The following is a 144179-nucleotide window of genomic DNA, read 5'->3' on the forward strand; positions in this document are numbered from 1 at the left end:
ACCAATCTCTTTACTACCAGCTATATCAAAAATTTTTGAAAAAATTATTCAAAAACGACTGCAGCAATATGCGCATGACAATAATATCATCTCTCCATTTCAATTTGGATTTAGAAAAAATTACTCCACTATTCATCAAGTTTCCCGCATCGTGGAGAAGATCGGTGAGGCTTTTAATAAAAAGGAAACTGTTGCCGCTCTTTTCCTCGATGTGGAGAAAGCGTTCGATAAAGTGTGGCATACAGGACTCATTTACAAATTAATTAAATATAACTTTCCTGCTGCATTAATTCAAATTATTCACAACTACTTGCAAAATAGATTCTTTCAAGTCCGCATCAACAATAGTTATTCTACAAAAAGAAGAATAAATGCTGGAGTCCCTCAAGGAGGAAATTTGGCTCCGTATTTATATATCATCTATACTAATGACTTTCCTATCTATTCAGGTACTGAAATAGCCCAATATGCAGATGACACTGCAATTTTTTCTATTTCAATCAACCCTTCTCATGCGCAATATAAATTACAACATGCAGTTGACAATATCCAAGATTGGCTTACTAAATGGAAAATTAAAATTAATCTCCATAAAAGTAATAACATAATTTTCAAAAGAACTACCAGAAGACCGGTTTGCGAACAGCTTTATATAAATAATCAACCAGTAAATAGAGAAAATACAGTTAAATATCTTGGTATCCATCTCGACTACAAACTCAACTTTAAAGAACATCTTCATGCTACTAGAACTAAAACAATGCAGGCCTTCATGAGTGTTTACTCTATTATTAATAGCCATTCAAAACTTAGCATTAATACGAAGAGAATCATCTATTTACAACTTATAAGACCTACCATGCTGTATGGATCACCTGTCTGGGCTGCAGCAGCAAAAACAAACAGAAATCAACTTCAAGTTATTCAAAATAAAATTATTAGAACCATGCTGGGTGCCCCTTGGTTCATTAGAAATGAAGTATTACATAGGGATCTAAAGATTAACACCATTGATGAAGAAATTCTCAAAACAGTCTATAAATTTTACAATAAAATGGAACAACATCCCTCCACTATTATTCAAAATATTGGCAACTATGACTTTATTATTGAACAAAAGTACAAAAGACCTCGAACAATTCATCACAATGTTCTGTGGTGAATTTTGCTATAATCATCTGTAATTTATCATCATCATTATCACAGAATTACTATTTAATCAAGATTTTCTCCACTACTGTACTGAAGCAAGGGTCTTCATAACAAGATTATTGTTTCTTATTGGCTAACTCATGCACACCTATTTAACCAAGTTCTCTTTTATTTCATATTCATCAACATCATCATTTATGCAATTTTATACACTAACAAATATGTTAGTTTTATTGTCATGCATCTATTATTTTATTATTTTAAAAAAAATTTGTAAATATCGTCGAAAATACTACAAAATATGAAAATTCAAGCTTTCTCGCTCTCGCCAATCATCATTCAGTATCGGAAACACGTGACCAGTCTCTAAATTAACATCTCAAGAATTTGATTTAATAACAAATACTATATTAGATATTTGACTTAATAATATTATATATTTGATACTCGACTCAATAAGATCCTTCATAATTCCTGATGAAAAAATTCTACCATTCATAAAGCCTTAATTGGATTAATCATTGATGAGGCATGTACTTTAGTTAGTACGATACTCATAGACTAATGCTACGACCTGACCTGACCTGCGCATAACAGGCCTTCCGTAAGGAGCCGCTCACAGCCATCCCAGTTTTGAGCCGCTATTGGGACGCTTTGTAAACAAATGTCTTTCTCATTAATATACAGTTGTAGTATAAGTTCTGTATTTATTATGCATAAGAATGCCATTTGATTATCAGGAATTTCGCGTACTTACCTTCCATATACTTTCTAAAGAGGGATTCAAAATTATATGGCCTTTCATGATTAAACTTTCAAACTTGTAATTTAGTACGTATTGATTTCAATTCAGTTCATTACGAACTTTCTCGTAATATAAACATTGTTAAGAGTGTATCAGTTAATTAATACGATGTGTTCAAGGGGTATGCACAGGTCTTTTAATAAAAAATAAAGTATGATTAATTTGTTCTTTAAAATCTCTGCATTCATTCAGAACAATTTCATTGTTAAGAGAACTGGCTGCTAATCTACAATCCTTTTTAATACGAATTATTCTGAAGTTAACATATTTTAACATGAATTTATTATGGATTTATTTATTTATTTCAATAGCTTATTTTATGTAAGCTTGCAAAGAATTATACTACATGTGTAACAGTAATAATGATTGAGAAACAATTTGAAGTTGAATCTGAAAATGAAATTAAAACTGTGCCTAAGGGTTGGAGAAAAGAAATCAGAAAAAGAAAAAAAGGAAGAACTGCTGGAAGACATGATGTTTACTTCTACAGGTAAAAGAAAATTTTAGTCAGTGTAATATTCGTTTACTCAGTTCTTCATTAATCCATCATTTATTGTTGTTTTGTTTAATTAATCTAGATGTATTATTCTGTTTATAATATGTAATTTGGCTTTTAACCTTTAAGAGACTGAGCAGTTTTTAAAGGTTTCACTTAAAAAGACAGGAAATCCAAATGCATTTCCACCCCCTTTTAGCTGCCATTGTAAAGAGAAACTACTACTCTTTTGAAAGCTTTCCTTTAGGTCGCCTTTGTTAATTTTCAGATAAGAGACTAGGGAATAATATAAAGAAATTTGTTCTCTTTTCTGCTGTTTCTTTTCCATCAACTAGGGAAACATATGATGGTGAGATTTTGTAGCTATATAATTGTCGTATGTTGGAATATTAACTTTTGACATTGCGTCATTATAAATCCTATGCATGCCTAAAATCAGTACATAGTCTAATCAGTTTTTATTTGTTTTCAAACTGAATTTAGTTTAGAATTACATGTACTAATTAACATTTTTAATTCATATTCGAAAATGATGTTTAACTATTTGTTTCTTGTATAAATCGGCAGTTCTCTTTCATTTGTTTTCAAGCATTGTGTAACAGCAGATATTTATATATTAAACAAATCCCATTGTATTTTTGTTACGTTAGTTTCATTTACCTTTTTCATTAGTATTCTTATTCAGTTTCTTTTTATAATTTATTGATTTTCTCCCCCATTGTATTATAACATTATTGTTCATTGTTTTTTCTTGCAGTTTTCTGATAAAAGCCCTTTAGCATGTTTTTTTTTTTAAAATATTCTCCTTTAAAAAGATTTTATTGAATATATTTTCATTGCATTGCATTGCATTTTGCATGTTTCAAACAGCACTCTTAAATACAAAAATTACAATAAAAAGGGAAAATATAAAGGGAAAAAAAAATTAATGGCACAAAAATTGGTAAAATTAATACAGTTAAAAGTCTTTAATCCGGACTTGTCGGGACTTCGGCGATTCCGAATTATCGGTTTTTTTGGATTATAGATCATCAATTTAAATCTGGTAAGACAACATGCAGAAATTATCAAATTAAAAATGTGAAACCATAATTTATGAAATAAAGAGCAATTATGATCTAAAGGGTATCAAAATTTACAAAAAAAAAAAAAAAAAGTTTAATATTTATTTGTTTACTTTATTAAACATTTCTTTCAATGCGCGCATGCGTAAAGCATACATTACACATAATCGAAATTAAAAAATTGCAACCAGAAAACTATGTGATGGGTATTCGTGATTTTTATAATGACGAGGAATTTGGGTTGATCTTTACATTATGGTAACTTGGCGAAAATTTGGCAACCAACTCTCCTACAGCAACCCTCTATTTTTTTTTTCCCCGCCGCCATTTTGTCTTCACGAAGTAAAGACATGTTTCTTTTCTTTTTATCTACTGAACACTTCTTCCAACAATCTACTAACCGAATTACACTTATGCTAGAAATTTTATCAAACAAAACTGCTTAATCATGACAAATATTCACTGCAAAATTGGGAAAAAGTGCACAATACCATACTCTTTACGCGTTTTTCAAAATAACACATACACATAAACCATGTACACGCCGACTTATTTTTACTTAAAAAAACATCCCAGAATTGCACAAAAATGGCATTGCGCACACTCTTCACTATATCCATGTACACTGCTTTTTTCTCATAAATTAGAAAAATTTCACGAAAATACATGACAATTTTCTCAATCTTTAAACCCGGTAAAAAGAACATATCTGAAATTACCTGATCACGAAAAAGTATTTACCCTTTACAAATATGAACATTTCCACATATAAAATAAATAAAATATCCAAAAACTTTTACCTCTAAATCATCTATTACATTATACACGTCACCAACGAATTCATACCGCAAGCATTACAAATACTTAGTATCAAATATTTAAATTATTTCCATGCACGTTTACTTCAACTTAAACGTATACCAAATTCCTACAAACATAAAATTCACAAAATAACTATCATTTAATTAAAATATCACTAAACCATGTACACGTCGACTTATTTTTACTTAAAAAAAATCCCAGAATTGCACAAAAATGGCATTGCTCACACTCTTCACTATATCCATGTACACTGCTTTTTTCTCATAAATTAGAAAAATTTCACGAAAATACATGACAATTTTCTCAATCTTTAAACCCGGTAAAAAGAACATACAGTCAAAAGTCGTTAATTCGGACACCCATAATCCGGAATGATCTATAATCCGGACCTCAAAGCTAAAAACTTTTCGGCGCATGCGCACAGGCGTTTTATGCGTGCGCGTAAGACCTTGACTACTGCGCATATGCATGTGCGCAAGTGCAGAATACGTTTTCGCCTGCGCGTTTAATGTATAACGGACGGTGTAAGCTAAAATTATCTAATTATCTATTTCAGTTAATGTTAATGATTATGTTGTTCCTTAATCTTCGAATTGGATCCCGCTTATTATTTTTTGCCGACTGTAAGAGCAATTTTATAAAAGTAAACTTGAACTTTCGATTATGTCAAATAGAATTTCCGATGCTGGAACTTCCAAAGGATCTACAAAACGAAAGTATGTTTCGATGTCCAACAAACAAAAAGTGGTATTGCTGCGAAAAATGGATAAAGACATGAAGAATGTGACAAAGAGGTTGGTGAAAACGAAAAAATTTCGATTGACAAGTTAGTCGGTATTTTCGGCACAGCAATTAACGGGACTTGAACAGCGGAACTTTGTAACTGAACAAGAAATTATGTTTGCTTATAGAATTAAAGAGAAAGTATGATCACATAAAACAAAGCAACTTAAACAACTTACATTGAAAGAAATGTTTAATGAATTAAACAAATAAATATTAAGCTTTTTTTTTTTTTTTGGTAAATTTTGATACCCTTTAGATTATCATTGTTCTTTATTTCATAAATTACGGTTTCATATTTTTAATTTTAGAATTTCTGCATGCCATATTACGAGATTTAAACTGATGATCGATAATCCGGAATCGCCGAAGTCCCGACAAGTCCGGATTAACGACTTTTGACTGTATATGAAATTACCTGATCGCAAAAAAGTATTTACCCTTTACAAATATGAACATTTCCACATATAAAATAAATAAAATATCCAAAAACTTTTACGTCTAAATCATCTATTACATTATACACGTCACCAACGAATTCATACCGCAAGCATTACAAATACTTAGTATCAAATATTTAAATTATTTCCATGCACGTTTACTTCAACTTAAACGTATACCAAATTCCTACAAACATAAAATTCACAAAATAACTATCATTTAATTAAAATATCACTAAACCATGTACACGTCGACTTATTTTTACTTAAAAAAACATCCCAGAATTGCACAAAAATGGCATTGCGCACACTCTTCACTATATCCATGTACACTGGTTTTTCTCATAAATTAGAAAAATTTCACGAAAATACATGACAATTTTCTCAATCTTTAAACCCGGTAAAAAGAACATATATGAAATTACCTGATCGCGAAAAAGTATTTACCCTTTACAAATATGAACATTTCCACATATAAAATAAATAAAATATCCAAAAACTTTTACCTCTAAATCATCTATTATATTATAAACGTCACCAACGAATTCATACCGCAACCATTACAAATACTTAGTGTCAGATATTTAAATTATTTCCATGCACGTTTACTTCAACTAAAATGTATACCAAATTCCTACAAACATAAAATTCACAAAATAACTATCATTTCATTAAAATATAATTAAATTCAAAAACACTACTTAAAATATAAATGAGCACATACATTAAATTAATAAAAATTACCTTACAATCCTAATTACTTTAAACTAAATCATTGCTAATAACAATTTTCCCAATAATACCAAATTCCTTTCCACCTTACATTTAGAACAATGCATAAAAATAATATCCCCAAATAATTAAAAATACTAACTTACCTAATCTTCTTCAGAATCTTGATTACGTGGCGGATACACTTTTCTAATTCATTCAATAAAATTATTGAAAGATTTTTTCTGCGAATTTTTCCTCCATACTTCCTCCACTAAATAAAAAGCAAACTTCTCTTTATCACAATGCCTAAATACCCATTTTGAATTCACTTTAGTTAGGGCCATGGGATCCAAAAATTAAACAACACTGTTTCACACAACAGAGAATAAAGCTAAATACAAAATTTCCACATTTTTTCCCGATTTCCCCCCTTTTCCGATTAAAGAACCGTAATTCGTCCATTAATATCACATGACATATCCCATGATCTCTCATTTCCCTCACGCAAAATAATGCGTAATCGGAACTGAGTACTGCTCACATTATTACCAAAGTCCCAGGTAGTCCAAAATGTCGCCAAACTACCAGTTACCATATTGTAAAGATCAACCGGAATTTGATTTAAATCATATTAAAGATGGAGTACATCGAGATGAAGTACTACATTTAGTAAGGAATTTTAGGCCGAATAAAATAAAAACATCTGCCCTGAAGATAAGGATAGTGCTGACAGATCAACTTCCAGTTCATTGCGCTCCACGACGTCCCCCCCACCCCCGCAGAGCAGCATGAAATTGATAAACAGATTTCAGAATAGTTAGACTAACAAAGGATATGCCTTTATCCATTTTTTGCAGCAATTCCACTTTTTCTTTGATGGACATCGAAACATGCTTTCGCTTTGTAGATAGATCCTTTGGCAGCTCCAGAATCGGAAATTCTTTTTGACATAATCGAAAGTTCAAGCTTACTTTTATAAAATTGCTCTAACAGTCTTCCGAAAATAATAAGCCAGATCCAATTTGAGGATAAAGGAACAACGGAATCTGCAACATTAACTAAAATAGATAATTAGATAATTTTAGCTTAGCTTATACCGTTCGTTATACGTTAAACGTTCATGCGTAAACGTATTACGTATGTGCATTGTTTGTAGCTTTGAAGTCCGGATTATAGGTCATTCAATGCTACTTTGGTAGACGGTTGCACGGATTTTTGGCGATTTACATCAGCGTGGTTTTTACAGTCGTCAGCCATCTTGAAAAATGCTGTTTTTACGTATTTCACGCATAGTAAAGTATTCGAAACTTTAAAAAAATAAATATTGTTAAAAATAATGGATTAATTTTTTGTTGAAAACGCTGTGTTTTAAGATGGCTGGTAAATGTAAATAAATACATTTACTAAGAGTATAAAATGCTAAAGTAAGGTTAAATTGTTACTTTCATATAATAGAATAAAAACATTGTGCCAACATTTAATTGGAATAAAATATTACTTAAATTGAATATTGAATTAAAAACATCATACCAAGGTTTAAAAGAATTAAAATTTGTCAATTACTTAAATTCAAATCTTTTAAAATAAGTTTTATAGGATATAATTATTTAACATTAAAACATATGTGGCAATAAATATCTGAGGAATTTTCTAAAACAGTGTATGAATTTTTTAATAAAAATTGAAGTATACAATTGTAAAGTAAAAGAAAAATATGTACTTATATTTTTTTAAAGTATTTTAACTGTTGTATATTGATAAGTACCAGGAAAAAAAAAAAAAAAAAAAAAAAACCGATCTTTATCTGTCATCCACATCTCTCGCACTTCATTGAAGAAGCAATTAGTGAGGTTTCCTCCAGAAATTTAAAATAAATTTCCTCTGAACCTTGTAACGATAAATAAATCTTTGATTAGGAAAGCCAGGTTGCCAAAATAAGGTATCAAATGGCATTTTTTTTATTCCGATACCAATAATTCTTGGTAATTGCCAATAACAATATTCATCTTCGAAACGGACACATCCATTCGCTTTGAAATCTGAGGAATTCGAAGAGATGAATAATAAAATTTTAAAATGGGGCAGTAATGCACAAATATTCAGTAACCAATCAGAGAGCTGATTACATCACGCATAGAATTAAAATTATTTAAATAATCATTCTTAATAATATCATATTTAAAAAAAATGCAAAATTAAATTGTATTTTAATATTTAACAGCCATAAATAATGTTTAAAACATTAGATTAAATTTATAGATATTAAAACCAGTTACTTTTAAAATAATGCGACGTCATTATTACATCATTCACAACATATAATTCCAAAAATTATCATAAACAATAAAATTTTTACTTAAAAAAAATGCAAAATTAAATTCATTTTTATTATTTAGAAATCATAAATAATATTTAAAACACGGAATTTATGCATAATAAAACACATTATTTTTTAAATAAAATGACAACAAAGTATCGGTTACTATAAATAACTTGTCCAGCAATGGGTTTACCATAAAGTTTTACTGCTCGCCAAAATCCGTGCAACCATCTACCAAAATAGTACCAATCATTCCGGATTATGGACGTCTGGATTAAAGACTTTTGGCTGTACTAATGTAAAATTTCAAGTGGATTTATAAACTTTATTTGGGTTTTCTTCTGCAAAGGATCAGTTGGCGCCAGTGCGTATTTATTCGCCAACCTCGCCTACAGCTAATCGGCCATGATTTTAGCGGTGTATAGTTAAGTTGCAAGATATTTATCATATGGAAACCATGATTTTAGCGGTGTACAATCAAGTTATAAGATATTTAGCATATAGAAGTAAAATAAATAAGTTAATAATGACATTTAGCGGTCCTGCTGTGTACATGGTATTCTTTGAAATTTATTGTTGTTATGTTAATTTATTATAGCAAGATGTGCGTAGTTCATAGCCTAGATTGTGCAATTCATAGATGTTTTTTCAAGTTAAAATATATTGCTGTATGCATGGATTCTTGTCAAATATTTTTGGTTAGAAACTTTACGTTTTTGCTATCTAAATTTTTTGTTTATGTTTCGTATTTTTAGCTTAAATTGTCCGTTCAAAACGTTGTTTTTGGAGACATTTTAGGCTTAAAATTCAAAATGTAGACAAAAAATTTAGATAGTAATATTGTAAGGATCTTAAGTTTTACTAACGTTTATTTTATTTTAAATCTTTACTATCACTTCTTATTTTCTACTTCCGGCCAGAATTAAAAGCTTTAACTTATTTATGCAAATTTGTCTGGCGAACGCCAAGTACTTAAGTTGTGGCTTTTTGCCAAGCGAGAGAAGAGGAAGGAGTTAGTAGAAGCAGGCCAGAGGTTTAATCCTCTTAATAATTTTAAACGTATTGTAGTGTTAAAAGTTCTCTGTACTACATACAGCTTCCTGTTAATATACGGCCAATCTTCCACGTAGGCCCTTGTTTATTATTCCAAAGTTAAGTTAGAGTTTAGTTAATATTTTTATATTCTTACGTTCAGACCACAAGTGGTTGGTCTCTGTATTCCGAAGTCCGGAAATTATTGTAAAGAGTGAAAAATAAAGGGTTTTGTATACCCTTCTTGTGTATCTTGTCTACTTCCCACATTTATTGAACATAGCTTTATTAAACTCCCTGTTCCGAGTCAGGTCTTTGCATGTTCCCAAAGCAAGTAAGGCGGAACAGTGAACCTGATAATATGGCAGCATGGAGTTTCTCACCAAAAATGTTTGGCGACCTGAGGGTGCATATTAGAGTACCGTAATTTCCGGAAGAAAGGCCACATCAGCGTAAACGTCGCACTCGAGAAAAATGGCGGGAAAAAAATTAAAATTACACAGAAACGCCGCAATAGATTAAATTGCGCGTGGCCGTATAGATGCAAAAACTCAACCTAAGTCCTGATATATGACATACCATCTCCTTTCGGAATAGTTTTTCGTTTAAAAATGATCATCGGCTTTAGCTTGTCACCATTTGCGGCACAAGCTAACACACATGTAAATGACGTTCTTTCATGCCCCGTCATAAACATAGATACAGTTTTTGCACCAGTTTCATCAACAGTTCTGTTTGCAGGAGAGTCGAAAGCTAACGGCGTTTCATCCATATTTATTATCTGCGACCGAAGAAGTTTTTTTTGTCAATAATAGCTGTCACGTATTTTAGAAAAGATGACTTTTTATACTGCCAGTCCATTGGTAATTGTTGCCCGACTGTTGTTCTAGTATGCACAGAAATATTTTTTCTTTTCATAAATCTGCTACACCTCCTTTGAAATCATTTATGTTCATTCGTTTTGCTATAAAATTTGCTTGTAAGCGAATTTTTACAGTCGAAATTGCCATTCCCTTTCCTCGTTGTTCCTTTATCCAGTTTACAAGGTCGTCCTCTCGATTTGGCCACCTTACAGTACCACTTCTTTTGGCTCGTTTCTGTTGTGGCATATTTTTAATAAGTTCTTTTTCAGTTCTCCAACATCTACATCAACAGTACATCTGTCGTCTACTTCAAACTCTCGAGCTGCTGCTCGATTTCCAATTTGTTCAGCACGTGAAATTACACTAAGCTTAAAACCAGCAGTATAGCTTCTGTGCCGTTTAGGGACATTTTCAAAAATCTTCCGCTCCCTTCTTACTTAAAAACTATCCAACAAGTACTTGTACCCAAACTGATGGGATCTGTATGTGGCAGAATGCCAAGAAAAACCCATTCATGCTGAAGGGGAAATACGTCAGAGTTCGTTATTGCAAGGCAGGTGGAGTCGTGTCCGCCTTTGAAAAAAATTGCAGAAAAGGCAGGGGTGGGGAGAGGATGGGCCCTGGAAGATTCATCGAATGGCAGAGGAGAGACACAATTCGAACTGATGAGAATGTTGATTTGAAAGGGGGAAGAATGTTATTGTTTTGAGATCTTGTTTAGGGTGAATAAGGCATGTAGGTCCGTTCAAGGGAAAGAATGTAAACGAAATAACGTTTGCAAAAAGCAACTGAGTGGTCTTTTGTGTGGGGACAGCACCAGTCTATGCACAATGACAAGGCCATCCAAACTATGTACAATGACCATCATAGGAAATATTTTATTTTTAGTGCACCTAAACGCCGCATGGGTAGAAACGCCGCCCCCGCTGAAAATTCAAGTTTTAAACACGTAAGCGCCGCGGCGTTTCTTCCGGAAATTACGGTAGTTCCATTACAACATTTATTATATAAAATAGCTTTAAAATTAATAACAAATAAATCAAAAGTACTTACATTTTTTTCAGATGACTAGGAATCATTGACTTCTATGAGAAATTTGTGTTTTTATTTTTGAATGCTATTATAATCCATATTATGCAGAATTATTACATGGACAATGAGTTATATAATTAATTTTCAAATCAATTAGGCTCAAGAAGAATTAGATATTTTGTAGTTTGTACATGAAGCTTCTATTTTACAGTGTTCTTGACATATATTTTTTTTACACTTCATACAGCTTTTGATTTTCTGTCTTTTTTCCTTGAGCACATGTAACATCTCTGGTAACATAATTTTCTTTTCTTTGTTTGCGAATCTTCAAGAGAACCACCATTGTATTCCTTCTGTTTCTGTCGTGATTTCAAATGAAGATCTAAAAGTGCAAAGGCCAAATCAAAAGTGCCTCCTATTCCTGAACTTCTCAGGTGGAGTTTTAGTAGATAAAAGCAAGATCATTGAATTTATGCTGGCAATATTAAATAGCGAAAAAAATATGTCCGTAGGCCATCGGTTTAATATTCTGGCCACAGAATAAGTGCCACCCATTTCGACTATATTAACTGCTCCTTTTGTCATGTTATAAAGCGTAATTACTTCAGATTTCTTCAAATCTCCTGTGCTTTCATCAATATGATCATCATTGTGCAGAATTGTCATTCAGCCATATAAGAAAGTAGCATTATATCCTTTTGAAACCCCAAGAGGGTTGAATGCTGTTCTCTATTCTTATTCGACACAAATTCAGTTGGGATAATCTTCTTATCCTTGCATATTGTTCCAACAACAGAATTTTATTTTTCTGTAAGAAATTGGCCAATTCATAACTGTTATACCAACTGTCTGTGGTAACGTTTCCTCCAGAATTGTATAATGAAGCTAGGATGTGCTTTGCTTTTTCACAAGAACTGTTGATTTTCTTGTGTGGCCCATCTGGCTGTTGACCTGAGTAAATTTCCATGTTGAAAGTATAGAAGATTCTAAATATCTTTATACCATATCTTGCAGGTTTCTTAGACATATACTGCCGGAAGGAGCATCGTCCTCGAAAAGGTTCTAGCTTTTCATCCAAAAGTCACATATTCCCCTACATGATATAATTTCTTCTTCACTTTTTATTAAAAAAGATATAAATTAACTGCTTTTGCTGTGTTTTTTCCTTACATTTTGAAAAAAAGATTGAAATCGGAGATTTGCAGACAGTAAACAGTGAATTATTTTCAACAAAATTATGGGATCAAAAAGCATATTAAAGGGCTGGATATGTTTAGATATGTTGAGCTGAATAGGGCTGATGAAGCAATAATGCTATATTGGAATAATTAACTACTGAAAGTTTTGTACTCATAGCTTTCTAAACAGAGCATTTGGTAAAATCAAAGGACCTAACAAAACAGTAGAAATCAACGAAAGCCCTTTTTATGGAGAGCAAAAGGAAAGCAAGTTGAATACTTATTATTTATTAAATTAAGAGGCTTTAGTTCCTTTAGAATTCTGCCAGAATGTTTAACACAACTTTGGCAGTATTTTTGCTAACTTTCACGGTAAATGAGGATTGGATTGGATTATTCGATTACGGCAAAGCACACGAGGGCTATCTGCCTAACACGGTAAGTGAGATAATATGTAAGTACCGATTTTATTAAAAATTGTATTTTATTGCGAGTTGAGTATCATAAAATTTAATTGGTTTTTAGTTAATGAAAGTATAATCTACCAACCTTATATGTTGTTGAACTGGCAATCAACTGGACCAGGTGGCATCAAGGCAGAGCTTTTAAATGTCAATGAAACGAATTCAAATAAAGCAATCCATTATCAGATTTGTTGTGTATGGGCACAGGAACAAATGCCTACTGAGTGGGAAGAAAGATCTTTTTTGTCCTATTTATAAAAAAGGAGACAAGCTAGACTGCTGTAATTACAGAGGAATACCTTACTGAATTCAGTATATACAGTCAAAAGTCGTTAATCCAGACTCGTCGGGACTTCGGCGATTCCGGATTATCGATTTTTCCAGATTATAGAACATCAATTTAAATCTGGTAAGATGGCGTGCAGAAATTATAAAATTAAAAATATAAAACCGTAATTTATGAAATAAAGAACAATTATGATCTAAAGGGTATCAAAATTTACAAAAAAAAAAAAAAGCTTAATATTTATTTGTTTACTTTATTAAACATTTCTTTCAATGTAAGTTGTTTAAGTTGCTTCATTTTTTATGTGATAATACATTCTCTTTAATTCTATAAACAGATATAATTTCTTGTTCAGTTACAAAGTTCCGCTGTTCAAGTCCTATAATTGCTGTGTCTACCGATTAATTTGTCAATCGAAATTTTTTCGTTTTCAATAACCTCTGTCACTTTCTTCGCTATCGGAAATGAATTATAATGACGAGGAATTTGATTTAAATCATATCAAAGACGGAGTACATCGAGATGAAATACTACATTTAGTAAGGAATTATAAGCTGAATAAAATAAAAACATCTACCCTGAAAATAAGGATAGTGCTGACAAATCAACTTCCAATTCATTGCGCGGCGTTAAAGATAAACAAAGGATATGCCTTTATCCATTTTTTGCAGCAATTCTACTTTTTGTTTAATGAACTTTGAAACATACTTTCGCTTTGTAGATCCTTTACATATTAGTAAATATATATCAGAAATTCTATTTGACATAATCGAAAGTTCAAGCTTACTTTTATAAAATTGCTCTAACAGTCTGCAAAAAATAATAAGCCGGATCCAATTCGAAGATTAAGGAACAACACAATCTGCAACATTAACTGAAATAGATAATTAGTTAATTTTAGCTTAGCTTATACCGTCCGTTATACATTAAAAGCACACTCGTAAACGTATTTTGCGCACGCGTGCAAGCATATTCGCAGCCGTAAAGATCTTATGCGCATGCATCAACGCGACGCATGCGCATAAAGTTTGTAGCTTTGAGGTCCGGATTATAGGTGTCCGAATTAACGACTTTTGACTGTAAAATATTTTTCATTATCTTGTAGAAATGATTGCTTATGTATACTTCTAATGTTATTGGGAATTACCAGTGTGGATTGCAGATTGGAAAAACAACATCTGATCAATTGCATTCTATCAGACAAATCTTGGAAAGAACAAAGAATATAACATTGCCACCTACCACCTGGCATCTCGTATCGAATGGTTTGGCCATGTGTTTAGATATGATGATACATTTCTAACCAAAAAGATAACCTTTTTCAGAACTGAGGGAGTAAGACAAAAAGGAAGACCTCCCACTAGATGGAAAAATGATGTTGAAGATTTAAGGCTAATTGGATTTAACTGATAGAGGGCTATTGTGCTAAATGGAGTCAGGTGGAGGAAACTTGGAGAGAGAGCTTTGATCTGTAACAGACTGTGGAGGTTATGAAAAAGAAATTAATGAAAATTAAGCATTAATAATGTATTTAAAATAAATACTTTGAAACGAATACCATAATTTAATTTTCTTTTGTGAAGTTTCTATAGCATCAGTAAATCTAAATTCATTTTTATCTGCATGTACTTCCCCATGATATTTAGGTATTGATAAACAATGCTCATTATTTTTTGGCATTAGAGCTGAATGGTAACTGCCATTTGTTCCAGGATCAGTAAAAAGTTAAGCAATAATTTATGTAAAAGTCTTAAATACTAAAATTAAGAAGTTTTTATTTGTATTTTAATATAGCTTTTTATTACAACTGTTTTGGACTTCCAAGTAAAGTACCACTTCTGTTCATCCAATTTTACCCAAATCTAATGAATACAGAAATCTTAAATTATGGGTAATAGAAATTTTTAGAAGTTTGATAAGAGTGATCTTCAAAAAATCTTCTTTCTTTGATGAAGTGATTTTCAATCTTTCTTGGACACACACACACACACACACACACACACACACACAAAAAAAAAAAAAAAAAAAAAAAAAACTAAAACAAAACTCACACAGGCATACATTGAAATATGTTTAACATGAAAACGCTTAAGATGAAATATCAGTTAACACGAAATAATACAACAGTCCCGACTCACTACTATGTATTTTCATGCATTTTTTTCCCCTTTTAATGCGAAATAAAAATCGCTGAACACAAAAAGATTTCCCTTCTGGAAGTGAACAAAATATGGTCAACACCAGCTGCGCAGGCGAGATTTAAGAGGGCTGTGGGATGAAAGATAGGTAGTTTCACATGTTTTGTAGAAAGCAGGATAACTTGACTTTGAAATACATTCGGAATAGCCTGTGACAGAAACCAATTTTGTTTACCTAAGCTACTTTCACCCTCCACCCCTACAATTGGCACACAAAAACAAACATCTTGTCTCTCATCAGTTGGCTTTGGAATTTGGTGACGAGTACATAGCAGTGTCTGTAAAAAATCAGTGAATCTAGTTCGTGTTAAAAGAAATGGCGAAGGAGGCTATTGAATCAAATGTTTGAGAAAGTTTCTGTGTTATTGTACTTTCCTACTGTATTATATTATCAAAAGAATTCGTTGCAATAGAGGATGATAATGTGTGTGCAGCCCCAATTATGGCAGACAAAGACATTTTGGAGTTCATTGAAAGCTAAAAAAAATATCATTGAAACAGATTCCTATGATGAAAATAAAATGAATATTGCGGCTTCCACTTCATCCGAAATGAGGAACATCATGATGTATGTGCACATTCCGATGGTGAAATGAATAACAAAATGGACAACATCAAACAATTTGATGCTAAAAAAGATAATCCAAAGAAAAATATTAGATTATTTTCCAAAAACTCAATAAATTTTTTGTTTTTCAAAAAATTTTAAAATTTTATATTAAGTTCTTTTAAATGATTTTTCACTGATTTTTTTATTAAATATATGCATATATACATATCTATGTAAATAAAATGCAATCTAATAAACTTTTTTTTTGGGGGGGAGGTAATGTTTTTTAACACGAAATTCTTTTAACCCAAAAATATATTTCTGTCCCGTCAGATTTGTGTTAAACAATTTTCACTGTATTTATAAAACTAGCAAAACATTTTCAGACTCTTAATTCATGCTAATTCACAGAAAACTCATTCTCAAATTTTTGAACCAATAATAATAAATTCCTTTACCTATATATACAAGTTGGTGGGAGATAAAAATCATCTGCCCCAGAGGTCAATAATATTTTTTCTGTGTTATTTTTTCATTAGTGCTGTTAAAAAAAATGTTAAGGTATTCTTTGAGATTATCCTTTTTAATTCAATTCTGTCACACTGGGTAGTGAAGAAATTGATCTGTGACAAAATTGTGCTAGATTTAATATGAAAAAGCTTAATCTTGGTCCCCAGTGCTGCTTATTGGTTTTTATTTTATAACATGAATGCATGAAATTTTTTTCAGTGGTGATTGTTTTTTTAACAAAAAATATGGGGGATGATTGGCTACAACATTGTACAATTTTTACATATCTTTGTATGGAGATATAGGGCTTTACATGGAAAAATCTCTCATGTTTGGTTCGTAAACTGAATTCTGTCACTTAAATGTTTAGTGTGCTGAATATAAATTTAATTTCTTTTTAACATCAGAATGGTAATATTATTGTAGAATTAGTATGCAAACCTTAAATCTTATTGTGATTACATTTACTAAATTTGACTTGGTCAATTTTTGCATTCAAAATATATTTCTGATGTACTGCATACATGTAAATATTTAGAATAATTATAATGCCTAAAATTTAGTTTTGCTACTAATATATTCTGTATTCCATGATATTTTTATGTACTATCTATAAATTTTATTGCTATTTTCAGCCCAAGTAATGAAGTATTTCGATCAAAGAGGGGTTTACAGAAGTATTTAGAGGAATCTAAGTCAGATCTCAGAATTACTGATTTTGACTTTAGTTGGAACAATGGAATATCATGTTCACTTAAAGAGATAAATTCATCAAAACCAGGAAATGGAAAGGATAACTTAAAGGAGTAAGTTGTTTATTTCATGTTATGTTATTAAATTATATAGTTTGTAACTGGCAATTAGTAAAATTTGAATGTATTCATTTCAGTCCAAATGCTGAGAATTCTAAAGAATTTCTGCAAATGTGTGAAGAGAAAACTGCTTTAGAATTTGATAATACTGATTTTATTTGCAAGCACAAGGAACTGAAAGAGCTACAGGAAAACTTTTCAGAAATAGACACTAGAAATACAAATTTTGAAGAGTAAGTTATAGCTTTGAAATGTACATATTTATGCTTTCATGCTCATACAAATTAAGTTAAATAAAATTTATTTCCCATTTGCTCTAATGTTTTACAGTAGGAAACTGAATTATCAAAGTAACAGTTTTTTAATTTTATTAAGTACTGAAACACATTTTTTTATAGTGTTCGGGAGAAATCATGGGAAGCAGAAACTGATTGATAAACTGTTAAAAGAAATCTAGTAAACAATTGCTTAGCACTGAAGTGTAAATAAATAAGTAATTATATATATACAAAAAAATTTTAGGATTTAGGAGTTGGCACTGTTGCATTTTTATTTTAAAAGTTTCAAGTAAGGATTCTTTCAGTTTATTGTCAATCTGTGCCAGGAAAAAGATTCATGAGGCACCATATTCTGTCATCAAAATAGGCAACCCAAGTATACTCATGTGATAGATAAGCACCTGTCTCTATCTTCAAATTAAACAGTCATTTATTGTAACAGTGTTTGATTTGGCAATGACTTTTTTCTTATATAGAATTGTAATGGTATGAAGCTTGTCGGCTTGATGAAAAGGAAAACATTGTCTTCAAAAATATGTTGTTTTTCCCGACAGAAGGGAATTTAAAAGTTCGCATCAGGAAGTTGTACTGAAACAAAGCCGAATGTGAGCAATTCCCTATTTTTTAAGCAAACACAGATCACTGTGTATATGGGAAGAGCAGCACCATGCATAGTGCCCAGTTTGTGTAATACTCTGATTTTTTTAAAGCAAAAACTGATTGCTGTGTACATGGTGAGAACAAAAGTGAAAAAAAATATATACAGTCAAAAGTCGTTAATCCGGACTCGTCGGGACTTCGGCAATTCCGGATTATCGATTTTTCCGGATTATAGATCATCAGTTTAAATCTCGTAAGATGGCATGCAGAAATTCTAAAATTAAAAATATGAAACCGTAATTTATGAAATAAAGAACAATTATGATCTAAAGGGTATCAAAATTTACAAAAAAAAAAAAAAAAGGTTAGTATTTATTTGTTTACTTTATTAAACATTTCTTTCAATGTAAGTAGTTTAAGTTGCTTCGTTTTATGTGATAATACTTTCTCTTTAAGTCTATAAACAGACATAATTTCTTGTTCAGTTACAAAGTTCCGCTGTTCAAGTCCCGTTAATTGTTGTGCCGAGAATACTGACTAACTTGTCAATCGAAATTTTTTTGTTTTCACTAACCTCTCTGTCACATTCTTCATGTCTTTATCCATTTTTTGCATCAATTCCACTTTTGTTTGTTGGACATCGAAACATACTTTCGTTTTGTAGATCCTTTGGAAGTTCCAGCATCGGAAATTCTATTTAACATAATCAAAATTTCAAGTTTACTTTTATAAAATTGCTCTTACAGTCTGCAAAAAATAATAAGCGGGATCCAATTCGAAGATTAAGGAACAACATAATCATTAACATTAACTGAAATAGATAAGTAGATAATTTTAGCTTACACCGTCCGTTATACATTAAATGCGCAGGCGAAAATGTATTCTGCACTTGCGCACACGCATATGCGCAGTAGTCAATGTCTTACGCGCACGCATAAAACGCCTGTGCGCATGTGCCAACGTAGCACATGCGCAGAGAGTTTTTAGCTTTGAGGTCCGGATTATGGGTGTCCGAATTAATGACTTTTGACTGTATAAAGATTTCTTGAAAAAATGTTTTATTATGAATCTTCCTTTTATTGATTTACTGCAGTTTTTATGGAATTCATAATGTGCTGCCATTTTCAAAATGTGTGTATTAGCTTGGTGAAAAATTGATTGTCTCTTTGTTGGCATTTTTTCAAAGGAGGCTGTGTATAATCAGAAAATATCGAAGTGAGTGTCCATTCTCATTCTGAGTAATTTAAATTTACTCCCATAGAATGACCTGCTACCCACTAAAAATACTTCTTAAAAGGATTATGTTTGTCTAACAATTCTGAAATCTGTTTATCAATTTCACGCTGCTCTGCAGCGGAGGAGAGGGGGAAACGCCGCGGCACGCAATGAATTGGAAGTTGATCTGTCAGCACTATCCTTATCTTCAGGGCAGATGTTTTTATTTTATTTGGCTTATAATTCCTTACTAAATGTAGTATTTCATCTCAATGTACTCCTTCTTTGATATGATTTAAATCAAATTCCTCGTCATTATAATTCGCTTCGGATAGTGAAGAAAGTGACACAGAGGTTATTGAAAACGAAAAATTTCGATTGACAAATTTGTCGGTATTCTCGACACAGCAATTATAGGACTTGAACAGCGAAACTTTGTAACTGAACAAGAAATTATGTCTGTTTATAGAATTAAAGAGAAAGTATTATCACATAAAACGAAGCAACTTAAACAACTTACATTTAAAGAAATGTTTAATAAAGTAAACAAATAAATATTAAGCTTTTTTTTGTAAATTTTGATACCCTTTAGATCATAATTGTTTAGCCTAATTTCCAATTGCTAGCAGGATTTATTTCCAATTACACCACGAAGGCGCTCGGAAAGAAAGGAAAAAATTCCTTACATTCTCTCCCACTTCAAGGGCGACTAGGAAGGTGGAGACACATTTGCTAAATCCTGATATTGACAAATTACAGTCTACCACATTTTAGTTCGGGAGCCAACAGGCAAGAAAAATATGTGTCGTCCTCGCCGAGTTTCGAACTCCGGCCCTCTGATTGCTAGTGGGGTGTGCTTCCGATTATACCACTAAGGACCGCCTTAAAGAGAAAGAAATACCTTACAACTCTTCCTATTAATAATGATTAATTTTTTCTAGACTTGTTTTTCAGTAAATTAAATTAATAGAGTCATGTTCCATAGTTTTATGATACAGTCAAAAGACTTTAATCCAGAATGATCTATAATCCGGACCTCAAAGCTACGAACTTTCGGCGCATGTGTAAACGCAATTGCGCAAAGCTATTATGCGCATATACGTTTACGCATGCGCGTTTAATGTATAACGGATGGTATAAGCTAAGCTCTAGTTATCTATTTCAGTTAATATTGCAGATTGCGTTGTTCCTTAATCTTCTAATTGGATCCGGCTTATTATTTTTTGCAGACTATTAAAGCAATTTTATAAAACTAAGCTTGAACTTTCGATTATGTCAAAAAGAATTTCCGATTCTGGAGCTGCCAAAGGATCTACAAAACGAAAGCATGTTTCGATGTCCATCAAACAAAAAGTGGAATTGCTGCAGAAAATGGATAAAGGCATATCCTTTGTTTCTCTAACCATTCTGAATCTGTTTATCTGTCTTTGATATGATTTAAATCAAATTCCTCGTCATTATAAATATCACGAATACACATCAAATAGTTTTCTGGTTGCAATTTTCTAATTTCGTCTATGCGTAATGTATGCTTTAGGCATGTGCGTGTTGAAAGAAATGTTTAATAAAGTAAACAAATAAAAATTAAACTTTTTTTTTTGTAAATTTTGATACCCTTTAGATCATAATTGCTCTTTATTTCATAAATTACGGTTTCATATTTTTAATTTTATAATTTCTGCATGCCATCTTACCAGATTTAAACTGATGATCTATAATCCGGAATGGCCGAAGTCCCGATGAGTCCGAATTAACGACTTTTGACTATACTATTTATTTTATTTTCTAAAATTTTCTTCCTGTTTATTTCTGTTTGCATACTGTCATCTAAAAATGCCTGAAAAGACTGATGGTTGTGCCAACTGCCAGATGTTATACTATTAGCTTCTACTATTAATTCATTTTGGTGATTTTACTAATTCTTATTTCCTCCTAAATGAGAATCAGGATAATGATTTTGAGCCATTGATCTGCATTTTAATTTATAAAATTTTGGCTTTATTTAGAATCTGAGTCTTATGAGCCTCTTTCTCTCTCTCTTTTTTTTTTTTTTTAAGCCATGGAAGACACTGCCAATGCAAGTTTTTTGACTGAAGAAAACATATAAAAATAGACCATCAGGTATGAAAGTAAAACATAGTGAAATTCAGAAAATAAAATCTGTAATTCTTTTACAAACCTTATTTTAGAACATTCATAAGCAAAAAATGTATCTTGAATGGAAGAAGTATGATATTTTATTTATTTACTTTTGGGGGTATTGAAATCTGTATAAGTATAGATAAAAATTATATTTCTTAAATTTTGCTTGGAGCTAAGTATCAAGCTGCAGGTCTTCAACTGCATCCCCTCTTTTCATAATAAAAGCTTTTACTCCCAATCAAGAGGCAGTACAGAAATATATGCCAAGTCTCCTGATTGCTGACTGTTATCCCGCGAATCCAATTTATAACATATTTTTGTGGAGTTTTTATTACTCTTTAAAATTTCTCACGATTTTTATGTAGCTTGGCTTACTACTTCGCTATTTGCACACACACACACACAAAAAAAAAAAGGGGGGTATCTGACAGCACTTGTTTTTTCTCTGGATTACATATAATAGAAAAAGTAATTTCATTAGTGAGAAATTATGCTGAGTTTCTGCTTTATGAGTGAGAGCATAAGTGTCTGAAAACGTCGTGTTCCAGTTCTCCAATGAGAATCAAGCGGCTTTGTGTGTCATCTGGCATATATTAGCCAATGATCACAAAGCAAGATTGAGGTTACTATGGCATTATCTTGTTGCTAAGTGGTGTGAGCGCACCTGCTTTCAAGAAAATAGTTAAAGAAATTACGTTCTTTTAGTTATGTCTGCGAAAAAGGTCAAGTACTTATGCACTTTTCAAAAATCATACACAGATGACTTTCTTTCTATTATTTCAAGAAAGTGTTACATATTTGCGACATGTACCCTTTGTCATTGCGATTTTTCTATTTTGTGCTATGGAAGGGCCAATGTTCTCAAACATGAAAACCCAATGACAACAGGAATTTCATTGGTTGGGGGAAATGAAAAATTTAATTTTTGGTGAAAACAAGGGACCAAAAAGTTATTAATGCAGGATGCCAGTTCTCTGCCTTTTTACTGGAGCACAACCTGCCACTGAGTGCATTGAATCAATACTACAGCTTCATTTAGAAAAAAACAGCTCCTATTATAGTTATAACAGCAATGCTTTGGGAATTATATATTATATATAGATATATATAAACCATCATGTAGTTTTTAAATTTTTGTGTTTTCAAGTGGTACAGTAATTAATTTGATTCTCAGCACAGCCAAAGTGCACAGACTGGAATTTTCTTTAAAAATGCCTGGAAAACATGGAAAAGTCAGGGAATTTCTTTCTCCTGTTTGAGTGGCAACCCTGTAACAATCAATAATATTATATTTACTAAAATCAGTGTGATATTTCACTTACTTTTTCCAAGTCAATATCAATACTTGTATTTACACATCGTAATTAGTGTTTTAGGTTTTCATTAAAAGATGCCCATAATTTATATTTCAAGAATTTGTGATTTTTAATCCCCATACACACAGACCCCCTTCCCCCCCAAAAAAAAGATGATTCACACACATAGGTTGATCCAAAATCACTCATAACATTTGTGCTTCCAATTTTGAAGGAGAATACCCTGGGGAAAGAGTCCAAGGGTCTCCCAGATCTTCTTCCCCTACCAACAAACAACTTGTGAAGCCTTCTGGCTTGCCGGTTATTTTAATTACCCTATGTCAGGAAGATGCTTAAATGTTTACAAATATCCAAGTCTTCTCCAGAATGAACCTGGGCTCAGTGATATGGCAGCTGGTAACAGCTGGTAACTACTGTATTGAACAGAGTGGCTGTTAAGAAATAATTTAGTTAATAGACTAGAATTATAGATTCTACATATCTCACAGTCTTTATTCTGAGGGCCACCTGTATGGCAATAACTGCAATGCATGCCTTTTTATGTTGCAGAAAATCACTTTGGTGTTTATTTTATGGGGGGGGGGAAAAGACGATTAATGATGCTACTGAAGCATGTCTGAAGATAGTAAGAATATATTTAGTATTTAATCAAACTGAAAGTCCAAGTAACCACAACAGTGGCATAAAAAAAAAAAAAAAAAAAAAAAAAAAAAAAAAAGAGTTAGCTACCTTCAAAAATAGGTGGATTGTTGTAGTATGTGAATCCTGTTTTTCATGTACTAAAATGCAAAAAACATAAAAAAGATGATGCTAAACAATTATTATAAAAGTTTTTTATGTATTGTAATGTCACTAAAAGCAGAAAGAAAGGGCTGTGAAAACTATTCAAACTCACTTGATGACAGAAAAGACTGTATCATAGAGATATAAAAATTCAATCTGAAGAAGCATTATGGATGAATTAGGTGTAATGATGTTTCTGCAAATTTATTTAACACTCCAAATAACTTGCTTCTAATGATTTGCTGACCATTCATTCATTTTTCTTCCATTGTTGATATTTCTTTTGCTGCCATAGATTCATATATGATTTTTCTCACAATCTTAGTCAGTAGTTAATAGTCTTCTCTTTATCATTTTTGAAACTTATGATAATTCCTGTCCCATTCAGTTTACTTTTGAAATCTCAGTGATATTCTTCTGTTTTTGAGATATATATTTTATTCTTATGTCATTAACTGATGTTTTATACTGTTTTTTCTTTTCCTTGCTTTGCTTTTTAGTTACTTTCTTTAAAAGCATGAATAAAGTTTTTGTATTCATGATTTAGTTATTGTTCCATTGTGCTTTTACCCCAGGGAGGACCAAATTCACATAATTGATAACTGCCTTCTGCAGAATAAATACCACATTAATTTCTTCCAGTTTCAAGTGTCATGTATTACAGCTACTGTCATTTGATTGTTCTCCAGAACAAGGCGGTCGCGAACACTTAGCCGACGGGACACTTAACCGACACCAGTTAGCCGACAAGACATTTAGCCGACAAGGACACTTAGCCGACATGGACACTTAGCCGACAGGACACTTAGCCGACAAGGACACTTAGCCAATAGGGCATTTAGCCAACACGGACACTTAACCGACAGGTCATTTAGCCGACAGGTCATTTAGCCGACAGGACGTTTAACCGACACGGACACTTAGCCGACAGGACATTTAGCCGACACTGGCACTTAACCGACAGGACATTTAGCCGACACGGACACTTAACTGACAGGTCATTTAGCCGACAAGGACGCTTAGCCGAAAGGATGTTTAGCCGACACGGACAGTTAGCCGACAGGACATTTAGTTGACACGGAGAGTTAGCCGTCAGGACATTTAGCTAAGGGACATTTAACTGTCAAGGCATTTAGTCAACACTAAGCCGACAGTGAAGTTTAGCTGACACTTACCCAATAATTATTCAAACTTACTATGGATTACAAAATTTCTCGACTTCATCATTCGAAGTAAGTTCAATATCTAAGTTATTTTTTTCACTATAAGTAAAATTTAGTTTTCGATTCTTAAAGATCTCATATGTGCTGTTAATTTAGCATTGTTTGACATGTATCGTGCTGTTTGGTGTATATTAGCCAAATTGAAAAAGGCGCTGAAATTTCTCGTCAGGGAATATGAATTAAATTTCGAAAGGAAAAAAGAATTTTTTTAGCTAAGTACGACGGTCACTTAATTAAATTTAATATGGGATCTTCAAACATTATCTGTAATCCTTCTTCATTTAATCAACTGGGTTCTTTTGAACACTTTCACATGATTAATAATTTCCCTTGTTTACTTGTTCCTTGATAATAATTTTCAAAAATTTCGCTCTTTCAAATTTCTAATATCTTTATGTTTCATTAATATTTTAACTCATCACATCATGTTACATTCTTTCTCTTACAGGCCCACCAGTGGCCGAGCGGTAAAGTCGCTGAACACTGGTACTTCGGTCCGAGGTTCAAATCCCGCGAACAGGCTGGCTGCATGGGCGTTTTCGTGGTTTTCCCAATGTGTAACGTGTATACGAGCCAGTTTCTCTTAGAAAGTCCTCCACGAAGGCATCCCTTCCCTTAGGCAGATAGCCCTCGAGGCTTTGCCATAATCACACACACACACATTCTTTCTCTTACAAAATTGTTTGGCTCCACCCACTAATGAAATTTCCTTTCTCTGTCCTATGAAGCGACGCAGTCGCAGATGTAGGTATTCAAGCATTGTTATTACCCTGTATATAGCAAGTGAAATTACTGAGCATAACTTTTCCTGTGCTAGCATTAAGTTCAGGAGATTTGAATGTGAAGCATTCAGATACCATTTTAGCAAAATAGGAGGTGATGAGCAATTATATTCGTAGGGAGCAATTATAGTTATTTGGCAAATACTGTTTAGGCATAACTTGGTTGTAGGAATATCGTGCGAGAATCCGCAGTGAGGTGGGATCATTCATTTCGTGTTACGAAGCACAGTTACTGGAGAGACATCGTAGGCTAGACTGAACTGGCTGCTGTCCTCAGCGTAATAGGAGTAGACCGTTCTGAAATATCCGAATAATGCAATAAAAATTATTGTTATTCTTGAATTATATTTTATATAGAAACATATGGTGGTGAAGGTTAGTTTAGCAAATATATTTTATTTTGTTATCAGAAACAAATAAAAAAGTGAATTTGTAAGACAAGCAAAGGTATAAATTATTTGTGACTATAATTTGCAGTTCATATCACCATTCTTGAGATAAAAATATTGTGACATTTTTTTTTATCACGCCTCTCGCTTAAAATACTTACTTAGGTTAATGTTTATTGCCCTAAACTACTGCATAATGTTTAATTTAGAAGTAAAGTATTCTTTAAGATTTTGTTTTATTCATAACTGAAGCTGCAGAAGGAGGGGCCACAAAGTAGGGTGGAGCAAAGCAACACATCGTGAAAAGTCACCGTAATGTAGTGCCATCTAACGATGCTAGATTTAACTATATCTGTCATGTAAATAGATATTATTTACTATGTTTTGAAAGTCGCGATCTGTAATTTGCAATAATCTATGTTATATTAATGTTTTCTTTATAAAATATAACTGGCCCACCAGCGGCCGAGCGGTAAAGTCGCTGAACACTGGTAGTTCGGTCCGAGGTTCGAATCCCGCGAACGGGCTGGCTGCATGGGCGTTTTCGTGGTTTTCCCCATGTGTAACGTGTATACAAGCCAGTTTCCCTTAGAAAGTCCTCCACGAAAGGCATCCCTCCCCTTAGGCAGATAGCCCTAGTGTGCTTTGCCATAATTAAATACACCACACCATTATAAAATTTAACTTTTCTCAATATCTGTTAAAAATGTATAAATTTTCATTTCATTTTTCATTCATTTTATTTATTATTTTTTTTTCTCTTTCATTCCTTCTCTTTCTCGTTTTTTGGTTAGGTTTCTCATTTTTGGTTTTCCTAACAGAAGTAATTTTGGTTTGTGTAATTACGGCAAAGCCAGAGGGCTATTTGCCTAAGGGGAGGGATGCCTTCGTGGAGGACTTTTCTAAGGAAAACTGCCTCATATACGTGTTACACATGGGAAAAACCATGAAAACAGCCTCCCTGTTCGCGGTATTCAAATTCGAACTGAATTGCCAGTGTTCAGTGACTTTACCTCTCGGCAGCTGCTGAGTCTAACAGAAATAGAGCAACCGTTTTACTTAATATATAACCAGTCTCTTCCAATTAAAATTGCCTTTTTAGGCTAGAACTTTGTTAATACATTCAGGAAAATGGGCACCAAAAATTTTCCCATAACCATGTAGCTAACCATGTAGCATTACCATGTTCTTTTGCAGCTTCAGTTATGAATAAAACAAAACCTTAAAGAATATTTTACTCCTGAATTAAACATTATGCACTAATTTAGGGCTATGAAAATTAACCGAAGTAAGTATTTTAAGCGAGAAGCGTGGTCAATAAAATGTTACAGAATTTTTATCTCAAGGATGGTGGCATGAACTGCAAATTATAGAGGTAACCAATAATTTATACCTTTGCTGGTCTTAAAAATTCACTTTTTTAAATTGCTTTTAATAACAAAATAAAATATATTTGCTAAACTAACCTTCACCGCCATATGTTTCTATAAAAAAGTATAATTAAAGAATAACAATATTTTTTATTGAATTATTCAGATTTTTCATGACAGGGAAAGGAAATATCATTAGTGGCATTAGCCAAACGATTTTTAAGGGAAGTAATGTAACAGGACGTGATGAGCAAAATAGTAACGAAATGTAAATATATTAGAAATTTGAAAGCATTTGAAGAGCGAGATTGGAAAATAATTATCCTCAAGTAAACAAGAAAAAATATTAATGATGTAAAAGTTGATTAAATGAAGAAGCTTTACGGATAATTTTTGAAGATCCCATATTAAAATGTAATTGTGAATTACATTTTAATACAATTGTGAATTACATTTTAATACAGGAATTTGAAGTGACCGCCAAACTTAGCTAAAAAAATTCCTTTTTCCTTTCGAAATTTAATTCATATTCCCTGACGAGAAATTTCAGCGCTTTTTCAATGTGACCAATATACACCAAACAGCACGATACATATCACACAATGCTAAATTAACTCAATAATTCAAAGCGAGTATGAGATCTTCAAGAATCGATAACTGAATTTTACTGATAGGTGAAAAAAATAACTTAAATATAGAACTTAATGGAGAAGTCGAGAAATTTTGTAATTGATTGTAAATTTAAATAATTATTGGGTACGCGTCAGCTAAACATCACTCTCGGCTTAGTGTCCTGTTGACTAAATGTCTTGACAGTTAACTATCGCATAGCTAAATGCCCTGACAGCGAATTCTGTGTGTCGGCTAAATGTCCTGTCGGCTATTAATGTAATCCAGGTAATGCATCATTGTATGCCGGAAATGAGAGACAAAGTCAGTATGTAACTCTGTAAATCACGTTATCCATAGAATATGTTAACCAGCAAACAAGAATGTAATACTAAATATTAACAACCCTTGTATGGCCATGTAATTGCTCTTTTGAAAGACTCAAGGTTCAACTCTAGATATTGGTGGACGTGGTGCTACACCAATTAACTGACGGTAAAGGGGTGGTGCCCACGTCCCCCGTCGCATGTCTGTGTCGGCTAAATGTCCTGTCGGCTAAGTGTCCTTGTCGGTTAAATGTCCTGTCGGCTAAGTGTCCTTGTCGGCTAAATGTCTTGTCGGCTAACTGTCCGTGTCGACTACATGACCTGTCGGCTAAGTGTCCTTGTCGGCTAAATGTCTGTGTCGTATAAGTGTCCGTGTCGGCTGACTGGTGTCAGTTAAGTGTCCCATCGGTTAAGTGATTGTCGGCTAAGTGTCATGGACCCAGAACAAGGACAGTGGGAACATTTCTTTTTTTTTCCCCGCTGCATATATTTGCATTTTCTTTCTCAGCTCAAATTCTGTGTTAAATTATTTTTCATTTGATCTATAGATATTTCTGTTTAGTGAAACTTGAAAATTAAAAAAAGTATGCCAGTTTTCTTCACTATTATATTTCAACACCATATTTACTTGCGTATTCCTCCCTCCCAGTATTTTAGCACAAGGTTAAGAATACTTTTTAAATATTCATGTAGTTTTCTAAGTTGTCGAGAAATCAAGTTCCTCTAAATTTTAAAACGAACTCTTTCCATATAGTGGTTGTTTTCATCTTCTTAATTGATTTGCTAGTGGATTTTAGGTGCATGGGCTCTGATTGATGAAGCAATAATGCTGAAAATCTTCAAGAAAATGGGGATATCTCATGCTGTTTATAATTCTGAAAAGCATTACACATGGGAAGACAGACTAAATTATGAAGAAGACAATGACAGTGGGGATGATGGCAATGACCTACAGGCTGTAACAGATGACGTGGACTGTAGTTTAAGCAGCACTAAAAGATTTGGGATGTATGGAATGATAGTAGATAACAATAACAGTTGCTGAGATTCAAGATGCAGGAAAGTAGAAATGAAGTTATCTTATTGAGTACTATCGATCAAACAAAGCACCCCACTTGTTAGATATTGATGGTGACACATGTCACACAGCTAATAATGCAAAAAAATTTGCTTCATGTTTTGATAGATACTTAGAAGATTTGTTTGATGACATCTATTTTGATATGAAAAGCTGCAGTAAAAGAGAAAATTTTTTCAAAATCTGTGAATCCCTTGCCATTAAAAAACTTAAGCCCTTGAAGAGACCAGACCATAGGTGGGTGTACATTTTATGTGTTTTAGAAAGAATCAAAGATCTGTGGGATGCTCTTATTGCATTTTATTTTCACTTCTTGGATAAAACTGATAAAGGAGATTATTTTTCTTATGTTGAAACTGTATACAATAAAAGAAATATTTCTGCAGCTCAGAAAAAAATTGTTGAAGGGGTGTATTCGTGCTTGCATTCCCAACAACTCACAAAGGATGCTTTAGCTCGGAAAAAAAGAATACTGAATGGGTTATTTAATATGCAAAACAAAACTTTATTGCATATGGCATTATATTCAGCAGTATTACCAGAGTTCAACACATATATTAAATTACTTGAAACAAAAAAACCAATGCTTCATTTAATACATTCCAGTATTTATAAATTGATGGCAAAATTTTTCTCTTTTTTTATGAAGCCAGAAAATATAGAGTACACATCTTATAATGATTTATTAAAGGTTGATGTCACAAATCCAGAATTCCATCTACCTAGCAAAGTAATATTTACTGGTGCAGAAGCTTCCACTCTCCTGAAAAAATTATCAAAAAATCATCCAATAGCAAAAGAATTCCAAATTTCTCTGATGAAAGCTTATACTAATACAGCACAGCATATGAAACAGAAATTACCCCTTAAAAATTCATATCTAATTAGTTTTACAGCATTAGATCCAGAGCTAAGAGGTAAAACCAGTACAATATTAGCTTTTGAAAAATTATCATCTTTTATGTCCCATATTTTTAGTGATAATGAAAAGTCAAAAGTAGAAGCTGAAATAAGGTTATACCAGAGTGATATTGATATCACCAAAGAAATGCTCTATACATCTGATGAAAGTGGAAATCAAGTCAAGTGTACAATTGATAAATATTGGTCTAAAGTTTTTAATTTAAAAGATGATTTCACAAATGATTATAAGTATCCTACATTGGCTAAATTGGTCAAAACCTGCCTTAGCTGCTTCCATGTCCCATTAGTGGAAAGTGCATTCAACTTAATGGATACACTTGTCACTGACTATAGAACCTCTCTTAAGATTGATTCCCTAGATGCAGTGCAGACTACTAAATATGATTTAATGGCTTCTAAAGAAACCTCGTGTGAAAAATATGGCTCAAAAAATCCAATGACTGATCCAATTCACAAAGATCTCTTACTGAATATGAACAGAAGTTGGAAAACATATCAGGAAGACTTAAAAACATGTATTTCAGATGAGTCACCTATAAAAGTCTGAAAAACCTTCTACATTAGCAGAAAAGCAAACTGCTTCTACCTCTGCATGTGCAGTTGAGGAAATTTCTTCAACTGTAAATGAGGAAAATAAAAGTCAACCTTCCTGCAATTATGAAGTTCACCACAAAAGAAAGACAAGCCCACAAACATCTGAAAATAAAAAAAAGCAGCAGAAATTAGATAATTTTTTTTTAAAGAATTAATTCAGGTAATTTAAAATATTTACATAAAATGTAGTAGTTTATATGTTTGAAAATTTATGGTAATTAATTTTGCAAAAAAAAGTAATTCATTGAACTTTTATAATTAGGTCATTCAATTCTTCATAATTGTAATTTTTTATTTCTCTCCCCCCCCCCTTCTCAAAACTCCAAAATGTCGGTAGTAAGTCCGTAAAAGTTTCAGGGGATTTTTTGGGGTCCCACAAACACCCCTGTATTACTATGCATTTGTATTGGAATGTAGGTTTCATTTAAGTAAATAGTATCGCGAAAGTTATCCATAGCTTATCTAAACACTTTTCTTTCATGATATTCTTATGTAATCATATCCATTTGAAATGAAATTATTTGCATAATTTTTCCCTTTTGATTTTCATACCGTAAAATTAATTTAAAAAAGGAAGGGAAAATATACTAGTAAATATGGTATACAGTCAAAAGTCGTTAATTCCGACACCCATAATCCGGACCTCAAAGCTACAAACTTTCTGCGCATGCGTAGCATTGACACATGCGCGTAAGACCTTTACGGCTGCGAATATGCGTGTGCACATGCGCAAAATATGTTTACGAATGCGCGTTTAATGTATAACGGACGGTATAAGCTAAGCTAAAATTATATAATTCAGTTAATGTTGCAGATTGCGTTGTTCCTTAATCTTCGAATTGGATCCGGCTTATTATTTTTTGCTGAATGTTAGAACAATTTTATAAAAAAAAAAGCTTGAACTTTCGATTATGTCAAATAGAATTTCTGATATATATTTACTAATATGTAAAGGATCTACAGAGCGAAAGTATGTTTCGAAGTCCATTAAACAAAAAGTGGAATTGCTACAAAAAATGGATAAAGGATAATGGATTTGTTTATCTAACCATTCCGAAATCTGTTTATCAATTTCACGCTGCTCTGCGTGTGTGGGGGGGGGACGTCGCGGCACGCAATGAACTGGAAGTTGATCTGTGAGCACTATCCTTATTTTCAGGGCAGGTGTTTTTATTTTATTTGGCTTATAATTCCTTACTAAATGTAGTATTTCATCTCGATGTACTCCGTCTTTGATATGATTTAAATCAAATTCCTCGTCATTATAATTCGCTTCCGATAGCGAAGAAAGTGACACAGAAGTGACTTTCTTCGAAAACGGAAGAATTTCGATTGACAAATTAGTCGGTATTCTCGACACAGCAATTATAGGACTTGAACAGCGGAACTTTGTAACTGAAGAAGAAATAATGACTGTTTATAGAATTAAAGAGAAAGTATTATCACATAAAAAACAAAGCAACTTAAACAACTTACATTGAAAGAAATGTTTAATAAAGTAAACAAATAAATATTAAGCTTTTTTTTTTTTTTTTTTTTGTAAATTTTGATACGCTTTAGATCATAATTGTTCTTTATTTCATAAATTATGGTTTCATATTTTTAATTTTATAATTTCTGCATCGCATCTTACCAGATTTAAACTGATGATCTATATTCCGGAAAAATCGATAATCCGGAATCGCCGAAGTTCCGACGAGTCCGGATTAACGACTTTTGACTGTATTTGTTTTATTCTGTACGACTGGAAAATCATACATTTTCAAGCATATTATAAAATTAAATTCCAAATTATGAAGATAAGAAAAGTTTTAGTTGAATGAAAAATGTTAAGTGACAATTTAAGTTGATTAAATAATTTATAAATTTCACATAAGGTACCATATGATGAACATCACGTGAAGTATATATCACAATTTAAAATTTAAAAAGAAAACCGACAGATCAAATGTCATTCATATATTAGAACTTTTAAGTTTGACTTTTTTATTGTTTGTAATTTATAATGTGCAGATGAATATAAATTAGTAAATTAAATAAGCTGGTTATTATTAAAATATTAACAGTATTTTTGTAATAAAATAATATAACATTAAATTATGATGTAAAAACTGTTATGTGCTTTCTTTACTGTTTATTTTGTAGACAAAACCTAATTTGCCATTCAACTAAAGATGATGTTATGTGTATTGCAGCAAAAGAGCTCCTTAATGCTGAAGATGTAGAGTTCAGTGAAGAACAAAATTATTTTTCGGGTATAACTATTAAAATATTGGATGATGTTATGTGTATGGCAGCAAATATTTAAGTGCAGAATCGCCCACTGCTTGGCACGTTTTTCAAAATCGCCAACTTGGCGCGCTCTCGCATCTTGTCTCCTGGATTTCCAACCCCTCCAGAAGAACAAGGCGCGACATTTATAATGGCGAACAGTTAAAATATAATCATCATTCATCAAACAATATTTTTACCTGGTCTCCAAAACACTGGCATTCTATACAAACAAAAAGTCCTAAACAGTAATTATGCGGCCTAAAATTGAAGCTGGCTACACATTCAATAAGTCCATAATCAATGGTCAAGAAAAACACCTGAAATTTAAATCAAGTTCTTGAAAACACTTAAAACCGGCCTAACTCCGTTTGCACAAGGAATCGCCGCTCACGTATTTTTAATTGCCGCCTTTATTGAAGAACATGGATGCCGCCCACGGCAGTCACTCACATGGTAGCCTCTGGAACCAAGGAACTTTATTCTGGAACAGCCATCCCGCAAACCGGAACCAACCAAGGAACTTTATTCTGGAACAGCCATCCCGCAAACCGGAACCAAGGCACTTTATTCACTGGACTGCATGCATCCTTCTGAAGGGGCTGGAAACCGCTCACTCAAGTGCCAGGAAAGCAGGAACTAGAAGGGTTGAGCCAGAGCGACGCAAGATACTTATAGCAGAAGTAAGAATGACGTCATCTGACGGCAACCAATCAGCTATCGGCACGAATCGGCTTTTCAGATGACGTAACATCACGTTTCGTTTTTGCATCTTAATTAGATTGAAACAGTCCGTTCTCAATGCAAACAGTGGCAGCAAGAAAAAGAAGTAGAAGTAACTACTATATTACATTAAAATAAGGACTAAACTAAATAAACATTTCAAGGAGGAGAGATGATGCAGTAAAAGGTTTAAAAATAAGCTATGTTTTCCAACACAAAAACATAATTTTAAAAACTCAAAATAAAAATACGTTCACTTACCTAAAAAGGGTTAATCCACTCCGCTCAGCCAAAAAACGAAAAGTAACAAATTCTCGAATTATTTTTTTAAATAACTGCACCTCTACCATGTATTATCGTCTACACCAATCAGAAATTCTAAATTTTAAAATACATACTGAGAACGTGCGAAAATGCTGTGAATTTCGCGCTCAAAAGAAATTTTCAATTTAAAATACATACTGGGCATGCGCGAAAATGCTCTAAAATTCGCCTTCCAGAATGGCAAAATTGACTTAAATACCATTTGGCGCATTTATCAATCTTGTAAAAAGCGCCAAACACAACGCGCCAAATAAGTGGGCGATTCTGCTCTTTAGCCAAAATATTCTACCTAAAATCCTTTCTTTTGACTCTTTTTATAATTACAAAAATTTTTTTATCAGTTTTGTCTATAATTGCCACTTTTGTCTTTAAGTATGACTGTGTTATGACTTTAAGTATGACTGTGTTTTTAATTTAGTATATATCCAGTGTCTGTTAGTTAAAATATATTTTGTAATTAATTTTATACTAGTGCAGAATTTGTTTCAGTTACACTCATGTCCTTAAATTAAGGATAATTCAAAGTAATGCGAAAACCAAACTCTAAAATAAATATATCACCTGTAAAATCACTACACACATCTTCAAGAATCATATGCAAATTTCAGGAAGTAACCAAATGACACCGATGGTACGTCACAATAACGAGAGTGTAAGAGAGTGATATATAAGGAATACAGGCAAAGAAGTAAAATTGTTCGCAGGCACTTTATAAGCATTTCAGTGCAATAACCGAATAGTTATGACACAAAGGACGCATTTGGATGATTTTTTACGTGGTAGAATTATCGGCTGTCTGGAATGTGGGCGTACCCAATCGGCAGTATCAGACGAACTTGGAATTGCCCAGAGTGTCATCTCCAGACTTTGGTAACGATTCCAAGATGATGGTAATGTGAGTAGACGTTACAGCACAGGTCGCCCTAGAGTTACAACGCCGAATGAGGACCGGTATTTGGCAGTTACTGCCAAAAGAAACAGGTGAAGCACAGCCTCAGACCTGTCTCATCAGCTCTCTTCAGCCACTGGTACGGCAATTTCAAGGCAGACCGTGTACAGACGCTTAGGGCAGATTGGTCTATATGCTTGTAGACCTGTCAGATGCGTTCCACTTACTGCAACTCACTGTCGCCTGCGGTCAGCCTGGAGTAGAGAGCATGCATTGTGGACACCGCAACAGTGGGCTTGTGTGATGTTTTCCGACGAGTGCAGGTTTAGCTTGCAGTCTGATTCTCGCCGGACTTTCATATGGAGAGCTCCAGGTACCCATTACCACCAAGAAAACATCACTGAACGACACCATTATGGTGGTGCAGGAGTGCTCGTTTGGCGTGGAATTATTCTGGGTTCCAAAACTAACCTGCATGTTCAAACTGGAACCATGACAAGCCAAATCTATCAGGGACATCATTCTGGAACAACATGTACGTTTGTTTCGGGGCGCCATTTGAACACAATTTGTGTTTATGGATGACAATGCCCGTCCTCACCATGCAAACATTGTAAGCGAATGCCTTCAATCGGAGGATATCACCCGTATGGACTGGACAGCATTCTCACCAGACTTGAATCCAGTAGAGCACGTGTGGGACATGCTTGGCCGACAAGTTGCAGCCCGTCAACCTTCTCCTACATGTGTACCATAACTTCGGAGAGCATTGCTTTTTGAATGGTGTAATATCCCCTAAGATCAGATCGATAATTTGATACTCAGCATGCCTAGGCGTTGTACAGACTGTATTGCATCGTCTGGGAGACATACAATGTATTAACAATCATACCAACCATGTAATATTGGTTTTTTGTAAATAGTTTTTTTTTTTTTTTTTTAATTTGCTCCAGGGAGAAAAATCACTAATTTTTTAATAATATCAAACATATAGCATCTTTTTTTGCTCTTTACCTCTTGTTTAATAAATAAGCTTTACAAATAAGTCCAATTTGTTTTGCTTCTAACTCTTCCTTTACCTGATTTTGCATTATCCTTAATTTATGGACATGAGTGTATATTCAGTATTACTGTAAGTTATATCTATCATTATTTAGATTTTTCAAATTAAGTAATATTTTTGTAAAACTGTAAACTATTAAATAAATATTTTTCCTGCATATGCACAAAAAAGGAATTTAAAATTGTATATTTCTGTCCATAAAAGTCTTTCTATGGCCTTTAGTTTTCAACCCTTTTTTTTTTTTTTGTCATAGACATATACTCAGGGTTGCCATGCTACTTGAAAAAACCTGAAGACTGGGAAAAGTCCAGGAATTTAAATATTTTAATCAGAATCTGGAAAAGTCAGGTATTTTCATGCGGCGATCCCCCAGAAAAGCGATATTTCATGCCAATTTTGGAAGCGATCACTGTTTTGGCAAACTGTGTATCACATGAGCATCATAAGCGCAGCTGGCGTGGAGCCAATTTTCGCAGCGCCAATCAGATTGTGTTACAGAAAGGCAAAGCAAGTTTCCAGCACCTTTTTTTCCATAAATCCCTTGAATATGTTGCGAGCAGCTGACATAGAGGCAATTTTCGATGTGCCAATCAGATAGTCTTTCAAAAAAGCAAAGCAATTTTCGAGTAACCTCCGGAATATGTTACAGCATGAGGATCATCTGCTCATGGTGCATATCATCAAGCACTCAAAGGCAAAAAACAGTGTGATAGTAAACATATATATATATATATATATATATCTGGACAAAAAGGAAAGCACAAGCAAATATAAAAATTTTGGAGTCAAAAAAAAAAAAAAAAAAAAAATTGAGCAGAGGTGTTTCTTCAATTGACTTACAAATTGCGAGCTTAAAAATAAGAAATGATTTTTCATTAGTATTTTTTCTATTAATAGTCTTTGTGTGTGTGCGTCTTGATTTCTAATAAAAAATTATATTTAATTTTTATTATAGGTGCTTATATTAAAAGTTTGTCATGTATGTTGACTGCTTTAAAAAATGTTTATATATATATATAAATTTTAACAAACATGTAAAAAAGCAAAATTAAAGTTAAAATAATTTTAAAAGTGTGCAAACAAATAAAAGATTTAATTTTAATTTGCGAACTAATCTACAATGTCATTTAAATTCAATTAGCAAACCAAACCATGACAAAAATTCACCAATTTAGCAAATTAAAATTAATCTAAATATTTTTTTAAATGCATAAGTGAGTGTCTGTTGAGCAGGCAGGAGACAGACTTATCAAGGGGAAGTTGCCTCCAAACCTAACTCTTCAATCATTCAATTCGTGTTTCGTCATTCATGCAGGCAAGGGTAAAAGTCAAAATCAAAAATAAATACATAGTGAAGAAAGTCCAAAAAGAAATACCAATAAAGTGGTACCTTGAGAAATTAGCAATTAAAAATTAAAGGAAAATACCAATAATGAAGTATTTTGAGAAATAAGCAATATAAAGTCTTGTATTAAATTAAATTTTTTTTTAAATTAAATTTTCAGAAAAATTAATTTAGAAACCAATGCATTTTAGAAACCCTTGTCTACAGAAACCTCCCCGACAAGAATATGCATATCAAACAAAAAGGAACTAGACATAATTTATATATACCAAAAGAAACTAAAAAGAACTAATTCATAATTTATAAAAAAACAAATATATACTTAAAAATATGATTATATATCTAGAAAATACTTAAATACTACATAAAAAATACTTAAAAGCAAGTAAATAGTAAGTTTTAATTCTAACTTACCTACCATATTAGCGTTGGGGTCTGCAAAAGTATTTCTTAAGTGATGTAAGTGTGTTCTGCAAATTATATAGATGGCGCTAATGTAAGTAAAGTTGAGTGCCAAGCTGCTATTTTTGTTTTATTAAAAATTTTGTAAAGTTTAATATTAAAATATATAAATCTAGAAATAATCAAAGAATATCCTAAAAGTATGTAATTCAAGTTCTAAATAGTAATTATAGTTTTCTAAATATGTAATTATATTTTTAAGTATACAATTGTTTTTTATAAATTATGAATTAGTTCTTTTTAGTTTCTTTTGGTATATATAAATTATGTCTAGTTCCTTTTTGTTTGATATGCATATTTGTGTCGGGGAGGTTTCTGTAGACAAGGGTTTCTAAATTAATTTTCCTGAAAATTTAATTTAATACAAGACTTTACATTGCTTATTTCTCAAAATATTTCATTATTGGTATTTTCCTTTAATTTTTAATTGCTAATTTCTCAAGGTACCACTTTATTGGTATTTCTTTTTGGACTTTCTTCACTATGTATTTATTTTTGATTTTGACTTTTACCCTTGCCTGCATGAATGATGAAACACGAATTGAATGATTGAAGAGTTAGGTTTGGAGGCAACTTCCCCTTGATAAGTCTGTCTCCTGCCTGCTTAACAGTTATTCACTTATGCATTTAAAAAAAAAAATTAGATTAATTTTAATTTGCTAAATTGGTGAATTTTTGTCATGGTTTGGTTTTGCACTTGATTTACTTATGCTAACTGAATTTAAATGATATTGTAGATTAGTTCGCAAATTAAAATCAAATTTTTTATTTGTTTGCATATTTTTTTAATTATTTTAACTTTAATTTTGCTTTTTTACATATTTAAATATTTGTTAAAATTTAAATTTCATTCCTTGCAGCAATGGCACAAAGAATTAATTAAATTTGTATTTAAATTCATTTATTCTTTTGAAACAATATATATATATATAAATTTAAACAAATTTAAATTTAAGTTTTAACAAACACGTATAAAAGTAAAAAAGTAATAAAAGTAAAAAAGCAAACATTTAAATTCCCAGTTTTTTAAAATTTTCCTGTCCAAAAATTGAGTTAAGAATTTTTACTTTAAAAATTCACTGTATTGTAGGTTAGCTGCCTCTTTACTTTTATAATGGCTTGTATCAATCACATAAATTGCCATAAATGTCATTCTAGCAAATGACTTACTTGTAAAGTTAGCAATATGCCTTTTAATATCACAGCCACTAAACAACTCCGCTTTTGAAAAACTTATAATTGCATTTATCTCATCACTTGTAACATGAAATCTTAAATATGTTGGACACACCAAAAATAGTCTTAGTATTAGAATTAACAACCACAGAGCACACATTAAAAATTTTTCAACTACTATTTTTAACACACTTAATACAGCTGAATTAGAACATTTTCAAATACATGATTTCAAAAAAATTAATATTCAAATTTTGGACATTGTGCCTGAATACAAAGTTAGATTATTTCAAGAGTCACTCTACATGCTTAAATTCAAAACACTTTACCATTATGGACTCAATACATTCAACCAACACATTAAATTAAATTCTGAAATTCCAACTTAAACCATTTTAAATTATTCAGTAAAAAAACATTATGAGGAACCAGAGCAGGTAATGAACAAAAAAAAAAAAAAAAAAAAAAAAAAACTTCTTTCAACAATAGATACAAAAAAGTTAAACGATAATATTAATAATTACTTTCTATCTGATAATATCACTAAAAATATAATTACTTGGTTGCATACTTGTAAGCACAGTTTCTTAAAATTACTTATAAAATTTGTAAAACAGCATTTTACAGGGCACATTATTATCAAAGACCTTATTATTGACTTTTGCAATTATAAGTTCTCTACAAATAACAAATACAATAAATATTACTGCAAAATCAATTTCCTTCATCCTAACTATGATCATATTCAGTTTAGCAAAATTTTCAGAAAAAGTCAACAACTTTTTTTAACTACTAAAGTACAGATCTCACCAGCTTTCAAGTATCAAATAAAACTATAGTAAATTGCTAATTAACCACCATGAATTAGCTTCTGTAGCCCATTGATACTGCAAAGAGCTTCAATACAAAGATTTCATAGATAAATTTCATCAACTTATTATTACAGGCAGTTTAGCAATAGTTCAAAACCAACATTTAAGAATTTTAATGGAAAAAGGTACCAAATTTAGACCAGTACTAAAAATAAACAAACATCACGGTTTTAAAAGTTTCGTAAAAAATATAGACGAATTTATAGTTAAAACTAGTTTCAAATTAAATATTCCAAATTCTACCTTTATGGCTTGGAAACATGCAGTACAGTCAAAAGTCGTTAATCCGGACTCGTCGGGACTTCGGCGATTCCGGATTATAGATAATCAGTTTAAATCTGGTAAGATGGCATGCAGAAATTACAAAATTAAAAATATGAAACCGTAATATATGAAATAAAGAACAATTATGATCTAAAGGGTATCAAAGTTTACAAAAAGAAAAAGCTTAATATTTATTTGTTTACTTTATTAAACATTTCTTTCAATGTAAGTTGCTTCGTTTCATGTGATAATACTTTCTCTTTAATTCTATTAAACAGACATAATTCCTTGTTTAGTTACAAAGTTCCGCAGTTCAAGTCCTATAATTGCTGTGTTGCGAATACGACTAATTTGTCAATCGAAATGTTTTCGTTTTCAATAACCTCTGGGTCACTTTCTTCACTATCGGAAGCGAATCATAATGACGAGGAACTTGATTTAAATCATATCAAAGGCGGAGTTCATCGAGATGAAATACTACACTTAGTAAGGAATTATAAGCCAAATAAAATAAAAACATCTGCCCTGAAGATAAGGATAGTGCTGACAGATCAACTTCCAATCCGCGGCGTGAAATTGATAAACAGATTTTGGATTTCAAAACATACTTTCGCTTTGTAGATACAAATTACATATTAGTAAATATATATCGGAAGTTCTATTTGACATAATCGAAAGTTCAAGCTTACTTTTATGAAATTCGAATCCGGATCGAATAATTCGAAGATTAAGGAACAACGCAATCTGCAACATTAACTGAATTAGATACTTTTAGCTTAGCTTATACCTCAGTTACACACTAAACGCGCATGCGCACAAACATATTCGCAGCAGTAAAGGTCTTACGTGCACTCTTAAACGCCTGTGTGCATGCGTGAACGTGACGTATGCGCAGAAAGTTTGTAGCTTTGAGGTCCGGATTATAGATCATTCCGGATTATGGGTGTCCGAATTAACGACTTTTGACTGTATTAGAAGAATTCAAGCAAAGAATTCGAAGAATTGAATTTAATAGCAATTTACAGTGGAATATTCTCATTCCTCGTTTACAGGATTTAAAACAAAAGTTCATAATTACCAAAATTGACAAAGCAAATAGCACAATATGAATTTTTTTTTATGTCTCATTAATTAATACTGAACTAAATAATGCCATTACTTACAAACTACAAGAAAATGTTATTGCAAAAAAGCTAAAAGCATTTCATAAGAAACTGCAAATTTCACAACCATCTAGCTACAATAGATTAGCAAATCTATATGCTCTCCCAAAATTTCATAAATCACCACTCTAATTTAGATTTATTGCTAATGGTACAAATAATTATAAAAAGAATATAGATTACATATTTGCAATTATACTTAAAAAATCTGTAATTTAATCCAACAACTCGTTAACAAACAACACAACTATAGTTGGATTATTTATAATAATGCTCCAGTTCTCAGCAGTTTTAAAAGTTTAACAATCAAGAACATTAACTGCTATGACTACTGCTATGAAAACCTTTGTACTTCTCTACCTTTTACTAGTTTAATGCAACTCCCACAACTTTTTCCTGACATACTTGATATCCTTTGTATTGAAAGATGGAATACTTATCTGAATTGTGCATTATTTAATAACTACATTAAATTCAATAATAAGATCTTTCAGCAAGTTAGAGGAATTCCTATGGGAGCAAACAGTTCTACACAAATTTGTAACCTATTTCTTTTTACTTTTGAATATAAATTCCAACTAAGTTTAAATAAAAATGAATTAAAACTATTTGCTCATACTTTTAGATATATAGATGATATTATAACTTTCAATAATAATTCTACTGAGCAATTCAAAATTTACCCAAATAGTTTAACACTTAATAAAACGAATACGAATCAAGATACTATTGAATACCTAGACCTGCAAATTATTAAACACAGCAAAATTAAATTATTTGATAAAAGAAGGAATTTCCATTTTCATACTATTAAACTAATTAATTGAAACTCTAATATTTCTAGAAAAGTAATAGAAAACATGTTTCATAGCCAAATTATCAGAATAAAAAATATATGTACTGAAATAGACAATTTAAAGGAAGAAATAATAAAGCTAATTAATGTTCAAGTTGATAACCAAGTACCACCAAAATTTATTAATTTATATATTAAAAAGTCAGGCATTGACTTTACTTTATAATTTTTTGGCTCTTTTTGATATGATAACATTATCTTAAACCTTAGCTGGAGGGTAATGAAGGATATAGAAGAGTAATTAAATTATCTTGTAAATTTTTATTGTAAATATGTATATTTAATCAATACTGGATTCTTTCCTTTTACTAATAAAGGGCCAACTCTTTTCAAAAGTCTCAATTATAGCCCAAATTGAGTGAAGATATTAATCTTCTTCTTCTAATTTTCCATACTTTAGCCAGTATTTAGTTAAGTTTTGATATACCAATTGAAATCAAGTTCATTAAACTTTTAATTTTTTCTTTCATTAAATATAACTTTTAATTAACTTCCTTAAGGAATTTTTGGGAAATTTCTGGAAATTTTTTTAGAGGACTTTGTTTCAAAAAATTTGGGGAAATTTTTAGACATTTTTAATTTTACTTTAAAACTTTAATTTTAAAAACATTTCAGTTTTACTTAATTACTTTAATTATTTGCAATTTTCACACAAAAAATTTTTCACATTACAAACAGTTTACATTTTTTAATTCACAATACCACTTAACTTTATTTTACTTCAAGCAAACTTACATCTCTTGATTGGCTCAGCTACTTAACTTCCTAAATAATTGATAATTACATACCTTTAGGATTTTTAATTTAATTTTTTCTAGATTTATTTTTATATATTTTAATTAATGTTTGCAAAAAAAATTTTAATCTAACAAAGATAGCAGCTTGACACTCAACTTTACCTACATAAGCCCCATCTATATAATTTGAAGAACACACTTACTTCTCTTTAAAAACACTTTTGCAGACCCCAACACTCATATAGTAGGTAAGTTAGAATTAAAACTTACTATTTACTTGCTTTAAGCATTTTTTAAAATTTTTTATGTAGTATTTAAGTATTTTCTAAATATGAAATTATATTTTTAAGTATTTATTTGTTTTTTGAAAATTGTGAATTAGTTCTTTTTGTTTCTTATTGGTTTATATGGATTATGTCTAGTTCTTTTTTAGTTTCTTTTTATTGATATGCATATCGTGTCGGGGAGGTTTCTGTAGACAAGGGTTTCTAAAATACATTGGTTTCTAGATTTTTTATTTTTTAAAAAAAGTTTAATTTAATACTTGACTTTACTTGCTTGTTTCTCAAAAGACTTCATTAGTATTTTCCTTTTAGAACTTTAATTCTTAAATGCTAATTTCTAAGGGTACCACTTTATTGGTATTTCTTTTTGGACATTCTTAACTTTTTACTTTTGGTTTTGACTTTTACCTTTTCCTGCATGAATGACGAAACACGAATTGAATGATTGGAGAGTTAGGTTTGTAGGCAACTTCCCCTTGATAAGTCTGTCTCGTGCCTACTCAACAGTCATTCACTTATGTGTTTTTAAAAAAAATTGTTTGGATTAATTTTAATTTGCGAAATTAGTGAATTTATTTTCATGGATTGGTTTTGCACTTGATTTGCTTCTGAATTTAAATGATATTGTAGATTAGTTCGAGAATTAAATCGTTTATATGTTTGCACTTTTTTTGAAATTTTTTAAAAAATTATTTTGGCTTTTTTTATTTTAGCTTTAAATTTGCTTTTTTACTTTTTTTACTTTTCTACGTGTTTGTTAAAATTTAAATTTAAATTTGTTTAAATTTAAATTTCATTCCTTGCAGCAATGGCGCAAAGAATATTTAATTAAATTTGTATTTAAATTAAATTTATTTAATTAAATTAAATTTATTCTTAAACAATATATATATATATATAAACATTTATTTAATTTGCTAAACAGAATTTAGCAAGTGTTGTAATATTGAGGTTATTGTTTGGCAATTATATATTATTTACTAGGATAGATATAACTGTCCCCCCATTGCCATTTAGTGAACAATAACTTCCATTCCAGAACTTAATCTAAAATAGTTTTAAAGCGATAAAGCTATCATTCTCGACATAATTTTATCTCAATTAATGGTGAAGAAAGTACAGTGTTTAAAACTTCCTAATTTGCATTAAAAAATCAACAAATTTTATTTCTGATTTTGTTTATTACTTAGATGGAATGTATTGCAGGTATTAAATTTCTTTTGCAAATGAAAGTTATTGAGGAAAACAACTATTATAGTCATATGGGGATTATACATATATATATGTGCATATTTATAAGTCATGTAATTGGCAAATTTTTGTATTTTCAAGTGGTGCCATAATTAATGTACCTGTAGCACAGCTAGCACACACTACATGGATAGACTGGAATTTTCTTAAAACATGCCTGGAAAAGTCAGGGAATTTCATTATCCTGTTTGAGTTGCAACCCTGTGTACTCTTAATTACAAAAGTCCATTAAATGAAAATAGTAAGCATGCTTTAACATTTTTTAATTTTAAAAATTAGTTTTCTAAAAGTTGCAAAATCTATTTATACACTGCTCCAATCTCCCTAGTTATATTTAATAAAAATTTATTCTAATTATAAAAAGTAAAACAGGAAAACTTTGACTTCCACATAAAAAATTGAGCACGATATTTAATTTCAAAGTTTAGATTTTTGTCATTTTTTTTAATCTTGCCTTGAGGAGTTGGTGAGAAAAAAAACCTGAATTATTCAAGGTTGCATTATTATTATTGCTGTATATTTATAAGTTTATTGCATACGATATGCAGAAACAATTTTGACACAATTTATATTTTCACATGCTAAACATATAATATTCTCATGCGGTTTTATTACTGTATAAAGTATTTACGTATTATCCTGCCAACCGTGAAATTTGGCCACTATGAAACTATGGAAATTGGCAGAGATCTTGTCAGATCTGTGGCAATCATTCCTGCAGAATTTGTAAAGAATTGACTTTTTTATATTTATTTAATAAACAGTATAAGGAATTCTTTGTTTAATAAACAATTAGTATTTAACCCACTTTATTTTTGCACTCTGTGAAACGCTTTCATTGATTTCTGTTATTTTGTTAGGCTGTATAGTTTTACTGGAAGCATTGTTTAGAGTGCTATGAGTACAAACTTCCTGCAAGTAACTAACTGTTCAATCTATTCCTGTTTTATCGGCCCTATTCAGCTAACCATATCATGTCCATAATTAGCTTTTTGTGATGGCATGATACCATAACTTTGAAAATAATCCACTGCTTGCTGTTTTGTAGAAGGCTGCTCTCAAACTTAAATCATATTTTTCAAAATGCAGGGAAAAAATACAGTTGTAAGAGTTAATTCCTTTCTATAAAAAGAAAAGGTGGCTTATCAAGAATCAGTTGGTGTTATATCAAATGAAAGCACAGGTGTTGTAATTGTGTTGTTAATGTCCCACTTATCCATAAATCGTATTGCTTAGCGACAGTTTTATGGTCGATGGAGTGATACTTGAGTACCCTTTATAATTATAATTTAATAATTACAAAAAAATTTACCAAACTAGAAATAGTTTTCATTTTTGATTTCTGCGTGTAATTTTACGAATTGGCTATATTCCAGCTCTGTTGTCTGCCGTTATTTTCTAGAACATGAATTCTACAAAATTCTGGGTTTCCTTCTGTGTCTGAGTGGTTCACTGAATAGTGAGAGTTAAACCTGCCTTTGATGTGATTTAAATATCTTTTTAAATAATACGTACATAACTCTACCTTTTTAAATTTTAAATATAATAAAAACATATTTAGAAGTGCTGATGTAGGAATACTGTGACAGAGAAATGCAGAAATACTAATGACACAGCATGTAGATAGCATAGAAAGTAGATCCAATTAAAGAGGATGAATTCTGACTGTGTAGAATGCTAAAATGTTGTATCCATAATGACTAGAAAACTTGGCAGTCGAGGCAGATTAAATTTCATTTTTATTTCAGTCGACATTTGTGACCACAATTTACTTGATACCGTAATCATGCTCATTCAAGAACATTTACATTTTTTATACTGTTGCAATAGGAAGAGAGCATATGAAATATTGCGATTACAGCAAGAGAGGTAGAAGCTAAAGTGAGCAATTATCGAGTATGGAATCTCACCAAGAGACGGTTTTGATTTAGGTTAAAAAGGTTTCAGTTCTCAAAATTTTGAGGTCAAGTTCCATATTAGCTACCATCAGTGTTACACAAGCCATGTGACATAGATTGATCTAGAAATGACACTATCCAGAAAAAGGCATTACTATTTTTAGAATAGAGGGGGGGGAATTAAGGGGTTACTGCTAGTTTAAATTATAATTTTTATTTTTGATAATTATAATTACCATGTATTCCGGCATATAATGTGCAACTATAATTTCAAACTACCTTTATTAATTTTTAGGTATAATCACTGTTCAACGCACACCCTTTTCTTTACGAAGGCACCTGAAAGATGCATGTGTGGTGCTGTTATCTTTTGAAGTCTTTCACACGAAGATTTTTTCCAGATATTCAAGCAATGGTATATTGAATTGACAAGTAACAAGGGGAATAATGCATGTGTAAAAAATACTTGAGGGAGTAAATATGCAAAGAGGTCGGTTTATATTCTATGCAGGTCAGCAGAAAAATGTTATAGGGTTTCAAGAAAAAAATGACATAATTTGGGATAAGAATGCCCTTCGGACCAGAATGAATTCACGGAAATAATGTCAAGTCAAATGTTTTCTATTTCTGTAGTCATTTTAGAGCCATGATTTTAAAGCAAACGTCAAAGGCTTTAGTAAATCGCATTTGGTTTAGTTGAAATACAGTTGATCTAGTATTCCTTTTAGTAGCAAATATCGCTCTTGCTAAACAAAACTGCCCAATACTGGTTTCAAATGCAAAGTCATTCACTTTGCAAAAGAAAATGGAAATTGTGCTATAGTGAGGATATTTGGTGTTGGTGAAAGATGGAATGATGATGATTGTTTATTTATGGAACAGATGGAATGAATGATGATTATTTATTTATGGAACAGAGTAACATTGATGCTGGAGATCAAACATAATTAGATGTTGTGCCTGAAAATGAAAGTGTGTGTTATACATCGGAATATACGGTACATACTTTTATCTTACATATTCCCCCTTCAAAGAGAAAAAGGCTTGGTAACAGAAAAGCCTTTTTAGAAGAAACCATTAAAGCATTAGTCAAATAAGGCAAATACAATTTTGAAAATATATATGTATATATTTAACAAACATTCTGTATTCGTAAAAAGCAAATTTTAATTGCATACAAATATATATATATATATGTATATTATGTAAAATATAAAATATCTGTCTTTCAAATAGTAAATTAATAACTTCCATCTTCATTCTTAAAATAACAAAGTAATCATTTTTCTAACTAAACTCCCTACAGTTCTGATGTGCAACTATTGATGAAATCTGAGTCCAACATATGGGCATGAATCTGTCATGTGATCTGAAATGTAATTCGTTATAAAAGTAATTGCGTCTCAACTCCTCTCTTCTCTACTGCTTCATTTTGCTGCATAATTGCTTTGCCACTAGCCATGCAGAATTTACTTTTCTAATTCCATCCATTGTTTAAGAAGATGTAAGCTGTTTAAATTGTGAGGTGCATAGTGCACCCACAGTGATGATGTGCATTATCAAGGAATAAAATTATGTTTCCAAAATGAAAGCCCACATCTGTCTTCAAGTGTCATTTTTCTAACTATGCAGTTAAGCCCCTCATTCACTTCCATTGCAACTTTCCATCAAGTAATCTTATATATAAGATTATGATCTAAATAATGGCAGCACTACCCTATGAATGCTCAATATTTTGCAGTTATGAAATTAATATACCTCTTTCAAAGGTATCATGTTTGAATATTGGAGAGTAGGAAAAAGTTCACAGTCTTCAAATATATGATGCACACGTGCTGAACCTTTTATATTTACTGCATTTCAATCAAAACTGATAATTAAAAGAAGATTATGTATACGTTTTTAATACTGGTATATAATATATATATACCGCTGCCCCTACTGAAGGTACCTTGCCAATAGATGGCAGCACCAGGCTTCTCCTTCTCTTCTTTGTGAGATGACAGAATTTCTTTACATTATAATAGTTTATGATGCAATAATTTGCTTCTGATTAATTTACAAGTTGTTTAGGATTCAGTATTATGTTCATGGATGTATGGGAAGTTTTCTGACCCTGTCCTAGGACTGAATACAAGTATATTAGTTTTGTTTTATTCCTTGTTTACAATACTTAAGTTTTTCATTCATCTCTGTTTAGCTAAAATTTTAATTTCAGCACTCCACCCTTTGAATGAGAGAGACTCGTCTGGCGTCAAAAAATTTTACACAACTGTAGAGGTTAAATGTGACATTGTTAGTCCCCAAACACACCCATTGTTTCTGGTTTTCCAAAATGATAGAATGCAGCGAAAATTACAGGCCACGGACAAAAAATTAGTCACGCAGGGGTCATGCCATCTTTACAAAGGGACTGTGATAATCACAAAGGGAAAGCTCTAAAAGTACGGGAAATTGAAATGCACTTTAGGTCCATTTCTTAGTGCAATAGAAAAACTGCTGTTTTGAAAGCATGCTTTTATTCTTTAGGTCGTGTTAATTTCAGATGAGAGACTAAGGAATACAAGAAAAATTTTCCCTTTGGATTAGGATACAAGTACATGGTTTAGTCTTCACAGCTGGTGAATTGAGGGAAATATTTATAAGGCCAGTTTTAGATGCAAAACGTTTATCTTTGGAAGGAAAAAAAAAAAAAAAAAAAGCGACAAATATTTGAGTTTTTAAAGTTTTGATTGGAATAAGAGCTTTAAGGCATATCAAATAATAGAATCGTTTAACAGCTTTTCTTCTTGAACAAAATGATATATTACAACCTATATTTATAAAAAATTAAAAAGGTCCCCTTACCGTGCCTGATAACCGAAAGTGTGTGTGTGTGGGGGGGGGTGATTCTCGCTATCATAGTATGAAGCACACTCTTTTTATATATTATCTAAAACATAAAATATAATAACTTCAAAATTGCAACATAATTTTTCAGCTGAGTCATATTGTTTCATTAATTTTTTTTTTTTTTTTTTTTTTTTTTTTTAATTTTTCACCTGCATAGCATCTCTTTGTAACATTATACTAGCTCAGTTACAGCATGATACAGTTTCTGCATGCAGCAATTCATGCAAATTTGCTAAAATTTTTCATAAATAATAATATTAAATTTAAATCACTTTTAAAATCTTTTTATCCCTATTTTACATAAGTATATTCAGCTGGGTGGCATCATCAGAGTGCAAAAAGCATAAATTTTATTTTCTAATTTTAAATTTCTAGTGAAATTTTAAAAGTTTTTTTGCCTTCAGACTTACATAATCGTACTCAAGAACCCATCTCTATAGATGCACATCAAAAGTCCGCAAAAATAGATGAAAATAAACAAAAATTAACAATTGGCAGCTACTAGGAAACAAATGTCATAGATAGGGGCACCACTATAAAATGTATACGGGCCCTCGAAATTCAGGATTTCACTCTAGATTTTTTTTAAGTCTCAATTTTGTGCTAAGGGTCTATAAGTTACAGTTCATTCAAAATTTTACCACAATTTAAATTATTTTATCTACCGCCCCTCAAAGGGTTAAGACAAGTACAGTCAAAAGTCTTTAATCCGGACTCGTCGGGACTTCGGCGATTCCGGATTATTGATTTTTCCGGATTATAGATCATCAGTTTAAATCTGGTGAGATGGCGTGCAGAAATTATAAAGTTAAAAATATGAAACCGTAATTTATAAAATAATGAGTAATTATGATCTAAAGGGTATCAACATTTACAAAAAAAGAAGCTTAATATTTATTTGTTTACTTTATTAAACATTTCTTTCAACGCGCGCATGCGTACCTTACGCATAGCCGAAATTAGAAAATTGCAACCAGAAAACTATTTGATTTGTATTCGTGATATTTATAATGGTGTATTGGTGTATTTAATTATGGCAAAGCACACGAGGGCTATCTGCCTAAAGGGAGGGATGCCTTTCGTGGAGGACTTTCTAAGGGAAACTGGCTCGTATACACGTTACACATGGGGAAAACCACGAAAACACCCATGCAGCCAGCCCGTTCGCGGAATTCGAACCTCGGACTGAACTACCAGTGTTCAGCGACTTTACCGCTCGGCCGCTGGTGGGCCCGATATTTATAATGACGAGGAATTTGATTTAAATCATATCAAAGACGGAGTACATCGAGATTAAATACTACATTTAGTAAGGAATTATAAGCCGAATAAAATAAAAACATCTGCCCTGAAGATAACGATAGTGCTGACAGATCAATTTCCAGTTCGTTGCACGTAGCGACGTCCTCCCCCCTCCCCGCGCAGAGCAGCGTGAAATTGATCAACAGATTTCGGAACGGTTAGATAAACAAAGGATATACCTTTATCCATTTTTTGTAGCAATTCGTTTTTTGTTTGATGGACATCGAAACATACTTTCATTTTCTAGATCCTTTGGGAGCTCCAGCATCGGAAATTCTATTTGACATAATCGAAAGTTCAAGCTTACTTTTATAAAATTGCTCTTACAGTCTGCAAAAACCGGATCCAATTCGAAGATTAAGGAACAACGCAATCATCAACATTAACTGAAATAGATAATTAGATAATTTTAGCTTTTACCGTCCGTTATACATTAAACACGCACGCGAAAACGTATTCTGCGCTTGCGCAGTCGTAAATGTCTTGCGCTTACGCGTAAAATGCCTATGAGCATGCATCAACGCGGGGCATGTGCAGAAAGATTTTAGCTTTGAGGTCCGGATTATGGGTGTCCGAATTAACGACTTTTGACTGTATTTATGTATTCAAATTAGGTATTTTAAATTTTGTAAATAAAATTCTACATTGCCTTACAATAATAATATGAATCATATAATTTTGTGTCTATAAAATAAGAAAATAAACTTCATAATTATGTTATGTTTGCTTATTATTTGCTGTATAATTATGTATGTTTGTTATTATGTATGTATGCTTTTAAAACTTCAAATATAAAAATTTTAAACACATCTTTATTTACATTACGAAATCACGAGAAATTTCAAAATATTATACTATAATTAATTTTTCATTCGAAACACAGTTTGACATAATAATATTAAAATTATGCTTTCTGTTATTATCATCAATATCAATTTACTTTTTTTTGTACAAATTGGAAGACTACACAACTTTCTCTTAATACAAACATTTTCATCTATTAAGCAAATCCACGTTAACAAATCTAGTGTGTACTCACCAGTAGTTAAAGTTTGCTCAGGCAATCACTGATAAAGGCCTCTATTCCTTGTTTAAAGGCAACTGGCTTTTTTGAAATGCACTGTATCATCCAGCCCCAAAAAGAACCACACTCTATTGTAAAATTAATAATTATATAGGTAAAAAATTATAAGGGGGGCCTTTTAAGTTTATATTACTTCAGTCTTATAATAATCAGGAAAATCTTTGAATTTAAATTTTTAAACAATAATCTCATTGTTAAAAGAATTCAAAAATATTTATTAAGGAATAATACAAAAATAGATCAATCAAATTAATAACTTTCTCTAAATAAAATTTCAGAACTCCTTAGTTTGTTAAAACATATTTGCAAAGTTAGAATTTATAATACCATATAATTTTTAATCTTTCAATAATGCTATGCAGTTAATCCAATAGAAGAAACAGCATTATATATTCAAATCTCAACTATTCCATAAAATATTTTTAATTACCGTATATGTTCGTGTAATGTCCGCACCTCAACTTTACAGATAAAATTTATGCAAAAAAAAGTGACCCGCATAATGTCCGCACCCCCAAAAACTAAAGAATTTCTTACTTTACAATATATATTTTTTTTAACATCGCCTTTTTCTCTTTAGTCAATAACATTAGTCAATAAACATTTTTAAAGAAAGAATATGCATTTGTTTTGTCTTTGTTTGGTGCCAGAATGAAAAGCAGAGACCTTCCTTGCATTCTGGTGCAGCTGTTATTCAATCATAACATCGGTGCCAGCAATCCACACGCTATAATGAATAAAGGCAGTCCAAACAGGTTTCATCACATTGGCTTCCAGGAAATACTGTTTTGTAATGAAATTAATTTCCCCTCCTTCCTCCTAGGAGCATTCGCATATTTCAAGCTTTTTCTTTTCATTTATAGTATCATTTGGAATTTAAAGTAGTTAGCAAGTAGGGTGCTTGAAATGGGAAAATACAGCGGCTTTTAAACTGAAAGTCGTAGAATTTGAGCAGGAAAATGGAAAAAAAAAAAGCAGCAGCAAGAGTATATAAGGTGGATGAAAGGTGTGTGCAGAATTAGAGCAAACAGCATTATCAACTGGTGGCAGCAAACAAAACAAAACGTGTGTTTTGTGGTTTGAAATGTAAGTTTACAAACAGAGAAGAAAGTAGTTGCATATGTCCGTGATAAACGTGCTCAAGGGTACGCAGTAACACTGGAAATGTGCCAAATAAGAGCACTTGCTGCAACATGAAAAGGGGACATTTCTGCATCGCAATTCAAAGCAAATTAAGGCTGGTTTTGCGGCAAATGATGAAACAAAATGGATTTTCATACAGTGCATCAGAACAGATTTTGTTTTAAAATAATGTGTGCAAGCTATTAAAAGAACCAACGTTTATTTAATTTGTGTAAAACTAGATATTAAAATTGCAAGTGTTGGTTAATTTGTATCTCTACACTGTGCTTCTGTGCGAACTAATACTTGTCGAGTGTTGATAACGTAAACGGTTCAATTTATATTATATACGTAGATGGGAGAAAGCGAGTTTGTAAACTTTAGGTAGCTATTAGACAACTTCAAATTTGATACCTTTATTACTTATGCCATTTTCTTCCACTTAGAACTTAACTTGGCTGTTTGAAATGAAACTTAACCCATAACTACTCACGAGAAAAAACACAACACTTGAACAACCCGTGTAATGTCTGGATCTGCATTTTAGTGATGTAATTTCAGTAAAAAAAGGTGCAGACATTACGTGAGCATATACGGTACATTCATGAATGGCCAAATTATCTATTTCATGACCAAGAAAAATGTTTAGTGTAAACCAGGGTTTCAAAACTGTGGGTCACCAAAACTTGTAGCAGTTTTGATATTTCTTTAACGTATTATAATAATTTTACAATTACCAAATGTGTTTACCTAATGTATCTGAAAGTAGATAAAGAAAAGACAATACAGACAAAGAAAAAGGAAAATATTTTGACGCATTCTTTTTATAATATAAACGTTTGTTTTCCTTGCTTTGCACGTGACACTATCATTTCGTCTGTTACTTATTTAAAATTTTTACATTGTTCTATGTCTTAAAATTAGAAATTGAAGTTAAATACCTAAAACTGCAATAGTATATTACAGTACAAATGAAGAAATTGACAGGTTTACTCACATGTGTGTCGGATTTGCGCAATACTTATGGGGTCCCGCAAAATTTTTGTAAATATTGTAGGGTTGTTAAAAAATCTCACTGATAAAAGGGGGTCGGGACTGGAAAAAGTTTAAGAAACCGTGATGTAAACTATGATAATGATATTTTAAAGCAATAAAAAATGCATTCCGAAATACTATAAAAAAAAAATACTCACAAAATTCATGCATTCAAAACTTTTAAAATACTAAATTTTCCTTTCGTCTCTTGAACAATAATTTCATATTTGTGCAAAACAGCACAATCAAATTGCAGAAATTGTAAACAAAATTTTGATGTAAAATATATAAAGTCTGCAGTCTCTTAATAATTTTGTCTCATTGGAAAATGAACCTGAGTAAGTGCACACGAAGATAATAATTTTGAGTTTTCAAATGATGAAATGCTATTAGGAAAAGCAGAAATTCAAATAATTTTCTGGTGCACATACTTGAAGTACATTAACTCTCTGAGTGCCATGACCGGCTTTATCTGGTCATGAGATTTTGTTTTCAGTTGTTATATATTAGTTCATAATTTAAGATATTTTGCTTTCTTACTTTCATTAATAATATAAATTCAATTTTGAGGAATGTAAATTTGTGAAAATAGAGACTAAAATAGGTAAATATACATATTTAGCTAATAAAGGCTCTCTAAATACAGGTCTTCATGACAGATTCAAAAACCCGGGCCGCTCAAAGGATTAAATACAGATTGGCTACCTTTAACCTATTCTAATGCTGAATCTTTTAATCATTAAATCATTAACGATTTAAAACACACTTCTCCCTTCTAAATATTGTAGAAATAGCAAAAATGAATTCTAAACTTCACTTTCACTGGACATTAGACTGTGTAGATAAGCATGCACATTTATTTGACTTTTAGATATTTTATCAAAATCCAATTAGGGAATAAATTTTCCATTGAGGTTTCTAGCGTCTGGTCCAGTCCTACCGTCTAATTGCGATAAAAACATAGTAGTTTTGATCTATGTAAGATAAATATACGTAATTATGATTATCAGAAATCAAAATTATAATTTTAACTAGCAGCAACACCTTAATTCTCTCTCTGTGTTCTAAAAATAGTAATAAATTTTTCTGGACTGTGTCATTTCTAGATCAGTCTATGTCACATGGCTTGCATAATGCTGATGGCATAGCTAATTCAGAACTTGAACTCAAAATTTTGAAAGCTGAAACCTTTCTAACTTTAACCAAAACCTACTCTTGGTGAGCATCAATACTGGATAATTGCACACTTTGCATGTATGTTGGAATTCGTGAAAGCTGAAGAGCTATAACTAGATTTTCTAAAATCTACAAGTCGAAATTTACATAATTTTGAAAATTGTAAATTGTGGGGGGGGGGAGACATCTTGTTCTAAATAATTATTCAATGACAGTTTACCTTTAGCATGTGATGACGCGTCAAAAACAATGTAAAATTTTGTGATGCCTTGGTTTTCTATAATTACAGCTTGATGCTATAAAAAGTATTGTTTCTCATTTCTTAAATATTCTGAGTTATTTTCTTATAACTTTTGATCTATCACAGCTTTGTAATACTAATGAAACATTGGATTCTTGTTAAATCTGCACTACAGCAAATTAAATGATTTGTCTGCTACCTTAAAAGTATCCCATATTCTCCTGCATGCTTGTTTCAAAAAAGCCATATATCTCTTGTCCTCAAATTTTAAGGATTTGCAAAATTTTGTAAAGGTAACATCTTCTAAGCTATGACTGTCATCAGATTTTTTAAAAACTCATAAAACTTCCATTTGTCATAAATTTCTTGTCAATTCGGACATTAAATCAACTTATGAATTGTTTTTAACTTTTACCAAACTCTCTAAGATTTTTAATGTTTCTGATGCATTAGGTGAGTTTTCTATTCCGCTCACTAACTACCCCAGTTTAGTTTCTGTTGCTACTAGAGATTCAGAAATTTGGTAGATCCATCTTGTAAAGAATCCACTTGTAAAGCATTCAGAAATATATCTAATGTGTAAAGATTTTCTTTACAAAATTGTTATATATATATATATATATATATATATATCTTTTTTTATTTTTTTAATAACAATATTAAGTTTCTTAACTAACAAAAAAACAAAAAATTACATAAAACAATTATGTTTGGACATTAATTAGTTTAATTTTACTAATAACGTTGTGAAAAATGAAACAAATTAATCACTTATGTTTGTACATTGAGTAGTTTTACATTTCATGCATGCATGATCCTGAACCTTCAAGAGCCATATATGGGTCATGAACCACAATATGCCCCCCCCCCCGATATACAACTGTAGAGACCAGAAGTCGTATAAAAAATTTATTTTTAAAATTTAAAAATTCTGAAACAGGAATGTTTTCCTTATTAAAAGTATTTTTGTAACTGGAAATATATGTCTATGACCAATAGTTGCAAAATGAAGGCTTCATATGGACTTTTATATATACAAGACATGGCATTCATTCAGCAATTTTTTATTAAGGTTTTTAAAATCAACACACAAGCATTGTATTTTCTGCATTCAATACGAGCACCAGTAGGAAATATATGGTTACTGAAATTATTCTTTTTTATGATGTGCTGATTAAATACTGTTCAGCAGGTTTAATCATGGGAATTTTTGGGTCATATAAAATGTCTCTGCACTTTTTTGCCACTAGATGGTGTTGATGCCTATATATCCGGCAACACTCACCTGATTGTCTCAAACAAGCATGTGTTTAAAAGGTGACATTCAGCTTCCATTGTTTGTGAAAATAGTTTTCTAATTCATTGCTTGCGTAAAAAGTTATATTGATTTGAAAATATCTGAAGAAATACGTTATGTGATGCTTTTTTACTATAAAAAAGGTAAAAAGGCTGCAAAAACATGCCGAAAAATTTGTGAAATGTATGGTGAGAATGCTGTGAGTGAACGAAGGATCCAGGAGTGGTTTGCTCGATTCCGTTTCAGAAATTTTGATATCAAAGATGCACCTCGCTCTGGTTGGCCAGTCACTGAAAAAGTTGATGAAGTTTTGCAACTGGTAGAGCAAGACCAGCACGTGAGCTGTTAAGAAATAATAGAGGCACTAAACGTCAACCTCATGATAGTTTGGAATCATTTGTAAAGAGAAGGTTACAAAAAGAATCTCAATGTTTGGGTGCCACATAAATTGCAACCTGGCAAAACCATCAATTCGGCCTATGCTGTGCATAACTTGACCGTTTGAATGAAGCAATACAGAAAGAGCGACCAGAATTGGCCAAAAGAAAGGGAGTTGTGTTCCATGATGAAAATTCACAGCCACACACATCTTTGATGAACAAATTGACAGAACTTGGTTAGGAATTTTTGATGCAACCACCATATAGCCTGAACCTTGTACTGTCTGACTACCATTTTCTTCGGTCTCTGCAAAACTCTCTTGATGGTGAAAAATTGCCCGACTGAAGAGCCACTGAAAATCACTCGCCCAAGTTTTTTGACGATAAACCACAGAAGTTCTACACTGATGGAATTATGAAGCTACCCTCGAAAAATGGCAAAAGGTCATAGATAATAATTATCAATATGTACTTGATTAAAATTAATTTTCAATAAAGAAAATTTTTCTCAAAAAAGTACCAAAAAAGCACAGAGACATTTTATATGACCCAATATTTAAAAAACAAGCATTTTTCTGTATAAAATTAAGAAAAACAAATTTATAAACTTTTTCAAGCACAGATTTCATTAATAATGTGACCAAGATATATTTACATGAATTATGCATAATAATCTGACATTAATTTTATTTATATATTTAGATAAATATTGAAATACTACTAAGTATAGGAATTATGAATTTTGTGATTTTCACTTTATCGATATTTTCAGAATGCAAATCTGAAGTCTTAATTCAGAAAAAATCGAGTCCTTATTTTAAAAAGAAAATGTGTTTAGAGAAAGAGGTACCTAATTATTTTAGATCAGGCAACAAATGGATTCCTCCTAGGTCTCCTTTCAACTTAATTCAAGAAGATTTATATCATGATCCTTGGAAAATGCTAATTGCAACAATATGTCTGCAAAAAACAGCAGGTAAAAAATTTAAAAATATAAAAAAATTGTGCAATTAAACTTGTATCAGTAACATTTTTTAAATGCTTATTTTATAATTTGTAAACTATCAGACTGTTTATTATTTGCATATGTTTAATATTTTAAGCTTTTTAAATTTAACTAATTAAAAAAAATTGAATTACGTCTTTTTAAATTGTAATTTTCGTATTTGCTTTTTGTAATTAAAATTTCAAAATCAGGTCTTTCTCTCTGATACCATATTATTTAATTGTATTTCTTTGAATACTAGTTTAAATATATATTGAATTAAAAATTTAATTTCGTCTGTATCAACTAAAATTCTTATGTTTTCATGTCTGACTTTTTTTTTTTTTTTTAAATTTTACCCCTTCTTTCAGGTGGATCAGTTAAAAAGGTGCTGTCTGATTTTTTTAAGAAATATCCAACTCCAAATATTTTATTGCAAGCACAACCATCAGAAATTTCAAAGTGTTTGCAGACACTGGGATTGCAAGATAAAAAAGCTAAAATTATTTTAAGATTTTCTGGTTAGTTATATTTCAGTATGAATACTTTTTAATGAAAATATTTTGTAAATGGTTTCAATAAGACTGTAATTTTTTAATTTAAAAGATTACATGTTACATTTTCTGTCTTGTGTGTAGTTTATTTCTTATTTATTTTCCTTTTCAAAATCATAGGAAACTATTCAGTAGCATTAATTTATATACATTTTTAAATAACTATAAAATCATTAAAAATTCAGCATTAGATTAATGTTGGTTTTAAGGGGAGGATGTGTGCACTTCTAGGGAGTCTAGCATGGATCCTTTTTTTAGAAATGAACAAAAATATTTTCCATTTTTTGAGAATGCAAATATCACTGTGCAACAATTATATTATGTCATAGCCTTCTTTGGCCTTTACATAGTATCCTTGGGCTCATAACACTGCAGTGTAAAAATGCATAGTGTCACTACAATGATGCACAGTCAAATAGATATCAGAAAGTTATAAAAACATTTTTTTTTAATAGTGTAATTTTTCCAAAGGTTGATTTTAGTTGCTTAGATTTGCTTTTTTCTGATTACCCACATTGCCCTGAAAAGCATTTGTGAGGGAACTAACAGTGGTGCCAAAAGGCAACCTGACATTGCCAAAATATACTTCTATGGCAACCCAGGTATGCATGAGCACAGAGTAGACAAATATAGATTTTCACCTTCAGATTGACTGGTTGTTTTTTTTTCCCATAATTTGGAAAGAGTAGAATTGATTTGTGTTTCAATTCTACTCTTCATTATTTTTTACCTGTACTCGAACAAATAGCTAAAAGCAATTTTCTAATCATGAAAGATTTAATTTACATTAGAGGTCTGAAACTGGCAGCCTACAAATATATTTTAATTAAGTTGTTGTAAATATTGTACCAAACATTTTCAGATACCGTTATTGAAATAATGACTAAAACAGTAAATTTCTTCCATGTATGAACTCTAAATCATTGAATTTTTGGTATTGCCTGAAGAAACTGAAAGTGAGTAAAGAGAAATTATATAATATAATGAGGTAATGTAGTTATGTCAACGAGCTGTATTAAAACAATTGTTTGATTTAATAAATGAAATCAAAATTTTCATGACGCATAAATAAATAAAACTATAGACAAGTTGTAATAATGATGCATGGATAATAGATTTGGCATGACTTAATCAGACATTTAAATAGTTTCATTAGAGAAAGGAAAGGAAAAATGGTACTGTTCTGTTATCAGAACCGGAGAAAACAATGCCTTTTCACAATTGTCAATACGAGAATAATAATTCTAAAGATATAATGGTCACTTGTGTTTTATTATTATTGTATTTACAATGGATACGGAAGTTTGGGACTTATCTATTGATGAAACACCTATCATACAATTTCTCCAGGATCGAGGAATTATTTGCTCTGAAAGAAAGTACATGAAAATCTATAAAGTGAATGTTCTGAAGGACTAGCGAAATTGAGATGTGAAGATATGGCACAAAGGGAAAAAAAAAAAAAAAGATTATGCTCATAAAACTGCTTTGAAGGATCAAGAGTCAGTTTCTTAACAGCAGTTTGTTTGATTTATGCATGGAGTGTAGAATGAATTTCAGTTCATGTTAAGAAAACAACGTTGGTGGTATTCATTCGCTGCAGTGGTTGTGCAGTAGTATTTGCTGAGAGGCAAAAAAATGTTTTCCAGTTGCTGTGCCAGAATTTTGCTTAAAGTTATTGGAGAAAATATTGTTGATGGCACCATAATATACTTAGACTGTTAAGGGTATAACAAAGAAGAATAAAAAGAGGCTGGATTTGAACATTTCTGCGTTAACCTTAAATATAATTTTATCGATACTGATATTGGTTATCATACCCAAACTATCATACCAAACAAATGAAAGGTTATGGGCTAATGTGGAATGTTGAAATAAACTTCAACGTGGCACTGACTGTAACCATATAGATTCTTATTTAATTATGTGGATGCAGGAGTGTCTGATTCGCAAATGTTTTCAAATATTTTTAATTATATCCACAGTTTCATGCCTTTGCGTTATTTCTTAATTTGCTAACTAAATTTGTTCCTCTTCTTCCCCCCCCAGTTTACATTAAAATTTTCTAAATATACGAATATTTGGTATGTTATTTTCCCCCTTGGATTTTTCTTTACTGTATCATAAATATATTGGCAATTATTTTTATGCTTCGAATTTTTTGTCAGATTGTCAGCTTTTGGCGATATCTTAATCCTTATAACAAAACAGTACCAAATAAACTGTTCATTGACATGTTGGCTTATGTTAAATCCTTTTAAATTGCAATTATGGGGAAAATAATGCAAATATTTTGCTCATTTACTACACCTTAAATTCTGCCTTATTATTTCAAATGAAAAATCACAAAAATATGCCAGAGAACTAGCATTATTATGAAAAGATATCAAGAAAGATGTATTGGGTTTAATGCTTTATAGCCCAATTTTACGTTATTTATATTACTATTAAACTGAACGTGAATAATGTATCAGATAATCTGATGATGAAGCAGATTAATTTACTAGTGTGGTACAAATCTTATTCAAGGATTTGAAGGTATAGATCTGATCACCTTATATTCATACTTGTTGAAAGATCAGTACCTCTAGTTACAAAGTTTTGTTTAAGAATTATCATATTGTTTGGGATTATATGTGAATAGTGTTTTTTGTAGTTGAAAATTAATAAATCTAATGAAAGAGCCTGATTGACCAATAAGCACCTACAACCATGATGAAGACAGTTTCTAGTAATTTTTTTCCAAAGTTACTAACTTTGTCGGAATCTTAATGCCATGAAGCGTCAAGTTGTTATCAGAAATACAGAAGCTTGTAATTGTTTATGTACAAAGTATGCATTTTTTCCTGCATGTGTTGAAACAAAAGAAGGTTGTCGTTATTTACTCTCATATTTTTTCCCCCACCTCAAAAGTTTTCTAAAGTTTATTTATTTTTAGTTTAAGGAAGTTACTTAGTGGTTAATTCAACATATTATTATTTATTTAAAATAAATATCATTTTGAAAATTTAACATTTAGCTGGCACTAAGTTTGAATTAAAAGAAATTTCTTGTAAAATCTAGATTTCAGATGGAAAATAAATTTGAATATTTTCTGCTGTAATATTATTGTGCATTATGTTTTAATAAATATGTGTAAGAGGTAGGCACTTAATAAAATAGAAAAAGTAATTTAACTGAAAGAAAGGATCTCATAATTTTAGCCAGGGAGACAAGAATAAAGTGATATGTTTGTAAGTATAAAATATATAAGGTATTAAAAAGTAAGTATAGAGAACTTTGTAAAAAATACAATCTAATATTATTGAAATAAATTTCAATTAAAGCATGTTTGGAGAAAATTAAATTATAAAAATATAATTTCCAAACATATAAATTTATGTGCAATACACTGCATGCACGTGTTGCATGTAACATTAAGCTATAAAAGGGTAAAAGCTGTACATTAGGAGCATGTACGTCACAATCTATCTATCTATGTAGACACATACTATATCTAGCTCTATATGTATGTAAATTTACCTTCACTTTGCAAACAAACAAACAAAAAAATGGATCCTCAGGTGCTTTGAGATTGCACATTCGGCTTGCTTGCAACTTGAGTTTGGGACCACTGGTTTAGATTAAATGGAAAACATGGAACCTGACTTATCTGTTGTAAACTTAAAATCTATATTAAAATACACAAAATATTTTGAAAGTTTATGATTATTTATTTGTAGAAAGTGTAAAAGAGTAATAATAATATTTATCATTTTTAATGTTTTTGCAAACTATGGACAATTTTTTTTTTTTTTTTTTTTTTTTTTTTTTAATATGGCTACTAATTATTTTATGGCTATCACATGATGTATAGCAGCTATTCTTTCTCTTTGAAGTAGTGATTGATTTATAATCACCTATTCAATGTGTTGCTTTTGATTTAATTATATTACAGTGACATTGAGAAATTAATTAAATGAGTTTGGATAAAGTGTAATCATTCTAACATATGATTTAACGTATGATGATAATTTTGTAGCACTATTTTGCCATTGTTTCTTTTACAGATGATTATATAAATAAAAAATGGAAGTACCCAATAGAACTCCATGGCATTGGAAAATATGGCAATGATTCATACAGAATTTTTTGCGTAAATGAATGGAAACAAGTAAGATATCTGTATTTATGTCATAGTTTTTTTTTTTAATTGTTCTCAACAACAATCTTTTATGTTTCTGATTTTTTTTTTACTTTTAAACCATACTTTTACCGATAAGTTATTATGCAAAATATGAAGCTCCGGTTTTATGATTTTGTACAAGGTACTTTTATGGTTGCATAAACTGTCTGCATAATTAGAAAATTAGTGCTATATTGAATGAATTTTTAATATTATTTGAAAGGTTTAATAGCATTCATTTCTGGCATGCAGAACTCATTGATGTATAATATTAAAATACAAGGTAACCAAAAAAGTTCTTGCTATTTTGGAGAGTCAGAAAGAAAAAGTCATAAAACAAATAATAATCACCACTCATCCTTAAAGTAATCACCATCGGCATTTGGTGTCTTTTGATAGCTTTTGCCAACAAGTGGCTAGCTGTGCAATGCCATTGTGGTAAAACTCAAGAGTCTTGGATGCAAGGAAGTCCGTGAGGGACTTTGCGAGGTCTGGCTGGTTGTTGAAGGATTTCCCATAAAGATGGTTGTCCAAGGAATGGAAAAGGTGGTAGTCTGTTGGCGCGAGGTCTTGGGAGTATGGTGGATAGGGTAGTGTCCCCAGCTCAGTCGCTGGATGGTGTCCCTGGCCTTCCGAGCCACGTGTAGCCTCGCATTGTCATGGAGGAGGAGTACACCCATACAATTGACCAATGCTGGCTCTTTATGCATCAGTGCCTGATGGACATGTTCTAACTTCTATGACTACAGGCCTGCCATGATGGTTTGACCCACTGGCAAGACCTCATAGTGCACCACTTGGCAACTAGCCCACTAGATACAGAGCATGATCTTGCATGGGTGGAGAGAAGGTCTTGCATTGTGAGGCACAGGGTCCCATGGTGACAACCAATGTCTGAAACACCTGGGTGTGTCATACTGAACCCACTTTTCATCGCTGGTGAGTACTTGATTAAATATGGATGCACTGCGGTGTCGAGTAAGCAATAACAAACAGGCAGCGACAAGCTGTTGCTTGTTTGCATCAGCCAGTGAGTGGGGTAACCACTTGCTTAGCTTGTATGCCTTTCTTATGCGGTGTAAATGGAGCCTGATCATTTCATCAGATACCTGGAAGTGTGCAGCAAGCTCACTACATGTTCGCTACTGTCACTCTCTATGGCTGCATTCAGGGCCTCATCGTCCAGCACTTGTGGTAGACCACTGTGTGGTACATCACTAAGAGACATATCTCCTGACCTGAACTTCTGGAACCATTGCCTAGCGGTTCATTCGTTAATGGCATCATCCCGAAAGGTCTGGGAAATTCAGCAACTTGATTCTGCTCATGACAGGCCCACTTTAAAATGATACAGCAAACAACTCCATACGAGCATCTTTCATCCGTCCATTTCAATCAGTCACTGTGTGAGTTATGTTTGAAGTAACGATGCAACGCACTTTTATACTTTTGGTCAATGTCCGGACTCCCATCCTAACCACTTAATCACCAGGTTTAGGGACTATTTTTATGTTGGGGTTCACTCTTCCAATGTCATGTCAGAAATGGCAAGAACTTTTTTGGTTACCTTGTATTCTCTTAAGATGTTCTATGCAAACAAAATATAGGTTTTTCCCATTTAGTGAAAAACCTTAGTAAGCCAAAATTATATAAAAGAAAGAAGTAGGTACCTACAAATTTTATGAAGAACACTTTGAACCTTTCCCAGATCTCCAATGAAATTTATTACACCATACAAAACACATAATAAAATTTAAAATAACACAAAAACAAATTGATGTGAAAAATATGTAACTCATATAAATGGAAGTAGCATCTGAAATGTCCAACTTTCGCATATTTCCTGGAAACTCCTGCATTTGTGCTAATATTTTTCATTCTTTCATATTAACATCGGAATTCTCCCAAATTTTTCATTATGGACCTCTTTAAGACTATTATCTCTGAAGATGATCTGTATTTCTGAGAACATAAGTGAATGTTAATACTGAAAAATCACCACTCTTGAGCAACCACCTTCATAGAGCCAAATATCATCTGGACTTTTCGGAAGGGTTCACTTTAATATTAGTTTAAAGTATCGCAATCATTATTATGGAAATGTAAATCGGTGAATCATAAAAAATAAGTAAATATTGGGTGTATAATAATGATTCTAGCCTTTTTTAATGGTTACTGTAAATAGTATGGCTTACATGCAGCTGAATCTGTGAATGCTTGTATTTGAAAGGTTTGATAGCAACCTTTAATAATTAGTATGATTCATCTGTTTTATGTGTAAGCCGTAATTATTTTTACCGCATTAAAAATGTTTGTTATATGCCAAGAAACAGAAATGTACACTGTTTGCTGTTAGAAATTTATGATGAAGAAAGATGTGCAATTAATATAGCTAGCAGAGTTTTTCAGCAGTTCCAAAATTATTGATTTTAATATGCATGACAAACAGCATGGAAAAACAAAATAATTTTCAAGATTAAAAATTGGAAGCACTTTTTATAGAGATCCTTGTCAAGAACAATTCAAATTGACTGCTGCTTTAATGTTACTTGACCGTGCAATTTCTCAACATCTGCATGCAGTAGAAATAGTTCAAAAACAAGGATATTTGGGTTCGGTAGGAAGTCAAAGAAAGGCCCTCTGAGCATCGAAAAATCATATTTTGTATTGTTCCATCAAAGATGAAAAAGAAAAGATTTTTTGTGTCAAACAGTTCCTGAAGGTACAAATAACAGTTCCTGAAGGTTAATAATATATTATATTACAACAATCTGTAATTACCAGAGATTTGGGTGCATCTGGATGAATAAGGTCCATCATCAACAAAACAGAGTGCTCATGGAAGCAAATTTATTTGGTGTGACCATAAGGGTGCTGTGAGCTCTTGCAAACTGAGTTTTGCAACTATCAATGCAGATGTTATAAAATACAATTACAAAACATTTAAGTAATATTATCCAAACTATACCGTAAGAGATAACAAGCTTTTTTTCCGCTATCTCTCATGTTTCAAGGCTAGTCAAGGAAACTCTGTAAGCACTTTGCTTGGGCTTCCCATCTTTAAGGTAATTCAGTTCATATGAGGATATTAAAAAATGGCTTTATGGCTAAATTTGTGGCTTTCCAAACAAGTAGACTTCTTCCTTCACAGAATACATTTATTGCCTGGCAGATGGGAGAATGTTGTAGAAAATATTTTGAATAAATTTTTCTTTCATTTTGAAAACAACCAAATGGTCTTTTTACTTCTTTGTAAAAAGGAACTATTGTAATCACGAAACATTCCAGGTATCAATGAAAATATCCATTTTGACCACTATTGAATGCAATTTAACTACATTTTTAATAATATGTTTCTCTTTAATAGGTTCAACCTAAAGATCACATGTTAATCTTTATTATTATTATTTCTTTTATTAGTAGCTTGATACAATGATTAATCTGTTTTGTCTTTAATAGGTTCAGCCTAAAGATCACATGTTAGAGAAGTACCATGAATGGCTAAAAGAAAAGTTTAAAAGTGATGTGAATATTTTTAAGTGAAATTAAACTTCTCATAAATAAAAATTTACATTTATATTTTTATAATAATAATCAGCATACTGAAAATGCAATTTTTGTAAATAATTATTTTAATAAAAATATATGTGTATACGTATCATTTACAGTGACCAGAATTATGCTTTTTTTAATGTTTCTGTTCAATAACTGCATAATAATGGATTTAATCATATTTTATATGATATTTAAATATATTCATAACTGATTCTATTACTTATTGTTATTTTTATTTCTTAAATTCAACAAAATAGTAAAATACATCATCATCCAAATCTGTAAATTAAGGAAATGTAAACGATAACAATAATTATAAAAACCCAGTACCTAATCTTTTTCAAAAATACTAAATATAAAGAGCTTCATGTCAGACAATGCAGTACGAAATCTGAAATCCAGATGTCCAGTATCAAGAATGATCTAATACCAACCGTCAGCTTTTTTTTTAAAGAAATTTTTTGACAGTGGGGAGAAAGAATTAGATTCTGAGAGTAGCACATGCTTAATGCTTCATGAATATAAAGTAGAAATTTTGTTCATAATAAAGCATGCTGAATCTTAATTCCACTAAATAAAACACCTCTATATTGTGGATACACAATTATCTAATATTAGCATGTAGTACATGGGTACTCCACTGTAGTGTACTAGGTCACTACAGATGCTGTACTATACTGAAAGAGAACTAATTTGCTTAGTAAAATAAATCAGTAATCATCTTCACACATAACTTTAATATCAAACAAAACCGTACAAGAATGCATGTATTAGCATGCAAGCATGAATGAAACTATAATGCAGGCAGACAAACAGATGGATGCCTAGTTTTGCTCCTGCTAACCCCCTTATTGAGCAGCAGCTGATTAGCTCATGTAAAATAATCCATATATCGGCGGTAACTCACAGTCTGAGCAATGGTTAGCACATTCGGTATTCTCCATTGTTGAATTACAGTATCGGACACATGATACAGTTACCTAGAACAGGCATTGTCATTGTCTATGAAGAATCGTGTGTCTTTCAAAGATGCATAGAGTAGGTTTGTTTACATTCAGGTGTTATCATCCCAGTGTACTATGTTGGAAAATTTTCTTTTCATTTTAACTGCTTGGATGAAATGAATTTCTAATTATAGAACAATCACAGAAAGCACTATAAATATGTAACAAAATGTTAAATGAAATCCATTATTTAAATTAAAGAAGTGCTCATTATCAAATGCCAGTTTCACATAAATCATTATTTTTTCCAGTGAAATGGAATAATTTGGTAATATTTGACAATACTTATGTAGAAAGAATTAGTTTGATTTTTCTTGCAATTCAAATTATTATTATTATTGTGCTGGTTTCCAGTAATAAAAATAAATTCTCAGTATAAAACTGGTATATGTTACTTTATTTGAAAGTATAAGAGTCCAGTTGACAAATACATAAAACAAATGTAAAATAACTTTCTTTTATGGAATTTTGGTATAAAAATGCAACATTTGTTCATTATTATCTGAAGTTCTTGCTGGCACATCAGTGGTCGAGCAATAAAGTTGCTGAACACTAGTAGTTCAAATGCAGGTGAATGGGCTGGCTGCATGTGTGGTTTCATTGTTTCCCCATGAGTAATTTGAATACGAGCCAGTTTCCGTTAGAAAGTCTTCCAAGAAGGTTTAGAGTTATTTTTATCCTTAATAATTATTTAAAACAGGCAGATCTAAATTTATCAATTTCCTTGTTTTCAGAAAGCATGGCTCTTAAGATGCCACATTGCTCATAATGTCAATCCTTCCATATGTATCTCTTTTAATGCTTCATATATGATCATTAATTTTAAAAGATGAGGGAAGTGGGAAGAAAAATTTGCTAATCACATTATACAACATGCTATTTAATTTTTGTATGCTGTTTAAGTACCAATTTATTTCTTGTCTTTAGGTGATATAAATTACTTCATTGTTGTTGCGTAAATGAAATAAAAAAAATCTGAAAACTAGTTTATAAATTCGGATAATAGAAATTATGCTTGCATGTATAATTTTTTGGCACAAAAAAGAATTATATTTTTGTAATAATTTTTCAAAGAGAAATGTAAAATCATAAATATAAAATTACTTTTTAAACTGTAAATAAGTTAAATGATATTCAACTAAGCATTTATATATATCTCATTTAATGAATTCTAGCCCACCAGTGGCTGAGTGGTAAAGCCACTGAATGCTCTTAGTTTGACCTTGGTTTGGTTCCAGATAAACGAGCCAGATGCATGGCTGTTTTTATGGTTTTTCCCATGTGTAATGTGGGTATGCGCCAGTTTCTCTTAGAAAGCCCTCTACAAAGTCATCCTTCCTCTTAGGTGGAGAGCTCTCACATACTTTACCATAATCAAATAAACCAAACCATTAATCTTTTCTCTCCCTGCATGTCATATAAAGTGTGTTTATACATTTTTAAAATGATTTTGAGGTCATTTAGTTAATGCTGAAAATGTAAAGGGTACGTTTTTAAATGTTCAATGTGATAGCCTTTTTTCTGGACTATAAGTCTGCATCATGATTTCCTTGATAGAATGACTTTTTATATATTTTTAGGGTTATTGATTTCCATTCCTCTTCCACTGCTTTCCAGATTTCATCAGTCATGGTGGGTTTACAAATAGAAAGAGCTTTTTTCGAGAGACCAAAGATACAGTAGTCCATAGGTGAAACCACAGAAGACTTTGCAGGAATATGTTGGAAAGGTATATATCCAGTACCTGTATCAGTCTTCATTTTTTCAAGGAATGCAGTGTTATTGTTCCAAGTATAATTTGTTGTTTTCTAATTATGAAGTTTTACTCTTTGAAAGTCATAGGAATATATAAATAGAATTTCTTCCTTAGATATCGGACTTTAATCTTTCTCTACGGAATATGTCGAGTTGATTTTAACATCCCCTCGCCCCCCCCACACTTTCTTTTCTTATTTTTAATTTCCCACTGTAAGAGAATCCTGCAACAATGACAAATTCCTTACTTTCTTTTGCATTGATGAAACCAAATTTGTACTTTTTTTTTTCCCTTCCATTTTCGATAGTAAATAGATCTTTTTTGTTGCACTCATTTACACAAATCTGTGCTTCATCAAAGCTCTCAATGTATTTCCATTTATCTCCTGCTAAATAGTTTTCATGCATCATACAGGCTTCTACAAATCGTTGTGTGTTTAGCCACATGTCTTGGCAAACCCTGGTGAGCTTTCTTAATTTTTTAAGTTGTAAATCTTGGATTATTATTTTATTTATTGTTATTACAGATGTATTTAAAGACTTAGCAATTGATTTTTGTGTTGGCGTATTTTCTTTTATTATGAACGATTTAACATTAGAAACACTATGTACCTTTTTCAGATATTCATTTGGAGTCTTCTTTCCACGTAGAAGTAATGATTGACAGTTTTTCCCTTTCTGATTAATAATGTTGCTTATTTTGCATTTCAAAATTAAAAAATTATTTGTTTCACAACATTTTTGAATTATGAATGGGAATATTTCTCTTCAGAAAGCGCAAACTCATATTCTTCGATACACAGCTTCCTCACAAGTGACATTTTGAAAGGAGAATAAATTTAAAAGCTGATATTTTTCATTTCAAATAATAAGCTGTTTCTGGAAAGATTTATTCTGAAACATGCACTGTTTCTTAATTCTTTATCGAAACTGTTTCTAAAATGTGTAAACACCCTCTGTGTATGATATGGTTGCTTTCCATTGTGTGCCCAAAGTATCATGTTTGATGCGCTGAAATGAAACATTTTAAATTGTGCATAAATTATGTGAGAATGCTATGAAAGTTTTCTATTTACTAAACAGAATTTCTAGATTGTTTGTAATGGTGTGAAGATTATTATTTATTATTCTATGAAAGTGAAATGCATGATGGTAACAATGTGCATTCACACTTTAGAAAGGTTTCACGCAATGTAAGCAGCTTAAACTTCTTGTAGGTAATTATGGCAGTAGTTTAAATAAGCACTGATATTTAAATTCTTAAGTTCTTATTTCATTATTTTACAGAAATAATTTAATTTTGAGAGTATAATCATCATTACTAATATTGCACTTTAACATATTCTGAATTTTGATTTTAATTTTAAGCGATAGGATTTTCTATATATGTTATAAGAAATAGCATTTAAATAAAATATGCAGAATTCCTAAAATTTAGGTAAAAAACAGGTTTCATAGGAATTATTTCTGCATGCTAAGCTTGTAAAATGAACTCGACACAATAATGTTCAATGCTCCAATGTCACAGGTGCATTGGGAGAGTTAGGTTGCTTGATGTCGAGAGCAAACAAGTTAATGAATTCCATACTGTTCTTTCTGTGCATTTTACAAGAATTGGATTTGTTTATTTAGAATATGGAAGTATTCAAGGAATATCTACTCCAGGGAAAGGATACCTTCATGGAGGACTTTCTAAGGAAAACTAGTGTGTGCATCTATACAGTTTCCTCAGAAGATTTATAATTCTAGGAGACTGCTAGGAAATGGGCAGAAAAGGGGGATACAGTACAGAAATTACAAGATTTCTTACTTCCCTTTGTATTCATCTTTTTTCCAGTGGTGAATAAAGCTTGATAATGTCAGACTTGTATGCCAAAAAGCTTCGTTTATTGTTCAATGGTTGTGGAGTCTTCTCCACATATAATACCCCAAATAAGAATCAAATTCACATTCTGATTTATTTTGGAGAATACATTTCACTGCTGACCAAGTCGTTTCAATTAAAAGGGTATGTACCCCCACTTAAAATTTTTTAATGTCAAATTGTGATTGATGCACAGATGTACATATCCTTTTTTCTGGGAGAAAACTATATGCTTTCTAGCAATCCGTTATTAAGATGATCTTTAGCAGTACCAAGATACTCAGTTCTTTTTTGTTCTTCCTTCAATCTCCCTAGAGAAATCTATTCGATTTCTTTTCAATTCCACCAACAACTCGGTGTCCATCTATCCTTTCCATATTTCATCGAATTTTAACAATCACTTTTTTCCTGCCAAGAACACTGTCATTAATCATGGCCATCCGGCATACCTCTCTGCAAAACATAAACCAGCCAACAACAGCATGTTCTTGAATGTTCACCTCATTCATAACAACTCCTTCGAATACCTTCCAAACCGATATCTTGTAATCTGTAAAATACCCTAAATACTGAAATGACTGTGCTTTAAACTATGAACCATTCCTCAGTTTCCTGCAAACATTACATGGGTTCACACTACCTTGCTTTTGACAAAGCCATTCATATTAATAAATTTATCCGTTTTGTTCACACAAAGATATTCCTATTTAGAACTATCAAACCTGCTTTCAATCACCAATCTGAAACAGCTTTCTTTCTTCAGATTTCTAAAATCATTAAAAAAAGTTGTCAAATTGTAGTACAATCATTCGCTTCTTTCATAATAAAAATCTTTTCCATAATGGGATTTAAAACCTTATACACACAGAGAATAGAAAGAATGTTGAGAATCATCACCAAACCATTATGCTGCTTGAACATGTACATGCATTGTGCTAATGGAACATACATATGAGTTCAATGAATTAATATTTTTTTCAATCATCAGTCAAATTTAAATCAAACCTGTGTACAGTTTGAATGTGTGTAAGTGCCACAACTAGCTGCACTTCTCAAATGGAAACGTAAAAGTTACGAACTTGGGTGGGCATTTTACGCAGAAGACATTTTATCACCAAGCAGTAGGTTAAACTGCATTCTGCACAGTTCTTTTATACAGTACAAAGTCCGAAATCCAGACTCGTCGGGATTTCGGTGATTCCGGATAATAGATCATCACTTTAAATCTAGTAAGATGTCATGTAGAAATTAAAAAATTAAAAATATGAAATTGTGATTTATGAAATAATAAAGTATTTATTATCTAAAGGGTATCAAAATTTACAAAAAAAAAAAAAAAAAGTTTAATATTTATTTGTTTACCTTATTAAACATTTCTTTCAATGTAAGTTTTTTTAAGTAGCTTCGTTTTTTTGTGCTAATACTTTCTCTTTAACTCTGTAGACAGACTCTTGTTGAGTTACATTGTTGAAGTCTTGTAACTGCTGTTTCAAGAATGCCGACTAACTTGTCAATCGAAATTTTCTGGTTTTCAGTAACTTCTCTGTTCCTTTATTCACTACCGGTAGAAGTATTTTCTGGATCTAGAACCATACTACAGATTTCGCCATTCATTAATTGATTGATGATTGAGAAGCATTGTTATCACAATGAAAAACTTCTTTTATATCATCTTCATCTGTTACCGCTTCTCCACATTTCTTTATAAAATTCATTAAATTGGTAAATTACACCTTTGTTTTGCGATATCCAAAAACCTTTAAAATTAGAGGCTATCATCATCAAATTTAGCTATCCTTCAGTATACATATTTGGCTATGCATCATGTGTTTGGCGACTAACGACAAGTTGCTCCATTAAATTTTATCTTGCTTCTATTGCACACTGAGACAATTAAGCCTGAATTGTATTAGTTTAGTTATTTATTATACTTATGCCTATTTCTTGCACATGCTTAAGGTTTATCAGAGTTCTGAATAAATAAATTCCGACATGTACTTAAGCCTGACTGAGGGCACGCGCTAGATATCTTACCTCCTGGTGCAGTCTCTGTGGGTCCTAAATTCTGTGATTCGATGCGGCCATACGAGCCCTGATGCTGGTTCTGGGTTTATGTGAATAACAAATCAGTTACTCTTAATTCAAATAGCCCAAATTGTAATCTTTGGGTCTGTGAGTATCATCAACAAAATCTATTTTTAGCATATGGGAAAGAAATTTTCGTCAACATTTTTAGCGCATTTAAATCTGTAATCATTGCCAAGTGTAATGTCAACATAAAAGGTTACCACACTCCTTTATTATTCAATTACTAGCATAAAAAATTGTTTAGACATTGCTACATGAGTCATTACTCAATTTGTCATGTTTTGATAAACATGCGGTGATGAAAGAAAAGTATAATAAATAATGATTTCGCAGGTTGGTGTCAGATCAATGATGTATCTATGTGGAATATTTCGGTTTGAGATGTATGCCAAGCAGATATGCAGCAAAAATCGGGACTCTCCAAATGTTTTATTATGCGTGGAGGGGGGAATTGTTGTAAATATGACCTATTATAAACCCCTTTTTTGCATCATCTCTCCTCCTTGAAATAATTCTAACTTTTACATGAGGTTTAGTTTTTATTTTAAAGGGATATAGCAATTTTTTTTACTTCATTTTTCACTGCCATTGTTTGTATTAAGAATGGACTGTTCCAGCCTAATTAAGATGCAAAAACGAAACTCGAAGTTACATCATCTGGAAAGCTGAGTCTTGCCGACAGCTGATTGGCTGCCGGGAGATGACGTCATGTGTACTTCATGTATAAATATCTCGCATCGCTTTGGCTTAGTCCTTCTTGTTCCTGTTTTCATTGGTCCTGGTGTGCTGTTCCAGCGCTCATTCAGAGACATTCTTGCGATGCATGTCATCCAGCGATAAGTACCGTGGTTCCGGACCATGTTTGTTTTCACAGACATGCCTCTCAGTTTACCATCTTTGCTCCAATTCTTTGTATCCTCCTCTGTCTTTAGCCGTTTTTGGACTGTGACTTCTGGTCACCCCCCTTTACTCATTTCAGACCTTCACTCTAAACGTCATGTGCCTTCATGGCCTTGCTTATCATCAAGCCGGAGACGTCTCGCTTTGCGCGATATTTCGGCAATATTTGTGCGGATAAGGACATGTTGGTTTTTCCAAGGTTAAGCGGCGTCGAATCACAAGTTGTGGTTCCCGGTGATCAGCTGCCGTGGGCGGCATCGAATCTCAAATTGAGGTTTCTGGTGAGCAACTGCAGTGGGTGGCATCCTGTTCCATGGTTAAGCGGCGATAAATTTCAAATTGTGGTTCCCAGTGATCAACTGCCATGGGTGGCATCCTGGTCCAAGATTAAGCGGCAACAAATCTCAAGTTATGATTTCCAGTGAGCAACTGCTGAAGGCGGCATCATTAACACCAGTGTTTTTCAGGTCTAGCGGCGATGTTTTTCCAAGCTGGGTTTTCCCGTGAGCAGACTTACAAATTCAAGTACATTCAAGGTTTAATTTTATTTTTCAGGTGCCTTCTTGGCCAAAAGCATAGACCTTTTTAGTCAAGTGAAATTCAAATTAATCGCATAGTTTTGTTCTGTGATATGTTTTTCGTGAGTTATTGAATGCCAGTATTCATAGAACAGGTAACATATTTACTGTATCATTAATAGTGTAATATTCTTTAACCCTTTGCGGCATGGTGGGTCAATATATGTCCCACCTAATTAATATTTATTTTCTCAGTTAGCAATTTCCGTTGGAAATTTTCTAATCTTTTAAAAATAATCTATTTTAGTTATTATTTTTCTCAGTAGATGTTACTACTATACCAGGGCTTAAGTTTATAAGCAAAAAATATTCAAAATAGGATCACAAGAATGATATCCCTGTATCTCGCATTTTTCAATATTTTAAAAATTTTGGTATACAATTTATGATATGTATGATACTTTTTAATATTCAAAAGTACTTTATTTTCAAAAATCTTAATTGTATTCAATATTTTATAACATTAATTTTACAGTTGAAATAAGTGGGTTAAAATTTGTCCCACCACACACTTGAATTTCCGCTCAATAGATGGCAGCACTTACAATTATTTTTTCTTTTCTTTTTTGCATCTACTTTTTTCGTGATTGCGCGCGCTTTTACATCCTTTGTATGCTCTGATGTGCTAAAATGTGTAGGAAAAAATTAACAACTCAGGAAGCTTTGGATCTTTTTGCTGAATTGCCATCCGATTGCGACTCAAATGCTTCAGATGTCAGTTCTGATTCAGATGAAATTGAAATCCAGGAGAGAATAACTGAGGTTGAAGTTATTGCTGAAGAAGAAAAGGAAGTAGTCATAATTTGTTTCGCTTTTCAAAGACACAGACCCATCTATGCATGTGGCACTGTAAATATGGATCGGAAGTATCTACCCAAAAATTTAAAAGACAAATTTATGTCAAGAGAATATAGACTTTTCAGTTAGCGATGATTCAATTTATTGCATAAAATGGAAGGATAAAAGATCCGTTTCTATCCTGTCTTGCTTGGAAAAGGCAACTGAAATGAAAGAAATTAATAGAAAGGAACGAGATGGAAAGACAAAAAAAAAAAAAAAAGTACTGTGCCCAAACAGCATTATTTCATACAATAAGAATATGGGATATGTCGACTGATTGATCAACTGAAAGGACTATATGAAATAGACCGCAAAAGCAAGAAATGGTGGCACATGATTTTTTTTTTTTTTTTTTTACTTTTTAGATGCGAGTATAGTAAACACATTTATTCAAGTTTGTTCGCGAACCTGATCATGATGTAAAAACAATGAAAGATTTTCTTCTCTCAGTTACATAAGGTCTAATGGCACTTGCAGGCAAGAAAGAGCTGAAAAGAAAATTGAAATCCCCAGTTCAAATAAAACTAAAAACCCGTTCGTACAACCAGAAAAGACACTAAAAAATGTAAGTAAAACACCAAAGAGAACGAGCAGGAGAAGATGTGCATATTACAGCATATCGAAAGAAGAACGACGAATATTTGGCATGTGTGAAACATGTGAAGTGCCTCTATGCTTACAAAAGAATGAAACAACATGTTTTTCAAACATGTTTCATGTTCAAACATGTTTTTCAAACACGTTCAGTTTCATGAAAGTGATTTTTTTTCAATTTTAGTCATATATAAATGTTTTTGAATCAAGTGCCAATTTTAATATTTTATTTAGTATCATATGTACGAGTATCAAATTTTAATCTTAAATTAATATTCAAGAAAATATTTTCTTTTGTTCCTAAAATTTAAAAATATTAAACATATACTACACGCAAAATATGCATATGCAAAATTTTACAAGTCATGCATATATGCAATAAGTACAAAATGCATTTTAGTGTGTTTATTATGAATATTTTAGAATGCACGCTTTATTTTGTTTATTCATTCCACATATAATTTTTTTTTCCTGCTATACACCAATATGCTACAAGACATGTGCTAGTTGCATGGTGGGACAAACGATATCCCACCTTCCACCGTAAAGAATAAAAGCGCGGAATTTTTTTCAAGCCTTAAAGGCACTTAAGTAAGTCCATCTGACTTATTCTAAGGCATTTTTTTAAAGATTAAAATATATTTTAAATATGCGTGTCGCAAAGGGTTAAAGGAAAACCCTTGGGGTTGATAAATAGTTAACTAACTAATTTTTGACAATGATTATGTTACACACTTTAAGTTTCTGGGTATTTATCAAATTTATTTATTGTATTTTTATTTCTATATATATTGTTAATAAATTGGTTGAGTTTAAAACTTTTGTCATCTATGTCTGCACAGCACATCATCTTGGTGCTTCTATTATGATAATTATTTCTGCTAAATGTTTTCTATAACTTTAAACTTTTCTTTTGCATCAGGAATCAAATCCTCATGCATAAAGCCTACGAGAAAATGTAGGTGGTTTTGAGGTCCGGATTTTATATCATTCTGGATAATGGACGTCTGAATTTTGAACTTTGTACTGTAGCTTCTTTAACAAATATTGCATTATCATGTACTTAAGTGTAGAACAGAATCAATAATATAATGATAAAATTTAACAGCATCCAACAAAGATCATGGTCTGATACCATGTGCTTTAAAAATAATGCAAGACTATTCCTTTGTAACTTAAATAGAAACACAATAAACAATATATTATATTACATAAAAGTCATATGAAAGCAGAAAAAATTTGTTAAAAAAGCATAAAATGTTAAAGAAGGCTACTTTACAGGTTGAGGTAATATTGAAAGGGATTTGATAGGATTGAGCATACTTATAGTAAACAAATGATTTGTTTTTACAAATAACTCATCCACTTTATGATAATTATTTTCATTTAAATTTTCAAAATGGAAATGCTAAAACGGGTTTATTGGTGCTTTAGTTTTGAAGTCACGCAGAAACAAATTCAATTTAGCAACTCTGAAACTGATGAACTTGCAACATTCAGAAAGCTTGAGGATTTCCTTTACATATAAGCCTACATTGAATACTGTTATTTAAGCACATAACAGATTAGTATATAAAAGGTATACTACTGATCTTTAACTTAATACACTTAAAAATGATGTTATAATCAAGTTCTTCTGTACCAAAAAAAAAAAAGTAAGGGAGGACCTTCCTTTATTAGATACATACTTCATCAATATGTTATATTTATAACATATAAAATCTAAACAACCACACAAGCATAACAAACCTAAAAATGGTATCTTATAATACTATGCCATTTTAGGTTTTACTGTAATTCTTCAGCACAAAATAAACTAAATAACTATAATTCTTCAGCACTAAATTCTTCTTCAGCAGTTTAACTATAATTCTTCAGCACAAAATAAATTCAACAGAGTAATTAAACTGTATTGGAAGGCGCTGTGATTGCATTGCAGCATTTTGGCGGAGGTCCGAAATTTGGAATGTGTGTTCTGTGAATTCTCACCTTCCAACGTAGATTTTTTGCATTTTTTATTGTCAAGTCCACGGTGTCTCTTCTGTCGGGCTGAAGGTTTCTCTGTCTCCAAGAGGAGTCTGATCTTCGCTGTTCATTTTCTGCAGCAAGTAAACGGAACGACGCATGAGACAGGAAATTCAGATAAGTATCCTTCTTTTCTCTAAACTAAATCAAATATATATTAATTAAGTGCTTTTTAATTTATTTATTTATTATTTTCATAAGATTCAATTGTTAAACAATAGTTAGTTATTTCTCATAATTATGTGGTTCCTTTTTTATAAGTACTCTGTACAGGCGCTTCTTTCGCTATGAGTTCTCCTCAGTCACCAGTTACTCTTCTGACTACCCCACCCCCCTGTTTCTTGCTTTAAGAATTTCTTGACAGGGAAAATTTGGGATCTTGGGCATCAGCGGATGTACTAGGTTACGCAATTTGCTACTTCCATTTTCGATCCTTCTTCAGATCCTTTAAAATTTTTTACCCTTTGAATATTATACCATACCGAACATTTTCATTTCATTTTATCGTTTCCCCCCCTCTACCATTTTTAACCTTATCCTTTTTTCATACTGTTCATTACTATTCTGTTTAATGTCTAAGTGTGAGATATGGTTTATTCTATATTTCCTTGAATAAATTTGTTAGAATTATGAGCAATTAAAATACTGTAGCCTCAATTTGCCTTTTTAAAACCCATTTCCATTAGAGTAGGTTAGATTTTTCACCACCTCATTCAACATGTTATACATTTACAACAGCACATTAGGGCCTTCATTATAAGGTGACAAGTCACATGGACCTCTCCATAATATATATTAGTGTACATTCATGATTAGCTTACTTCATGTTTCTCTTTCTTTTGTCTAAGTAAAGTCTGTGCTTTATTTTTTAGCCCACTTTTTTACTGGTTTTAATAAAAATTTCATTTCAAATACTATGAAAATAAAATTTCTCTCAAAAAAAAATTGCCTTATTTCTAATTGCCTTTCCTTCGCACCTCGCCCTGCCTTCAGAAAGACTTAGCGGGTGCAAAACTACACGTCTGTCTACATGTCTTAAACTGTACTACTTCACAAAATGTGTGTAAAAGGTGTCATAACAGCCTATAGTATTTGCATAATAACAATATTTTGCCTCTTTCTTTATATCTTTTGTATTAGGTAATATAATGTGTTGAGACTGCAACTTCACAATATATCATAATAACTGATAAATTGCTTCGCAGATTGGATATCAGATATCACAGCTTAAATCTCCTGCAATTAACTAAATTGCACAACATAATGTCCAAGAACAATACACATTTTTTGGTAGCACTTGAATAAACAGTTTTGAGCACCAGAGTATTGATACTAATGGAACAACTTTATTACAATAAATATTTACAATTATTTACTCTTTCCCAGTACTTTAGCATATTTTAAATCCATCCATCAACTTACATTCTTATAAACTTTTTTTTTTTTTTTTTTTAGGAAAATTGATCGCATAGCAACTCTTTGAAATTAAAGTTATGATAATGATATTTTCTTTTAGTTAAATTTTAAAAACGATTTTTTTAATAAGCATAAATTTTTATTTATTGTTTTTATTTATTACAATAAATATTTACAATTATTTACTCTTTCCCAGTACTTTAACATATTTTAAATCCATCCATCAACTTACATTCTTATAAACCTTTTTTTTTTTTTAGGAAAATTGATCGCATAGCAACTGTTTGAAATTAAAGTTACGATAATGATATTTTCTTTTAGTTAAATTTTAAAAACGATTTTTTTAATAAGCATAAATTTTTATTTATTGTTTTTAATACTTTTGTTAGAAAAAATTATTAATATTTAAATATTTTTAGAATTCTTAATATGTTTGTACTCCTACATTACTCCCCCATTAATAACTAAGTTATGTTTACTAATTTTAACTCGTAGGTGTTATTTCAGTCTTTAAATCTTGCTGGAATATTTATTGTTCTGCCACTTCGAGACTGTTTAGGAAGGGCATTTTCTTCATTTACTTTCGATGTATCATCTTTAATATGGAGAAAGTCTTCATTTTCGTTTGCCAGAATAAAGGCTGGTTTTTATCTATGAATTGTTACATTGACATTTTATCCTTTCATTTCAATAGTGAAATATCTTGGTGTCCATTCAATCACCATAAATGGTCCTTCATAAGGAGGTTCGAGTGACTTCCTTACTCTGTCTACTCTCAGAAATAATATGAGAGCATGTTTTAAGCAGTACTGTGAAGTCGGGAAGATTTTGGGGTAAAAGGAGTTGGAGCTGGAGTCGCTAAAAACAGGTCGACTCCGACTTCAGTTTTCATTGGACAGTTTGAATATGAAATGAAATTTAAATGAATTGAAAAAATTAATGACAAGCTGAGTTATTATTTTTATTTATGGACTGTATACATTAATAAATAGTTATTTTCTATTTTATTGACCTATTAATAAATAAATATAAGGGAGCAGAATGGATGTGATATTTGCCATTAGTGATTATTAGTTACTTCATTTAGTAACTAATCTGTTTGATAAATTTAGGTAAGCAACAATAGCAGCAAGAACTCCTAAAATGGATGACGAACAAATTAAAAAGGCAAAGAAAGTCATCTATGAACTTTCATTAAGAATGAAATTATTCTCATAGCAATTGGAGAATTCGAATCAGGACAGTGAAACTGCAGACATTGCAATTCAGTCCCTATCATCCTTTTCCTTTGATGAATTAGATTTTGAGAAATATTTTTGGATAATATTGAAAAGGCTAAGGCAAAGCGAATGAAAATGAAAAAACAAGAACCTATAGATATAAAAATGAAAAACTACAAATAAGATTTCTACATGGCCTTTGAAGAAGTAGAGAAATATGATTGCGCTTTCAAGACTTTTAGAACTTATAAAAGTCTATCCCAAAAAGTTAAAAGAAGTAGCCCTAACAATAACAGCTCTCCCTCCTACTCAAGTTAGTGTGGAAAGACTCTTCTCAACTCTTAATTTTATCAAATTGGATCTATGGCCCTCCAACAAAGAAAATCTTGCCGAAGCTATACTGTTTCTTAGAAATAACTAATGCCAGTTTTTCCATTTCATAATAAATGCTAATTAATATAAATAATTTGCTATGCCATCAATTTTTCTGTAGCATCTATTATTACTTCTTTTATATTAAAAAATAAGCTGTAACCCATGTGTGTATATATATATATATATGTAAACATACACACATGGGTTATATATATATATATATATATATATATATGAGGCAGTCGGAGTCATTAAAATTCCAGGAATCGAGTCGGTCATTTTTCCCACTGACTCCACAGCCCTGGTTTTAAGTCCTTACGAATGAAAACATTTTGTGAAGTTTTGTGATCTGATGAATTCCATCTACTTTTTAAGATTATTTATGAATGTTCCTGGTGTTGCATGAATGGAACTTTCTGTGAAAAATTCACCAGGTAGTTTTATCGGTTGCCCATAAACCATTTCTGCTATTGTATGATTAGTATCTTCTTGTATTGCAGATAAAGTTTCACTCCATGCTAGGTTGTTATGGGCGTTTAATGCTGCTTTGAGTGGCCTGTTCTATTTTGCCATTGCGCTGTGGATAGTAGGCTGTTGTATGATTAAGCTTGATACCACAAATTCGTAACAAGTTCTTATACTTCGGACAAAAATTGTGCTGCACAGTCTATTGCTATTTTATAGGGTGTTCCAAATCTTGTAACCAGTTGTTATAGAAGGCTTTGGCAATGGTTTCTGCCGATATATTATTTAACGGAATTACTTCAGCCACGTTTGTAAATGTATCTGGGCAAGTCAGACAATAAACATTTCCATTTGATGGGATTAATGGCCCTATCATGTTGATACGAAGTTTTTTAAATCTTTCAGTAGGTTCTTGATATTTTAAGAAAATTGATTTTATGTGGTGAGAAACTTTTCTTTTCTGACAGGAAATATATGCTTGAGCCTATTGTTGTATGTCTTTTTTTTATGTTCAGCCAAATGAATTTTGAAGTTATAAGCTTTACGGATGATTTTATTCCTGGGTGTGAAAATCCGTGAAAGTGAATAAATATTTTCATTTGTTATTTCTTCGGTATATACGGCCTAATTATGATGTGTAACACCATTAATTTTTTCTTGGAGGTAACAGATATTGTTTAAATTTTAATGAAGTTGAATTTGTAAATTTTTTAATTCTTTGTCATCAGTTTGGTTTTCCGCTGTTTTATCATTATTAATTTCTGTAATTTCTTCTATTCTTGATAATGTGTCAGTTATTATATTATTTTCACCATTAATATTTTTGATTTATATGGTAAACTGTGAACTATATTGTAATTGTGTGCATTCTCTGATTGAAGCTTTGTCTCGTTTTTGTTGAAAGGCGTACAGCAGAGGTTTGTGATTGGTAAATATGGTAAAATTTCTTCCTCCTAAAAAAAGATGTTTCAAATGTTTTATAGGCATGTGAATTTCAAGTAATTCACAATCATACGTGCTATAATTTTGCTGCGCAGTATTGTCTATTTTTGTTGTAATTTTGTAAAACTAATCCAACAGCCTAATCTATAAACTGTTTGTAAGCAATGCTAGAGGTAATTCAGGATTAGGATAGGATAGCAATGCAGTATTAGCAAGGTCTTGCTTACATTTTGCAAACTGTTGTAATGACTCTTCTGTCCATTGAATTTTTTTTTTTTTTTTTTTTTTTTTTTTTCTTTATCCTTTGAACCTTTCAGATAGTCATGTAAAATAGCTTGGATTTGTGCAGGGTCTTTTAAGTAACGACGATAAAATTTGATCATGCCAAGAAATGGTCTTAGTTCATAGATGCTTTGGGGTGTTTTGTGTAATCAAATACCCTAAAAACTCTACATTTTGTTCCGCAAAAGTTGATTTTGACAAATTTGTTCTTAAGCCATATTTGTTTAGTCGTTCAAAAACTAGATTTAGATGTTTCTTATGCTCTTCTTCGTTAGGTGGTGCGATGAATACGTCATCTAAATAAGCAAAAGTGAAATTTAAATCTCTAAAAACTTCATGGATGAATCTTTGAAATGTTGAAGGCGTATTTTTCAAAACGAAACTCATAACATTAAATTCATAAAAGCCAAATGGGATTATTATCACAGTCTCACCTTTATCCTCTTCTGCTACTGGTATTTGCTAATGTGCTTTAAAGAGATGGATTTTAGAAAACATGTTGGTGTCTTTTAAGATGTGATGAAAATCTTCAATTCTTGGTACTATCAAGCACTGTTTGGGAATTTAACTTCCTATAATCTCCGCACGGACGATATGAGCCATATTTTTTCATCACCATATGTAATGAATTTGACCATTGTGAGTTTGAAGGACGAGTTATTTCATTATCTAGCATGAATTTAAATTCTTTCTTAGCTATTTCCAGGCATTTTGTCTCAAGTTGGCGAGCTTTTAAATGTACAGGTTGACCTTCAGTTACTATATAGTGTTTGACGTCATGCTTTGTATTTGAAATTAGTAAGTTTGGCTTAAGTATGTCAAGATATTTAGAAAACTGATTTGAATATTTATTTGATTTCTTTAATGTGCTTATACAAAGAAATGTCTCGTTTAACGCAAAACTTAGTTTCTCCAACAATTAATTGTTGTCCTTTCAGGTCAATAAGTAAATTGAATTTGTTTAAAAAATCGGCTCCTAATATTCCTTTGCTTACTTTTATTTTATTAAGGCAAACTGGAAATCTCTTCGTGATCCTAAGTCAAGACTAAGAATTTCAGTTCCACATGTTTCAATTTCTCAACCATTTGAGGCATATAATTTAAAGTCAGAAATGCTTTTATCTGTAGGTGATGCCGGAATTACGCTGACATCGGGCCCCACTATCAACAAAGCATAGCAAATTAAATTTCTTATCTTTTGTAAATAAACGGAATATGCAACAATCCTTTATGTTTGCAGAAAAGCATGTTGCAAAATCTACTGCAGCATCTTGTTTTCCTGATGTTTATTTACTTGTTTTTTCCACTGACATTTTGCTTGACATTTTTCTGATTTACATTTATTTCCAAATTTAAAATGAAAATGACAATATTTTTCATTAGCGTTGTGAATGAGGGGTATTATATTTCGCTGTTGATCTGGCATTTTTTTTTTCCCCCAACACTTAATTTTGCCATTTGTTACAAAAATTGAATTCTGTTCAAGAGTTCATCATGTGTTGCTTTGCTGATTTGGATAGTTTCTTCTGTACGTGGGTTCATATCGTTGATTTTATCCACCATTATAGCAAGTTTTGAAGTATCTTCTTCGCTCACTAACAGTATGTTTTTCGTTGTTTCTGGTAATTTTTCGAGCCACAAGGTTTTAATCACATTTTCTGATATGTCAGTTGTAGTAAGGGATCTTAATTTTTGCAATAGTTGGCTTGGTTTCAAGTTTCCCAGCTCAATGCCAGTAATTAATTTCTTTATTCAGACATTTTTAATACCTTTAAGTACATTGCTGGCTATTGTAAATACAAAAAAGATATTTATTGAAAAGGAAAGCAAATACAAAAAAGATATTTATTGTGCGTAAAAACTATGGCATGAAGATAAAATGCTTAAATTTGGAAGCAGTTTGGGAGTTTACAGGGGTCCGAAATCAGTAGAAACAGCTACCATGCCCTGGCAGCTAAAACGGCCCTTGCCCGGTAAGCATATTTCACAAGTGCACATCTGTGTGGCCACTGAGGGAGTGGTTTCTAGGATGGGCATCCAGTAATATTTCTCTCATGTCACATGACCTTTCGCGTGCTTTAAGATTTAAGCAAGATGGTTGAAAATATTCTGCCACGTAATTTTATCTGTATAAAATACAGTGGTGGCCAAAATTGTGGACACTTTTGGAAATTTTTATGTTTTTGAACTTTTTAGGCTTATAGAAAACGTTACGTTTCACAAAATGCAAACTTGTATATATCATTTTTCAATACAAAACACAAAATTCAATTATTTGGTATACAAAAAAAGTTAAACGATAATAGTTATCGATATACATTACATAGTGATGATTGCAGTGATCAGTACTTAGTAGGGTACCCTTTATTTTTTATTACAGCTTCACATCGACGTTTCATTGAGCTGACAAGAGTTTTAAGCTCTTCTTTTGTTATTACATGATGCCAGGAAACAATTATAGCCTCAATTAGTTCCCTTTTATTTGATGGGCGCCTCATTCGGCAAGAGTTTTCAAACGGTGCCACAAATTTTCGATAGGATTGAGGTCAGGACTGTTTCCTTGCCATGACAACAATTTAATACTCTTTGTACGAAACCACTCTTTCGATATTTTGGCCGTGTGGCAAGGAGCAGAATCCTGCTGAAAAATAAACGAAGAATTGTTGGGAAAGAGATCTCTGATGGAAGGTAGAAGTTTTGGTTCTAGAATAGTGTCAATGTATTTTCTGGCATTCAGTGTCCCATCGATGACATGAAGGCGACCAATACCATCTGCTGCCATGCATGACCAAATCATAACACTAACTGGGTTCTTCACAGTTGCTTGAATGCAGTCAGGATGTAGTTCTTCTCCTATTCTACGTCTTACATATTTTCACCCATCGCTACTGAATAACGATATCTTAGTTTCATCACTCCATATAACTTGTGACCGCTGATCATCTGTCCAATTAATATGTTCCTTTGCCAACTGTAGTCTTTTTTTTTTTTTTTTTTTTTTTTTTTCATTGCTGAAAATTAAGATAAGGCTTTTTTCGTGGAATTCTACGTCTCAGTCTAACATCTGTTAATCTTCTCCTGATTGTTCTTGAACTGACAGAAACACCAGCATCATTCAGATCACTTCTGATGGCCGCTGATGACATTTTTCTATCTTGGAGACATAGTCTCTTTATTCTTCTGTCATCAATAGATGTGGTGCACCTTTTTCTTCTTTGTTTTTTATTGAATTTGTCTCCTGATATCATAAACAAAACTTTCGGACTCCAGATGTAGTCGCTGAACCACCCACCTGTCTTGCAATTTCAACACAGGAAAGACCACTTTCTCGTAACACAATAATATTACATCTCTTTCTAGGTGTCCAATCTACTCTTTTATTTGATGTCATTGCTTCTTGACTAAATATTAAAAATTTTTACAAAAATTCCTACTTGTAATTGCAGTGTATAAGAAACAAGTCCTCCTTCTACAAAGCAAAGCAAAATAATGAATTGTTTCAAGTGTAAACATGATGTCAGCTCCTACTGGCAGTTACTAACATTTGATTGGTTTTCAGAACAAGAACAGTGATTGGCCAGGAAAGCCATTACAATTCAGAACAAGAACAGTGATTGGCCATTACAAACCGCTTCATAACTGTGTCTTTTATTTATATTAAAGTACATATAACTTTTTTTTTGTATTGCATATAATTGAATTTTGTGTTTTGTATTGAATTCAGTAATAAATTCTCTTTAAAATGATATATACAAGTTTGCATTTTGCGAAACGTAACATTTTCTATAAGAATACAAAGTTCAAAAACATAAAAATTTCCAAAAGTGTCCACAATTTTGGCCACTAAAGCATCGTCGATTTCTTTTAAAACTTTTCATTGCGAACAAATATAAGCAGTTGTGAAGATTTCACTCCCTGGTTGCAAGAATTTGAAATAAATATAAACAAATGTTGGATACTCCGCAAAAATATCCGTGTGATATATTACTTAATAAGTGGTAAATAAGATGAAGAAAGAAATATGTGTTGCTAATGCTATCTTTACATAAAACTATGCATGTGAGAAAAATATTTATACCAATTGCATATATAAATAGAAGTCGGGACTTTTTATTGCAGTCTATATGAAAAAGATGTTCTAATAACCAATGCAGAATTTTATTCAAAGTGAACTTTACTAATTTGGATTCGTATACATTTTAGTGTGTTAAATTTCCCATTTAATAACTGCTCACTCTTACATGTACTGTCTACACAAGAAATACTCATCAAACTGAATGAATATATCTTATTCACAACGAATATATTCAATTTATTCATTTATTAACTTTTACTGTTAATAATGGATATAATCAGATCATACACAATATGTATTCTGAATCTTACACTTTAAAATTCAAAAGAATGCAAGCACTGAAATAAGAAAACACTAGATTCATTGTAACACATCCAGTCCAAAAAATTATGCACTTTAATTCTCTTAATCCACAGGTGTTAGTAAATGCATAATATTCAAGGCTAATTGTAGCTTGAGTCATTTTATCTATGTTGTTGAAACTAAATAACGTTTGCATAATCCGAGTTCAGAAAACAAAACATTTATTTTACATATTTTAAAGAAATAACGTTCTGAAACAACATGTTTCATCTACACAATCAATCGACGCTCTCACCAGAGCATTACGCCATCAAACCTGGCACACATCCAAAATTTCAAATTGAAGAATTACAGAAGCGTTGTTGCCACACAAGAAAAGACATATAGTTACAACTTCACACAATAATAAAACAAAAACACACTTTTGAAAAATAGACAATAATAATAAAAATAGTAATAATAAAATTCTTAACAATATTTTCTCGATTATGCAACATCCTCCCCCCTTTTTGAGTCAGTGGCAAACGACTCAAAAACATATGTTATCCTATTAAAAAGGTCTAGTACATTAGGCTTCTTAACAAGCCGTCCTGACGACGTAAATTTCTGTTTTATATGCTGTACGTCAGTCTGATCGTTTTTCTTATCGTCGTTAACGTTAGGCTCTTCAACTAAATAATTTTCATGTAGTTGTATCTCTAGTGGATAAATGCGCTGAACGGGCCTTATGAAAATCCCATTCTGAGTTTTTAGTTTAACTGTTCGAATTTCGCCATCCCGACCAGGAATTTTCTCTATAATTTTACCCAAAGGCCAATACAAGCGTTTTTTGAAATCATCGCCTATTAAGACTATCTCCCCAATTTTAGGCAACCGGGTTACTTTATTTTGTGGTTGTTTCATTATTAATTGCCCCAAATATTCTTTTCGGAAACGGTTCCTTAAATCTTTAAGAAGTTTTGTGCGGTATTTAATTCTCAAAAAATGCTGAGAGTCAATTTTATCTATATCTGCTACATTCGAAGTACAATTTTCAATTAAAAACATTGACGGAGTTAAAGGGATAGCATCTTCAGAGTTCTCCGAAATATATGTTAAAGGTCGAGAATTAATTACCGACTCACAATCGCAAATTAAGGTTTCCAGTTCTTCATAAGATAAAACTGATTTTCCCAAAGAACGTTTTAAAAGTTCTTTAACCATGCGAACTAGCCGTTCCCACCAACCTCCCCACCAGGAGGCTGTTGGGGGATTGAATTTCCATACTATTCTCTTTATTTTGTCCCAGTTAAGTTTAGACATTTCGTTATACGTTCCTCGGAAGTTAGTCCCATTGTCAGAATAAATAGTTCGTGGTCTGCCACGTCTGGCTATGAATCGTCTTAAAGCCAAAAGAAAAGATTCTGTTGATAACGAAGTCACCAGTTCTAGATGGATTGCCCTGTACACAGCGCATGTGAAAAGTGCCATCCAAACCTTCTTACCGTCTTTCAAAAGCAATGGGCCAGCTAAATCTACTCCCAAAATTTCAAAAGCCCTATAATCTCCTACGCGATCTTCAGGAAGAGGAGTCACTTCGCAAAACATCGGTTTCGCTTTATATCGTTGACATATTACACACCCTTTTAACACATTACGCACAGTTTTACGTTGTTTTAGTATCCAGAATCTTTCTCTTAAAATAGATTGAAGCATTTGAGTTCCAGCATGACAATGTTTCTTATGAACTGACTTAATTAACAATGTAGTAAAGATACATTTACTCGGTAACAAAATTGGTGTTAAAAATTCAGAATTGTCTTTACGTTCCAATATTCTAGTTTTAACTCTTATAATATTTTCATTATCAATGAATACATCAAGTGGATTAAGAGCTCCAATGTCAGGGAAATTTGAGCTTTGAACCAACCGAAACAAAACTTTTTCGGAATTTATGATTTCAGCAACAGTTAGTTTAGATTCTTTACACAAATTTGACTTCTTCCTACAGTTAGAAATAAAACGTAACACCCAACCAGTTACACGAATAATTTTCTCATAATCAGAAACTCTTTCTGCATACCAAGGAGTGGTATCCTCTGAAAAGTTAACATTAATAAGTTTTACCTTCCTCTTTTCCAAGTCAGCTTCGCTCGGCTGACAAACAATATTGGTAGGCCAAAATTCAGGGCTTTCTCTTAGCCAGAGAGGTCCCTTAAACCACTCCGAGTTAATCATTTGTTTAGCAGAGCAACCTCGAGATAATACATCTGCTGGGTTCATATTACCAGGCACATGCCTCCATGATTCAGATTTTGTCAACTTAGTAATTTCTTTAACACGATTGCTTACAAAGTTCGACCAATTACCAGGATTTCTGATCCACCATAATGCGACTGTGGAATCACACCACAAAGTTACATTTATATCAAAATCATTAAGAGCTTTACAAACAGAATATAATAATCGGGATCCAATGCAACAGGACATTAATTCCAATCTAAGAATCGTCAAATTCTTAATAGGAGCTACTCTAGATTTTGCTCTTAAGAGAGTAATTTTTACACTGCATGAATCAACACTTCTCGCGAAAATACATCCTGCATAAGCATATTTGCAGGCATCGACAAATACATGCAATTCAACTGTTGCAAAGGTTCCAATAAATCGGGGTATTGCCACATTTTTCAACAAAAGTATATCAGATAACCACACAAAAAATTTACTTACAAAATCATGAGGCAATACCTCGTCCCAAGAAAATTTCAACTTCCATGTTTCTTGTAACAAAAGTTTTGGAACCAAAGTTATTGGTGCAAGTATTCCAATTGGATCAAAAATTGATTGTACAATAGACAGAATCAGTCTCTTAGTTACCTTAGTATCACAAGTTATCATATTTACATTTATATTACACCTTAAAGTATCATTGTCTAAATTCCACAATATTCCTAAAAGAGGTGTGTCCCCAGAATGTTTTGTAGTATATTTGGAAGCAACATTGCTCTCCCATCCCCTTAAATTAAATCTGCCTCTCGACATAAGACTTTTGGCCTTTTGAATTAAATCCTCTTGTCCCTCAATATTGTAAACACCCGTAATACAATTATCTACATAGAACGAATTTTTTAATTTGTCAGCCACATCTAAAAAGTCAGGTGGACAATTATTCAAGAGATATTTAATAGACGCACCTAGTAGATAAGGGCTGCAGGAAACCCCAAAAACTACTCTGCAGTGCCTATACACTATTTCTCCCTCATCACTTGGATAGAAAAACCGCAAGTAATCTCTATCCTTCGGAGAAATTCCTAACTGCAAGAATGCTTTCTCTATGTCTGCACTCAGACCAATAGGAAAAAATCTCATTCTGTCTAAAATATCAGGCACTAATTCTATTAAATTAGGTCCTTTCAATAAACACTGATTCAAAGATGGTTTTCCCTTTTCACAAGATGAAGCATCAAAAACGGGTCTTACCTTAGTGCTTTCACTATTCATCTTAATAACCGGTCTGTGTGGTAAAAAGTGGCATTTATTGTTTAATTCCTTTTCCGGAACCTTTTCTATAATATTTAAATTTTCCCACTCTCTAAACACTTCTTGATATTCCTTCAAAGAATTATTTTCTTTTGCCCTCTTTACCAGTTTTTGATGACGTGTCAAAGCAATGCTTTTATTATCTGATAAATTGGTAGATTCGCATTTCCAGGGTAATTCCAATTCATATCTACCATCGGGCCGAATAGATAATTTATTCTGAAAATCAATCTCATAGTCGCAATGAAGATTCTTCGTTTTACTATTTTCCGTCGGGTCGGAAATACCCAAAACTTCAAGCTCCCATAAAAATTTCAAAGAAGCATTATTTACATGTAACGAAAGACTTATTAGGGCATTATCCCTGACAGTATCATTTTCTTTACCCATAACCGTCCAACCCAGTTTTGTTTTGACTAAAGTTAAACCAGAGGGTAATTCTAGGTATTCGTCAGTTAACAGTTTACCAATGACATCTGCACCTATCAATAAATCAATTTCACTTTCCTCGCAAAATGTGTCACTGACCTAAATTTTCCTGCTTTTCAATTCCTCTATAATCTGAGCATTCTTGATTGTTGGAACAAATCCACATATATTTTTTTCAGAAAAAGCTTCAAAACAACACCTAAAAGTGTTATCTAAACTGCTTATGTCAATAGCAAAAACAGAATGGGTTACAGGCGCAGTTTCCCTCCCCCCGAACAAACCATGAATTACTTTCTCCTGTCGAATAGGGTCAGCCTTCATTCGCTTCATAATTTTCTCCCCAACGTATGATCGTTGGGATCCCGAATCCAAGAGAATCCTAATTTTTCTCTCTCGATCTTTAACTTTAATTAGAACACATAAAGTTTGCAAATAAACTTTCTCGCTCTTACTATTATTAGAAAGGGAAACATCCAACTTAGAGTCATTTTGTTTTACAGAACTAACATTCTGAGGACACATAAATTTTATATGATCACAACTGCAAATGGGGCATTTAATATTGGCTTTACATTGGTTTTTTAAATGGCCAATTCTTAAACATGAAAAACAAACACCTTTCTTTTGTACAAGTTGCCTCTTTTCATTTAAGCTCATATTTTCAGCTTTAAAACACTTAGCACTCATATGAGGCTTACCACAAAATATACAAACATTTTGCTTACCTTTACTGGTTTCATTTGTACTTACCAGCGCGGCAGCTGTTGCTAAATCTGAATTACCTGAAATAACATTTTTATTAAGACGCTTAACAGAATGAGTAAATCCTGATTGTGCTAATCTAATCATTTCTTCCGATTCTACTTCATGCCTTAAAAAACACATTAGTTTTTCAAGCGTTCTTTCAGAACTCTTTTCCTGTCCCTGTTCAGAAGTTCGACTCCGCTCCCAGGCACGTAGAATATTCTCAGGTAGGCACGACTCCACTAAAGGTCCCAAGAAATCAGCAAACGTTTCCTTGGTGCGTCCTAAGCTTTCCAGCGCTCGTAATTTACTTTGTATACTATCATAAAGTACTCCTAAGTCCGACGCCGTTCTGCCTGTTGTAGCATTCTTTGTAACAAGCCCAAGCAAATCTCTTACATAGATCTGCACCAGAAGGTCTTCTCTACCAAATCTTTCTTTCAGCTGCTCGATAGCTTTAGGATAATTCGCGGCGGTAACAGGAAAACTGTTCAACAGTTGAGCTGCCTTTGAGCCAGGTACTGCACTTTGCACTAAGTACAAAAATTTATCTTCCGGCACAATATCCGCATCTTCATGAATTTTGGAGAATTGGCTCCAAAAGCCTAAAAATTCTCTTGCATCTCCAGAAAATTTTTTCAGCTCAAGCTTAGGAAGTTTGAACTTCCTGTTTTTATTTTCTTTAGGATCCGAAATCGAAACTGAAGCTATATCTGTAGTAACATTCATCGAATTCAATTGTCCAATTTTATTCTGAAGTTTCACCTTTAAAGCTATAAAGGAATCTCTGTATCCTTCAGCCGTATTAAATTCATTTTCAAAATCAGCTTCCTTGGTTTGTTCTAAAACACTGCTTTGAGTACTGTCCAAGCGTTCAAATTTGTCAATTAGTTGCCCCAACAACACTTGCAATCTCTCAGGATCCATACAAGTAGACAATTCTTCTTCCACAATCTTCGTAGTTAACGTAAACGAAGTACGTTCACTTTTACGTTTTGCCTTTAACAACTCCATTTTAAAAAAACGCCTAAATCAAAACTACTCGAAATCACACAAACGTCCTGTCAAACGGACGCCAAACTTTTATGTTGAAACTAAATAACGTTTGCATAATCCGAGTTCAGAAAACAAAACATTTATTTTACATATTTTAAAGAAATAACGTTCTGAAACAACATGTTTCATCTACACAATCAATCGACGCTCTCACCAGAGCATTACGCCATCAAACCTGGCACACATCCAAAATTTCAAATTGAAGAATTACAGAAGCGTTGTTGCCACACAAGAAAAGACATATAGTTACAACTTCACACATTAATAAAACAAAAACACACTTTTGAAAAATAGACAATAATAATAAAAATAGTAATAATAAAATTCTTAACAATATTTTCTCGATTATGCAACATATGTAAAGAGAGATAATACGCCGTGAATATCAATCTAAATATTAATGCGTGATAAAAATCGTGAAGAAATGTCAGCGATTAATTAAACTCAAAAAACGAAAGCACTACGAGATTTTCTGCTATTATGCCATACATTTATAACTGTGAAACCAGTACAAATTGAAGCGTAAACAACATACGCTCACAGGCTCGAAGATTTAGCGTCACAAGAGCAATAGAAGCTCAGTGGTCCGTTTTCGAAACCCCTCCCTCAGTGGCTACGCTGATGTGCACTTGTGAAATATACGCTTGGCAAGGCATGGTGTCAAACTGGGCTTCGATGAGAGAAACGGGCAACTCATTCCATGCTGCTTTAAATTTATGCCACACTTCACCAACCATATTCACTGGAGAGGGATGGTGAGCTAGTCTGTCCCCAACCCATGACCAGACGTTTTCAGTAGGTGACAGATCTGGAGACCATGCAGTGCAGGGCAGCAATCGAATACCCTGTGTATCGAGCAAGTCAGAACATGACGTGCAACATGTGGTCTTGCATTATTTTGTTGGAAGATGTTGTTTGGCAGGCCTTGAAAATAGGGCCCAGCCACTAGACGTAAAATGTCAGAAATGCACCGATTTACGTTCAAATTACCGTCGATTCGACGTAGAGATGCGCGGGTCGTGTACCTAGTGGCTGCCCAAACCATCACATCTAAGGCTCCTATATACCAGGCTGAATCATCAGGCATTCGCGCTCCCAAGTGGGAGATTTAATGGCGGCTGTCTAGTTACGGTGCAACAATTTTTTGTGTTTTTTTTTGTGTAAAATGGGCGGATGTACAGCTATTAATTGTTCAAATCATTCACGGAAAGGTCATACATTGGTAAAATTTCCTAAAAATGAAGAAAGAAGAAAAATATGGGTAAATAATTGCCGAAGAGACAATTGGAAACCTGGTCCAGGCGCTGAACTTTGCTTAGTAAGTATAATGTTAATTACGCCTTCATTTAGAGTTTATATCTTCTCTGATGTTTATAATGTGCAAGTAAAGTGAAATTCTTGTGTGCAATAACCTGAGTATCTGCTAATTTCTGTAATAATACCTATAATTAAATTAGTCTAGGGTTAATGTACCCGTCGCCAAACATCGCCAATGTAGATGTTTTGAAGGTGGAAAAGAAATTTCTCTTCTAATATAAAGCGCGGATTTTGTTTTCCTGTGCTAATTGTGGAATTTATACTAATGTAACATGAAAATCATTAGCATATTGAAATTTATTAAAAAATAAATAATAATTTGGAAAGTCAAGATAAAATCTGAATGTTTGCTAAAGATATATGTAACATTATACTATAGTTGCAATATCGTTGGAATGATATATAATTTTTTTTCTTTATTTTATAATCACTATTGTTAAAAAGTTAGATGAGTTGTTTATGCACGGTGCCCACTACTGTTTCTTGGTTAAAATAACTTCCAGAATTTTGACATTGACATCTGAAGTCAATAGAATAAATTGAATAGTGTGAGACAAAATATATATAATCTGACTTCAATAATTGCAAGGATTGTGCAAGTTTATTTATAATCACAGTATTATACAATTTGGCAATGGAGTAAAGATTTAGAAATGAATGCAGAACATTCAAATTAGTATTTTCTTGTTTCTAATATATAGAAATATAGTCTATTTTCCAGTATAAAAGTTTTACTTAAAAGTATGGGAAAGCAGATTTGTTTCATGCATGATCTAATACTGGTATGAAATGATTATAATACTGGTATGAAATGAATGAATTTTAATCTGTAAACAATTTTTTGTTAATATTGAAATGCGTTTCTTTGGGTACATTTTTAGGCACTTGTGGATCATGTCAGACAACATGCAATAGAAAAAAGATGTCCGTGTGCATAAATTTTCCCAATGTGTTACTTCATTTTATCTAAATTTCAAGGATAATTCTTTTCATTTTTATATGGCATGTTATCAGTATAAAGGCTAGTGAAAATAAATTGGTATGTGTATCTGTTTTTGAAGTGTAATGCTTAAATAAAAAGATGGTGTGTGTTTCTTCATTTAAACAAAATTTCAAGGATAGTATTTTTCAGTGTTTGTTATTTCTCAATGTAAAGGGTAACAAGGGGAAAAAAACTGGTATGGTATATCTGTTTTTTAAGCATGATAATTTTATTTATTTCTTTAGTGATGCATATATATAGAGAGAGAGAAGGTGTTTGGTCCAACTGAAGTTATAATAAATTTAATTTTACTAGATCTCTCCCTCGCCTCAGGTGTAGAAAATTTTCAAGTGCAGAAAGTTTATTTGCAAAATTAATTCATTTCTGATAAACTTATTATCATTAATTTTTTATATAACATGTTATTAAGTTACACATTTGACTACTGTGTAATAAAATTGTATTTAGGGCAAAAAATTAACTATAATTTTGCATCTGGTGACTAATATCATATGCTTCTAAGAATATTTCTTTTAACTTTTTCCATAATTTTTGTATTTCAGGAACATGAAACTGTTATTTTGATATACTTAAATAATAAAAGTGTGTATCTGAATCAATTAATGGATACAAATATTTTACAGTTATTTTTTAGAAGATATTTGCCATATCGCTTCTAATAATTCATAAAGTATGTTAAAATATAGGTAAATAATTTGGTGCAGAATTCAAATTTAGGGTTTAAAATATAGTGAATCATAAGACTAAATGATTTTTATTGTCATGATTTGCCAGGGCTTAAGAATGTACTTTTCGCCCGGTGGAAATTGTCATCAAACTGTCCTGAACAGGATTTTTGTTGATAATAACTTCCAGGCTTATCAGTACCTCCTTTTGAGTGGAGGGTATGCAAATATAGTACCCAATTTAAATTACATTGTGATTGTAATAATATTGTGGTATTAAATAAGTGATTATAATTACAATTTAGGTAATTGCATTGTAATTATATTACATTGTATCTGTGAACTCTTAATTTCATTACTTTATGCAATTATGTTGTAAGTGCATAATCTAATTGCAATAATATAATCTATTCGCAATTACAAAATAATTATAAATGCAGTTACATCTTAAATAGAGGCCATTTTAATACTTTTAAATTTTTGCAAGATAACTTCCCATTAAGGTTCATTTGGAGGAAACTATGCAAATACTAAAAAAGAAGTTATGCAATTTACATATTTTGTACAGTACTTTCTTGTTATAATGCTGTTCAATATATCTTCAATACTTTTGTAAATTTAACGACATTCTTTGCAATCACTGTGGTGCTTTATTAGCAGGGTGTCTCTCGTCGAGTGAGGACGTGCGACAATGAGCTCCCCACAAGCCACCTGCAGTGATGCGAAGCCGGAAATCATGGCCGGCAACCCCTCCGAAGCAAGCGCCGAGATGGATACTTCGACGTCCACGGACACCGACGTCCCTGTCTCTGACACCAATCTTGACCATCAAATGAATCCGGATGACCTCCTGATCCAGATCAAACAACTGTACTTACTCAAGGCTCGTTTTACTGACCTAGAACAGAATCTATCCAGAGCGAGGAAATCAACACCACTGGCAAGCTTCGACCTCAAGTGCGTGCAACAAGAATCTAAGGTAACGCTTTTTAATCTTACCACTCTTGCTAAACGCCTGAATCTGCCTCTCTTTGCCATTCCCCAAACTGAGGAAGAATGTATTAAAAAATTACTTAAATCTGCTAAGGAACTTAGTAACGATGAAATCTCACTAAAACCCGATTCCTTGGATAAAAATCAAAATTTGGCTAAAAACCAAAATTCTAAGCAAATACTAAAACCGGCTAAATTACAAGCAGAAAAAATACTATCTAGCACCAAAAAAATCCAGAAACTAACTTTAAACTCCCGCGAAAATTCGGAATTTCCAAAAACTAAAAAGATTAGAAAAATAGATGAAGAAGGTTTTCAGCGGCCTCCTCGCCATCTTGTTTCACGAGGAGCGCCGATTTCCCCAGAAAAACAGGTCCTGAACAATAGCCTGCCTCCATTTTGGAGAGAACAGCCAGAGGAGGAATTGCCTCCCACCCAACCTGCGGTTAGGGTGGAAGAAAACAGCGATCTTGTGGAGCAACCCGGAGACGGTACTCCCCCCCCCCAACTGAAAGCTCTAACAAAGCTAAAAGGAAAATACCTTTCTTCTTTGTTGAACCCAAAGATTTTGAGTTTCTTACATCTCTAGTTCAAGCAACTGTGCCTACGGCTATTTGCAGAATGAAAAGCAAATTTTTACGCATTGAAATGCAGACTGAAGAGGACTATCGTTCGGTGGCCCAAATTTTAAATAATCAGGGCGCCGAATATAAGTCATTTAATTTGAAACAGGATCGGCCCGTAAAGGCTATGCTTCGCGGCCTACCTAATTCTGCTAAAGCTGAGAAAATTAAGGCTGAATTACAACTTTTAGGATACTCTGTTATCAGCGTGACTCAGCTCCGTAGGCACAGGTCCCGCTATCCTATGCCATTATTCTTAGTCCAGCTAAATCCGTCTCTGAATGTTTATGATATTTTTGAAGAGACCTCAATGTTTGGCATCGAAATCAAATTCGAGAAACACATCGGGAAGAAGGGGCCGAGCCAGTGTTGGCGCTGCCAAGGCTTCTTCCACAGTTCCGCAGTGTGCACACTGCCAATCCGGTGTCTGAGGTGCGCCGGCCCGCATTACGCGTACCAATGCACCAAAGACCCGGAGGAAGCCAACACCTGCGCGAACTGCCTTGGGCGGCACGCCGCAAACTGGTTTCACTGTCCCCGAAACCCAGCCAATAAAAATAAAACTCCCCCTATTAGATCGGATAGCGGGATTTCAAAATTTGTACCGGCTCCGGTTAAAGCTCCAATTAGCAGCACGGATCCCTCTTTTAGTGATGTCGTTTCCGGACGGAAAAATCCCGGACTACCATCATCTACCAAGGAACCGACGCAAGCACCTGCGACGCAGCAAGCGCCGAAGAAGAGTCCACTCCTCCCGCCAACTCCACCGGCCCAGGCTCCAGCCCCGACCGTAGATGATGGAAGCTGCACAGATACCCTCCGGAGCGTCTTCCAAATCGCCACGGAATTCGGCATTGAACACAAGATCCTCCTTGAGGCTTTTAGAAATGCTCTCCCTAGGCTCCGAAATGTCTCCACGGGGCCTGAGAGAGCATTTTATATTTATGAGGCATACTGTGGCCTCTTAAACTAAAGGCCTCAAGTTCAACTGTGCAACTAGTGAAGATTCTCTCCTGATCTCCTACTGGAACGCCAACGGAATCAAGAAGAAGATTCACGAAGTCCGGGATTTTATTAATGAGCATCACATGGACCTCTTCCTCGTTCAGGAGACACATCTGGTTGAGGGACTTAGCGCGAACATCGCGAATTATTTCTGCTACCGAAATGACAGAGAGGTATGCATCAGTGACACTGTTCGTGCTAGTGGCGGTACTAGCATTTATGTAAAACGCTCCCTAAAGCATTCTAGGATACCCACGCCACCACTGGAGGCCTTAGAAGCGACTATAGTACAAATTCATATTCCAAATTGTCCCCCAATAGCAGTAGCGTCCTGCTATATGCCTCCGAGACAGGGACCCGCATTTATCTCTGATCTCAGAAAATTAAGTGGTGTTGCAAATAACCTGATTATCGCAGGAGATTTAAATGCCCGTCATAGAAGTTGGGATTGTGTCACTGCCAACAACTATGGCGATAAACTCAAAATTTGGGCTCAGGACGCCCGTATCCAAATTATTGCGCCAAACACACCTACCCATTACCAGTTTCCTGGGGGGTTAGGTGCTCCTTCCATTATTGATCTGGCCTTATTTAAAAATATTCCAGTAGACTATTTGATCGAAGTGATTCCGGAATTGTCCTCTGACCATTATCCGGTTCACCTCACCCTTAAAACATCCAAAATTAACCAAAATTTACCGGCGCAAGTCTCCACAAATTGGGACAACTTTCGGTATGTCTTGGAAAATGGTATTCTCCCCCCTATCAAAATTCACGATAATCAGGAGGTTGATTTTGCCATTGACAGGCTCAACCAAACCCTAGGAAGCGCATTTACGGCTGCTTCCAAACCCAAGTTCAGGCAAAATTATTATAAATTACCTGATCACATTAAAAATAAAATCAAAATTAAAAACCGCCTTCGCAGAGACTGGCAAAATACACGTTTGGAAAACTTTCGAGTGCAACTGCGAAGGATCCAGAATGAGATCAAGTCTGACATTAAGAAATACACAGACGAAAAATACGCAAACTACCTTAAGTCCTTAAAGACTTCTGATAATAGCCTCTGGGTTGCCAGCGCACGGCTTCGCAAACCAAAACACGACATTCCCCCCCTAATGGGCATGGTCAATGACCGGATGGCATTAACAGACACTGAAAAGGCTGAACGCATAGCAGACAGCCTTCAAACACAATTTTCACCTAACACTGGACTCATGTTCGATTCCTGTGCAGAGCACACGCATGAAGTCCAACACCAAGTTGAAGAATTTCTCTCCTCAGATACAAATTCTGAGGATCCCATCACCACAACAATGACTGAGATTTCTGCTTTGATCAAAAATCTCACCCCTGCAAAAGCACCTGGCCTGGATAGGATTTCTAATCGCATGATTAAAAATCTACCAGTTAAATTCATATTTTACCTAGCAGTTTTGATAAATTCAATGCTAAGGCTAAAATATTATCCCCATAGCTGGAAGAATGCATTAGTCATTCCTATTCTAAAACCTGGAATGGACCCAAAGGTCCCTCAAAATTATAGGCCGATCAGCCTTCTGTCTTCACTTAGTAAAATTTACGAAGCTATACTGCTTAGATACCTGAATGATTTCTGCCGAAACCGAAACATTATTATTCCTCAGCAATTCGGCTTTCGTGCTAAACACTCAACTCAGGCCCAGCTACTGAGGGTAGTTGAAATCATTCATACAGGATCTCGCAGTGGAAAGCCTACAGCTATTGTTTATTTAGACGTAGCAAAGGCTTTCGACAGATGTTGGCATATCGGAATTTTATTCAAGCTCATGCATTTCGGCTAATTTTGTGCACATAATGCACTCTTACCTCACTAATCGTACCTTTTCTGTCAAAGTAAAATATTCTGTCTCTTCTCCTCGCCCTATCCTGGCTGGGGTGCCTCAGGGAGGAATTCTTAGCGCCACGCTCTTCAACTTGTATGTAAATGACATACCACAAGCACCAAGTGTCGATCTAGCACTCTATGCAGACGACACAGCCATCATTTCACAGCACTCAACATTACATGCCACTCTCAATCACCTACAGCTGTATTTAACAGACTTGGAGTCCTGGCTCATTACCTGGAAAATCAAAATTAATGTCGCAAAAAGTGCCGCCACAGTTTTCTTTTCCAGAAAGAGGAATGTCCATAATCAACTCCCTCCACTCAGATTATTTGAAGAAAATATACCCTGGGTGGAATCCTATAAATATCTGGGAGTTTATCTAGATGCGAAGCTGCTCTGGAATACCCACATCAATTACGCCATCTCAAAAGCAAGGAATACAAGAACCCAGCTGATGTCTCTCCTCAAAAGAACCAGCAACCTCTCCCTCAACAATAAGATCCTTTTATACAAGAGTACCATCCTACCGATCCTGACGTACGCAGCTGTCGTCTGGTCTACTGCTGCCAATAGCCATCTAAAGAAAATACAAGTATTCCAGAGCGTCACGCTTCGTATCCTGACAAATGCTCATTATTTCGTCCGTAATGAAGTGCTTCATAACGATCTCAAAATTCTACCCCTAGATGCCTTTTTCCGGCAAAATTCGGCTAAATTCTTTAATAGATTAACGCAGATTGAAAACCCAGTCTTGCATTCGCTTCCTGCTTATGATCCAGCTGAGCCCAGCTCAGCTAAGCGACCTAGGAGCGTTCTTGAGAGAACTTATAACATCTTTCCTAGGAAGCCGAAGCGGAGGTGTCTGCTTGACTAGGAATTCTTTCTAAAAATTTTTAAATTAACAAGCACTTCACGGGCCTAACCCGACGACCCTTAATTAATTCCATACTCCCACATGCCCGCCGGACCTAATTCGGCCTCGTTTCTCGGTTTTATATCCGTGCTGCTATAGGTAACATGCCCCTCCACTTGCCAAGACCTCATCTTTTCATAAAACACGGCCCAGACAATCTTAAATCAGACTTGCAATAGTTTTAACGTTTCTCTATTATTTTATCACCTAACTTAATTATTCAACTTAAACTGCCTAATTTTTTGAATTTTAAATTAATATTCTAATCTTCTAAATCTAACTCCCTCACATGCTACTCAAAACACTTTTTAATGAATTTTTGTTCCAGCAATCTGCACATGTACAAGCTTGCATATCTTCAAACATCAACAGCAATCAGGTATTTTTGGTCAATTCTGTCCCCATTTTTTTTTTTTATTTCTTTCCACTTTTTAATCCACCTCTCCTCTCCAACTTTTAACGTTTTTTCTTTAATTCCCTTCCCTTTAACTATCCTAAAACTTCTCCGTCTTTTCTACAGTTAACTTTCTCTCACGGTTCTTTCCGCTCCAAAAGTTGCTCCTATTGTACTCTCGCCACGGGCGGTAGGAGAACTTTTTCTACTCTTGAATCCTTTCCCCCCTTCTTTTCGTTCCACCTTCCCCTGCTCTGCTTTAGTCGTAAGACTCTCTCCCCCCCAGCCCATCCCCAAGGCATTAGCGATTACTGCGGTTTTCCGTATTACCTAATACACCTTTCCCGAGCCCTGGAAAATTATGATTCCCGGCTAATTGTCTTTCAATCTTTGCGATTCCATTAATGCAATGCATTCAGGAATCTGCCCTTATCCGTCACCTCTCTCTCTTTCAACCTAGTAAAACAGGTTGAAAGCAGAAAGAATTTATCGTCCATAGAATGGACTCCTTATTCACTTCCTTCCCCGTAAGCCCATAATGGTCTCCTTCATTACTCTTCAGCCAGTGCTTTGTCTTAATCACCTCAGTTTTTCCTTAACGAAGTTGTGGAGGTAATTGCATTAAGTTGCAAAGGTACTCCGGAAAATATCGCCTTGGGCCTTGGGCTGTGGTGCTTTAAAAAGAAGTTTCTTAGTTATGCTTTCTAATAAGAATGGGTTTAAAATTAAGTATTATGTATAATAACTAGCAGTTAAAAAAACTTGACTGCATGAAAATGCTGTTGCTGTGTAAAATAAAAAATAAGCTTTCTTTTATGCTTTGAAATGAATTACATGTGGTTAAGTCATCCTTTTACAATTTAAGAATGTGGTTAACACACGTTCTTAAATTGGACAGGTTTTTATCTAAATTATTAGTATAAAATATATAAACTATGAATTATTTTGTAACATAACTCAAATTACAAAATTCATTCTATATACGTTCAAAGTTATTATCTTTTATGGAATAACTGTTTTTTAATTTAGGTAAAAATTGGATTTTTAGAAGTATTTATTACAAATACAGTGCAACACAAAGGTGATCTGATTGAAGAGGAAGGACTTTTTATTACGGTTTCTAGTTCGTATTTATATTACATTTGATGAAAAGCATCCAAAACACAGAATGCTGTACTTTCTTCTTCCATATATGTTATGAAATATTTCACACATTTAAAAGAAAGTGTTTCTTCAGAATCTTGCACAATTATTTCCATATACCTCAGACTTAAATGACAACATATTCTTAAGTTATTTTTTTAGTATGAATTTACAGTGTTTTTATGGAAATTTTTGTTAAAATGTCATTAAGATAAATTTATTTGTACACTCTACGCTTTAACTATTTCCCCATTTGACACTATTTAAAGTTTTTATTCATATCTTATTTATTTTAGTCTGCTAACGAAACTGAAACATCTAAAGAATAAGTTATTTTGAATATGTTTAGAAAATATACGCGAAATTTTTATTTAAGTGAAAACGTCTATATACTATTCGAGAATTAATAAATTATCCGAAAAGTTTATATGCGCTGAATGCCACGCGTCTATAAAATAAATCTTTAAAAAAACAGCAGACATTCAGCCAGCGTGTGCGATAAACGCGCCAAAATTGGCAGCGCGTTCACTCCCTCGCCAAAAGAGAAAAGTTGGTGATTCAGCCTGGTTTAGAGGAGCCTTAATCACATCAGGTTCAGAGCCCTATGCCGATACCGAATGCAAGCAGGCGACGTGCGGTCTCCTCAGAGCCTCCAGACTCGTATACGTCCATCAGAATACTGCACGCAGACCCGGGACTCGTCTGAAAATACGACATTATGCCACTCCTGTACTCAGCTTTGTCTTTCGGCCCACCAGAATCGCCGTATCTCTCTGTGCTGCATTCGGAAGCTGCGCCCTCTCGGATGGTCTCCGGAGTATGGATGCTGATTCCTAAAAGGCCAATTCGCTTCACCTAACCAGGACGCCTATTCTACGCTCCGAGAGACGGCAGCAATTTGTGGGCCGCCAGATGTTGCTGCTAGTGAAAAACAGGTCTGCCCGACATCCCGTATTCTCTGAGTACGGAAGCATGGGGAAAAGTGTTGCCTCGTCGTCAATCAGGCTTGTCTAGTTGACGTTCTAAGTAGCCAATGGCTTTGTACTGTCTGTCTATGGTAAGAACAGCTCTCGCCAGTTTGTCTGCAGCTGTCTGTTGCCGTAGAAACGAGCCCTAACCCATTTTTCGTAGGGGTGTCTTGAAGACTTACTTCTGAGTTTGCCACCTTGGCGCATTTAAAGATGATTTGGCGATATTCACATTTTGTTTTAGTTTCAAGTAAAATGCTTGTTGACCCTTTGCGTCGACCCCGACATCCAATTTCCGAAAATGAAATTCGATGGCGTAGATAAAGTTTTTGCAGTCAAGAAACGGTCTTTGATTTTGCCGTGTGAGGTACAAGTCGCTAAATTTGCAATCCCTCTAGATGTACAATGAGTAAAAATAAACTTGTAGGGAAATAAATTTAAAAATCCGTGTTTATTTTTGAAGAAAAATTTTAATTTCGACATTTAAAAAAATCATGCTATTATTTTGCTTCTTTTTTGTTTATTTGTTTGCTTGCAAAATCATAGATGACATCTTAGAAATCTACTTGATTGCCCCATTCTCTTTATATAGTATAGACGCACTTCATAAATATAAAATAAATTTAATTTTTATAGTTCTCCCCTCTAGCTGATCTACCGTGAACATTCAAAGCAATTTCTTCAGTCTTTAAATGACGTTCTGCTATGTTTTTATTTCAAAATTTTCTGTTAATTTAGTGCTTGTGCTTTAATAATGACTAAAAATTTCATCATTAAATGTATATAGAATCATCTTGAAAGTAAAAGCATTTTTTTACATACCCATGATCTCAATAAATACTTTTTGCGAACATTTCTTCTTTTCTCATACCTTTAAACTAAACCAAAAGCTGGTTAATTTAATGGCGGAAGGAAGCGAAGGTGAATTAAAATCAAAACTGCTTTTTCCTTAATTACCAGTGGTTTGGGTTGGTTTATATGATTACGGAAAGCCTCCAGGCCTAAGAGGAGGGATGCCTCCATGGAGGGCTTGCTAAGGGAAACTGGCTGTGCGCCCAAAACCGTATCATGTTGCCGAAATTTCTTAAAAGTTAAATTGCTGTCAATCCATGTTTCATCGATGTAAACGATGTGGCGTTCGTTCACTTGCTCTGAGTTTTCTCATTTCGCGTAAATAATTGTTCCTCCAAAATACAATGTGAGGTCTTTCGATAAGATTTTTTTTTTTTTTCTACGCATTCCAACGAAAATTCATTGAACACAAAACTTTGCACAAAGAGTCTTTTTGCCACGGGAAGTCTAATTTTTGCCTCAAGACAGGCAGTAATTTCCGCACAGATGGCACTTTCTTTTCTTTGATGTAAAAGTCTTGTATTGTCTGCCGTAGAACGCATTTGTCAAAATCGTAAATTTCACATTTATGATTAGCAGGGCTTTTACATTTCTTTCCAAGTGTATTCAGAAGTTTATTTTCACCCATTGTTGATACTTCGCTCTTCAAAACTTAAGGAAGAGGAACTACTAAAGAGTTCGCCGAAACTTCAGAAGCGCAAAATTCTGCGACACTATACACGATTTGACGTAACTGAGACTTTAAAGGTTGACCTTTCTTAAACTGGAAGGGCATTTTAAAAAATTGGCGATTAACAAAGCACTACGAAAATCAAGCTAAATAGAAGCGAATTTGAGCAAATGCTAGCACAAATGATATAACAACGAGAATAAAAAGAGCTAATAGTAATAATATAAGGCTTAAGAAAAGATGCGTGCAGCTGGAATGAAGCCGAGAAGACGAATGATAAACTTCCCTTAAGCCAACAGTCGCCAAAAACAAAATAACAATAAAGCAACCCTTGGTTCGTCCCTATTTGAAATATACTAGCCCTGTTGCTATAGCGACCGCCACTCGCCAGACACCGTGGCGGGAGCTGTTCTTACCGTAGACAGACAGTATGTTTTTTCGCCCCTATGTTTTTCGTTTTTAAACAAAGAATGCGCTCGCAGATCTCTGAATCGGAGGGGGGGGAGAATTTATAGAAAATATGTTGATGCTTTTGCTCTTCCAGAAGATGTTTTCATTGCATACTTCAGATTGCCAAAATTTATAGTTATTGTAATTTGCGATGAACTGAGATAGTACTTGGAGCCACATTCAGAAAACAAGAACGCAATTTCTACTAAAAAATGGTTATGATGTGCCAAAACTTGTAACAAAAGTGTCAAATCTTTGAGCATTAGGTGTTAAAGGTATTTGCCAGTATCCCTTTGTTAAATCCAAAAGAGTTATATATTTTGCGCCTGCTACCGTTTCTACACGTTGTTCAATGTTCAGCAAGGCAAAAAAAATTGTGTTTTTGTCAAATTATTCAATTTTCTATAGTCGATACAAGGTCTTGGATCCCTCCCTGCTACTTCCTTTAAAATCATAGGAGAAGTGTAATCTGAATCTCTTATTTCAATAATTTTATACTGAAGCATTTTATCAATTTCTGTTTTTAATATATCCGTTTGTCTAGGAGACATTCTGTATGGTTTACAGTGGATTTGTGTGTGTTCTGTCAAATGAATATCATGCGTTATTAAATGTGTTTTTCCAGGCATATTAGAAAAGATTTTTGAAAACTTCAGCAGCATATCATGCAGTTCTTGAATCTGCTGTTCATTTAGCTTATCACTTAAGGAAATGTTTTCTTTAATGTCCTCAAAATCGAACAATGTTGGTTCAGAGTCAATTGTTGGGAAATTTTCCTCCATATCATCAATTTCAGATTGATCTTCTGTAATCATAAGGTTAACCGATTCTTCTCACCTATGATAAGGTTTTAACATGTTAACATGGTAGACTTGATTAAAGTCATTTTTTCCTTCGAAACTCACAACATAATTAGTTTCGGATAATTTCTTCTCAACCTTCCCAGGACCTTTCCATTCAGCTGCTAGTCTGGTTTATTCGTTGATACAACTAAAACTAAATCTTCTTCAGATAATTCTCTTTTAATAGCTTTACGATCGTACCACACTTTTCTTTTGGTTTGCATTACCAGCATTTTATCTGTAGTGTATCTCTTTGCATCTTTTTAACCGATTTATCAATTGAAAAACGTATTCAACAATATTGTTACGAATTTGGTATTTAAAAAGCTAATGTTAGTTCAGTTATAAATTAAATGGTTTTATTTCTCGCGCAGTGCAGCGCGTGACGAATATTAAAAGAAAGCTAAGCCGGAAAATTGAAAATACAAGAGCGCGTGCATTAAATAAATAAATATCTCTTTTTGATTTCGAGAAAGTACTGGAAAATTCTAGCGCGTGATTTTAAAATCTTATAAAAGGAGGAAAACATCTCAGTTTGTAGTAGTTGCTTAGTTTGTTGTTGTTTAGAAAACTGCTCTTGTTGATTGTAGCGAATTCGCGGATTAGCGTTCTTTAGCTGTTTTGAATTACGTTCTATTGGACATTTGAGTAGTTAAAAGATAACTACTGTGAGATATTGTAATACTGCATGATAATTTGAGAAGATTTAAGCATTTTTGTAGTGATAATAATAAATTTTTGTTCATTTTTCATCGGACTTGTGCATTCATTTCATAACGAACCCGTACGCACGCAACAATATTATTTCCTTCGTCTTCAGGATTTATCCATTGTTCATACAATAATGTTACAGGTGTTCTAAGATTTCGGCCATATACTAATTCTGCATGTGTAAATCCCGTACTCTCGTGCGTTATTGTTCTTAAAGCAAATAGAGCTGGGGGAACTTGCTCCTCCCACTCAGGAGCTGCTTCGATACATAAAACATTCTAAATTCGTTTGATTGTTCGGTGAAATCTTTCAACAGAGTTGCTCTGCGGATGGTGTACTGAGCTTCTATTTACTTTTATTCCAAATTTTTCTACAAATTCAATGGCTAGATTGCACATAAAGGAGGTACCTTGATCAGTTTGTATTTCTTTCGGGAAACCCATTCTACTAAATATTTGTAACATGGCATCAACATGGACCTTATAAGAGAAAGGCTAACCCAGTGGGCGGGGCTCGCGTCACCGATATTTCGGCAAGAAAGAGTAGGGACGATCTGGTTTACTTTAACACTGAAACCTATGGCGTTTGTATCACATAACTCTTTTTAATTATTAAATGTGATACGTTGTATTGTCATGAGATTATGAAAGCCACAGTTTTTTCCAAATAGGATCTAATATATCTCATTAAAGCACTTTTTACTGCATTTCGCGCATTTTTTTCACGCGTAATTCTTGTACAAACATCTTTACTTTGGTAAAATGGTAAAAACTCTAGGCACAAAATTTATGAACTTAATTTCGCGTACAAATAACGTAAAATTAAATAAGATTGATAGTACGTGGTGCTTTGAAATAAATAAGGTAAAATTAAACAAGATCTGATAACGTTTTTTTAAAATTTAATGACCATTTTCAGGCAGTGATTTTCAAAACTACAATAACATTACAAAACAATCATTTATTTGATTATATCATCATTAACTTATTACCATTAAAGTGGAATATTTATTTTAGTAATTTATAAAATTCGGAGCATAAAATTTTCTGAGCGTAATGAAGGGGAAAAAAAGTAAAATAAAATCTAGAAACACTCATATTTTATATTACGCCCAAAAGGAACCTTTTTTTAACGTTTTGTGTGTTACCTATATTTACTGAATATCATGTTCTTCGCCCGTAAACCACATACATTTGAAAACAGTATATTTTTAGAATTTCCGCACTGGAGATAAAACTGTTATTTTCCGTACAGTGCTCGCTCTGAACTCGATGAGTTTGTTAATCAAAAATTCGTTAAAGTTTTACAAAATATGAAATAGATTAAAACAAATTCAAAATTCGACTGTCCAGATGCCCATGTTCGGGTGAGGATTAAATTATTCAAAATTTGATGGCTCTAGATTCCGTCATTTTTGTCACAATGCGAGAAACATATATGTATTCATGCAGTTTCTTCATTATTTAATTTCTTTAAATATAAGACAGGGCGGTAATATTTGGTAATAACAATTTGCAAGGAGACACGGACATTTATTTATAGTGAAACAGCGCAAAATGCCGTTTCGAGCTAATAAAGTAAATTAACAGTAAATAAAAAAAAAATCTTATGCAGAACTAAAAATAAATTTAAAAAATAATCACTATAAAATACAAGCAAAATTAATTATTACGGTTAAATACAATTTTAATATTAGAATTAAGTGTATAAAAACTAAGTCACTATGATGTATTATGAAATATGATTGAAATAAAATTTCTTTATAGAAATTGCGCTATAATACTCATCTATAATTTTAAAAAAGCAGCACAATTTAGAATTTTAAACAAAACTTTCAAAAATATCAAATTCTTTACTTTTAATTTACATTTATAACATTTAAGCTTAGGCATTACTGATAATAAGTATAATAAATTGTTTATATTTAAAATTACCTTGATACAGTGAGCGAATTCTACCAATTATTAAAATGATAAATAACGTCGCAGTCTCTAATACTTGTAGAGCTTCAATATTTTCAAAGATTTTTATTAAAGCATTTATACAAATAAAAAAAAAATTAATTTAAATTCATATTGTGGAACATTTCAATGTTATCATTTTTACAAATCACCTTCTTGCTACGTAACGACATAATTCCTGACATACCAATAATTAGACAATTTTTATTATTTTCTAAAAATTTTAAACTTTACATTAATAAAAAAAGAACATTTTTTATTGCATATGAACATCATTACACAGCTTTAATACCAGTTTTAAAAATTCCTAAATTACGCCGTATTCTGTGTAGGCAAACTAGAATTCTACGCATTAATAAATAAAAAAATCTAATTTCTCACAATGAAAGAAATATAATAAAATAAATACTACAAACTTGGAACACTAAGCAATGCTTCACATACGCACACACACACATATTATCAAAGAACTCGTATTATCAAGTGCAATTACGATACCAAATACTACGTATTAAAGTATGAAGTAAACGTTACTTAAAGGGTTAAAGTTTACAGTTTTGCTACTGTTGAGTAGATCATCTGGCTATCGATATATATCGCAAGTCGGAAAACGTTATAAACATATCAAAACCAAAAAATTAAAAATACAATTTAAATGCAAAATGATGTCTTAAATATAATTCACAATTAAAACAATACAAATTTAAAATACACAAACGATATGTTAAACATTGCACATAAATAAAGTTACATTACTGCTCAGCATCACACACAACCTAGTTTTCCCTTTTACACAACGATCAGTATTCGCTCGAAAAACATCAAAGAATTCCACAAACTCCGTGTCCATGTGCTCATCTATCTATTTTCACTTAAAGAAAAATCAGAGAATTGCTCAAACTCGGCATTTCGCACCACATTGACTTTGTCCATGTGCACATCGATCTGTTTTCACTTAAAAAACATCCCAGAATTGCACAAACTCCGCATCCCGCACAACCTCGACATTGCGCACCACATTCGCTTTGCCCATGTGCACATCGATCTATATTCACTTAAAAAAACATCCCAGAATTGCACAACCTCGGCATTGCGCACCACATTGGCTTTGCCCATGTGCACATCGATATATTTTCACTTAAAAATACATCCCAGAGTTGCACAAACTCGGCATTGCGCACCACATTGGCTTTGCCCATGTGCACATCGATTTATTTTAACTTAAAAAAATCCCAGAATCGCACAAACTCGGCATTGCGCACCACATTGGCTTTGCCCATGCGCACATCGATATATTTTCACTTAAAAAAACATTCCAGAGTTGCACAAACTCGGCATCGCGCACTACCTCGGCATTGCGTACCACATTGGCTTTGCCCATGAGCACATCGATCTATTTTCACTTAAAAAAATCCCAGAATCGCATACACTCGGCATTGCGCACCACAGCCAATGTGCACATCGATCTATTTTCACTATAAAAAACATCCCAGAATTGCATAAACTCGGAATTGTGCACCACATTGGCTTTGCCCATGGGCACATCGATCTATTTTCACTTAAAAAACATCCCAGAGCTGCACAAACTCGGCATTGCGCACCACATTGGCTTTGCCCATGTGCACATCGATCTATTTTCACTTAAAAAACATTCCAGAATTGCACAAACTCGGCATTGCGCACCACATTGGCTTTGCCCATGTGCACATCGATCTATTTTTACTTCAAAAAACCAGACATTGAATAAATTCTCCATTGCTTATATACTCAGAAATCTGCCTTCACTCAAAGAAATCAGAGAATTGCAGAACCTCGCGTGTAACCAATTCCATTGATTCGAGTTGCAAAAAAATATGTCCAGAAAAATTATACAAAACAAAAATAGAGCTGCCAGAATAAAGCAACTACCGAACATCCAAGCTGCCATATTAGAAAAGCACCCAATATTTTACTTACTCAATAGTAATAAATAATACCACTCAATAGTAATAAATGAAACTTACCTGCAGTCCTCTCTTTTTGCAAAATATATGGCTGTGATCTCACTGAGAAATATATGCATCAATTGGCTGGCGTCGGATTTCTTGTGTTTCCTTCTTCAAATGTATTCTGCAAGATAGGAATCAAACTGTCCTTTTGCCTTACTAGAGCCACGGAAACTTCTTTTGATTACTGCCCAAGTTCCCTATATTATTGGTATGCGCACCTGTTTCTGGATCTTTAAAACGCAAGCTATGATTCACTTTCAGGTGCCCATACCCTTCGAACTCGAGACAGTCGTACGCTTTCCAACCATCCGATATAACAATCGATCCTGGTAGAACATTCTGTTTAATGATTTTTAGCAATGTTTCGGCACCTCTGTTTTCAACAACTCTAAAAACGCATTTATCTGTCCCTCTCTCAACCAAACCAAAAACTCATCTTCCTTCAACTCTTTTCCCTCTATGATACTTTTGCTTGCCAAACTTGCTTTCGTCGGTTTCGACAATAACGCCTTTCCCACCCAACATCACATCCTCCTTCAAACATAACTCCATGCATACTTCCCTATAAAAACTTTTCCAATCTGTCACCGTATTTTTAGCAGTACGTAATTCCGTTCGTATAAAATCATTCCCGCACTTACTCAACCACATATAGGTAACTCTCAAAACATCACACATGCTCAACTTACTCTTCGCAAACCAGGAGTTCTTCCGAACAGACCTTGAAATTCGATGCCTACATTCGCCTTCAGTAACTCTACACATCCACTCAAAACCGTCTATACGGTTTTTCGCTCTACTAGTTTCATATTTGTTCCACAAATTGGACACTTATACGATATTGCAATCAAACGTTTCTCCATACACCACTCAATAACGCCCTTTTTACCTCTTCGCTCCAACTGATAAAAAAAAAAATCCAGATTCAGATACTCATCCATTCTGCAGTAAGCACCGATTTTGACACACTCATCAATAATCAAAACACTCTTTAAGCAAAAGAATTCTTTTCTGTATTTTCAGAACTTACGGTTATAATTTTTAATTCATGCATTCAATATTTTCAATCGTTTGCTAATGATCGTTTTCAATCGTTTGGTATCTTAATAATACATTTGTGAGAGATAATTCATTGCGTTAAATGCTAGCACTACCACACAACACACAAAAGTAGATTTATAATTAAAAAAATTTCGCGCAGAACATTGTAAACCTACCATTTCAACTCAGTTAAAATATAATTTAAGTTTTTTTTTTTTTTTTTTTTTTTTTTTTTTTTTTTTTTTTTTAATACGAAGCTATAGCATAGTTATAACTTGTTTTTAAGAAGAGGCGTTACCAATATTACGTCATAAAAAGGCGTGTCCAAGCTTAAGAGAAGTAAACACAGCATCGGCTGATGCAGCCTATTCTGCGACTTAGCCAAACTTGGTATCATACTACTACTAGCTGGTAAAAATTTCAGAATTCTAAATCTTAAAAAACAATTTCTTATGTTGCTGAACAACGGTTGCATCAACAAATATGGCTTTGCCACTTCAACAAAAAATATAGTTATTTGATGAATAACAAAATATTACAGTATTAATAAAATGAATAAAATTTTTATTAATGAATGTATATACAAATATTTTTCATTATTCATAATAATAAATTCATAAATTTACAGTGTTTCAATATGTAGCATATATAACAAAATATAGTTCTTAATGTGTTTATAATTTAACAAGCATTTCATAATAAACAGGAAGATAATAGCATACAAATATAATGTGTAGCCTCATTATTAAAGAATCTATGTTTTAATAAATATACATAATCGCGGACTTTAATATAATCGCTGATTATGCAATTTCAATTTAAAAGTAATTAGCAGAAAAGTAAAGTCGCGCATATACAAACATATAAAAAAAAAATGGCTGATCTTTAGAATATGGTAACTGGTAGTTTGGCGACATTTTGGTGGCGATAAAGGTTACTACCTGGGACTTTAGTAATATGTGAGCAGTACTCAGTTCCGATTACGCATTATTTTGTGTGAGGGAAATGAGAGATCATGGGATATGTCATGTGATATTAATGGACGAATTACGGTTCTTTAATCGGAAAAGGGGGGAAATCGGGAAAAAATCTGGAAATCTTGTATTTGGCTTTATTCTGTGTTGTGTGAAACAGTGTTCATTAATTTTTGGATCCCATGGCCCTAACTAAAGTGAATTCGAAATGGGTATTTAGTGGGATTGAAAGGGGTAGTAATAAGTGTTTCTTTAAGGTTGTGCGAGATAGAAGTAAAGATATTTTATTAAGTTATTTATTTTACCTGGTACCTTGCTGTGAACTATAAGTATGATTTTAAAGATCCTGAAACAGAAATAAGAAAAGTTTATCGGACACGTAATCAAGATTCTGAAGAAGATTAGGTAAGTTAGTATTTTTAATTATTTGAGGATATTATTTTTATGCATTGTTCTAAATGTAAGGTGGAAGTAAAGTAATTTCGTATTATTGGGAAAATTGTTATTAGCAATGATTTAGTTTAAAGTAATTAGGATTGTAAGCTAATTTTTATTAATTTAATGTATGTGCTTATTTATGTTTTAAGTAGTGTTTTTGAATTTAATTATATTTTAATTAAATGATAGTTATTTTGTGAATTTTATGTTTGTAGGAATTTGGTATACGTTTTAGTTGAAGTAAACGTGGATGGAAATAATTTAAATATCTGACACTAAGTATTTGTAATGGTTGCGGTATGAATTCGTTGGTGACGTTTATAATATAATAGATGATTTAGAGGTAAAAGTTTTTGGATATTTTATTCATTTTATACGTGGAAATGTTCATATTTGGAAAGGGTATATACTTTTTCGTTATTAGGTAATTTCATATATGTTCTTTTTACCGGATTTAAAGATTCAGAAAATTGTCATGTATTTTCGTGAAATTTTTCTAATTTATGAGAAAAAAGCAGTGTACATGGATATAGTGAAGAGTGTGCGCAATGCCATTTTTGTGTAATTCTGGGATGTTTTTTTAAGTAAAAATAAGTCGACGTGTACATGGTTTATGTGTATGTATTATTTTGAAAAACGCGTAAGGAGTATGGTATTGTGCCCTTTTTCCCAATTTTGCAGTGAATATTTGTCCTGATTAAGCAGTTTTGTTAGATAAAATTTCTAGCATAAGTGTAATTCGGCTAGTAGATTGTTGGAAGAAGTGTTCAGTAGATAAAAAGAAAATAAACATGTCTTTACTTCGTGAAGATAAAATGGCGGCAGGAAAAAAAATAGAGGGCTGCTGTAGGAGAGTTGGTCGCCAAAAAAACGCCAAGTTACCATAATGTAAAGATCAACGAAAAAAATTATTCCCCTTAATAATAATAATAAAAAAAAACTTATATAACAATAACATTCTTTTCACACGATCAGCCCGAAATACGACAAATTTGGCGAACTTTTCGCGACGAATAATCTGTAAACAAATCATCAAAAATAGCACGTCATAAAATATTGTCTACTCTAAAATTTCCACGATTATAAACTTAATGAATATATAAACATTTAAAAATGACTTAGACAGTTATACTACAACAAAGCAGCTATATATATATATACGGCTTTTTCCGTATTTCTTCAATTAAATCAGCATCTATTCCCACCGTCCATGATTTCACAACGAGCGCCATCGCCATATTGAAAATTACCCGTGATCATTCAGAAGCAGAACTTTTGTCTGATTGGTTGAACGTACGCAGAATACGTCTCCAGACGGAACATTTTCGGGAAGGTTTCAAAATGTTGCTCATAGCCGGGACATGTTGCGCCTAACTAGACGAAACATTTTTCGGAAGCCTCCCGTATGCGTAATAGCAGACCGCACATTGAGTTGAACAGTATTAAATGAATGTCGCATACTGCGCATGCTCAGAAAAAAATTTGGCGTAATTACTGTTGGCGAGATTTGAAAAGAAGATAAATACGGTATATGGTAGATGTACCGCCATCTGATTGTAAACAAATCTGGCTTTTAAATCTTCGAGAGTGTAATCTAAATGTATAATGTTTTACTGCGTAAAATACGATATTTTTGCTGTACTGCTCCAACAACTGGAAACCTGAATGATACGATCAAGTATAAATTCGATTGAAGAGTGCAAAAAATGGATAAAGGAAGTCAGCGTAAATACAAATGCCCCAGTAGATAGCGCAAGAGCTTAAAACCAAATGCTATTGCAAGATTGCTTTCAGGTATGCATATATTTTCCCATTTCAGTAAATTTGATGTGTTATTTATAAGTATGTTTATGTATTATGTCACAGTATCATCTTTCTTAACACACATACAGTTCATTAACTTTTTTTTAACATTTGCTAAATTTCTATATAATGTAACATTAAGAAAAAAGTTTTAAGAAATGATTTGCTTCCTTACTGTTCTAATTCTTTCGAAAAGAAACATCATTTTCAAGAAACTTCAAAAAGAAAACTATTAGTATTTACAGCGTAATTTTATCACAGCTAAAACTGATGCAAGGTACTTGGGTCTTTTATCTCAAAATATGCTGAAATGTTTTGGTTGAAGTTAATATGATATAAAATAATGTAATGAACTCGCAGTGTAATGAATTGTGGTATAACTGTACAGAATTGGTAAAAATAAAATATGATTGGTTTAAATTTACTTAACTCGTTATATTATCAAATATCTATTCAATAGGATAACCTGATGAAATATTAAATGTAACAAGTTCTATTTTTAAAAGGCAGATGATTGTACAGCATGTAGGAGTTGATGATAATTTTTAATAATCCTAAAGTAATATTAAAGTCAACAATAAAGTATATTTTGATGTATGTAATTTTTCGTCAATGATTACATAACATTGCACTTAAATATTACAAAGTATGTTTGGATTGTTTTCATGCGCGCTATATATTACTGCAAATTAGTTTTTCATAAAATTGCAGTGAAAAGTCTGTATGCCATCATGAAAGTTATAAGAAAACGTGTACATGTACTGCACATGTAGCAGGAAGGCAAGATAACAATTATGACTGTCAATCATCATTTGCTTGTACAGGGTGATCAGCGAATAAGCCCTGATTTCAAAATTAAATATCTCTACAACAAAGATCGATAGAATTATGCGGTAAACTGTACGTTTATTAGCAAAACTGTAAAAATGGTGTACAAAAGTTTAGAAAATTTAGTTACGAAAATCATTAACAGATGGCGCTCTGCGCTTAAAACTCTTTCTCTGAAAGGAGTCTAAAAAACAATAAAGTGAAGCGGAAGTAGCGGGATTGTTTCGATAGGCAGTGTCTTTCAATACGTCCCACAGAAAGAAGTCACAAGGACTCAGATCGGTAGAATATGGAGGCCAAGCAATTCCTGTGTCAGTAAATTGCGGATAATCTAACGCGATTTCTCTACTCCCAAAGTATTCATGAGGAAAGTATTCATCGAACTATCCCAAAGTATTCATCGAACTTTATCTGTTCGATGTGGTCAAACCTCATCTTGCATAAGCTAATCGATACCTGGTCGATCCTCCAACGCTAGTTGAGTGCTGACAAACTGTTCCAAAATCATAACGTAACGTTCAGTAGTTATCGTTTCTCGTACGAAAAAGGGTCCGATAATGCCTCTGGCGCATACCGAAGCCCATGCAGTAACTTTAGGCGAATGCAGTGCTTTTTCTTCACACAAATGAGGATTTTCGGAACCCCAAAATCTCCAGATTTGTTTATTAACAATTTCATTCAAATGAAAATGTGCCTCATCTGTGAACCAGATGCAGCTCACGTCAAATCTGTCGTTGTCGATCATTGTTAGAATCTGATTCGCAAAGATTCACACCTTTATTGCACACCTTTCATGATGACTTTGGATTTTGTATGGAAACATCCGTAGGCTATTTTTTAATATTTTTTTTTGCGTGCTTGTGTGCTTTAAACCTGTCTCTGACGCAATCTGTCGGATGCTTTTCTTAGGATTTTGTTGAACAATTCCAGAAACTTTGGCTGCATTTTCAGGAGTGACTACAGTTTGCTTAGGCCCAACATTTCCCTTTCGATCATCAGCCACGCTGGCCGTAAGACTGTATTCTAATCGGTGAAATTCCAGATCCAGAACAAACGAAAAAAAAAATGTTGTTTAATGGAATACATTATTTCACTTTCTACGCTAGCCTCTTTTCACTAGGCAACAGTCGTACTTTCAACTTTCAACGTGTCTCAAGAAATTTCTGTAAACTATGGAGATTTAAAATTTACTCCTTAATATGGATTGGGAAATGCAAGACCCTGTTGATTTGTTTTTCTGTTCCTTTCATTTAAAATAAGTGACCATAATACATTCGAAATTGGCCCCTGTAGCCCACGGAAAAAGGTTAAAGGCTATTGAAAGGTCATTGCGATACAGCGCCCTCTGTTGACGATTTTCGTAACTAAATTTTCTAAACTTTTGTACACCACATTTTTACAGTTTTGCTAATAAACGTACAGTTTACCGCATAATTCTATCGATCTTTATTGTAGAGGTATTTAATTTTGAAATCAGGGCTTATTCGCTGATCACCCTGTATCTGTCAAGCTAACTATACAGACTATAGTAGCCAAAGATAATTTGAGGAAAGTGTGTACCAGAGATGAATATATGAATTACAGTTACAGGCCCGTTTCCACTACTGCGTATGCTTTGCGGTGCGTATGCGTTTCTCCAATCAGCGAGCGAATTCACTTTGATTGACATCTGCAATCCGGTCGGTGTGCGGGGACGGATGACATACGGATGGAGTTCAACAATGTTCAACTTCTATCCGTATGTCTGCGGTTGCGTTGGGGTCACGTGGTGAAAAAGGAGCAATCAGGTGCAGTGACTAAAAATTAATGGCGGCAGAAGTAGCGATGAACGCTCGCTAATAGGGAAAGAATGTTTTGCTAAAAAATACTTATTTCTGAATTAACATTATAGCGAGAAATCTGCGTGCTGAAAATGACAGCAATCAGCTGAATTTAGTTTAAAATGATAAGAAAAATTTGTTCTGATAATCATTTTTTAGTTCTGCATACTCATTTAGCTTTAATGAAAATGAATGTCTGACTATATCAAACTGCTATAGCAAATTAGATATGATTAAAAGATTTGATATTTTTTTCTTTTGAAACAGGTAAAAACTAAAAACGTTAATTATAAATTAAATTAAATTTGATATGTTAAATTTGTATTTCCCTTTATAAATATATCTTTTTGGATAACATATATTTGTAAGCACATGAAATATATTTTTAGCAGCCCGTTTAACTTCAATCGGAACGCCACTTTAAAAGATAATGATTTTTCCAAAAAATGTACTAGAAGCTGAAGAACAAACTCTGGTGAATTTTTCAGACAATAGCAAAGTGAAATAGGACCAAAAAAACTTAAGTTTTAAGAATTGATTTACTTGATGATGTAACCCAAAATATGCATGCGACTTATGTGTAATCCTAGCTTAGTGGTAAAGCTGATGGTAACGATGTCCACTTTTTGGAGTCGTGAGTTCGAATCCCATACGCTTTTTGCACCATGTCTGCAACTTTCTTACCTTTTTATTCCAATTTGATCTATATTCGTGTTTTATAATTTATTTCTATTATTATATCCATTAAATATATTGTTTTATTTATGCTCTTATTTATTTAAATTTTTCCCGCAAAAAAAGTTTGAAAATTATATAATACTAATTTAAAGCATATCCTGTACATATATATTTGAATTTAACAAACATTCTCTATTCGTAAAAAGCAAATTTAAAGTTAATTAAATTTAAATGAAATTTAATGCAAACAAAGAAATGATTAATTATTGCTGCGCAAGTATCAAAATCCATGAATAAATATATAATTCCAAAAATTTATTAATCCTTAAAAAATTTATAAAAATGCATAAGTGAATAATGGGATAGATTATTAATCCTAAAAAAATTATAAAAATGCGTAAGTGAATAATAGGATAGCTTATTAATCCTAAAAAAAATGCATAAATATAATAAAATGCATAAATGAATAATAAAAATAAAAATGCATAAATGAATAATAAAAATAAAAATGCATAAATGAATAATAGTGTTACGAATTTGGTATTTAAAAAGCTAATGTTAGTTTAATTATAAATTAAATGGTTTTATTTCTCGCGCAGTGCAGCGCGTGACGAATATTAAAAGAAAGCTAAGCCGGAAAATTGAAAATACAAGAGCGCGTGCATTAAATAAATAAATATCTCTTTTTGATTTCGAGAAAGTACTGGAAAATTCTAGCGCGTGATTTTAAAATCTTATAAAAGGAGGAAAACATCTCAGTTTGTAGTAGTTGCTTAGATTGTTGTTGTTTAGAAAACTGCTGTTGTTGATTATAGCGAATTCGCGGATTAGCGTTCTTTAGCTGTTTTGAATTACGTTCTATTGTACATTTGAGTAGTTAAAAGATAACTACTGTGAGATATTGTAATACTGCATGATAATTTGAGAAAATTTAAGCATTTTTGTTGTGATAATAAAAAAATTTTGTTCATTTTTCATCGGACTTGTGCATTCACTTCATAACGAATCCGTACGCACGCAACAATAGGATAGATTTAATCCTAAAAAACTTATAAAAATGCATAACTGAATAATAGGATAAATAAATTTTTGGAATTATATATTTATTCATGGATTTTGATACTTGCACTTGATTTACATATGGTCTCAGAATTTAAATGATATTGTATATTAGTTCGCAGCAATAATTAATCCTTTATTTGTTTGCATTAAATTTCATTTAAATTTAATTAACTTTTAATTTTTACGAATAGAAAATGTTTGTTAAATTCAAATTTCATTCCTTGCAGCAATGGCGCAAGAGAATTATTTAAATTTAATTTATTTTGAAACCCTGCAGATATATATATATATATATATTTTCGTTTCACTTTTATGTGAATGTATATACATGTGCTCAGACTTTGGGATGTTTACGACTCTAAACTTTCATTCCAATTAACATGAGACAGTATTAATGCCCTAAACATTTTTTTAACAAAAAATTACTATAATAATTGCTTTTAAATTCAGTCCTCTCCTGCAGAAGCGCAGGAATTAATTAATTAAATATTTCCATTTTCTTTACCTAATGTGTGTATATATAAAGAGAAAAATCTTATTTTTATAACTTCTTGTATAAAAAGAGATATGAAATAAAAATGTTTAAATTAAAAATAATATTTTATGGATTATGTATAAAATATAACTGCCCATAGTGCATTTTAAAACAAACGAGATTTCTAATAAATTATCCAGCTATGACCCTGAAGTCAGCGGTATACAAGCATAGCAAATTTTGCATAAATATTGTGAACCTTTCCTTACAGTTGCTTTGTACTTTTAAAGTACCAACTATTTTTTAATCTCTTTAACTTTTTTATTTTATGTTATTTATTTGTTTACTTTTTCACTAACAGTACATTTTAGTTTTAATAATATATATATTATTTCATAATATTTAAGGCTTCTAGAAACACAAATTTTTTTTTAATTTAGTTCAACTTCTATGGAATTCGTGATGTTCATAATATGCATTATAACCTTACTTATCTAAAATTCCATATCAAATCCAAAACAAACAATACTCGCTTAAGCGGGAAAAATTCAGATGTTCAGCGTCGTAACTTGCGAACTGCTTGCGCCAAAATATTACAGTGACACCTAGCGGCGGAAAATGAAAATATTTTACGCATACGCAGCAGTGGAAACGCTTGTACGGATGCCGTAGGCGTGTCTTCAATTGACGCAACGCGTTCGTGCGCAGTAGTGGAAACGAGCCTTTAGTAGATAATCATTCTTAGTAAAATTTAAATACAATAACGTCTTATTTCATTTTTTAATAAATTTTCGTATTATTATGATGTGATTTCACAACCATTGACACTCTCGTGTTGTTAAATAATTCAGTCAGCACTGAACAACATATCATTTCATTGGTATAAAAATAATAATATATTTTGTGTGTATGACCAAGTTATGATCTAAGATTTTTCAGTACTTGAATCATTATTTTAATTTTAGGCATTGGCACAATCAATGGCAGCTGAAAAATTTTGACCGTTGTTTCTGGAAGTGGAATGTTAAGATGTAAGTAAATGTCTGAGATGTAAGTAAATGTTAATAATACAGTGAAGCACTTAATTGTATGCTTTGCTAATGAATATGTACCAGGCAATTGGGATTATTATGAAAGAGGTGAAATTTCAAATACAATTGTTTCAATTACAATTATTACAGACATTATTTAATTTTGTAATAATGCTAATTAAATATATGAATTAAGAAAATGGAAAAATTAGTGCATAAGCATACTAAGTAGTTCAGAGTGAGATTTATGCTTAATTTATAGTAGACATTCATTCACACATACGATCACTCGAACACACTCGACAGCCATGGAGATCACAAATAAGCTAGCGCAAGGGTTGCTTAGTCCCCAATACTTCTTCCCACGCCAAAGGTACACCATCAAGCATGCGCAGTAAGCGAAATTCGCTTAACACTGTTCATGTGCGGTCTGCCATTACGCCTCCCGTATAAACCAAAGCTACTAGAATGTCCCGCTTTGCTGCGCGCGTCGATAGCAGTGATAAGGGTTTAAAAAGCCAAACAAGAATTAGTTATTGCTCAGATTGGCGAAAGTGACGTTTCCTTTCAAGTGACCTTCGCTTCTTCGTGTTGTTTTGTATCGCTCACACGCTTTTCGTTGTAAACTTTATTGTTAGTAATGGAAGATAATAGAAAGGTGATTGCTATCAAGTTAATCACTTTGATCTCCACTCTGGCATTTCAAGTAACAGATAAACACACTTCTGGTTATAGTAATCAATTACATCAGTAATAGCCAAACACTGTATACACTAAATATAGTTTAAAACGTGTGCTGGATAAGTCTATTTATCAGGCATTATTTATGTGTATTTTCTGTTGTCTGCATTGCAATGAAAATTTGATGGCTCACTGGAAAATTTGTGACCTGGGGATCAACTTCTGACCTTGACTAACTTTATGGCTCATAATTACTGTTCTGTCCATTCAAACAAACACACACACACACACACACACAAAAGACCTTTTATGACAAAAGTCTATATGGCTGGTATTTACATCCTCACAGCCAGCAGATACTATTCAGCAAAATGAAGATCAAATAAAGCATATGAATACATGAGCAATCAAACATGTGCGAGTTGTTTACTGTCCCATAGAACACTCGGTAATACAACTAAAACACATTAATTATACCAACTCTAGAAATTAGGTGGTGCACATCATGAGTTTGTTTTATGTGATTACGGCAAAGCCTCGAGTGATATCTGCCTAACAGGAGGGATCCCTTTGTAGAAGATTTTTTAAAACTGGCTCGTATACCAGTTACAAATGGGTCAAACCAAAGAAACGTCATGTAGCCAGCCCGTTCGCGGCATTTTAACCTGAGACAGAACTACCAGTGTTCAACGACACTTCGGCCACTAGTAGGCCCGTGCACTTAACTGGAAAGTGCAATTCATTATGTAAACAGTCATGAAGGTGACAATCAGTTGTGCACTGTTTTAAGTAATCAAATGTTATAAATGCACAGCTGTTACATTTCTTATTATTTATGAGTCATGTTTTTATTACGTAGATCATACATATGATATAATTATGAATTAACCCAATAACAAAATGTGTACACTCTTTAGTACTCAAATACGCACCAATTATTTTTCAACTGATTATTACATACCCATAATAATTTGCAAAGAACTGAAAACTATAGTTTGCTGCCAATTACATAATCGTTATCTGAATTAAAAGTAACTTCAAATAAACTTCTTAACAATGTTCATTTTTGTATTCATACATACATATATATATATATCTAATAAGTCATATATTTACATACAGATAGAGAGATGCGATGGTTTAGAAGTTGTTAATATCTATTTATTAGTATTAATGTAATGAATAAGATTTATATTAATGAATGTGTATACAAATGTTTTTCATCATGCATAATAATAAACCCATAAATTTCCAATGTTTCAATATGTAGCATTTACAATAAAAGTATAGTTTCTAATGTATTTATAATTCAAAAAGTATTTCATTAATAACATGAAACTAATAGACAAGTTTAATGAGTATTCTCATTATTACATAAGCTATGCTTCTCTTTTTTATGCATCTTTTATGCTGTTTAAAATGTGTTACTGATTATGCAATTAACAATTTAAAAGATAAATAATTAGGATAAAAGCCGGGCATATACAAACGGATTTTAAAAAATTATTTAACTAAAATTTAAGAAATAAAATTCTATTTTATAACAGTGATAATACAATAATGATCAACACGAACGAAATACGACAAATTTGCCGAACTTTTGACGACGAACAATTTGTAAACAAATCCGAACTGCAAGAACGTCATAAAATTCTGTCAACTCTGAAATTTCCACGATTATATATTAAATGAATATATACACATTTAAAAAATGACTCAGGCAGTAGTATTACAACAAAACAGCAATAATTAAATCGGCCTGTATTTCCACCGTCCATGACTTCACAGTGAGAGCCATCGCCATATTGAAAGTTACCTGCTATCCTTCAGAAGCAGAACTTTCGTCTGAGAACTTCGTCTGAAGCTGAACGTTTGAGGAACACGTCTCCAGCCGGAACATTTTCGGACAAGTTTTAAAATGTTGCTCGTTGCCGAGACATGTTCCTCCTAGCTAGACGAAACATTTCTCGGAAGCCTCCAGCTTAAAGCAGTGCTACTAGAATCTCGTTTCTCGGAATTGTCCCGGGTAAGCGCGCGCGTCCCTAGAAGTGATAGGGCCATTACATATGGGGAAAGCCACGAAAATGCTGATGCGGCCAGCCCATTCGTGGGATTCAAACCTCAGATTGAATAACCTGCGTTCAGTGACTCTACCGCTCAGCCGCTGGTGGACTTATTAGCAGAATTGTACTGCATTATTATTGTAGTATGGGATAAAGTAACAATTGTACTGCATTATTATTATAAGATTGAGGGATTGTTCAGGAAATAGTACTTTTGTAATCTATTAGTATTAAAAAATCATTGTTTCTTTGCGAACTATAAAAATTAAAAACTCAGTTCATATAAGAGTTCTCATTTTATATTGTAAAAGAGATATTGATTATTATTAGTTTTCTATTTAATGTGTCTAAACGCTGGTTTGACAAGGACTTCAACTGCAGGAGACCTACATTGATTATTTTTACTTTAGTACTTCCATTGTGAAAATAATATTACTATCTTTTAATTATTTTCACAGAATAAAGTCTTTTGATAAGGAAGAATACGTAAAATAAACAGTTCTTATATACAGGATTATCCAAATTAAACTTCCCCAACTCAGAGGCCTGTGCAGAGTGTTGTACGGGTCATAATGTGATGAAATTTTAAAAACAGGCACTTCAGATCATGCGGCCGAGATTTATTACACAAAAGAAATTAGTACAAGAAGTTCCCGATTGGTGGCGGTGTAACACTAGTAATGTGCATATTGCAGCAACGTGATTTGCGGAAGTAAAGCTTCTGAGCAATGTATCCAAAAGACGAGCCCTGCAAAAGTGGAAGACAGGCCTTGCACAGGCAGTTGTTTCCAGCTCGCTGATGCACAATAGCGACTTTGAAAGACAAGCTCTGTTAGTGAAACTTTTCTACCAGAATGACGAGAACTCCTGCGCTGCGATGAGAGGATTCTATCGGCTGAAGATCTTACGCCGAGGACCAATGACACCACGCACTCTACGAGGCATGATGAAGAAGTTCGAAAGAACGGGACAGCTAGGAATTTTACCAGGTAGAGGGAGACAGGTTGTGGAATCTGCACGCGTAGAAGACCACGCTTTGGCGGTCGTGGACCCCACTAGCCAATCGCCACATGGTGTTGTCAGTGTGCCAACTGTTTCTCGTGCTGTTGATATGCCCTATACGACCGTTTGGCGTGTGACGCGTCGAATCCTCGGTTGGTGTGTGTGTGTGTATTGAGAATACGGCAAAGCACATTAAGGGGAGGGATGCCTTCGTGGAGGACTTTCTAAGGGAAACTGGCTCGTATACACGTCACACATGGGGAAAACCACGAAAATGCCCATGCAGCCATCCCGTTCGCGGGATTCGAACCTCGGACCGAACTACCAGTGTTCAGCGATTTTACCGCTCGGCCGCTGGTGGGCCCGAATCCTCGGTTATTTTCCTTACAAAATCCACAGTCGTCATCAGCTGTCCGACGGGGATCCTGTAGTTCGGAAAACATTTGCATTGCAGTTCCTTGCCAGAATGGAAGTTGATGCTGCTTGGCCGTGGAACATCCTTTGGACGGATGAGGCCCATTTTAACTTGAATGGTCAAGTGAATACGCACAACTGCCGCATTTGGGCAAGTGAAAACTCGCGTGCAATCCATCAAGTGCCCTTGAACCCTCCAAAGGTTACTGTATGGTGCTGTTTCACTGCAACATTCGTCATCGGGCCTTATTTTTTTGAAGAGGTGACTTCAACAGGGTTCAAAACCTGCTCTGTCACAGGAAAACGGTATCAGGACATGTTGACAACGTTTGTGATCCCTGAACTGCAACAACGTGACCGCCTCCAGGACACGATATTTATGCAGGATGGTGCACCTTCCCATATTCTTCGTGGCGTTCAACAGGTGTTACGGGCAACTTTTACCGATGCACGTGTGATCAGCCGCTGTTTCCCTACAGCTTGGCATCCCCATTCGCCTGATCTCACGCCATGCGACTTTTGAAAATGGGGATTCTTAAAGAATCGGGTCTACCGAGAACACCCAGCAACCTTGGCACATCTGAAAGACGCAATTATTCGACATGTTCGTGGAATTAATGTAGACTTAGTGCGTTCTGCTGTGGAACACACTGCTTTGCGAATGGAAAAAGTTGTGGAGAACCACGGCACACATATAGAGCATCAGTAGAATGTCTTGTTGATCTGCATCGCCACCTATAGGCAACTTCTTGTACTTTTTTTGTTTTGTTTAATAAATCTCGAGCGAATGATCTGAAGTGTCTGTTTTTAAAATTTCATCACATTATGACCCATACAACACTCTGCACAGGCCTCTGAGTTGAGTTTAATTTGGATAACCCTGTATATAAGAAATTAAAATAACAGCAATGTAATATTAAAAAAAGTATTATTAATAGATGTGTGACAAAAATTGCAGTACGAATTAATCACACATAGAGAAAAGATTATTACAATTTGGTTTATATATTTTATATTAAAAAATTATTTTCTTTCATGTTAATTATAAAAACATTTTGATGCCTGTGTGATAGCTGAATTCAGCAGCAATCGGCCATACTGTAATAACGAATGAATTTTATTTCTTTTCCTGAAAGAAATAATTTTCATAGAAACAGAAAATGAAAGAAAGTAAGAAACATTAAGAAAGAAATATTTTCTTTCTAATTTTTTACTTAAAGAAATATTTTTCTAATTTTAACTGTAAAGTAAATTGCGTGAAAACATGTTAGCATAAATTTAGGTATTTTGCATAATGAAACTCGAAAGGCATACGAAACGAAAGTGCGCCAAGATATATATTGGCGAGAGAAAGTAAAGTTCGCGTGCAATGCAGTATATTTGACTTTCACCTTAACTACGTGCAGTGTATTCGATTTTCACCCTAGCTACTTATATCATGGGCAAAGGTCTTATTCTGTTAGTACTGTCAAAGTATGTTCCTGTTTTTTCTTATTGCCTAAATAGGTATGCTTGAAGATGTATGACTTATATTTGTATGTAAGTTATCTCCTTTTCGATAATTCAGTGTTTTAACCCTTAGCCTGTCGAGTGATTTTCTGCGAATCCCTTTAAAACTGTCGTTAGTTTTGGACCGAACTTCCCGTAAAATGTCGCGAAAATAACCCTAAACCTCTGAAAATTGTCAAGCAGTTCTTTTGTTATTTCCCATCCCTCCCAGAATTTTACTTCAGTGATTCCGCTAAGTGAGATTGATTACTACAGTAGACACTCGTTTTTACGAACTCGTAGGGACTACGAAAACAGTTCGTTAAATCGAGAGTTCGAAATTTAGAAAGGCATCGCAAATTGCTAGTATTTCACATTTTAATGTTTTCGAGACAGGTTAGTGATACTATTCCATACTTTTATTTATGTATTAGGAATTATTTTTAATAGTATTACTACTTAATAAATGATATCCATTCTATTAAACAAACAAGAAATATAAAATATTTGTAAAACGTACCTTTATTAAGTCATTGAGCAACAAAATAATCACTTATCTTTGTCTGTTTTAAAACAACAGATTGTACAATGCAAGACTCCATCTTGTCTATATTTGTTAGCATTTCACAATTATCACTGGCCTCAAAAAATCGTCTAAGTTCTGACAAGTATTCAGCAGCTTGTTTTAAAGTCGGTCTTGGTGTTATTTCATTTTCTTCTTCTTCTTCTTCTAGATCTGAAAGTCTCTCATTCTCGTTGATTATGCTGCTAATAATATCGTGATCTGATATTTCCTCCGTGCAGATGACATTAGAATCCACATTTAAAAAATCCTCGAATGAAAAATCTGGCAACTCTGGATTTCTACAGCGAAGTTCATGCATGAGAACCTCATCTTCGTCGTGAGATCTATTGTCATGGATTTCTTCAGTTACGTCTGTTTCTTTAATAAAACCTGCATGTCGAAAGGCTTTAGAAATTGTTTCATCTAAAACATCATTCCATGCACCGATGCATTGCACTGATCATTCCATGCACTGATGCATTCTTGGTGCAATGTATAAATGCATTGCACCAAGAATATCAATCTGATAAGGTTGTTTCCTTTCCAAGCCAAGGATTACTCTTTGCAAGAGCACTGTCTTATATTTTCGCTTGAAACTATTGATTATCCCCTGATCCATTGGCTGTAAAACTGCAGTTGCATTTGGTGGGAGATATTCCACACGGATTGCCTGAAGCCCAGTGACTTCCATGTGTGCAGTACAATTGTCCACGATTAGGAGAACTTTGCGCTTCTCTGCTGAAAAACGGTTATCTAAATCTCTCAACCATTTTTCGTAGATGTTGCCAGTCATCCAGGCCTTATTATTAGCATAATATGCAGCAGGAATCTTCTGAACATTTTTGAAACACCTTGGTTTCAGATATTTTCCAATAAAGAGCAGAGGCAATTTTTGTGACCCAATCATGTTGGCTGCAATCAAAACTGTAAGTCTCTCTTTAGCTTTATTACCTCCAACACATTTATCTCCTTTGTAAGCTAATGTTCTTTCTGGCAAAATCTTAAAAAAAAACAAAGCCGTTTCGTCCGCATTAAAAACGTCATCTGCAGCGTATTCAGAAAGAATCAATTTCAACTTTTCTTCTTTCCATTCATTTGCTGATGACGTGTCTACTGCTGCACTTTCACCACACACTTTCCGGAAACTCAAACCATTCCGAAATTTAAATTTCTGTAACCAAGCATCCGATGCTTTAAAATCTTTGATGTTTAATTTGGAAGCAAAAAAGTGTGCTTGTTCTTTAAGTACATTTCCATCAATTGGAATGTTTAAGCTTCTCATCTTTCGAAACCAAACAAGCAAAGCCCTTTCCAAATTTGGGTGTTTTGATTCTCGAAAATATTTTCGAGAGGAGGGTCCACATTCATCGTTTCCGTTTTTAGCTGCAAAGATCTTCTCTCTTGCCTTTAAAATCGTCGATAAACTATTTTTAGGAATTCCATATTTCTGAGCAATTTGTGTCTTGCTTAATATTTTTTCGTCAATTTCTTTTAAAATCTTCTTTATTTCAACCGCTAAACAAATTCGTTTCTTCATTTGCGACATAGCTCTAAGAATCTTACTTAACAAAAACTGGCCCAATCTCCCTCTCGACTAACGAGACTTCACTGATTGAGTTGTCCAGATCAAATGACTATGACATTAAAAAAAGCAACAACTCTCTTTTAGAAGCAACCCAAACCCCTTTAACACGAATGGTCTCACCCCCACCCAACAACATCAGGCCGATGCTCTTCTGAGAGCCTCCCACAGCAAACAAGACCATAATTTTGTCCTAATACCCCCTCTTCTCCGCCCCCTCCTTCCTTACTGTACTTCGAATGTTTCGCACTTGCTGCCTCAAAATAGTTGGAGATTTTATTTGACCTTCACACTTCGTCCCAATGAAACACGCAGAAGTATGAAAACTGAGTTCGCAAAAAAGAGATTTTCCTGATTTGTAGTTCGTAATAAGAGCGCAAAATTACATTACATCTATGGGAGTGTATTCGGGACCATTCGCTAGTTCGTCAAATCGAAAGTGTTCGTAAAAAAGAGGTTCGTAAAAACGAACGTCTACTGTAAATATTGTTCGGTGAGCTCTCAAGAGAATTGCAAAAGGCTACTAGACTCTCCGTGATGACCGTCTTAATGCCGCAGGGGGTACAGCTGCGAAACTTGAAAGTTTCCTTCCCTTAAACAATCTTATCTCTACATATAATAAAAGAAAGAGTCTGTCTGTGTGCCTTTCGTTCGCGCGGCTACGAAATTTGGTACATAGGTACATCTACACAAGAGCCAGTGCACTTCGAAGCGATTTTTTCGAAATTCGAATTCGAATTTTTTTTTTATTTCATGTTTTGTGACGAAATCGTGTCATTTTGAAACATAATGGGCTATAGGAAAGCGAGATTTAGGACACACTCCATTTTCACATCGTCATGAAACTTAGGCACTTAGCTATTTTACGAACTTAAAATAAATTTCGTGTTTTAATAAATCGATTAAATACGAATTTATTGACAAAGGGAGCTTAACACTTTTTCAATGGAATTTTTTCTAAAAAAGTTTATTTTTAAAAATGTACAGTTTATTTTTCTTTGTTTTGGACACGTTAAACTTTCATCCTTGCGAATGCTTTTACAAAAAGAATTTTGGAAAAATGATAATATTTTGTATTTTTAAAAGATTTTTTAAATGAAGCTTCCGAGTACACTTCTCACATCTCACATCTTTAAAAATGTTATTTTGGCAACAATTTTCCTGTCTTATTGTTGTTGATAGATTTTTGATGAAAACGCATCATTTTGAATAGTTTCATTCTTTTAGAAATATGGGTTTGGCAACAATTTTTCATCGTATTTCTTATGTCACTGTTTTTAAGAGATTGGCATATTTCATTGTCACTTTTATATAAATATAATATATTTTTATTGATTTTTTTTTGATAAAGTTGTTTTGTGGAGTAAAATTCTGTGCGGAATTTTATGTTTTTTGAGTTGCTTTCATGTTATTTTTTGCTTATTTCACTGTTTATAAGATATTGAAAAGTTTTGCATGATTTTTGTTCTTCTACGGAAAGTTGGTTAATTTTTTAATTAGGATAATTCATATTTGTATTAAGAGATATAGCTTATTTCATTGTAATTTTTCCCTTGAAAACACAAGATAAAATATCATTAATTATACTTTGCTTTTCAGAATTTTTTGTTTTTTGCATTCCTTTATTTTATTTATTGCTCATTTCACTGTTTTTAAGATATTGAAAAGTTTTGGCTGATTTTTTTAGGAAACAAAGTTCTTAACCTCCTTTATACCATTTGAGTTCTTAAGATTTTGCAAAGGGAATTTGGTTAATTTATTTATTAGGATAATTAATATTTGTATTAAGGGATATTGCTTATTGAATTGTAATTTTGTTATACGTAATAACTTCTTTTATGAAGTTGTTCTGCAGAGTAAAATCCTACGCAGTTTTTAAATTTAACGTTTGGAGTTCCCTTCAGCCATTTTCCCGGTACATTTAAAAGCCAGACGAAGGCTCGCAGCGAAGCTGCTAGTTTTCAAATAAATTGGTTTTAAAATTTACCCGGTTAAATTATAAATTATTACGCATTTTTAACCTAAGTAACCTAAATCTGTATGTCACTGATTATCACCGGAATTTCAATGCAGACTGATTAAACTGCTATCACTAAAATTATATTCTGACAAATATCTGGTGCAACTTTCATTCCTTCTGAGATATTGCTGAAACATTTCGTATTATTTCCGATTTTCTGTATTTTTTGTCATTAATTAAAAATCTTTAAAACCTTCAGCATTTTCCTATATTCTTCAATTGCATGCAACTAATAATTATTTTAAATAATTTCTTTTTTCCTTAATTATTACGTAGTTTTAAGAGAGTAATAAACGAAATATTTGGGTGTTTTTTAGGGTGATAATATTAATATTAAATTTGCATTTTACTTTTTCATATACATTCAAGATATTCAGAAAGGGAATTATAACTTGAAACCGTTTTCAGTGTATCATAAATTTCTTGATTCAAATTAAAAATTCCTGCTTTCCTTTCCATGAAACACTAGTAAATTTTATCTGAAATAGGAAAGATGAGACATATTAATAACAAACAAAGCAATTAATTTGGAAGTCAAAGAACAAAAATCAGCGTTATATTTTCAAATTTTCACAGGACTAGTTTCGATGGTTTTATCGAACCATCATCTTCAGCTGCAAAAGCGCAAATGAACGAGATAAGATATAATGAAAATTAGATTTTGAAAATATAACGCTGATTTTTGTTGTTTGACTTTCAATTTAATGTTTGTTCGGCTTGTTATTGTATCTTAATTAAACAAAGTAATGTTGTTACTTATTAGCTTGCAATATAATTTATTCAATATGGTATTTTTTTAAAAAAGAGTGTTGCTGTACATTAGGTAAAGTATAAATAAGCATTTCATTTAATAATTATAAAAGTTATTAATTGTTTAACAATTAATCATAAGAATATGAATAATTAAATATTTTTTCGGAGATATATTTTCCGGCGATATTTTTTTCCTAGGGATCCCAGAATACATTTTTGAAGCATTATGCTCTAAATAAATGTCTTGTTTGAACATAGAATTTATTGTTGACAAATCTCCAACCAAAGGAAATACCTTACTAGGGAGGATATTCAAACAAAAATTTTTATTAGAATAAATATTTTCGTTATTTTAATACTACTAATAATATACAAACATTAGTTTAAGTTCACTATAGTTGAGTGAATAAAATTGCTGGATGTTGATAGTTTGTTGTTGGCAACCGAACAGTTTAGCTGCTTGTGGTCTTTATTATTTTCCCGATGCGTAACGTGAATTCAAACCAATTTTATTTAGGAAATTGCCCACGAAGGTGTTCTCTTAAAGCAGATAACCCATGACTTCTTAAAAACTGTAAAATATAATCTGTGGATATTTTCCGTTATACGATAACACGAAGAAAATGATTTCCTATACGAAACATATGATCAGCGCTGTTATTGCCCGCCGTTTAATTAAATGAATTCATCTTATTCTTTACAATTAATTTTCCTTTTTCAAAGAAAGTTTTATTTCAGTAAAATGTACTATTTACAATGTGTCATTTTATTTTGCTCGTTTTTTATGCAAATATTCAAATTCAGATACATATTGCGTAAGTTCAGAAAGCCAACTAGTCTCTAAGCAGTAAGATAGCTGAGCACCGGTAAATTCTAGCGGCTGCATGGGAGGTTTAGGGGTTTTTCATGTGAATTAACAGTTTGTTTCCCACAAAAAAATCTACCCTGAAGACTTCCTTTTCCTTAGACAAATAGGTCCTGTGTGCTTTATCATAATCCAAAATCTTAAGCGTAAAAATCTTTTATCATAGCCGATGACGACGATAAAATATTTTCTATCTGATGTGTCAAGTTAGCATAATTGTATATTTCTAATGAAAATTGTTTGGCTCATGTTACCCTATAATGTAAAAAAGATTCAAATTGGTTTTTAGCTTAAACAGTATTTTCATTATTAATTATATGACGATTTTATCAATAGTATTCTTAGTATTAATTGCAGGCATGTATTCAAGAATATAATATACACAAAGCTGTGTATAATGATTACGGCTAATTTTTATATAAAATTTTATAGTATAAAAATTTAGGTTCATAGATCAGCCATATTTGAAAGAGTACTTGTGTATTATAAGAAAAGAGAGAGAGAAATTTAAGAATCAAAAAATTTACCACGAAGTAATATAAAAATGCAATAGAATACAAAAGAGTACAATACTATTTCATGTTTTGTGGATATACTTGAAGACAGAAACATGTTTCAGCTGTATTCGTTCATCGGAGAAAATCTTTTCATATGAAGCTATTTTTTTCAAATCTTTCACTATACAAGTAATACAAAAGCAGTATAGGAATTTCTTTTCTTAATACCCAACCGAAGAGCTGAGGGGACGTACAATGATTAACATACAATGGGTGCCTTGAATTATTTTGCTTTACATGCAGTTTCCTTATATATGTAAAACAAAATAAACTTTCACCCATTACAAGATTTCAAGAACTCACAGAGAGAGAGAGAAATATCTATAACAAATTTTATTGCTGTCTGACTGATTGCTTTGAGAACAATAAGTCTTCCAACTCAAGCTTCAAGCTATTCAAATACGAACGCTTCTCAGCAAAGCCATTTGAACTGCATCTGCTTTGTTAAAGAAAACCTTTTGGGGGTAAAATCATCCACTTCATCGGGTTTTTCAAACAAAGCAGTCAGTGGTCCTGTTACTACCTGCTGACCTAGAGAAATTTCTCAGAAACTTTTGTTCGAAAAAAACGAGTTTTATATTTTTAAGAATTTCCATTCTGACAGCAAGATTTTGTTATTTTTCATATATAGATGAAAAGAAACTAATTTGTTTTTAATAAAGAAAAAAATTAATAAGCTTATTTAAATTTTTTACACAGCACCGAGTAAGGAGACGAAATTTAATTTTCTTTACAAATATTTTTCTCAGACAATACTTTAGTGTTTTTCAAATTACGAGAATAGTGCGTTAGTGCATGCATTTTCAAATCAGATTTATTTAATTAATATATATGGATATGCCGAACAAGCACACTTTCGCACACATACACTGTATATTAGTACATACATAAAAAATCAAATAAAATTTGAAAACAAGCAATTTAAAAACTACTGTATTGAAAAATTATTGAAAATTTGTTTTTACCTCATTTATATACATTTACTTCAGTTTTTTTATATATATTTACTTAATTTTATTTTCTTATATGCATTTACTTAATTTTATTTTGTTATATGCATCTGTTAGTCTTTTTTGAAAAATTTTTAGATTTTTTGAGTATGGCAAAGGAAACGAGATCTATCAGCCGAAAGCAATGAATGTCTCCATGGACGACTTTCTAAGTAAAACGTACTCATGTTCATGTTACACATAGGGAAAATCACAAAATTCAACCAGTTCGTTTGTTTGGGTTCAAATATGAGTCGAAATAGCGATAATCAGATATCTTAGCCAGGAGGCCATTGATTGGGTTTGACAGATTTGGAAACCTAATAAATAGTATTTAATAAATATAATGTTATTAAACGAATCGGATTTATATAAACCAAATAAAATTCTTATATCGAACACAACTAAAACTCGATATAACTTACACTGATAAACTGATGTGTAATAACAATGAAAAATTAAAATACTAAACGGAATATACATTAATTCTACATAGATAATTTTTTGTAATGTATTTCGCTTCGATCGCAAAATCCTGATTCTGGTCGCTGTCTGGTCGCAAAATCCTGATTATATATACCCTTATTTTAAGGTTATCACATATCTGATGGTTTGACTTTTACCTCAAAACACAAAGAATCCACAAAATTCAGTAAAATTAATAACTTTATTTCCCTGTTGAAAATTCTCTGAATCTTTTCAAATATAAAACCACACGCGCCAAGCAATTTGCTTTAAATAAATATATGCAGTAACGAGAAGATGCGCTTTTGACAGCAACTCGTTTCGAAATTTGAAAATTTTTCTAAATGTAAGAGATTTGTCGCTTAAATTAATTTTTCATTAAACAAACCAACAAAAGAGAATGGCATATTATTAAAAGAATTTTATTGAAAATTAAGATTCTGAAAACAAAAACATTGTTATAAAAAACAAAGAAAAAATAAACAACATATTTCATTCAACGGGGGCTAACTTTGGCGCATGAACTTATCAACATAAAAGTATTTGAAGCATGTTATGGATAAAGATTTATTTGATTATGGCAAAGTACTCGATGGTTATTTGCCTAAGGTGAAGGATGCCTTCGTTCGAGGACTGCCTAACGGAAATTGGCTTGCATACATGTTACACATATGTAAAACTAAGAATATCATCCTGGCAACCAGCCCGTTTGCCGGGATTCGAACCCCGGACAGAACCACCAGTTGTTCCGTTAGACTCCGCTCAGTCGCTGGTGAGCTGTCCGATAACGGAAAAGTTCAAAATTTCATATTAGAGGAAAAGTGGTAGCATAGTATAATTCGAAGTTATTGCCATTTCAGTAATGTGAAGAGATTTCAAGAATGTTTAATTATTTTATTTAGCTTATGACAAACTAAATAAAATAATAAAACATTCTTGAAATCGCTTCTCTTAACATACTGGTAGTTTGACCTGCATTCAAACTCCCGTGAACAATCTGATTGCATGGACGTTTTTATGGTTTTAACTTTTTGTAGTGCGAGATTGTTTCCCTTAGAAAATCTGTCACGAAAGCATACCTTCCCTTAGACAGATCGCCTTCACGTGCTTAATAATCTAACAAGCCAAACCAAACACAACCCGAGCGAGGACTCGTAATCAAGGCACGTCATCATGAAAAGGTAACTAAAATTGGCTCATATTCACATTAAACATGGGCAGGAAAAATTCGCTAAAACTGCTATGCAGGCAATCCATTCGTCAGGATTTGAAGCCGCTTCAAACTATTTAGTATTCAACGATTTTACCTCTACTTCATTGGCGGCCTTTTGTAGTATCTATAAGAAAAGTAATCGCAAAGACACAATCATTGCGTACCGACGGATGAATTAAGTTCAGAATTTAAAGAATAACTTTCATTCGTGCTATTGCTGTTAGCATTGACATTTGGCCAGATGTTAATTTATTTTAAATTCTTTTAATGTAATTAATTCATATCTTTAAATAATTGATCTTCTGGCCGTAATTTTTTGTGCGGAGTATATCTAACCCTTCCGTACACTAACTGTTTTAATTCACTTACACTCCATTAATTTTAAGAGATTTTATATCGATAGATTTCTTTCCAAAAATGTTTCAAGGATTACATATTTTTTTCTTTAGCTTTCAAAACATTTTGGATTTAAAATCTTAATAATAAAATTTTTAAAACAAATATTTCTAGAAATTCCTTCGGCGTATTCATTTATTCAATTTAGTTGAAGTTTCGAGAAGAATATCTTCCTTTCAACATTCATATAATTTTTATATGTCAGTTCGCCATTTCTACGGAGCATAGAGCCACACATACGAGTACAAAACTCAGGCATGCTGAAAGCACAGTTTTAACATTTAAGAATGTAAAAAGAAGAATATACCATTATAATAACGCGCATTTGAAATACGAAGGCAAACAAGAAAGCTGGTTGCAACATTTATATTTTTTCCTGACGAATCAGAAATTGTAATCATTTTTCAATACAAAAATAAAATATTTGATTCTATAATATATAGGCATAAAGGCGTCCTCCGTTACAATTCTTATTTTTTCTTGTTTCTACTAAAATTCGGCAATGTACTATAACAACTTCGGGTCCTGTTTGACTTTCATTTGTATAAAGTACCACAAGGCAAACAGTTGTAAATTGATTTATCTTCTTTCGCAAACTTTTAGTCGGCACACAGATAATACATACCTGCTGTCTGACAAAGATACTTCACTCTAAGGACTTTTTCCTAAAGTGCTCTTTTCAAAGAGACTTCACACCCTATTAAGACCTTTGTGTCAACTGACAGCCGCCTGCAGAAAGGTAGGGGAAGGAAGACCAGATCGCGTCGTCTAAACACGTCTTAAGCAATCTTCGCGAAATTCGGGCTTCGTGTATACACGTCTTAAGCATTTTTCGTGGGATTTGAAATTCGTGTAAAGACGTCTTAAGCATTTTTAAAGAAATTCCAAAAACGTTTAAACACGTCTTAAGCAGTTAAAGGGTTAATGTCTGTGAAGATTATTACTTTTTGTTATGCTTAAGTTAAGCAAAATTCTCCTATTTTATTAAATAAAGATTTCGTAGTTAATTTTTTGACTTATGATTCTTTAATGAAAACTGCGCCTGAGGAAACTTACTCATTATGCCTTCAGTGCTAATGCACAAACCAACAAAAGATTATGAGACTGAGTAGGGTAATTGCCTTGTGGAAATGCTTCTAAAAAAAAAAACGAAATTCTAAAATTGAAATTTTGTAATGTTGTAAGATTCCAGGGGCATAAAGTGTTAAAACTCTTTGTTGAATACTAGTTACAAAGTTTATAAGAACAATTGTAACAAATAATAATGTCTATTCTAAAAGAATCAATTTGTATAGAAAAGTTAACAGATGAAAATTACTCAGTGTGGAAATTTAAATTAAAACAACTTCTAATAAAAGAAGGTTTAGATGATGTTGTATTCGAAGAAAAACCGGGAACTGTTACTGACATTTGGTTAAAGAATGATCGTAAAGCTAAAGCTTTATTATGCATAAACATTTCGGATTCGCAAATTATCCATGTTTTGCATAGTAAATCTGCAAAAGAAGTTTGGCAGAAGTTAAAATGTGTCCATGAACGTGTAAATTTAACAAACAAGTTATTTCTTCTTAGAAAACTATATTCCATTAGATATAATAAAAGTTCTAAAATGCAGGAACATATCAAAGGATTAGTAGAATTGGCTGAAAAGCTGCGTAGTATAGGTGAAAAAATTAAAGAAAATAACTTAATAGCAATATTACTATGTTCTTTACCAAATTCATACAACTCCTTAATAACTGCAATAGAAAGTAAATCGGAAACTGAATTGTCGTTAGAGTATGTTAAAAACAAACTAACAGATGAGTATTGTAGACGTGTGGAAACTAAGAAAGTTCAAAAATACGATTCAGTTGCTTTAAAAAGTAAAAGCGAAAATAAATCAAAGTATGTTACAGAATATTGTTCTTATTGTAAGAGAAATAACCATACGATAAATGACTGTTTTCATTTAAAACGCAACGCTAGAACTTCCCCGAAAACAGATATAAATAAAAGTAAAGTAAGAAATTTTTCTCAAAATTTTAAAAGTAATGCATGCCAAATAGCAAATACGCAAAGTGTAGAAAACATAACAAAACTTAAAGAAAATAAGTATCTTAAAAGAATTGAAACTAAAAATTCCCAGATTCAGTTTAATCAAGTTCTAAAAGTGGAAAATAAACATGAAAACACGCAAACACAAGAATGGGTTATCGACTTAGGAGCCTCAACTCATATGACGAGTGATAAGAATTTTTTCTCTCAGTTAAATGACTCTAAAAAACAAATAGTAACTGTAGCCAATGGTGCTAAATTAAATTCTTATGGTATTGGTGAAGGCTATTTTAAAGTTCAAAACTTAAAGGGTCAGGTTACACAAATAAAATTAGAAAATGTATTGTATGTACCAGGTAGTAATTTACTTTCTGTTCAATCTGTTACAAATAAAGGTTGCATTGTTACATTTGATAGTAATAAGTGTTACATAAAGCGTAACAATATACTTGTAGGCCGACGGCAACGCTCAGCAAGGTTTATAATTTGACCGTAAACTCAATTGACGAGAAAGCATACTTAGCTAATGATGTTTCATGTTCTAATACGAACTGTATACTAAAATGGCATCAAAGATTAGGCCACAGAAATATAGATGCCATAAAAACACTTGAGAAAAATGATTTGGCAGACGTCATTAAACTTGGGAAATGCACTCATAGTGTGGAATGTTCTACTTGTGTAAAAGCGAAACTAACTGAAAAATCTTATCTCAAAACTGATTTTAGATTTAAAAATCCACTGGATTTAGTGCACACAGATGTGTGTGGGCCATTGAAGTCAACAGCTTAGGAGGGAAAAGATATTTGGTAACTTTCATTGATGACTATTCGCGTTATACTCAAATTTATTTTATTACTTCAAAAGATGAAGTATTCGACAAACTTAAACAGCATGTTGCATCGACAACAAATAAATTTAGAAAGAAAATAAAGGTTCTCAGATCCGACAACGGTACAGAATATTGTAACGAAACTACTGAAAATTATTTAAAGAAACTAGGTATTTTTCATCAAACTTCGGTTCCATATTGTCCGGCACAGAACGGCGTCGCAGAAAGGAAAAATCGCTCTTTAATAGAAATGACAAAAGCTATGCTAATAAATTCTAAATTACCGAAAGGATTCTGGGCTGAAGCAGCAGCTACTGCTGCATATCTTCAAAATAGGTTACCAACTAAAGCACAGATAGAAAACCATATGAATTGTGGAATGGTAGAAAACCAAACTTAAGTCACTTACGAGTATTTGGCTGTAAAGCATTTTATTATGTGAACAAACAAAAACGGCGTAAATTCGACAACAAAGCTGAAGAAGGAATATTCGTAGGATACGATTTACGAAGTAAGGGATACAGGATTTATGTAGGTGGAAGGAAAATAATAGTAAGTAGAACTGTTAAATTTTCAGAAAACATGTCTTTATCTGACAAACATGCAGAAAATAATGCTGAAGATTTAGAATTAATTCACTTCAATAACTCGCAAGAATATGAAGAAACATCTCTTGGCGATGATTTTACAGAAGATTCAGAAAGTTCTGAAGATTAAATTAAATGTGAAGAAAATGTAGAAAGAAGGGTTTCTAGCAGATCAACCAAAGGGGACCCCACCGGAAAGATTCTCTTATAAAGCAGAAGACGAAGAATCAATCTTACCTAAAAATAAAGATTCAGAAAGCTTTTAAGAAATTCTAACAAAAAACGTGAACAAGAAGCTTGGATCAAGGCTATGCAAGAAGAAATACAGTCTTTTCACAAAAGTGGTTCGTGATAAAAGAATTAATTTAATAGTGTATGTTGATGACATCCTAATAAGTTCTACAGAAGAAGGACTAATTCTTCAAGAAATTAATGATTTAAAGAAACGTTACCAAATAACGCATCTTGGTGAAGCTAAATATTTCTTAGGCATGGAAATAAATCGCAAGGAAGATGGAAGTTATCTCTTATCACAGAAAAATAAAATAAATCAACTTGTCAAGCAATTTCAACTTGAAGAAGCGAAACCTGCTACCACACCAATGGAAACAAACTATTATAACCTAAACAAGGAAGAAAATCTCCTAACTTCAAATGATACATTTCGCCAAGCTATTGGAAGTCTTTTGTATATATCGTCTATCACAAGACCAGATATCACAGCTTCAACTCACATACTCAGCAGAAGGTGTAATAATCCACGTCAAAAGGACTGGAATGCTGTTAAAAGAATCATTAGATACTTAAAAACGCAAAGAATCTATCCTTACAAATTTCGTCGAGTGAAGAACCTAATATTACAGTTTATTCAGATGCTGATTGGGGGCAAGATATTGAAGATAGAAAATCTGCATCAGGAAGTGTTATTTTATTAGGAAAAAACTGTATTTCGTGGTTTTCAAGAAAACAAACTTGTGTTTCTTTATCCTCAGCAGAAGCTGAATATGTTGCACAATCGCAAGCTACGCAAGAACTATTATGGCTATTAAAATTAACAGAAGATTTCAATCTACCCCAAACTCTACCGATAAGGGTATTTGAAGATAATCAGTCTACTATAAGACTTGTAGAATCTGAAAAATTCAGTTCGCGCACAAAACATATTGATACAAAAGTTCATCATATACGCGACTTGAATAACAAAGGAATAGGTGTGGTGTGGTGTATTTAATTATGGCAAAGCACACTAGGGCTATCTGCCTAAGGGGAGGAATGCCTTCGTGAAGGACTTTCTAAGGGAAACTGGCTCGTATACACGTTACACATGGGGAAAACCACGAAAACACCCATGTAGCCAGCCCGTTCGCGGGATTCGAACCTCGGACCGAACTACCAGTGTTCAGCGACTTTACCGCTCGGCCGCCGGTGGGCCAACAAAGGAATAGTAAAACTTGCTTATCTTTCAACAGAGCAAATGGTTGCTGATATTATGACTAAACCAATTCCTAAAGCTTAATTTCAGTTTTGCAGGAATGAATTGCAATTGGTATGAGTTTCATTAGCAAAACAGGGACAATGTTAGCATAAATTTAGGTATTTTGCATAATGAAACTCGAAAGGCATACGAAACGAACGTGCGCCAAGATATATATTGGCGAGAGAAAGTAAAGTTTGCGTGCAATTCAGTGTATTTGACTTTCACCTTAGCTACGTGCAGTGTATTCGATTTTCACCCTTGCTACTTATATCACGGGCAAAGGTCTAATTTTGTTAGCACTTTCTCTTTTCAGGAACGGTGTCAAAGTATGTTCCTGCTTTTTCTTATTGCCTAAATAGGTATGCTTGAAGATGTATGACTTATATTTGTATGTAAGTTATCTCCTTTTCGATAATTCAGTGTTTTAATGTCTGTGAAGATTATTACTTTTTGTTATGCTTAAGTTAAGCAAAATTCTCCTATTTTATTAAATAAAGATTTGGCAGTTAATTTTTTGACTTATGATTCTTTAATGAAAACTGCGCCTGAGGAAACTTACTCATTATGCCTTCAGTGCTAATGCACAAACCAACAAAACACAGTTGTAATGTAAGCATGGAAAAAAATATATAAATAAATAAATAAAACTCAGTTCGCTATTGGATTGTAATGCAAATTAATCATATTATAAATTTTAATGATTGAATCTGTTTATTTCTAAAAAGATTTTAAGTAAGCTTAATTCATTTATTCTTATCTATTTATTGTTTTGCTTTCACGGTATCCCACATCTCTCTTTATTTCTTAGCCCTAAATTCCTGCGTTAACTGGCATAAATTTACATTAATTATTATTTGCAGCTCATTCCTCCCCTCAGTTTCTCTATTTATTTATCATAATTTTATATTTAATAACTAAATTTTGCAGAATTGCTATTAGTAATTTTGCGCCCTTAAGAACAACTAATAAATGACCTAAAAAAGCTAATTAATTAAAAATGAAGGCACAAAAGTGATTATTATTCGTACCTCGGTTTATTTGTTTGTTTTTATTACTATTTTTATTTATTGTTATTACTTTTTATTTTCACTTCTGAGCATGCCTTTTATTCTACGGAATTATTACGCAATTCTGAAAACTTTAACATTTTAATTAAAACACGATAAGTAAATATTTATTATATTGTATTATCTGTTTTTGTATATTGCATTTAGTCAATACAACTGTTCTTCTACATACAAACGCTGGCTTACTATAACAATAATTTTCCTTTAATTTTCAGTTGTTAGCATTCCTTTATATACAGGTGTTTTGTACTGAGTTATATTCAAATATAATATTTTAAAACCTCGTGTCCTTCATCTTAGGCTAGGCTGATCTTACCTTTTCCTTCTGATAAACATTGACTGCTGACGACGTGCTGCGAGGACGTAAAAACTTTTTTTCTTTCTTCGGGTGTTATTCTCAATTTATGCACCCTTTATTTCTACAAATTTCAATTATACATAGCCACGCCTTTCCGCCATCTTGGGTCATCAGCTTGGACCACTTTTGATTACGCCGTATCGGCGAAGCGTTTACCGCTTGTGGTTTTTTTTTTTTTTTTTTTTTTTATATATATATATATATATTTGCCAGCGCCTCAGGACATTTTCCCAACACTATGGGTAAAAGCAGCAATGTTCACACCCTCTGCACCATCATGTCACAAGCACAAGTTACCCTACTTACGCTCACTCATTATTACGACCTTCTCTATCGGAATTTTTGGATTGCCTTTTTACAAGCAATTTTTTTTCCCTTCATAACTTACCTTTAAGTATGTTACCAATTCCCTACAGGTGCGGATGACCTGCAAAAGTTCATAAGGGAAAATCGTCATCTCATCTACCATTTTAAATCCGATGAAGGCGTGGCCACTTCTTAGGAGGCGGGCCTATTTCATTTGGTATATCTCGCTCATGGACCTATAAGAAATAGACTAACCCAAATGGGTTTTCTCCCTCGTCTGAGGCGTTCCCGGCTGTCACCTTGATCACATCCGAAGGAATAGGGACGACCTGCAGAAATTTTGCAGCGTGTATAATTGTCAAGAAAAAGCTGGTTGTAACGTCTCATTTCACAAATTAGAATTTCTCCATATTTTTATTTTTGAAATTGAGATTGATTTTTAAAAATTTAGCATATATATCAAGCATAATTAACGTTCCAAATAATTATAAAGCTATTTCATGCTTTCAGGGCTGGATATTTTTTTTAGCTTTTCCTATGCTGTAAGGAAATTTGTAACTACTTCTTTTAGAAAATAATATTTTAAATCTGAACTAATAGAAAATTTCAAACAAGCAATTTTCTCTTGCAATTTTTATGCTTTTCATTGGTGTAAATTAGTAAAAAATACTAAAATATTTAAAAACGAATTTTTGAAAGTTTTGTTTAAAATTGTAAATTGTGCTGCTTTTTTAAAATTATAGATGAATATTATAGCACAATTTCTATAAAGGAATTTTCTTTCAATTATATTTCATAATACATCATAGTGATAAACACTTTTGACTCCTTAATAATTTTTATACGTTTAATTCTAATATTAAAATTGTATTTAACCGTAATTATTAATTTTGCGTTTATTTTATAGTGATTATTTTTTTTTTTTTAATTTTATTTTTAGTTCTGCATAA

The 144179-nt window shown here is 32.6% G+C and overlaps 1 protein-coding gene across 2 annotated transcripts; it reads left to right on the plus strand.

Annotated features, from left to right (window-relative positions):
* Positions 1–1721: 1721 nt before the first annotated feature.
* LOC118180577 (uncharacterized) lies at positions 1722–66632 on the plus strand. Of its 2 annotated transcripts, XM_035349647.2 has the most exons (8): positions 1725–2447; positions 17345–17515; positions 17599–17754; positions 33296–33405; positions 58030–58233; positions 58614–58763; positions 62846–62949; positions 66421–66632. In XM_035349647.2, the coding sequence occupies exons 1-8, from the start codon at positions 2320–2322 to the stop codon at positions 66502–66504; spliced, it is 1107 nt and encodes a 368-aa protein (XP_035205538.1). In that variant the 5' UTR covers positions 1725–2319; the 3' UTR covers positions 66505–66632. The 2 variants fall into 2 exon arrangements, with proteins under 2 accessions (XP_035205539.1, XP_035205538.1); XM_035349648.2 differs by lacking the exon at positions 58030–58233 and having other exon boundaries at positions 1722–2447.
* The last annotated feature ends 77547 nt before the right edge of the window (positions 66633–144179 follow it).

The sequence above is a fragment of the Stegodyphus dumicola genome, chromosome 1 (assembly GCF_044657685.1).
Source record: "Stegodyphus dumicola isolate Sdum_Otavi_A_Nest chromosome 1, ASM4465768v1".
NCBI classification, from domain to species: Eukaryota; Metazoa; Arthropoda; class Arachnida; order Araneae; family Eresidae; genus Stegodyphus; species Stegodyphus dumicola.

Excerpts from the sequence above, each read along its gene's own strand:
- LOC118180577 (XM_035349647.2), top strand. The coding sequence starts at position 2,320 with ATGATTGAGAAACAATTTGAAGTTGAATCTGAAAATGAAATTAAAACT. Across the intron at positions 17,755-33,295 it reads AGAAATACAAATTTTGAAGA|ACAAAACCTAATTTGCCATT; the intron begins GTAAGTTATAGC and ends TTTATTTTGTAG. Across the intron at positions 58,234-58,613 it reads ATGTCTGCAAAAAACAGCAG|GTGGATCAGTTAAAAAGGTG; the intron begins GTAAAAAATTTA and ends CCCTTCTTTCAG.